The following is a 121,896-nucleotide window of genomic DNA, read 5'->3' on the forward strand; positions in this document are numbered from 1 at the left end:
ATATTTGCTACTGTAGGATAGCTAGATAAACACTATTCTGGAAGCATGATCATTTACTTTTAGTGTTTAGTCAATTTGACTAAATTAATTAATAATACATACATACAAACATACACATATACAGATATATATACATATATAGTACAGTATGTATGTATGTATGTATGTATGTATGGTCTTACGGTTTAAATATTAACCACAAAATGGTGTGTCGTTATCATGTGGCAGGTTCAGCTTACTAAGAAAGTTTCTTTAATAACATCCCTATTATTAAATGCCATGAAAAGTAGGAGTTGATTTGAATGCAGATAGTGTTGATGCGCATTCTTTCTCACTCTCACCTTCCCTTTCTCTCCCTCATTCCTCACAGTAACTTGATGTGTGGCACTATTCTATTTGCTTATCTTGGCTAAGTGGAGAGGAGGTTCTTCCATTCACTCCAACAACACAAAGTGGTTGTGAATGGGGAAGAGGGGGAACTGAACCTCTGACTTGTATCTGGCCACCTCAACGTCTAGGGTTACTTCTTTTCATTCTGCCCTGGATTTTTTCTCCTCTTTTTTTTCTTCATAGTGCATGGCCTCCAGCCCCAACACAGACCATGCCTGAGTTTGTCCTTGAGAAAACCACATATTTAAGCAACTTACACTATTTTTTTCTTTGTGCTATTGCTCACCTCACACAGACCTGCTTTATAAAATGTGTTGGGATGATTGGTTGATAACTGCGGTCAAAGCAACCAACATTCAGCAGTATAATGAACTCAGCAAACCTTTCAAGAAGTGACAGATTCTTTGGGTAGCATTGTCACAAAAAAAATTTAAGCACACTGTTATAGTAATTTTTTGAGATTACATGATTACAGTGTAAGGAGGTGTAACAGAAGCATATATGCTGTGTATATAAATACAAAATTTATTGCAAAATGTAAGGGCCATCTGTCAAAAATTAGCATGTCTTCTCTTCCCGTGGGCCGATTGGGATGAAACGAAGCCTACATGCATGTTCTTAAGGAGTGTGAGGAGGCATCATGGCAGCCCCACCTCTGTATGTGTATGGAGTTTGCATGTGTCTGTGTTTGTGTGTGTGTGGAGTTTGCATGTTTTCCCCCTTCTTAATGGGTTTCCTTCCGGAGGGCTTTCTCCTACAGTCCAAAAATCATGCATATTAGGCTAATTGGCATTTGCTACTTACCCGGAGTCCAGGGTGTGCCCCTTCTAGTGCCCCGTGTCCCCTGGTACAGGCTCCAGGCTTCCTGCATCCCTGTACAGGGAAAGCGATAGGGAGAATGAGTAAGAAATGTTAATTAAAGTGACAGGAAAGTTAGGAAGTATTTAAAATAGCACTGAGATAAATAATCAGGAACCACCCCATTTGGCAAAACAACATATTTTTTAACTGGATGGATGGATGAATGGATGGATAGATGGACACTAAGGTTAATATAACTAATCAACAACATTCAGGACCAGGGTTGTCATGTTGTTGTGTGATTTTTATTTATTATTTTTTACTTGGATTGCTGGTAATTTCACATCAGCCCCATCAGATCACATGACCTTGTCACATGCCCTGTTGATTATTTACACATGTCTTGTGTTTCCTTTCCTTAGCACTATTATTTAATTTCTTAGTTTAGTTGCTTAGCTTCTGTTGTTGTGCTTAGTCTGTTGGCGTGTGCAGTTTGTTGTTTGTTTTATGCCACATTGCTCTGGTTCTTGTTTTCCTCTGTTTACAATTCTTGATTTGACTTTGTTCATTTTGTTTGTCTTTTGTTCATTAATAAAACCTGCACTTGCATCCAACCCCTGCTCCTGACACATCTCCAGCTGTTATGCAGAATGCACTGATGCACTCATATCTATCATTAATGCACATTATAATCTGCACTGCCTGACTAAAAAAAGGGTTGCTCACTTTAAGATTTAATTCAGTAACTTTACTTGATGTAGCCCAATAATTTGCCCCTCCTGAATTGGCGACTATTTTTGCTGTGTATATGTGCACTTAAAAATGTTTTAGTGTCATTTGGTCCTAAACAGACATTTTTGTTTTGGGTTAATTATTTATCTAGTAAATTACGAAATTAATTTGAAAAAAAGTTAGATTAAGTGGTTACAAGAATTAGGTCTCATCTGTTTTTGATTAGAAACCTAGAGCATAAATTCAGACTCAAATTGTAATTTTAAGTACAATTTAAAAGACTCTGAAATGTATTAGTCTTGCACAATATTATATGTTTTGTAAGATATCGCAAATGTTTAGAATATTTTAAAATAAAGAGACTTTTTTATTTTGCCTTTACACCCCTTTAAGGACACTGTAGTTTGCTATAATTTCAGTGTAAAATATCTTGTTTACAGGATTGAGGTTTTGTGGTAGGACAGTGATTAAAACTTTGGGCACTATATTTAAAGATTTAAAATTACAGTGGTTTAAATGGTGACAGAAAAATACACACAAATCTCTATGATCTAACGCTGGGTTTTAGAATATGGTTACATGCGTGCATAAATATACCAGAATATAGCCGTAATTATCAATAATGGTCACAGACACATGCAAAAGAGACATTGATGTGTTTTTTTGCTCATTCTACAAAGATTATATAACCAAATATATATTGGCAGTTCTACAAAAGCGGCGCTAAACACTGTGATTAAAATCAAGCTATGCAGTCATCAGCCTTCTTGTGAGTTTTTGTGTTTTTTACAAAAACCTGGGTTATGTCAGTATGAAACATGCTTTCTTTTTTATTTTCTTTAACTCATCATAATTTGTGTGATCTATGACAAGAAGAATTGCAAAAAAATTACATCTAAGTCCTTTAATGTGCATAACTATTTACTTGTATATACGATATAAAGTATTGGTCCATGTCTGTGAAAATCCACACAGCTGTGGAATTCTGAAGTTCATATATTAAGATGAAAAAGTTTTAAATACTTAATTCCCGTAATATTGCTGGAATTTTTCTAAGGACACCCTGTACTGATTTAAGGATTAAGATTTGGTCAGTAAATTAATGTAATTCATTTGCACAATTTACAGACAGTGAGACAATGTCTCCCTCTGTCTCTGTTTATGTCAGTACTAAAAAATGTAACTAAAAAATGCGGCTTGGGACGGTAAATTATTACTGTATTTACCCTACTTATACTAAATGAAAAAGTGCTTGCATGAATTACAGTACATATAGAGGTAACATCAGTTTTTTACATACTATGAATGAGAGAAAACCCTTTTTCCCCAGTCAGATTCAACCTACATTTGGAAGCCTAGGGCCTATCCCAGGGCACAAGGTGGGGTACACCCTGGACAGTGTGCCAATCCATCGCAGGCTTTATTTCTATTTCATTTCAAATTCAGTTCGATATGTAACGTTCTGGTACGGCATATTCAGTTTTTAGTTATTCATAGCACAGACGTTTCTGTGAAAAGAACAGTATAGACCAAAGCAAGTAGAAAGGTAGATTAAGGAAGTACACTTATACTTACACAAAAGACACATGAAGGTAAATATTGATTAAAGATGACATTTATTTGACATTTATCTGTCTGAATATGAGTAGGAGTGGGCTGTGCAAAAGAGTGATAAAATTATTAACAGTACAACAGTACAGCTGCCATTTGCAGGTTAAGTATATCCATGTGGCCATGCAAGCCAAGTTAATAGTCTATAATGTCTTAGGATAGTACAGTAGCATATGGCATACTTTATGCCATGCCCAGCATAGATTATCTGCCATTAAAGCCCTTTTGCCCTGTCTGTTTCCATCTGGATCACAGCTGAATAGTTTCCTTAACTCAAGGGTCTGCATTGTTCTGTGTGTGTGTGTGTGTGTGTGTGTGTGTGTGTGTGTGTGTGTGTGTGTGTGTGTGTGTGTGTGTGTGTGTTGGCAAAAAATGAGAGGTAAGCCAGTGTATTCATTCGTATTTGTTAATGCTGGCTTATCGCCAAATCTACATGTACAGTAACCTAAAAATTAAGTATCATTATGGAGTGGTTAAATAAGACAGTTAAGGTCTATGGAAAACCAGAAATATTACTAAAAGGAATGTGAACATGGGGAATAATCACTAACGGCAAACCCTGTTTGTTAGGGTCATGAACTGTGGCCAAGCAAAAACATGTACTGTATATTGAATGTTGGGAATCCAGCAAAAAAAAGGTGAAGTGGTGATAGCTCCCGAAGTGAATGCTTAAAGATGATAAAGAGTTGCCTTGCAGTATACTGTATAATCTGACATGCAGTTTATGTTGCAAGGTAACCAGATGAATTTGTCAGTACTGACTTTCCATTAAATGGCTGAATATAGTAGTCCTATTACATATTTAATAAGCTTATTGAATTTTCATTCATCGTGTAGACCAGTGACGATTACCATTTTATTTATTCCCATTTTATGATGATGGTAGGACCTCTGGTCGACAATAACACACATTTTACACATTGCGGACAATTGGGAATGCCTATTAGCACAATCTGCATGTCTTTGGACTGTGGGAGAAAATCAGAGTACCTGGAGGAAACCCATCAGGCATGAGGAGAACATGCAAACTCCATGCACACAGACCCTCAAGGCAGGAACCCGGACCCTGGGAGTACTGGAGGATAGTGCTAACTGTTGTTAACTTTTTTTTTTTTTATTATTCCAAAACGACAATGAATTACACATGCCATCAGCCCCTGCATGTCACATGTCCCTGATAAAATGTCACCTAAGTGAAGTTTCTTGTTTGGTATACTACTTAATTTCTGGTTTTCTATACCACTGTGTGTTGCTTTTGTTGTCCATGGTTAATGGTGTTTACTTTGTGTTTCCTAGTTCATGTCCAAAATTCATGTTAATGCAGTTGTCTTGATATTTTTTGTTTATGTATTTTGTTTATTTATGTTCACTGAATTCTGCTATTCCATTCACTTTCACATGCCATTCCTGACAGATTCCATAAAGTCCTAATTATAGATGCAGCAGAATGGTAAAAAAAAAAAAAACTGGGTGAGGATGCTTCTGTGGATTGACAAGAACTGTGCTTAGAGAACCAGAGGCACTCATCCAACTGTAAGCTCAGTTGGAGCAATCCATGTTCAGGGGCTAAAGTGGGTTTGTTTTTCTAAGCTGTGTAAATGGACACCAGCCAAAAGCAAGCCACTGGGACAGTCTTCCTAGTGAACAGCAGGACAGTGGGACAGTCTCCCCAGTGAACAGCAGGCCAATGGGACAGTCTTCCCAGTGAAAAGTAGGCCAGTGGGACAGTCTCCCCAGTGAAAAGCAGGCCAATGGGACAGTCTCCCCAGTGAAAAGTAGGCCAGTGGGACAGTCTCCCCAGTGAACAGCAGGCCAATGGGACAGTCTTCCCACTGAAAAGTAGGCCAGTGGGACAGTCTCCCCAGTGAACAGCAGGCCAATGGGACAGTCTTCCCAGTGAAAAGTAGGCCAGTGGGACAGTCTCCCCAGTGAAAAGCAGGCCAATGGGACAGTCTCCCCAGTGATGTCAAAGCCTCTAAACATGTTTCACATGAATTTAGTTAATGTCTTTTTAGTGCACTATTCCTGTGTCTTGCAACTGTTGTTGTTTTTAGGTAATAGCATTTACTTTATGCATCCTATTTTATGTCTCTAGCTCATTTTCCTGCTGCTGCTCTTGATATTGTTTGGTTTTGGTCATGTCTTACTGAATTAAAAAGATCTGTACTTGCATATGCCTTTGCCAGCAATTCCTGACAGTCACGAACAATCATTTAGCCAAAGAAGCAGATGTTTTACAAGCATGCTGAAATCATCTATTCTTAATCTATCAACATGAACTTCAGGTATTTGCTTTGAGTTCCTTTACTACCCTGGTGCTTTATGCTATGTGCATCTGCAGCAGTTTACTTAGGGGCAAAGAGGCAGTCATAAAGATAAGTGATATAATTGAACCAGGGTATGCTTCATCTCAAGTTTATATTTTTAAATCGCAGAGCCAAGAGAATAGCTTTAAAAACGGGGGAAATCCATATAACCCTCTTATAAAAGCTATTAGATATTATCCGGAAAAAGGGGGAATGTTCTCTTTGAAAAGGAAAACAGAACATTCCAGAAAGCATCATTCATAAGTTAGCCTGATGATGTAAGTTGAGATTAATCACAATCCAGAGTTTTTCATGCCATTATAATGCAGACATAATAAACATATATAATAAAATTTGTACTAAAGATCATATAGTGCCTCAGACATTGGTACAGTACTGTGCGCGCGCACACACACACACACACACACACACACACACACACACACACACACACACACACAAAGGGTATTTCTCATAAATTATAGCATAAAACTAATTAACATTGACAGAAGACTTCAAGCAGAGTATGGTGATGAGACGCTTTGAATCACTGCATCTTAATGATGAAATGTTCTTTAGAAGGCCATATTTCCAAGAATGATGATCCTGGCCGAGGTGACTTGGAGCTTCACTGCAGTCCTTTCCAGAAACAATCAGCAAGTGGAACGCCTAAGCCTTAAAAATCATTAGATAATTTGTCACCAACTTGTGAAAGAGAAGCTTCTGTCTGTGGGAACTGTACACACAATCTTTTACCAACACCACTTGCACATTACAGCAACTTGGCTGGGAGTTATTGCCACATCGCCCGTACAGTCCTGACCTTGCAACAAGCCATTTCAACATGTTGGGGTCATTAAAGTAGTTCCTGGGAGGCCAGCATTTTAGATATGAACCAGTCCCATCAGGGCTCCAGGGGAAAGAAACCTTGACGGTTCTACCTTGACGGTTTCCAAGCACTAGTGAAACACTGAGATGAGTGCATTAGTGTAGCAGGAGATTATATAGAAAAATAAAGGTAGTTTTTACTCTCAGAACTTTGTACTGTTGAACATATTAAATGTATATATTTATATATATATATATATATATATATATATATATATATATATTTATATATATATATATATATATATATATATATATATATATATATATATATTATATATTGTATATACATATAATATGCATTGTGCACTATGTATGCACTCTTACTGTACATTTGCCTGTGTTTGATATCTGTAAATCCAGTAAAACACTCACTTTCAAGTTTTTTTTTTATTCCATAGTCATGAAGGCTTGTTTTACTGCTTTAGAGAAAGAAATCTGTACTTTATTAACCAAATGCACATTAGCATTCATTTTGGAATAATTTAATAGTGACATTTCTCCCCTGAAGCCTCTTGTTTGGGCCTTTTTCTTATTCTATCCCAATTCAGAATGATTTCCCCAAATTGTCTCAAAGCTCTCTTGGGGTAGGAAACAGGAAACAGAGGTCAGGAGTGCAGCATTACAGTCTGGCTCAGGGTGTTATGCTTAGCGACACTTGGCAGGACTTTTAGTGCGGCTGTTAATGCGTCTCTTCCTCTCGGTGTTTGTCTTCTCACAGACAAGCAGAGTATTTTTCATGGAGAGACATCATGAGATGTGGACTGATAAGTCGGTAAAATTGTGTGCATAAAGCAGTCTCCTACCACAGACAGGTCAAAACATTTACTTCCATCCTAATACAAATAAAATGTAGTCTCATGTGCATATACAGCACAATATGTGAGAAAAGATCCCATAATTAAATATTTTAATAAAGTTTTAAATTAAAGGAAAAACATTACATTAAGTTTCCTTTAATTATCATTATGTTACATTACTGTATTACAGTAATTAAAAAACATTAGTACAGTATATTATGTTGTAATAAACAATAAGTAACATCTAAACATTAACTAACATTTATGACTTATGTGGGGTTTTTTTTGTTTGTTTGTTTGTTTTTAATATACCAAATTGGCATCAACCAATATTCATACCATATTTGGTAAAAAAAAAAAAAACATTTCAGTATGTACAAAAAAGTTTAGGAAGTTATTAATGTCAAATTGTAAAACAAACCGTTAAAATACTTTAAGTTTTAAGGGCTACCTGATACAGAATTAGTTACATATATCCATTTAAATTAAAGCAGTACTACACCTGCTATTGCTTAAGACTTATGGCAGGAATCCAGAGTTAAAGAAAACCAGAGCTACAACTAGAATCTAAGTTAATGTAACATAATGTGGCCTGAAATTTCAAAGATAAAATTTTCACTATATGATCAAATAAACAGTACTAGAACCTTACCAAAATATTAGGTAGATTGAAACATATGTAATCATATCTTTTATATAATTTTATAGATAAGATTGAAATTAAGTATGAAGTATGAAATTAACTAGAAGATATGACTGGAATGTAGAAAAGTATAAGATTATTTAGCTATTTTTTAACCTTTTGTATTTTAGTCCTTAAACTTATTTCTTTTTTCTATGTTCGTTGAATGCTAACATATGAAATATTAAATAAATAGGATATACTGTAATTATAAGAAGCTATGTTTATTTCTATGTATTTCATTGCTATGTATTATCTTGTGTTTTTAGATTTTGGGGGGAATTTTTTTTGCTCGCAGTCCCACAGGTCAAAGGTTCAGTTCAACAGGTGATTTTGTTTAGTTTGATTAGTCCTGTTATTTAAACTCTAGGTTTTCATGGCTTAGTTTTTCTTGCATCTGTTCAGTTGCTTTTGATTTATCTCTGTCTTGTTCCCAAGTGGTATCCTGTTCATGTTCATGTTTACATTTAAGTTTTTTTCCTGTTTGTGTTTACTTTATGTTTCCTATTTTATGCTCATTAAAGTCTACCTCTGCACTTACACCGTGCCTCACCCACCATGTTACCTGACAATATCGTATTTGTCTCTGAGAACTAAATAAAAAACTGCAATCCAATCTATAAAACATTGATATCACAAATGCGCTTGTCTAAAGTGATTTGTGTGTTTACACAAGAAGTTATATGGTCTATGCTGAAAATTACTACAGCTGGTTTTTTGTGTTTTTTTTTCATGCTGAGTTTTATTTAGTGAATTCCTTAGTTTTTTCTCACACGACTCTGGCTTGAGTTAAGAGAACAAAACAGGCTAAAAAAGACCAGTTTGCAGTTGACAGTTTAATGTTTGTCTTGTTCTAAAAACATGTTGGTATTTCTCATAGGGTTTTTTTCCCATCTGAATGTCTTGCAGAGAATTGGAGAGCGAGGGGATTTAAAGCAAGGCAAGGTGAACATGCAAAAATGCTGAAACTTTACGACTGATGGTGTAAAATTTCTACACTAATTAGCATTCCTTTGGCTGTTCTGAGCCTCAATCTCATATCGATAGTTCACTCTGTTCTCGGGAGCTGAATTCTGAATCCTTTGTACCATTTATGTTACAGCATTTTAACATCTGAATTTCACGTGGCCCATTTGCATGGGAGAAGCAAAGCATGCAAGTCTTTCCTGACTTATCTTCCTGATATGATGTCAAGGCTTTGAATAACATCTCACTTTATTGTTCAAAATTTTGGAAAGGCTATTGTTTAGAAATGTCTTGTCAATATACAGTGGGTCTAGCTGTATGATATAAACAGAAGAGTGTTCTTTACCACATGTTATTATACAGTACATGTCATCCATCTCCATCTAACCATTCTTTTTGCTTTGATGGTTTTCAGCTTTCCCTTTCTGCACAGTGTATTGTTGTATGATGTATAGCGATATGACCCAGCAGCCAAAATACTTTCAAAGCAGCCTCTATTCTTTGCGGAAGATAGATAAAAAGGCGCACAGGAAACCAAAAACTTAGAAAAAATTACATAGGACCTTGCCAAATCCTGGCCAAATCACAGACATGCTGATTTGCACAACACTAATATTATCACAGGACCTCTGTGTTCGTTGAAATATGGTAGGTCATTTGCAGGGTAATTTTTACTTTACACATTACGAAATGGCCGATTCTCATGGTATTAAAATCACAGACGACAAATTTATACAAATGACTAGAGGTCCCAAGACAATACTCATCCCATACGAATAGGGCTTTAGTGGCTAATTTCTTTTTAAACCTTTAAAATTTTATTTTTTCACTGTGTGCCTAGCACAAACTTACTTCTTGCCAAATGCTGGCACTGTGCTAGTAACAAGTGTACAACAAAATCCTTAGTGCTAAATTCTTACCTACTCGAAACCATCTGGACAACACTGTTTACTTTACGTGTTAATTTTACCACCAAGGAATTTGTTGTCTATATACTGAAGTTTGCAACCTGGCAAATGTTTTGTTATGAGAGGTTGATGGAAAGGGCAAGATGCTTTAGAAACTAGAGACTAGAACATGCAATAATCATAAAAAACATATGATTTATCAATGAGTGTAGATGGGCGGCAGGGTGGTGTAGTGGTTAGCACTGTCGCCTTGCACCTCCAGGGTCCGGGTTCAATTTCCGGCCAGGCTTGATTCCCGTCTCTGTGTGCATGGAGTTTGCATGTTTTCCCTGTGCTTGGTGGGTTTCCTCCAGGTACTCCGGTTTTCTCCCACAGTCCAAAGATATGCAGGCTAGGCTAATTGGCGCTCCCAAATTGCCCATAGTGTGTGAATGTGTGTGTGTGAGTGTGTGTGTGTGCCCTGCGATGGATTGGGATAGGCTCCAGGTCCCTGTGACCCTGAATGCAGGATAAAGCGGTATAGAAGATAAGTGAATGAGTGGGAGTGAGTGTTCCCAAATTGCCCGTAGGTTAGATATAAAGGGGAAATATCCTCTGGGTGTTTTTTTACTGATAATGGAAAATATTGTAGAAGTTCACTGAGCAAATCCATTAGAGAAAGGTTTTTCTAAAAAATAAGGGTTGTTTAATAAGACTTTAAATCACAAATTGTTCAGCATTGTATATTACCATGGATTATCACTTTACCAGTGTGCAAAAAGTGGAAGGTATGTATATGGAACATTCCCATTTTAGAATAGATTCTATAGTGATCCTCTTAGCTCCCTTATGATTACAACATTCCAAGCAAAGTTAGTTGTTGAGAGAGCTGCATTACATCATACTGTTGACTTTTATTTGTTAGTTTTATGAGACTAAGACAAATAATAAAAATACAATGGTTTCTTTCCCTTGTAAATCATTATAAAATTATTTCAGCCCTTACAACACGTTTGACTTACCATATATTTTTATGTTGAATATGTCTTACAAATATGTAACATTATGCTTTAAGGTACTGTACTGTATGTTTCCCTCTTTTTATGACATCTTTTTCCTATTAAAAGGTTGGGTGTACTGGGTGCAGGGGCCATGTCTAGACCTTTGCATAGGCATAAAAGTCAAATAGTATAAATCACTGTGAGTTACACTTTGTTAAACAGACTGTAGTTCAAGTGAAATTGTTGTCATTGTTGGTGGCTGGGAACTGAGAAGTCTCCAGATTTTATAAAAATAATGTACTTGAGAACCAGACTAACACGGTTCCTTCTGCAAACATTCTTTCCAAAGCAGTCTCCTACTCCTTTTGCTGATACAAATAGTGCCCCCAGCCACATCATCACTTGTAGTGTTTGGCTGCTTGGATTCATAATTTAATCCAACACACTTTTACACTGCAGACGCCATAGAGCTCTTGTTCACATTATATTTCATATACTGTTCTGCATATACTAATTATATACTTTTCTATATACTGTATAGATATTGCTATAGCTTTAAATGATTTGAGCTTTGATTTAAAAAAGCTATATTATTTACCGTTCGGTCACCCAGCAGTAAGTGCATGAGATGAATAAGCTGTTTCATTTTGTCATAGGAATAGAATCAATAAATCAAAAAAAAAAAAAACAATTGAGCATATTTCGTGTTCCTTGTCTACAGTCTTCTATGGTATTCATTTTCCCCCTGCTTTTTATGATCAGAGCCACAAGTGTATTTTGATGGTTCTTTGGCAGCAATAATCTTTTTGAAATTTCATCACATGCTTAGGTATCCCTGTAAAGACATTCCTTATCCTCATATGTTCCAACTTTAACAGAGTGTACATTTCACACCTTCTTTTTAAGATTGCTTATAAGGAAAATCTCACACCACAAAAAATATTTTAGCATGAAACGACTGTAATGTCAGTTTCCAATTGTGTATTGGTCAGTAAGTTTCTTTTTGTTCAGATTTTCACCTGGTTCAGCTTTTAGGAGCAAACACGATTTATATCAATTGTCAGGTCTATAGCGTATATGACGGTAGACCCTTCCTCTTGGCCTACAATCAAAGCAATGAATGAATGATGTTCAATTGCATCTTTGCCCAGTTTATGCCTGTATTGCTGATTGCCTGTATGCCAGTTGTTGTACCTACGTTTCATTTGTAAGTTTTTTTTCTAAGAAATCTCTTGCATGCATCAGCATCACCATATCATCATCTGAAAGTAATATTTGTGACAAACCCTGATGCCTAGAAAAAATACTGAGACTCTCACTCACTCACACAACTTATCATCTATACCGCTTTATCCTGTATACAGCGTTGCAGGGGGCCTTGAAGCTATCCCAGGAAACTTAGGGCATGAGGCTGGGTACACCCTGGACAGGGTGCCAATCCATTGCTCTGTAAGCACACATACATACACGCTACAGCCCATTTGGGAACTGTCTTTGGACTGTGGGAGGAAACTGAAATAACTGAAGGAAACCCATGAAGCACAAGGAGAACCATGGACATGGTGGGAATCAAACCCAAAACCTGAAGGTTGCTAAAGTGTAGATAATGTATCAAAAGGCATTTAGCAAAAAATGTACACAGGTGAAAGTTTAAAAAGGGAATGTTTAATGTATGCACTTTAATAATTTTTTTTTGTGTGAAAAGTAACTTTAACTATAAATATAAATATAAACCATAACATCATTCAGTCACTGTAAGTTCATGGGTCACACGCATGACTTATGCCCTGTCATGTGACAATTGATTAAAAAAAAACTGTATTTCATGACTTGCATAGAGTTAACAAGGACAACACATTTTTTTAGCAAGCTTTTACATACTTTACCATAATGCAAAAGTTTACTGAGATAAGGCCATTCTCAGGTTCTACACATACTGTACAAAGATAGTTCTGCTACTACCTGCATTGTGCAGTAAAAGACAAATAATAGATTTGGCTTTGTATGTGCACAATAAGGCAGAGATTAGCATTTTAGCTGCTTTGACACATTTATATAATTGATTAATCCTTAAAGAATTATAAATCCTATGCAGCCCTCTAGGAAATGGAACTGTTTATCCTTTCCCTAGTGTGTCATTATTTTCAACTGCAGTTAATTTCATTGTAAGGTTTAGGGGTAATGCAGACATCCTTAGAAAATGAATTTTATTACATTAGGTATGTTCCTTCGTTTTTAACATAAAAATTTTTCAAACGTGTGGTTCCATAATTATACCATGTAATTATACAGTCATTACTACAAGTGTGTGGTCTACTACGAATTGGTCGTATGGTATCAGTTACATTAGTCACTTTCAATTGTTTAACAGATCAGGAAAATATTTTTAAATTCAGACCACCACCTTCTCTAAAAATAAATGCACTGGAAATATATTTCAGTGCTTTCTTTGGAAGTGCAATGTGAGCTACTGTTTCCATATTTTCGAAATCTCAGTTGTGTGACAGCTACAGTCTTCACTGAAATTCCAGACAGAGCTGAGAAAATGATTTATTGGGATGCATTTTATACATCATCAGTGAAAGGAAGAAGATATCCCCTTTGATGAAGTGTTCAGGAACCAGGAGCTTAGTAAAGCCATGTTTCGAAATATGAACTCTTAGAAAAAGAAAATATGCTAAACAACATACTGTGGCAAATTTCAACCCCTACAAAGCTGTGCACTTTACCAGTAAAAGACAAGCATCATCCATGATTTAATGCATACAAACCTTACCCATATATTATTTTAAATGACAGTTTATTATGTAATGTGAAAGGTCTCAGCATGGAGATATAAAGTTGACTAATGGTTCATTATGCATGGCATGTGTTTTTCAGTTAAATTATTTATTTAAATACATTGACCATATTGCATAGATGTGCAGCCACATCATCTTCCAGATAAATAGCTCGAACATTATGATACAAATAAAAAACTAATAGCAATTGCTCATTTGTATTTAGCAAAATTATAAATTTCACAGTCGGCTAAGGCTCTGGGTTGGTGGTTTGGAGATCTGAGGATCCGTGTTCAAACCACGCCATCGGTGTGGCCACACGCTATACTACACAACCACTGCCTGCAGTCCCAAGCCTGGATAAAATTGGAGGGTTGCATCAGGAAGGGCATCCAGCATAAAAACCTGTTTGTTGTTGTTGTTGTGCGGATTGATGGTCCGCTGTGGCGTCCCCACAACAGGATCACCCCAAAGACTAACAGCAGCATTAATTTCTCAGTTACTCCAGACTATTACCTACTAAGAAAGGAGTGAATCTTGGTCAGGATTGGAAACATATAGTAATAATATATCCGTCATTCTTGAAAGCTGGGATAAAATGTCCAACATGTCAAGCTGTGTTTTTCTGTAAAATTCAGAAATAATAATTTGTTTATGGTCATTTTCATAGGCTGAATTAACTCAGCATAAAAAAAATAGTTTATACAAGCCTACTTGAAATGTTTTTTATTTGATTTGATAAAGTGTCCCCACTAGATCTGAAAATGTGTTTGTCCAGAACAAGGGTTCACATTTTCAAATAGTTAATATGTGAAAAATCACTTATTTTATAAAATAAGTAAATGTTAATTAATTAATAGCTGTAAATTAAATTGAAATTAATTCATGAAACTTTTTTAACTCTCATTTTTAATTTTACAAAATTTGCATCCTAAGTTTCTCTCAACACTTTCAGACATTTTTAAAAAAAAATAAATAAAGTCAAGCAATCTTGTGGTCAACCGAAACTCCAAGGAAGCCTTCATGACTCTGTGCTTATCTTATAACCTGTTCAACTGCTCAGGTTCTTGTAAGTCTTATTAGGTTCTATTTTTTTTATATATTTTAAAGATTTGACATTGATACTGCTGTGGTCACAACCATAACATCGTATTAAATTATACACCGTCCTAAATTAAATAAAAATATATTGGGGTAATTTATGAATAATTATATTTAATTTTAAGCACCATGAAAAGAAATCAATGCTAAAACTTGTTTATACAAAAAATATTTTGAAGATGTGAAAACTGATTCCAAAGTGTCAAATGTCTCAGGAATATTTCCAATAAAATTTCATGGCATTGTACCTGTAAAATCCTTTGATATCTTTTATAGATCACGTCTCTTATAACTTACTAGAGGTTACTTGTGGTTCCTCCGATGTACAGTATATGAGACTTACCCACCCCTCAGCATTAAACCTGATGCCTGCATGCTACAATAATCTGCAAATGGAGTGTGTGGTCAACTTGCTGCTACTCCTCACGCTGCTCCAATTTTTTAGAAACTCTTACTTGTATCCCTTATAGTATGCACCTGCTGCTGTAGACGCTGTGCATTTTAACCCGAGGTTTCAACAGCCCTGAGCTCAGCCTAACATACCCATTTTCGCTGCCTACTTTTTTATTTAGTGAGACCTAATGAGGAATGCCTGTGACACGATCACGGTTTGACGTTAAAGTTGATGATGACCAACCTTAACAGTTGATAGTGTTTGCCTGTGACACGCCCATAGCATGACATCAAAGTTGCACACAGGTTGCCTACTGCCCAAACTAACTGAATTTCTGTTATATATATATATATAGATAGAAGATGTCAACACCATCAGATGTGTGTTGAAACCGTTAGGTAGGAATGTTTGGTTTTTATGGTGTTTTCTTCTTGTTTTTTTTAAATGGTGTTAAAAGCAAGAATGGTTTTTTTTTTTTTTTTTAATAATAGAAGCCAGTTTTTATCCTAATTAAATGCTAATAAAAGGCGCCGCATTAAATTTAGAAATAATTATATGACAGATACTAAGCAATAAATTTAATTTAAATCCAGCTTTTAATGTCTGACAGTGTTGATTAAAATCCTGTAATGCATGGAAAAGTTTGTCATTTGTACTTAAATGTTGCAACTGGGCAACTTGTTTTAAAACAGGGTTTAATAACCCATACCTCACTGTTCAACAATACATTTTTAGAAATAATATAGTTTGTTTATTTTTTTCAGATTAAAAACATGTTTTGTTCCAGTTCTCATGAATGACTAATATATTATAATAATGACCAATGAGGTTCATTTACTCAATTATTAAATCTAGCTGCACATTTTCCCCTCTTTGTTTCCGGGATAGTTTTAGTTTTTTACTTTTTGTTTATTAGAAATGCTTCTAATCAAATACTGTACTGCAGTTATTCACAGCAATAGTTACACATTAACGATGCTTAAATCTAAATACGTGAGAGACATGTTCTGACAAATAATCTTTGTGGGACTTTGTTGTCCCTGCTTTAGGTAAGCTTTTCTTGGCTTGTGGTTATAGAGAACACACAGAGAATACAGTAACAGGAGGTAATACCCCATTTAGGTGTCTGACGGTTTTTTGACACAATGTGATATCAAGCACTGGGAAGGGGAAATGCAAAAGGGCAGTCAGTTCAAAGAGAACCAGTCCATCTGTGTAAATACCACCGCGTTAGAAAGACTAATTAATTACCCATTCGGCAGGAATTTGGCATGTCCTACCTGAACGACCTGAACTTCCTGTAGAGTGAAATCCACACGGCCTTGCTATAGCCTCTGACTTCAGTGTTCATAAATCTCTTAAAAGTGCTGCTTACTAGGCACGTCCCTCAAAGAATAAAAATCTGCTTGCAATTTGTTGTTTCATCAACATCCTGTCAAGTAAGAACTTTCTTTTTATCCTCTGCCTCTAAATTTAAGAAAGAAAGGTCCATTATTTTTCTCCTTCAGGAATGAATGCAATGCTTCTTAAGAATCCTATCTTGTTAACTTGGTGGTAGGATGAAAGGTTTATTCTGAATGTAGATCTTAAATGTGATTACATGGCCTTTACATGACCACATGGACAGTGGCTAAGAAATTACAAAAGATGAGTACTGCTCTTGTCTAGTGGTTGTCGAGGGTTTACAAGGGGTACAGATTAATTTTTTTCATACTCAAGAAAAGAATAAAGGGCAATTTTTTTTTCGTAAAAAAAAGACTAGTAGTGATATTCTTCCTGTTTTGTAATGTCCTTTCAATTTAAAATGTTGGCTATACAGATGCTCGTCAATAAATTAGAATATCATCATATAAATTCATTACACACATTGATATATTTCCAGTGTTTATTTGTTTTAATTTCAGCATCTCAGTAATTTAGAATATTACTTAACACAGAAATGTTGCATGAATTACTTCAGCAATGCGACAAAAATAACTGGAGTGTTACTTAGAGGGCCAAAGTCGTATTTTCAGATAAATGTAAATTTTACATTTCATTTGAAAATCAAAATCTCAGAGTCTGGAGGTGGTGGAGATAGTGGAGAAAGGAAACAGAATCCAAGCCGCTTGAGGTCCAGTCTAAAGTTTGCGCAATCAGTTGTGGTTTGGGGAGCCATGTCATCTGCTGGTGTTAGTCCATTAAGTTTTATCAGGTCCAAGGTCAGCACAGCCATCTTCCAGGATGTTTTATAGCATTTCATACTTCCCTCCTCTCACCATCTTTATAAAAATTTTATTTTCCAGCAGAACTTGGCACTTGCCCACACTGCCAAAAGTTCTAATACCTGGTTTAAGGTGTCCCTGTGCTTGATTGTCCAAAAAACTCACCTGACTTAAAGTGCCCCTATTATGCCATTTTAAAGGTTGCTAATATTGCTTAATAAGTTTTTTTAAACAGGTTTATATGTATATAAGGTCAAAAAACATTTTAGTTTTCTCCAAAAATAGATTTATTTTTACCCCATTTTTAAATGATTCATAAAAGACTCGTGTGAAGCAGTTCGAAGATTCAGTCTGTCTAAAACCCTCCTTTCCGTGAGCCCTCACTACTGTGCTTGGTCAGATGGCGCAGTGATTTATGACTGACTGGTCTACGACTATGACTATGTTGAAAAACGAAACACCCATTACCATAACTTAACAACAGCTCTGACGTAGGGTGAGATGTCCAGTCAAAGATAATCCGGTTGAAAAATCTTGGAAAGAAAATAATCCACAGCAATCTCTCCTTCTCTCGTCCAAACAAATAACGGCAGTGCTGGTCCACCATTACTACTCCCCTCCCCTGCATGTCCCTCGCCACTTCGCGAGTGTTAAATTCAGTTTTGGTGAATGGTGGAGAAAAACTGTTAAAAAGGATTTCATGTGCTCTCGTTTTTATAGTTTTTTTATATTACAAAGTGAATATACATGCAAACCCAGAATTGTAAGATTGCGGGCAAGATGTTCGCGACGTAGAACGTGGGCAGGCAAGTTGTTTGCGACCTAGAACGTGGGCGGGCAAGTTGTTCGCGATGTAAAATGTTGGCGGACATGTGTTACGGAGCAAATATGTTACGGAGTGACATGGAGTAAAAATAGATTTGCTAACGACTCGTTTAGGGGAATGTGAGCCGACACTTTTTTTTAATAGACAAAAACTTTATTTATCGTGCACTGTCAGCGTCACAGATGTGCAGAGAGTTTATGTTCACATACAGCTACATGACACACTGCATGAAAGATTATACTTAAAAAAGCATACTAGGACCTCTTTAAATCTATGGTCATAAGAATCTATGGGGTATTGTGAAGAGGAGGATGTGACACACGAGACCCAACAACACAGAAAAACTGAGGGCTGCTATCAAAGTCACAGATTGATTGAAAATAATTTGAGATAAACACAATTTTGACACTTTTCACCTATTTTCTTTAGGTATAAAATGTTTTTCTTTAACAAAGTCTTTATCAAAGTCACAGTCAACTACCAAATTAAAATTGTGACTGTTAGACGATCCAATTTTCTCCAAAAACACAAGTAAACACAAAATGCAGTTTTTAAATGATGGTTTTTATTATTTAGGGAGAAAAAAAATCCAAACCTACATGGCCCTGTGTGAAAAAGTAATTGCCCCCTGAACCTAATAACTGGTTGGGCCACCCTTAGCAGCAATAACTGCAATCAAGCGTTTGCGATAACTTGCAACAAGTCTTTTACAGCGCTCTGGAGGAATTTTGGCCCACTCATCTTTGCAGAATTGTTGTAATTCAGCTTTTTTTGAGGGTTTTCTAGCATGAACCGCCTTTTTAACTTCTCAATAGGATTCAGGTCAGGACTTTGACTAGGCCACTCCAAAGTCTTCATTTTGTTTTTCTTCAGCCATTCAGAGGTGGATTTGCTGGTGTGTTTTCGGTCATTGTCCTGCTGCAGCACCCAAGATCGCTTCAGCTTGAGTTAACGAACAGATGGCCAGACATTCTCCTTCAAGATTTTTTGGTAGACAGTAGAATTCATGGTTCCATCTATCACAGCAAGCCTTCCAGGTCCTGAAGCAGCAAAACAACCCCAGACCATCACACTACCACCACCATATTTTACTGTTGGTATGATGTTCTTTTTCTGAAATGCTGTCTTACTTTTACGCCAGATGTAACGGGACACGCACCTTCCAAAAAGTTCAACTTTTGTCTCTTCGGTCCACAAGGTATTTTCCCAAAAGTCTTGGCAATCATTGAGATGTTTTTTAACAAAATTGAGCTGAGCCTTAATGTTCTTTTTGCTTAAAAGTGTTTTGCGCCTTGGAAATCTGCCATGCAGGCCGTTTTTGCCCAGTCTCTTTCTTATGGTGGAGTCGTGAACACTGACCTTAATTAAGGCAAGTGAGGCCTGCAGTTCTTTAGATGTTGTCCTGGGGTCTTTTGTGGCCTCTCGGATGAGTTGTCTCTGCGCTCTTGGGGTAAATTTGGTCGGCCGGCCACTCCTGGGAAGGTTCACCACTGTTCCATGTTTTTGCCATTTGTGGATAATGGCTCTCACTGAGGTTCGCTGGAGTCCCAAAGCTTTAGAAATGGCTTTATAACCTTTACCAGACTGATAGATCTCAATTACTTTTGTTCTCATTTGTTCCTGAATTTCTTTGGATCTTGGCATGATGTCGAGCTTTTGAGGTGCTTTTGGTCTACTTCTCTGTGTCAGGTAGCTCCTATTTAAGTGATTTCTTGATTGAAACAGGTGTGGCAGTAATCAGGCCTGGGGGTGACTACAGAAATTGAACTCAGGTGTGATAAACCACAGTTAAGCTATTTTTTAACAAGGGGTGCAATCACTTTTTCACACAGGGCCATGTAGATTTGGAGTTTTTTTCTCCCTTAATAACGTAAACCTTCATTTAAAAACTGCATTTTGTGTTCAATTATGTTATCTTTAACTAATAGTTAACGGTTTTTGATGAGCAGAAACATTTAAGTGTGACAAACATGCAAAAGAATAAGAAATCAGGAAGGGGGCAAATAGTTTTTCACACCACTGTAAATACAATTAAATAAAATCAAAGAAAACCATAAGAATACAAATTAAGTCTCTGGTTGGCTAACATTTTTGAATATTTACTTAATAAACAGTTAACAATAAAAAAAAAACAATATTGTTGCATTCAAAGAGGAGTAGGAGTAAACTTGCTTGTAGCTTAATGAGATACTTCCGCCAGAGGTGGCAGAAATACACAAACTCACAATTCAAATAAAAGTACAAGTACTTGCCTAAAAATGTACTCCACTACAACTTTTTACTTAAATTGAAGTATTAATGGGGTCCAAAATGTACTTTATGTACAAAAGAACAAGTATTCTGTAAGGTTTTCTGACATAAAAAGTGTAAACTTTCCAATGTCTCTACAGTATCTCTTGGATATTTCTTTGTTCTATGTCATATGGCACATCAAGCGATAATTCTTCTTCATTTAATTTATTTTAAAGCTTAACATACTCCACAAAGAAACAGCTTTTTTCTGCATATCTATCCAACTGAGGTAGTTATTGATAAGCAATATTTTACAGTATTTTAAACATGAATGTGCATGTCTAGTACTTTTCTGCCAGGTTTTTCTTTATGTTCAGGCCATTTTAAATTGAATTCCCTTAAAAATACAAAATATTTATTTTGAACTTACATTTTATCCTAGTGTTCATAACAAAACTGAGACCCCTGAAATCCCCTATTCAGTCTTAACAGAAGCTGGTTGTCAAAGTTATTAGAGTCCAAGCAGGCTCTTTTGGGACAGAGGATTAATTCTGCTGTGCCAAAGAGTATTTTACATGTGGCTAGGGCAGGGAGTTGGGTGTTTGGTTTCAGCAATAATTTATACATTGTGGAAAATGGTCATGATGCCAAAAAAGGTTTGAAGATAAATGGCGGGTAGCATTGTTATCATCTTTCATTATGTCTGTCGCTTAGCTAGCTATTACCCTGTATAATGCAATGTCTTTGAAATTAAACATGGGTATACCGCCAGCATTTTAAATACACTAAGGTTAAAAATTATAATTACAAGTTTGTTATAAAAAAAAATTACAATGTTACTGACAAAAATATATTCACAACTCTTTTGCTTAGCATGTTAACCAGTTAGCTCACTTCTAATTTTACCTTGACAAGTGTGCCCATTTGACAGGCTTGAAAAATGAGCCAAAAGCATCCACAGTCCAGAGACCCAGTGGGCCGGAACCATTGCCCAGGTAACCATCAATCACAGTGGTACGCCAAACAATCTGTGCTTCCATAATTGCCTGACAGTCATTTCTGTAAACTTGGACTTGTGGTATTGTTTTGTTCCTGTCCTTTTCACCTAACTGTATCTCAGGCATGATATGGTGTGACTGACAGTGTAAACACATATGTTTAGATTAGAAAATCAGTGCACTTTTGTGTGACCATCATTTTAAAAGTAGCAAGTCTCTATTCAAAATGAAATAAGTAAAGGTATTGATGATTTTTTTATTAATAGATGTAGTAAATAGAAATAAAAAGTATCACATATGTAAAATACTCAATAATAGTAACAAAGTATTTGTACTTTATTACTTGCCATTTCTAGTATAAAGAAAAGTAAAAACTTTTGTCTCTGGAAGAAAGTTTGGAGTTGTCTCTCCAGTAACCACACCTGATACAATTTTTTTTAAATAAGATTATAGGTGATCACTTAATGATTGTTAAGTCCATTATAATTAGGTATCTTGGATCGTGGAGAAAAATCACTTTTGTATTCACTTGTAGATAGGATATGGTCAATGCTATCCACAAAGCGGTTAAATTGCTGAATTGCAAGTATTCATAAACACACTAAAAGAAGGACCAAACCAAGTTGTGAATGCGCAAACTGTGGATGCACATATACAGTATTAATAACAGAACTGCCAATGGGTAGTTCTGTACATTTTGAGTTTTACCCAAGATGTGTGTCCCACAAATTTTGTTTAAGGTATGGTCTTGGCAAAGAGTTGGCAGTAGGGTTCAGCCTTAGTATTGTTTGCATTTTACTGTACTACGTCATCGGATAATGCTTTCCATTGTTCTATTAATCAGACTCTGCCTCTGCATCCAGTTTGCAATTATATCCTTTGACCTACAGTGTAACATGATTTTTGAGAAAGCAATCTTCTATCTGCTCTGTACAAGACTCAAAACAGCCTGTTTTTTCCATAAATGAAGTTCACTTAATATACATTTTCCTCTGGGATCTTTTAGGTATAAAGAAGGGTAAATCAATAATCACATCTAATATACAGTTGGTGACATGGTGGTAAACAGTCTCAGATTTTATACTGATACTTATATTTGTTATACAGTAATAGAGTTCTCAGGCGTCGCATCAAATGGATTTGTTTAATAAGAAACAATTCAAATGCAAACTAACATTAATTTCCAGTTTTTTTCTAATAATGGATGACTGTTGTGATTCAGCATATTGCTTCTTTTAAGATATTTATTTACCATATGAGCAGATGTGGACTGTTGATGTGTGCACATCTACAGATCATCTACAGGCCCGCACTTGGCTTCCAAAATAAACAACACAAAAAAAAAGACTTTTCGATCAGTCTGTCCTTTAGACTCATGCAAACTGAAATAGTATTTCCCATTCTGTCTGTGTGAACTGAAATCCAAAATCATTTGTTCCTTTATAGAAAAAGGAGATGCCTTAGAGGACTCCCTTTCCCTTTGTCCAGAAGTTAAAAACACAAGGAAAAAGGAAGACGTAAAACGGGTGAAAATGAGACAGGATGTGATGAGACCTCCCATTTATAATTTTGTATTCAATTTGTGCCAGGTATTTTCTTCATGGAAGGAATTTTGTTCTAACTAGTTCCATGTGGGCTATGGCTCAGACCGACTGAGAAAGGAATATGTTGTGGATTGAGGAGAGGAAAAATACTTTAAATAAGGCTTTCTTTTATTTTCAGCATAAAGAAACTGATTTCGAATTTCATAGAGACAAGAGCATACTGTGAGGACAACTCCATGGAACATTTGTATGGCAGGAATCTCTCCAATGTAACAAGCATACACATAATTTAGCTTGAATGGGCTTCAAGTTGATATATAACATAGGACCTGTTAACTGAGACTTATGGTTTTAAGTTACATATGGGATGTATTTTTCTATATAAAAATACAATGCAAATGGGATTTAAAAACTGAGCAATATTTGACCAAGAAGAACATTCTTTCATTTCCCAAAACACCACTTTATATGTAGAACCTTAACAACAACCACTAATATATATTAATATAAATCAAAAAGCATTATAGATTATCTCTGGAGAATGTTAGGTACAAGACATTTGGCTTTTAAAACCTGTAGGCATTATTAAGGAAAGGATTGTAAAAAAAAATATGGTATGTTAAGGTTTTCAAAAACCATACAACATAGACCAATTAAATGTTAAGACACAAAACCTACATTTGTCTGCTACTGATTAGACGTATGCAATCTGAAAGCTAGCCAAATATATGTACAGAATAATGTACTTTAGAATTAATTTACCCCCAAATGTTGGAATTCCCAGTGACATCAGAGAATGCTTATAGTAGCCAGAGTACGGCTATATTAAAGCTGCAATCTGAAAATACTTATCTGGTATTCAGTATATGTTTTGTTAGGAGTTTAATACTTGTGTTCATTCTGTTTACTGCCAGGAGCAAGTTTTAATAGTAGTACCAACTACTGTATAACAAGTTATCAACAACAAATGTCACCTTAAACATTCTTTTAGAGGTTTACTGAATATATGTTAATTACCTGATAGATCTTTATAATTTAAAAAATAATTATATATTTAAAAAATCCCTAATGGTCATCCTTCACCGAAGGAGAAATAATTGTGTGGCTTACACCAAGTGTATGATACATCTGAAGATAAATGATTGGCCTTGAATGTACACTACTGTATCATTCTGCCCTTACAGTCACTAAATCTTAAACCAGTCAGAGATTTTAGAGTCACATGTTAGACCACATTCTCCACTACCATCTGCACAACACCAATTGAGGTTAAGGAGTAGTAGTCAACCCTCCAGTATTATTCCAGAGACTTGTAGAATCTATGCCAAGGTATTGTGTTTTTAAAAAAGGAGCTAGGCAGGATCACTTCTGCACTATAGATGCTTTATATCAATTTCTATATTGATTAGCACATCAGTACTGAGACAATACAATCACTTTGTCAATACAATCCTTATATGATTTCTACTACCTTTGTGTTCTTACATAAGGCATTGCCATTTGTTGCATATTGTAGCAAATGCTGGGTGTCCATGATATAATGTCTAATATGCACTAGGCTGCATTAAGGTACTTGTCATGTAACTACATAATGATTATGACATGATCATATTCTCCAGACATAGCTTTGTTCGTACATTGGGATTATCTCTGCCTTTCTCATGATAAACTGGGGTTTGATTCCCTGAAAAGGAACCCCAGCCTTGGGTATGCACATCTCAGATCACTTTCTTTATGCCAAATCAAATAAGTAGATGAGATAATCCACTGTGGCGACGGCTAACAGGAGCAGCTTAAAGAAAAACAACAGTACAGTATTCTCTCGGCATATTGTCTAGGTCAATCGTCAAAGGCAAATCTCCAATAATAAACCTAAACCTCTCAAACTGACACAAGTAACAGTTTTTTGAAGTTTAAATATGATTTCTTTAAGGAAAGCAATATTTCCCCAGGTCTCATCAACTTTCTAAGCAACTTTCAACTTGTCACTGAACAGAAAGATTTGAAAACTGAAAGCCAGGAATTCTCTGTTGGGTTCGTTTGCACATTTGCCACCATTATGTGTGGTCCAGGGATTTTTTTTTTTCAGACATGTGTTTGTGCAGTGCTAGATAGCTTTATTTTTCTGGCACGTTTCTCTCTGCTCTTAATGGCTCTCTGGCGGCAGGGTTTTTCTTTGTGTGTGGTTTACAACTTAAGACTTTCGTGTACTAGACTACGTGCTGTTTTCAATAATGTCTGCTTCTACATCAGTGGCAGTCCAGACCTCCTCACATATTACGCAGGCCATTGACATTTCTTTCACACATACATAGAAATTTATGTTAAGATCACAGAATTTTGACAGTCTGTTTTATGTAATGTATATATAACAAAAAAATATATATCTGTTTCCAGCTCACTTTGTATTTCTGTCAAAAAAGGAAGATATTTTAGTAAATTTGGTCTAATCAGACAGTGTTGCCCAAAGGGAATGTTTTACGTCACCCTAGATTTTTCCATCTGTTTTCTAATGCATTCCTCATTAACTGAATAATTGTTTGTTTTTAAAGTAGTCTAGTAGGAACTAAAAGGAGTCTGGGCTACTTTTTTTAAATGTAATTGTGGTTAGATGTTTGACCTGCAAACTTAAACTGAACTGAATCTTTTACAAACAACATGAGTAACATGAACAAACAGATATAAGTAAACCAGATGGAACCATTGCTCAAGCAGAGATAAAATATGGAGTATAAAATATTGTGTCCAGTATTGTGTCTTTTTATGCAGTGACAGTACATCTACAGCACAAATGAAGACGTTTTTTTTTTAAGTAATTTTAAGGAATTGACAGTGGGAGTGGTTCTGGATGATTGTCTTTTCATTCAAGTGTAAACCACAATACTGTAGGACAGGTCAGGTTAAAAAAAGCTCTGAGGTTATAAAAAACTACCCATTTATGTGTTGATGTAATTGTCCATATTAGATGGTGAAATACTGTATGTTTAATCATCTTTGATACTTTAATAAATAGTTTAATATGAAATTGATATTTTAATATATTCACACATCAGTGAAAGCATGTCACCATTTTATTTGAAGAGACTATAGACTATAAAGGTGAACTTTGATTTGCTATTCCTTGCTATTTATTCAATGCTCAAGGCACTGTGTTCAATTCGCAATAATTTCAGGAATTTCTCAGAAATATTTCTGAAAATGCAACAACCACATTTTCCCCCACAATTCAATAAAAACCGTGAGGCCCTTTAAAATGTCTTCATGTTCTCAGGTCTAGTTGCCAGACTGTATTATCATGAGACATTCACCTGCTTGATGCTTTACAGAGGTAGAAATAAGCTGGAACCAGAGGCAATGGTCCTGGTATTCTGAGGATGAATTATTTCTCTGCTATTCCTGGAAATATTTGAATTGTGTTGAATTAACTGCAGCTATTTAAGTATGACTGGACTGGGTTGAATTTAAATCATAGTACAGTAAGTAATGACAATATCTCGTAATGAAGAGAATCGAAATGGTGGTATGGGAAGAAGCTTGGATGTTTGGACCTGGTGGATTTCACTGAAGCTTTCAAGACCACTCCAGGTAATATGCAAAAGTGACATGATTGGAGCTTCATGTGGGACAGGTTGTCTTCTCCAGATCAGTCAAGCTTCCTCCCTATATCATAGGATTGATTTACCTGCAACAACGACATTAGGTGGTGATATGAAACCTTGTCGTGTGAACTGGTGTGAGACTCCCTACAGCTTCTGAGAATCTCAGAATCTCAGAATCCAGAGACTTGTACAGTGGGCACTATGCATGATGCTGCATTGCTTCATTTTCCTGATGCAATCTAGAATAGGATAATATAGGATAGGATAATACATAACCTTTTTCCATTGCTCCACAGTTCTTTCTTTATGCTCCCTCCCTCCAATAAATTATAGAGCCCCCAGTATTTACAGATGGATTAGAACAAAAGAAATGCAATTATAAATTGAACCCAAACTTAACACAATTTAAGCTTAGGTTTAGGGTATAACAATTAGTTTATACAAAGATTTAACACAATTGACAATTGTCTCAGAAATCTCTTCCAAAGCCTAAACCATAGAAATGAGATAAGGAAGAATTGAGCTCAATTTTCTGGAATGTAAAAAGTGCCCTTTTCTTAAACCTGTCAAGAAAAATAAATCAAAGTAAAAAAGCCAATGATAAAAAAATGATACAGAGGGCGCAGTGCATCCCTTCCTTATCCTTACGGACCCCCCAAAAAAAATCTAAGTAAAAAAGCCAATGATAAAAAAACGACACAGAAGGCGCAGTGCATCCCTTCCTTATCCTTACGGACCAAAGAAATTTGGAATATGTCAGGAATTCCAAGTGACTAAACACAAGGCAAGTGCAATAGGCGTTCTTTTTTGCATGGGTTCATATCACGCTGACTTATTACCCCAGACCCAGAAATTGAAAAGCAGATGTACTGTCCCAGATGTTTGAAGATCCTAAAGAGAAGAGACTGGAGGTACTGTAAGAAAAATGTGCATTGTAGTACCAGTGAGATGGAAGACAAGAGGTTGGAACAGGCACTGTTCATGGAATTGTGTTCTTCCAGTGTAATTATGCAGCACTTAGTTCAGGTCATTGACATGGATTTCATAGCAGATCTCTTTGCACCAGTTGACTGTAATCATCTAGTCACACCATTTTCCTGTAATCAAACATCTGGCCAACAGATGCAGTTTCCCAAATACTAACAGTTGCTATAGTTTCTAATATTTACATATTAGAAAATGAAAAAATATTAAGTATATTTCTTATTTGTCCTAGGTCTGGGTTCGAAATTGTCCTTTAATGTTACCATATATAATATAAATTATTTCAAGCAGTTTTTAAAGAAAGAAGTAAACTTTTCTACCAACAGAAAATTTGAACAGTTACACAGAACAGTTACACAGTTACACAGAACAAGACCATTTCAAATGTGAAATGCAAATTTGATTTTATTTAATGTTTTTTTTTTTTTTTATCAAGTTTACATACACTTTATTTTGAAGTAGGCAATTTAAACACAGCTGTAAATCCTGAACTGTTTCCTAGCACATAGGGATTTATTTATTGATTGTGACCTTGGACCATTTTCTTTGTCTTCGCTCACAGATTGCTTTCACATTGTGAGACCAGTTTTCAACTGATATTTCTTATGTGTTTTTAAACTGTATTTTGGCACTTTTGGTCAAATGTTTCTCTAATAAACCTTCACTCATTGATCTGTACAATTTTAATTTATACTGGATCTGGATCTGTATAATTATAGAATTATAAGTGATTATTTCTGTCCATAGTTACATTAATTTCTCACCAAGATCTTGAATTGATAATAGGGGATTCAGACTGCTGTGTAAAGCATTCTCCTACCCATCCCAAAGATCCTTGACAGGGTTATGGTCTGGATGTGTGAAAATACTGTCTCATGCACCCACTGAACCACTCTTTTACATTTTGACCCCAATGATTTATGGCATCGTCATCGTAGAACATGCCTGTGCTACCAGAAAAGAAAAAATTAATTAATGTAAATTGTTAATTAATTCTATAATTCTATAAAACCTGGACTTTCAGTATATTCAGGTAGACAGCTGACCTCATTTCTTGGGCACATAACCTTGCTGACTCTAGATCTGTCCACACAGGCTTGTACTTGTATTAGTCATTATGGAAGCATCACTGCATCAGCCTCACCCTGGTGCACCCATCACTCTGGAACATGGTAAATTCAGACTCATCAAGCCACATAAACTTTTTCTGATATTCCAGAGCCCATTCTTTATGCTAGCTTACAAATTTGAAGCTTTTTTTTCAGATTAGCCTCACTGATAAGTGGTTTTCTTAAGGCTACACATCTGTTTAGTTTTAATCTCTTGAGTTCCCTTTGCATTGTGCATATCTTGCCACCATTAAATATAGCCATGGGTTATATTGTTGGTTTTTATGGTTTGATTTTACTAAGCATTAAAGTGATCTCCTATCATGCTCATTTAGAGTGTTTTTCTGACCACATTTCTTCCTCGTAGATGATGGTTCACCACTATCCTTCTAGTTTTAATAATGCGTTGACCAGTTCTTAACTTAATTTTAGTAGTTGTCCCTAGATATTAGATATGTCCTTGGTTATTTGCTTTTTTTGCATGATAATTGACCCTTCTGAAACAGGGTAACATCTTTTTTACAACCACAAAAAAATAAGAAGCTATATACAGTATATACATTTTAACTATGAGTACCACCTGCAAAGCATCACGTTCCCTCCGATCTATCTGCCCCCTCTCAAAAAAAAAAAAACTTCGCAATACTTTTTGACTGACAGTACTTGGTTAGTAACCTAATAACCCAGTGTAAGGATTTATCCAATGATGGAAATTTCAAAGCAATAGATTAAATGTAATGTACCACCTGTCAGCACTGTGAGCATTACTGTCTTATCATAGTCATGTTTGCGGTTTACCTTGGACAATTTATTATAGCCAATCCACCTACATACATGTTAATGAACAGTGGGAGAAATCCCATGTTAACCTTCACACAGACAGTAACCTAAGCTCAGGATCAAACTGGGTATCCTAGTAACTGTAACTGGCAACACTACCCACTGTACCTTCATGCCACCCCCGGACATTCCACTGTAATGTTAGCAAAGAAAAAGCGTGGCCTGGATCAGCTAAATGAACTATCAGAATTAAATAGTAGAAGAGAAGTCGAAAGTTAAAAGATGAGCTCATTTAATCATTTGATTTTGCCTATATTATTAGTTTTGTACTATTAGCTCTACTTAGAAATCGACAAAAAAATTATGAAAAAAATATTGCTTTTCTACAGCCTCTATTTAATGATGTATTTAGTGGTTGTTGGTTGCCTCTAGTGGCAGTTCTTATTTCTTTACTGCTGTGCATGATCCTCATCAAGCTCTTATTGGCTGTACAGAGGTCCACCCGGAACAGATTAACAAGCACATAGTGAGCTCTTTTTTCATTCACGCACATACACAGACGCAAGTTCTGAGTCAACTAAGTGGACCGTGGGTGGGGTGCCACCTAATGCAGGTGGTAGAGCTTATTTTTGGCTCCTGACAGGCAGCTAAAGGAAAAACAGGCTCTGTGATGCAATAACACAGCATTCAGATTTGTGATTGCTGTTTATTTTTTGTACGTTGACCATGGAATGTTAATAAGGGGGAAGGGTAGATGATATTACCAGATGGTTTTTCTAAGGGAGTGTTTCACCTTGTAAAGCCTGGGTGGAGGGGGTGAGGTAGGCAGCAGTCTCAAGAGGTCTCTGAAAAAAAGAGTCTGATGGCAGGCTGCCCCTGCTTCTGAACGCCATGCCACTTCCATAAGTTGTGTAAAGAAACACCCAGGTTCATGGGTGTGAGTAGCAAACCAGAAATTGCCACTAAAATAGCTGCACACAGGACTTCTATTGATGACATCAACGGATGACGCTTACTCAATCAAAAATTTTTGTCAGATTTTCCAGTAAGGGTTTAATTCTAAGGCATATTTCAATGCCCATTCTTTTTAGTGTAAGTTCTTTAAATAGTGCAGTTACTTAAAAGGGTTAGTTTAATAAAAAATGCTTGACTTTTTAAATCTGCTATGTCGAGGGCCTTGCCACTGCGGAGTTGTTCAACTAACTCAGTGACTTCAGCCCGAGACATGGGTTCAGACTCACCTACTTTATGCAGCCCTACCTACTGTAAGGGAGGTATGTCTCTCGGTTTCAGGATTTCTTCAAAGTGATCCAACACTCGACAATGTTGCAAGTTAAGGTCAGGGTTTTACCATCCCTGCCGAGCAAAGCATGGGCAGTGTCTTTCTTCAATTTCTGAGCTGTCGAAACAGTTTTACCAAATCTCCATGTGGCCAGCCTAACCTTTGTTTCTGCAACTGCCATTGTCATATTTTCTTCTTTTTTTTTTGTCTGCTGTCTTCTTCCAGCCATTTTCAGGGAACACCAACTATTCCTTTGGGCCTGCCAGGTCTGTCTGGCTGATCTTTCCCACAGTCTGATCCAACTCAGCACCAGATGGTGACCAGTTGACAGCTTTGCTTCTCTCTTCTCTCAAGTGACCATAACATACAGTATGGCTTTAGATCAGATGAAATCATTGACCTTCAGTCTAAGGTTGAACCATGACTAGCACTGAAGTCCAACAGCAACAACTAACCACACTAGTTTTTATCAGGCAGGCCATTTCCTCAATCACTTCCCTCCAGGTTTCCCAGTCATTACCTACATGCGTATTGAAGTCTCTCAGCAGAACAATGAGGTCTGTGGGCCTCCCAAAAAGACACCCCTCACTTTCTCCAAAAAGTGAAAGTACTGAACAAAGTATTGTACACTGTTGTTGGTTACATATGCGCACACAATAATGTGAGTTTTCCTGTCTTTAACTCAAAGTTGCATTGAGGTGACTCTCTCGTCTACTTGGACAAACTCCAACAGGTGCCACACACCCTGAGCAACTCATAAGTAGGAGAAAAACCACCTGGTTTAAGAAGTTTGGTTCCAGAGCAAATGCTATATGTGGAGGTAGGCCCCACTATATCTAGCCCATATTTCTGAATTTTTCCCACACCAGCTCACTCTTTCCCCCAGTGAAGTTACATTTCACATGCCAAGAATCAGTTTTTATTGCCGAAAACAGAGACACCCACATTGGGCACTGCAGCATATCCCTACTACTGTACAGACTTTGCAGGAGGTGAGTCCACATGAATCCTTCACATTGCTTCTTTAGGCTGAGCCCAACCAGGTTCTGTGGGCAACCCAACCACCAGGAGCTTGACCTCACTCCAGGGGCAGATTCCAGTTTCCCTGTTCCAGGAAGGGTAACAGATATTCTGTTACTCGTTTTCATAGGGTTGTATGCATCATGTTTGTCTGGAGCTTAACCCCAGACCTGTTCACCTTAGGAGGCCAAACTAGAAGCATTTAAAGACTACATAGCCATGAGGACCATAAGGCCACGCAAACCCTTCTGCCACAAAAAGGCCTGATCCAAAGAAGGGACAGAAACTTTTAAATTTGCTAGTGTAGCACAAGCCAAGGTCCACATTACTCCACCATTCAAAAATCTACAGCAAGATAACAGCACATCATATGATAAAAGAAAATGTCTGATTTGGAAAGAAAATGTCTATTTTGGAAAAATAACAGGAAAACAGTTTTATGGTTCACAGTGTAGACAGTGGTATGGTCTTAGAACCTCTATTTATTTTCGAACTCTAGTCACAAAAACTTATTTTAATGGTTCTGACATGTGTGGTGAAATGTGTTGTCATAAATTCACAGTTTTCAAATAAGGGGCCAATCCACACAAAAACAGTTTTTTTACTCACATGCCTTACATGTATCCCACAGAACAGATGCTTCTGTTTTAGCCAACCTAATTTCAATCCACACTGGTTTTGTGCATTACTAAGACACATAAGTAATAACATGAACACTGTGTTACTATGGGTTTTGTTTACTGTCTTGCTGTCTCATTCCTTATTTTAAATGAGCTGTAACACAATTATAGCTGATTCAGTATCGACTCTTCGTTTGGCTGTTTTGTGGACACTCTTATACATTTGGTACTAGATCAAATAAACTATTCTGCTGTACCATTAGCACATTATGAGAACAAATGCTATGGATTGTTGGGTTAGGGTTGGGGCTATGGATTCGGTTACATCTTATTGAGCTTATCACATTTAATATGAATTATACTGTAGGTAGGAGAAGCACTGTTTTATATATTTATATATATATATATATATATATATATATATATATATATATATATATATATATATATATATATGTGTGTGTGTGTGTGTGTGTGTGTGTGTGTGTGTGTGTGTGTGTTTAGAAATATGTGAAAATGATAGTATAGGAAGTGTAAGAAATTCAATGGTTTTGTATGTGTGACATTAACATTATTCTTTTAGCAACTTTGTGTGGTTACAAAAAGCAACTGTTCATCCAGCCACCAAATTATGGTATCTGGGCATCTTTAGTGTTTCAACTCATTTGTAATAATAACACACTGTCTTACTGTGTTCTCACAGTCTTTCTCCCTGAGTCCTGAGCTTTCTTCCCTCTTTACCTTATATTTTCCAAAGGACAACATTATTCTCTACTTTACCCATTAGGACAAAATTTCAAATGTTTTTCTTGTCATTATGTCAATCTGTGCATTAAGACAGTAGTGAAAATATTACTTTACACCTAGTCAGGCTACACAATACTGCCACTATTTCATATAGGTTTTAACAAAGCCAGTATTTATATATAGTATATATATATTTTTAATGGTTTTAAAACAGTTTTTTTTTTTTTCTTTTTTTTTTTTTATTTAAAGGCAGAGTGGTGTAGTGGTTAGCACTGTCGCCTTGCACCTCCAGGGTCCGGGTTAGATTCCCGGCCAGGCTCGATTTGTGTGCATAGGGTTTGCATGTTTTCCCCGTGCTTGGTTTCCTCTGGGTACTCCGGTTTTTCCTTCCACAGTCCAAAAATATGCAGGTTAGACTAATTGGCATTCCCAAATTCTCCATAGTGTGTGAAAGGATGTGAGTGTGTGCCCTTCGATAAATTGGCACCCTGTCCAGGGTGTACCCTGCCTCGTGCGCTAAGGCACCTGGGATAGGCTCCAGGTCCCCGCAACCCTAAATCTCTCTTATTTTTAACCTATATTAAGTTTAAATTCTTACTTTGAATTTATGCTATTGTTTTTATTGTTCTTCTTGTCACGAGGCCTACATTGGCCCAAACTGTAAACAATAAAAAATTGCAATGGATCCATGTGCTTCTCCAATATCAGTATTAGTCAATATCAGTAGTGTTTTTTTATTCTCTCCCTTTTTACAGGTGGATTCCAGTTAAATATTATAAATTTTAATATTGGATTTGCAGTTTTGCAGGAACCTCCCATTGTCTTAGACTTTCTGTTCATTTTCTTTGGCAATTGTTGTGCTACTATCAGATTCAAAAATCTGCCAGATTTCAGCCCACACAGACCAAGTACAAATTGGTCTTTTCTTTAGGCTGAAATCCACCAATTTGTACTTTTAGTGTTTACTACTGTAACACAGTGTGTATAAGTAGAATGGAGATTACCCTCATGCCTGTTTATTGCCTGATTCAGAGAAACACACACACACACACACACACACACACACACACACACTCACACACACACACACACACACACACACACACACACACACACACACACAAGCATCTGATAAACCATCTGATATCCAACCATGGCTGTCTGGATGGAAGGCATCCAGTGGCAGGTCCCAGCAGTGGCTTCTATTGAGCACAATAACCCACTTGTTGCTAAAGTCTACTCTGGCATGATCCAAGGCCCTATCAGTCTTTACGGCTCCAGATAGCTCGGGTTTTTAATGTGATCTAAGATCTAATTGTAGGGTTTATTTGTAGGATTTAATGATAAGGTTGCTATTGCTAATTGTTTTTTGTAAATCTGTCAGGTATGGACTCACTAAAGGAATTGGCTCTGAATGAGTTCATTGAGTTCATTATCTAAGAAAAGCATAGCAAACTTATGAAATATTAACTATGTCATTAAAATAAACTATATGTTTTGACACACCTTGTTCAATTTAAAATATTCGTAAAAAAATAAATAAATAAATAAATAAAATAATAATAATAATAATAATAATAATAATGATCAACCATAATGATCATCATTATAACCAGAGACTTAAATGTGGATTAATGCTTATTCAATTTAATTATTTATTTGTATTTTCTATCATTGTTCATGTTTTATTTTGGATGCTTCTGGTTAAAAACCTATATACAGTTAATGCTTATAGTATTCAAGTATTTGAGGTATATCAATTAAGCATTTGTAATTTAAGGTGATGGTTGTATTGATTTATTAGTATTGCCCTTAGTATAGCCCTAACAGTTCTAATTTGGCTACAGAAAGTCATGATTTCAATGGATTATAAGATATATAATCTTATATATTAGATTTATCGTATTGAAATTAAAATCTAAGAAATAAAAAGTGCAGTGTAAAAAAGTAGAAAAAACACTGTGCCTATGTTCACACAGTAATTGCTTTACAAACTATATTTGTTATATATTTATATATATATATATATATATATATATATATATATATATATATATATATATAGGCATGTCATGCTCATTTGTTAAACTGTTAAAAATGGCATGCTATTTTTCATCTCATGTTTATTCAGATAATTAGAAAAAAATTTTTTACTCATTCAACTATGAAATGGTTAACATGTATTTCTGTTGGAGGTGGGAAAACAAGGCAGATAGTAACATAGGGGGAACTGGGTGTCTGATGGATGAGAGGGGGCCAAATTTCAAATCCATCCCTCTTCACTGGCTACCACTTCCCATTCTCCATTCTCCCCTCCTACCTCCCTTTTTTGCCTGGCCACAGACACATGCCTTTTGTATGGAAGGAACCAGAAACACCCTGTTTCTCTCATTGGAAAAAAATACTAAGAGAGTTAGTGAAAGGGGGACCAAGACAAGAGCCAAAGAGAGTGGGAGCTTCCAGGTGCTTTGCCCCTAGTTAAAAGCCCAGTACGAGTGTGTAGCGAGAGCAGTCAGAGCCCAGCCAATCCAAGCACCCTGCCTCACGCTCCTGCATTTTCCTCCTCTTGCTCTCTCTTTCCCTCCTCCTTTGCACCCGTAAGTGAGAGCGCGCAGTCATTCAGAAGGTGTGTCTGAAATCTACTTCTAGTCAACTGGGAGACAGCTTTGCAAGGACATTTTTCTTCCTCGCATGGACTTAAATTTTCTTCAGAGGCAGAAATAAGAACAATTTTTTTTGTCATCCTGATTTTTAGTATATTAAAAAAAATCAATATCTCACTGAATCTAAGTTGAGAGAAAATCCATAAATATTTTCATTTATTTCTTTAATGACATCTGCTGTATTTCTGAAGATCGTGAGCAGAACATAACATACCTGCAGAGAGTACCTGCCTGAGATCCTGAGATATCCCTGAATTTCGTCCTCAAGCAGAAGAGCAAGGTAATTGCACATCTGAATCTTTATCTCGCCTGGTTCCACAGGCAGCTGCACGTCATCTTTGAAATTGTTTCTCATATCACGTTGCTATAAGCCAGTGAGGCTGAAGCCAAGGGCAGTTAAAGAAACAGAGAGGAAAACAGTGGGCTTTATTTCTCAGTCATGAGACCAGCATAATTCTCACTGTACCAATTACACTAGGCTCAGAGTAAAGTTCAGCTGATTAACAAGAACACATAATTTTACATCATATCCCCTTTAATGTATAAATATTCTAATATTGCTGAAAGCAGTCATGGGTTTAATATTAATGTCATTCTAAAATCTACTGCTCATTCTTACTGTGATTAGTAGCTCTCAAATTTTGCAACCTATCTGAGTAAAGACACTATTGACTGAGTTGTGCTATTTTGGCAAGCTTAGACGTTCAAGCATGTGTTTGTGTTAGTTCCTGGTTTCAATGTGTTGTAGGGTTCAGGTAGTGGGGTGAGGAAGTCACACAGCTGTTTTAGAGAGAAAGTTATATAACTGCACAACAGCTACTCTAACTGACACCTGGGATTGTTTGGTCTATATTATGCTGTGCATCTATCCTCTCTTATGTATATTTGCTTGTCCTTTAGATGCTTTTTCAGTAGCCGTCAGGTGCACTGTGCCTAATTAGCTTGCAAGCTTTGTATTAATTCTTTTTTTAAACATTGCATTTCAACCAAAAGATTGGAAAAAAATGTCATTTTTACTTGAGATTAATGAGCAAGCAAAGAGTTTTTGAAGAAAGACAACTGCAACGAAATGGACACCATGTGCTTTTCGAACTGTTCTGCTTCGCTTGGGCTGAACTAGGAACAGCACTCAATAATACATATTTTTCTTGTCTGGATAACAGGACCCTGCTTCAACAGTTTTGTTCTCAAACAAAAACACTGGCATTATAACAAGGGTTTAGTAGTGGAGGGAGCACAGTCAGAACAAAGCACATATGACATTTATGTCCCTGACAGCTGAACTCTTAGTTGGAAAAGAAGTTTGATGAAGAATGCCAAAATCACTCAATAGAGTCTATTGTCTGCTGCGATCTTTCATAAGGTTTAGTTAGAAAATATTGAGTAATGTGTAACATTTGGTTCATATAGAAAGGGGGAAAGGAATGCTCCTGTGTTTTTCAGCCTAATCTCTATCTCCTACATCTGTAGAAAGTGTGCGATTGTAATGGAAGGATTGCAAAAGGGGAAGAATTCACAACTTATCCAATTCTGCGAAAACACCATAAACTTTAATGGAAATCTAAGAAAAGTTTTAAAAAGTTAATAATTTATCCTTTTGGAGATCCCTTTTCCAGTGGGAAATATTTGTAGTTATGAACAACCAAAGTATATATCATACTGTAGTTCAAAATATCTCAGTTAACACCTGATACACTCTTTTTCCTAATGACTTCATTTTTTTTTTTTTTACTGTATTGAGCCAGTGTTGGAACATTAAATAAAACCATACATATGTACATATATACAGTATGGATTTGGTGGTATATGTCAACGTAAGGTCTTTTTTGTCAGAGTGTAACAGTTGTAACTTTGATATCTCATTATGTAATCATGTATTCCAAACCATTTTAAACAGCTGCTCTTAGATTTCCATGTTTTTCAAATCAACAGATTGCCTGTACTTTCCAGGAACCACTGGTTTAATCCATGAATCCTTTAAGTACAAAACTAATATGCATTCCCATTAAAATCACAGTTGAAGTTAACCACAAAAAAAAGGTGTAGGAACATGCTTAGTGATCATGTATCTGATTTATTTTAAACCTATAACAGGACATATTAGATCAATTTGACTGTATTTAGGATATTTCCACTTGCTAGGATGACTTATTTTTCTGCTGTGTAGAGAACATTTCTTCAGATGCATATCCAGCTTGGCCCCAGGCAGGACCACCAGTGCCGCAAATGTTTCAATGGTTTCAAAAGAAAACTAAAAGAGATTCCTCAACACTTGAATAGAGGAAAAATGGGGCTTTTTCCTTTTTTAGTCTCTACAGTAAGAATGTAAACATCTTTAATTACATTCAGAAGAATCACTGGGCACCTATGGCACATACTGTAGCACACATGAGATTTTAACTGTAGTAGATACCTTGATGTCAGAAACCATAGCTAATTGTGACTCATTGCAAACAATCAAAGTACTTTTACAGCAGTGTGGCTTAGTTCACCTCCCTTACACAATGTAGTTAGAAAATAACAGAGAAAGATATTTGGGCTCTGTCTGACAGTCCTGTAATGACAAGAATGTGCTGTAACCATGGATGCCCATCCCTGGGGTGGCCTGTTATTTCACTGTCTCCCTTTATGATACTAGTTAGCTCTGTCACGCAGGGGCTTTTGTAAAGTATGTAAGTCTTTATTGCACTTCCAGCTATCTGACTCTGGCTTTGATATATGGACTGGTCATAATCAGTGCTTACTGACGGATGTAGAAGCTGCTGCTCCTACACACACAACACGTGGCTGGTTAAATTCGGACAATATACTCTCAATTAAGCTATTTTATAAGCTTTTAAGTCCAGAACTGATATCCGTCCTGGGAAGGTTTTTTTTTTTTTTTAAACAGCTTGTATTTTCCTCTTCTTTTCTCTAGCACTCTTTTTCTTCTTAGGAGTAGATGTGAAAATTCTTTGGCATGGTCGACTGCTTTGGAGAGCCTGAATACATGAAAAAGAAAAGAAGACTTGTATCCAATCCATTATGGATTTTTTTTTCATTCAGTCTGTAATGGAGAACTGCAGTTTTACTTCCCTGTTGAGATTTTTCCATGCTAAATAAGTCAATCATGAGACCCACAGAGACCTAGTATAACTGGATAGACTGGCAGTTTCAATTTGTGCATTTTCTCAAATTTAAGCAAAAAGATAAACGTTAGAATGAGGATAGAGTGTTTTATCTCTTGACTTATAACATGCAGATATATCCTCTCTGAATCTGAATCTAATTTACACTTTGATGCTTCTTTAATAAAATGACATCTTCTATCCTTTACAAGGTACAAAGTGAGTCAGGAAATATTCTATTATATGGCTCATAAATGTATATTCCATTATTTCTGCTGTTAAAAGAACACAATACAAACCTGGGATTAGTTTATTGCTTTAGTTATGTAAAGTGATGCATGCAGTAGGCTTGTTTTGGTTTTCAGAATAAGATTTTTCTATAATGAGACCAGAAAGCATAGGGGAAAAGTCAGTCTAGTATAACAAGATTTTTTTTTTTTTACTTTTACTAGAAAACTGATATACAGGAGCAATGATATCTTAAGGTTGCATAAAACATTATGACTTTTACATTTGCAATCTGAAGATATTACAAGACAGAAAGGTGAAAAGGATACACCTTATTTATAATTCTTTTGTTATTGTTTTATAATTATTTCATTGGAGTGTTTTTTGGGGAGAGGGAAAGTATTGTCCAAGTGGTCACAAAATATGTTTCCAATTTCTGCCACTAGAGGGCAGCCTTTTTGACATCTTTCCTCACTAGGGAAACCTGTTTCAGAGAAATGTTATAGTCTCTGTCCCATCCCATTCATTTGGTACCAGAGACTATACCAAGACCTTCACAAATCTACATATTTTGAAGAATAGCCCTTTCTTTATAGTGTATAACAACTGTACCTATTAAAAGCCTTTTGTTCTATAATTATCCGATATTATGATTTTTTTTTAAGATTAAGATTCAATTATTTGTCACATGTACCTTACAGCACAGTGAAATACATATCCCAGTTAGGAAACTGAGGTCAGAGTGCAGGCTCAGTCTGGAGCAAATAGGGCCTTGCTCAAGAGCTCAGCAGTGGCAACCTGGCGGCACTGGGATTCAAACCCCTAACTTTCTGATCAGATTTGTGTGAGATTGGCAATTTCTTTTTTTTTTCATTTGGGTTATATTATGAAAATAATGTGTTGGAGGCTGGAATTGATAAATATTCATACACACATTCAATACATTCATAACAGTTAACACCATGCTAGATTAAAACCTATAACGTATTTCTTATGCAGTTGGGAACTACGCCATTCGAGAATCCTGTGCATTTTCAATCTTATCATTCCCAAAGAAAGCAAAAGGGAAAATTCAAAGACTTTCTGCATGTTGGCAGAAATGGTAGGCTTCATACCTGCTAACAGGAAATGAAGGAGAATACCACTCATTCTCCAGGAAGAAAAGCAAAGCAACGGCCTGCCTGTCTTCCAGGAACCCACACCCCCATCTTTCACCATTACCATTTGTTCCTCACTGCTTTTTGCTCCCTGAAAGGGAAGAGAAAACAGTCCAGGCACTCAGTGCTACAAAGCAAGAGGTGCATTCCTTTCTCAGACACTCTGCCTTAACTCAGTCTCTGTATTCTGCGCTCCTGCTGCACACGATTGTAATTCCACCCGTCCTTCACTTAGGGAACGGCAGACTGAAGCAAAACAGCAGATGAGAAATCACCCTCAAATCTGTCGGAAACAGTACTTTGGCACGAGTTTGGTCTGCAATCAGCACAGTACTTAGGCTACACTAGCGATTAGATAGTGTGTGCTAGTGTGTGTGTGTCTGCACATTTCATAAGTCACGGTGCGATGTCAACTAAGATTACTTCCAGCGGGTTTAACATCTTGTCGCTAAATTCCCATGTGTTGTACATAAACTGGCCTGGACAGCAAAAGAGACAGCCTTTAAGAGAACCTTGCGTTTTATAATGGTTAATCCAACTTCTTTTTATTAGTCTTCTACCTCTATATAGTCTTCTTTGGGGGGGGTTGTTTAAAGAAATCGGGTTTTCTGTGTTGTTTTATCCATTTTATGACCATGTTCATACCTTTAACTATATGCTTTGGGTTGATATTTGTTCTGTCCTGCTCCAAGGCTACTAAAATATTACACTACTCTGAATAAATAAACATTACGCTATGAAAGATATGCGCTTAAGATTGGTTGGCATGGCTTTGCTTTCTGGTAAATTGGGGAACACATGAGAAGTTCACACTTCACAAAATATGCTCATGATTCGAGTGGTTAAAGTTGTAAAAACACTGTGGCTAAGCTATGAAATGTGGACACTGAGTGTATGCTACCTAATGACCCAGGCTTACAATTTAGCTTGCGAATGTCTTATACTGTATGATTAGAGTAATCGATATTTTCCAGAAATATGTCGCTTAATTAATAAGAAGACACTGTATTCGGGTAAGTTTTACCCTAGAACTTTTCTCTTCATGGGTGATGACACTTTTAAAGTAGGGATAGCGCAAGACCAGGCTGTTCATCTTCATCTCTCATCATCATTCAATGTCTCATAAACATGGTGAACACACCCCATATAGGTGTAGTAATAGTAGTAGTGTAGTCGTGGAAGGGGTTGTAGTAGGAAGTGATACATTAAGAACAGTATAAAATCCATGATAGCAATGAATGAATAACCAACAGGGCAGTCTGTTGAAAAGTTGTTGGGTAAATGCAATTAAATTCAGCTACATGCAATTAAAATTAACAAACTTATTAATATGAACGTGTGAAAACATATAGTATATTAAACACTGTGTTTTAAACTCTAGGAAGCAGTTACAGTATGGCATAAAAGATGATGTCTCTGCCTTGTTTGAAGCAAGATTTGAAACAAAAATATCAATATCTTTGGGTATTTAAACTTTTATTTCTTAGAAAATGATGCACAGCTGCATCTGAAATGATCAGAGGCTGACTAATGAAACCCGCTACCCAATATAAAATCTGCAAGTCATGTGGGCCCCCCATTGGGTCTTCATCTAAGTATCATCAATAGCTTCCGACTTTCAGAACATGTGTTGGCTTTGCTCTGTGTTGAGCAGTTGAGCACGAAACCCTGTGCAATAGTGGTAAAAAAAACAACCCTGAGTTTCTGTACCTCATTTGGCGCTTTCTGTGAGTTCCTGTCCCTCATTTTAGCTGTGGTTTTTCTCAAATTTTTTGTTAACTCTACTATGTTCTGCCAGGTCTTATTCTCACATTCTCATCTCTCCTGCATTTTCCTTGCTTTCACTTCTCTGCCTTTTGAAAGTGCTGGACGGCAACAAGTTTTTCCGTTCCATAGGCAGTGGTGAGAAAAGGGGAAGCTTGATGCGTGGCTGTGATTATCTTTCCTTTTGCTCACCATCAGCTCTGTCAGCAGCCTCTTTCTCATTGCAGTGCATTTGTAAATGTCTCTACTATTAGAAGCAAAACTCACTTATCGGCACTGTTTCTGCGGATGGCCTGAGCTCACGCTAACATAGGATATATGCGAAATGTGTTCATTTTCTTAGAATCCTTAGATTAATCTTTTTCTAGACATCTCCTAAATTCTTCATTTTCCATAGGTTCTATAGGTTCTATAGGTTCTGGATAAAATCATTTAAGTGGAATTTATGTTTTTTTATTTCTCTTTGATTAGTTTCCTTCAGTCTCCACGGTGGTTTAGTGGTTAGCACTGTCGCTTTGCACCTCCAGGGTCCGGGTTCTATTCCAGTCTCTGTGTGCCAGGAGTTTGCATGTTCTCACTGTGCTTGGTGGGTTTCCTCCGCGTACTCTGGTTTCCTTCCACAGTCCAAAGACATGAAGATTAGGCCAATTGGCATTTTTAAATAGGCCGTAGTGTGTAAATGAGTGTGTGTATGTGTGTGCCCTATGATGGCACCATGTCCAGGCTTCAGTCGCTTTGTGACCCTGTATACAGGATGAAGCAGTATAGATGATGAGTGAGAGAGTGAGTGAGTGACTAGTTTTCTTAATTTTGTCTTTCTTTATAGTATTCACCTTAATATATTTACTTAATTTTATTTTAGAGTGCTCCAAAAAGTTTGATATTTTAAGTGTTTTTTTTTTTAAACATGCATTTTTTAAAGATGCTTCATGATATTAAAAACACTTTTCATTAACTATGTCTTTGTATAATGTATATATAATCTACCTTACCATATTTTTGGTACCACATTTTACTCTAAGCAGCCTTAATATTCTTCTTTTTTTATATATTAAATTATGTTTGTAAGGCAACATTTTGTACCATTGTGCCCAAACACAATTAGTATTAATTATTCAATGCGTTAATTCTTGATTACATAATTTCTCCTGTTTTATATTTTATCTAGGTCTCCCAGAAAGGCAGGACATGACATGAAAACATCATTATTCTCCCAAACGTCACTGATTTCATAACTCAGTGTAATACATTGGAGTGTAATTCTATCTGTTTATATACACATCAAACCAGTGTCCTAACTGTTTCCACCAGAGTACAGCAGAACAATTGTATGCCTATAGTGAGTTTTCAAGTTTCTTAGAAGTTTGATGTCAGATGTTTTGAAATAGCGGGTGTAAATTACACTACTCCGATGTCTTTCGTTCCTGGGGTGACTTAAAGAAAATGTTCATCTAGAATTCAGTACCATGTTTTAACAAAACAAAGGGAAACACAGGGTAGAATATAAGCAATGGAACAAGCAACGCACTGATTTAACTCAATGTGACATTTAGTATTCCTCTGTAGAATGAGTTTCTCATGTCTTAATCAAGTGTCTAGTGTATCTTTCCCTTGTGGATTGCCAGGATAAGGCTTTTATTTGTATGCAAGATTTGCTTGAATGTTGTGCCATATTTCATAGAAAATCATGAAAAACATTGAGGCCAGTGACAGAGCTACCTTAATAAGAACTGAAGTCCAGCTGGAGGCACTTAGTGTTTTGTTTAGCTCAGTACCTGAACATCAGACCCTTACTGAAACAAAGGACTTGCGTTAGACTAGATTAAATACCATACTGATATTAAGTGTTTAGGGGATTTTTGTTTTGTTTTGTTTTTGTTTTTCTGTAATGTTTGATTCAGTTCTCTTGTTCCTTGAACTGTATCTGGCAGCAAATCATGACAGAACAGAGTCAGCTCCTCTACCATTTGGGCCCTTCAAATAAAATGTAATTATTACTTTTCTTTGTGCTCTACAGCCAAGGTATTCCCCACCATACTAGCTATAGGAATAAAGGTAGTAACCGATATTTCATTAGAACTGGGATAAATAATAGGGCTTTTGTGGCTATTTAAACTCCAGTTCTGTTTTACTATACATTTGTTCATCGACCGCATTTAAGCTACTTCTTGAATAGATAACTGATAACAGAAGCTCAGTAGTTCATTCTCATTCCTGGTAAGCTACTATGTAAAATGTATTATTTATTATTATTATTATTATTATTATTATTATTATTATTATTATTATCATTAAAGTTACTTAATAGATTTTTTTTAGATTTACAGGTTCATGAAATGTAATCAGAAATCTACTTTTCATGTCAACCTAGCACTTTACATTACCTATGCTTAAAATAAAATCACTAATTCTACTATAAGATCATAGTTGTTTACCTCCCAGAAATTTGGGGAGAAATGAGATGCCTTTGTCAAATTTTGATTCCAATCACTTTTGGAAAAGAATATAAGGAAGAGCATTTCACAGTTAGATACCTATAGACAGACACTATACCTAACCTTATTTCAACTTTTTTTTGACTGATCTTTCCAATTCCCAAAGGATACAGCAATTACTTAGTAATCATCTCAAAGGAGGTATTCTCTTGCCAATAAACACAATATTTAATTAGTGTGTGCTTCTAATCCATTACCACAGTGTTTTTTGTGGCTTACAGCTGGTTACATTCACTTTCTCTCTCTCTCTCTCTCTCTCTCTCTCTCTCTCTCTCTCTCTCTCTTTCTCTTTTCCTTCATTGATGCAGCCAATCAAAGCTCTATTTTGTTGCTGCTGCTCTAATGCAAACCAGAGATTTTGTGTGAATAACTCCTCTTAAGCACAAAAAAAAACCCTTTCTACCCTGTAGACACACTGGGTAGATGGGAATGAAGAAAAAAAATCTCATACTTACAAGCTACAATATTCATCACCATGTGAGTGTCTGCTTATGCAGTAATTTTGTAAGCAGCATGTGGGAGCTTTGATCTGTAAAAGGTTTGGCAGTGGTTTCAAATTGCTCACTTGCCATACTTGCTAGGAGGTAAATATTTTTACTTGATTATACAAGTGCAACCTTTGCCACTTATAATTTGTTAGTCGTGTCGGAGAATGTTCAGCTTTATTAAGATGAGCGTACAATCTCAGTCTAATATTCAGTTTAAATATGAATTGTTTATGCTGCCTAATAATATCTTTCCTAAAATGGTTTGGTTTACTGATATTCAGGGACAAATTACAGAAATGTTTTTGTTCTCTTTGTGTAGATGTTTGTCTCCTATAATGTGCCCTGTTGTACTATAGAGCTGTGATATGTTCCATTGTACTGGTGAGAATGTGTTGATTACTTTTCTATAACAGCACAGACATTAGTAAATAATTTCAAAGTTTTTACCTAAACTACTAGACTATATCACTCCTTCATCGTCTATACCGCTTTATTCTGTATAAAGGGGAGGCCTGGAGCATATCCCAGGAAATTTAGGGCATGAGGTGGGGTACACCCTCCACAGACACACACTCACTCACATGCTCATTCAAACACTATGGGCAATTTGGGCATGACAATTTCAATAATCTGCATGTTTTTGGACAAGCTGAAATTTTTATTTTATCAACTTTGCAAATGACAAAGCAGCTGCTAAAGAGCCTTGACCACAACCCCACTGAACACCTTTGGGATGAACTGAAATGAAGACCCACAAATGCTCTTGTGGCTGAATGGTCACAGATCCATTGGCATTTTCTAAAATGTAGTGAAGCACCATTCCAAAAGAGTGTAGGCAGCACTAGCAGCAAAAGTGGGCCATCTTGATAATAATGCTTTGGCTTTAGACTAGTATATTAAAAAAGTACATATGGGAGTGAGGGTCAGGTGTCCATATACAGTACTTCAGGCCATGTATGTCATTTTGGACACTATTTTCCCGACTTGCTCTCAAACTACAGTACAGTAGGTGTTCCCTAAGTGTGTTTTTCACATTTCCCTCTGTACACTCTTCATAGTACCCATGTCTGTGAGATCAGCCTGTAATTTTGCTTGATGACTATAAACTCTACATGTAGAAACATTGAACCTAAATAACACTACAGGATAATCTACACAGCCTAGGACATGTTTATCGAGCATTCTATGTTCGTTCTTTTAAATATCTAGACAAGAACCTGTTCCTCCTACTGAATTTTCTGAGTTCACCTTGCAGACATTCTCAGTCTCCAGTCAGCATTTCAACTTTACTTGACTCATTATAAGCTGTGACCAACGCTGATCTCAACATTTCATCATGGTAATATTGTTCAATTGATGAGATGTCAGCTGTGGGGTATCTAGAGTTCAAAGTCACCTGTAACATGAACGCTTTGGAAGACAAAGACTGAATTGTACCTTTGAGCCTAAGATGAAATGAGGCTTATCCAAGTCATACGGTCACCCATCCCATCTCCTGGGTGGAGACTGGCATGTTAGAAGATGACCCCTCTCGACAAAGAGTGTATGATCTCCTTCAATTCAAACATTATTATCCCTGACATACCTATCTTCCTGGCATTGGTTTTTGCGCGCTCAAAAACTTTGTAAGGAGAGCAGACTGAGAACGTATCTCTACACAGAGTCTCTGTTGTCCTGTAACTGCTGCATTTCTGTGTGGAAGGTCTGGTTCAAACCATGCACAGTGAAAGATCTGCAGAGGAAGCCCACCCTGTAGTCCACAGTAACAAATCCAGCAAGAAGCCCATATTTTGAGTCATAATGCTTACAAACCTACAAATTTTTGTTGCTGAAGGCTAGTCGTGTGATGACTAATGAGATCAAAAAATTAATTTCCTGTTTCACTGCGGTCTTAGGAAATTGTAAGTATTGTGAGTAATGCTCATTTGTGCAACACATGCCCTGTGTTAGTGTGATATTAGATTAGATTAGATTTTAAATAAGATTAGATACAAATAAAAGATGCATTAAGTAATAGGTTTATGATATATTTTATTTATTAAATATATATTATATTTAGGTACTGTATATTAACGCATCTCATAGATTATTTTACAATAAAATCCTTAGTGACTTAGTAGCAAGCATAAACATTTTGAAGTTATTTAATACTTTATTCAAAGAAATCATTCATCTAAAAAGTAACATTTGACTTGAAATAATATGTGATGATAACATCTTGATATTGATCTTGGTTTTCTGCAACACTGCTAGTTTGAATTGATAAAATAGGTCATATTAATAATGTAATAAAAACAAAAAGGAAGAAAAGAAAAAGTGAAACAAGATGAAAAAACAATACAGAGGCAGATGTTTCATCTCTTTAAGTAAAATCCTAGACAGCTTTCATAATGTTCTTTTTTTATTATCAGAACCAGTCTGTTATTTTATATGGTGCATTCATTAATAAAATGACAATACTATATACAGTATTGTATACAATGTTATATTTCCGAAGGATTTTGGACAACCGGCCATCTCACCCATCTCTGTTCTTCTAAAAAGGCTTTTCACTAGACTAGTCAATTGAGTTCTTTCATCCCAACATGGCAAACCATTTTTTACAGAACTTATTTTGTGCAAAGGGTTAATATTATGCTAGAACTGGAATTCTGGAAAATAGAGATTTTAAAACAAATTTAGGGAAATTGCAATGCTGCAGTATACAAATGCTTTCTATACAATTGTTTGCTATCAACTATGTCACAACAGTTTGGGAGAAAATTACATATGGATATGATGGTCAGGTGTGTCAACATTATAATCATATAATGATAGATACATGAATTTGCAAAAGTCTTGGGTATTTTTATTAATATATTTAGTCAAATATTTCCTATTTCCTACAGCATATATATAAAAAGACAATACAAAAGAATGTGCCTGATTTTGTTTCCTTCCGATCACCCCTTCTCCTAGTTTCATGAACTAGATTACTGGGGGAAAAAATAAAATCAGTTGATGATCATGTTGCAAAAATCTTGGCAACAAATTTTTTTTTCTTTTAGACATGCCATTACATTATAATAGATCTCAATAAAATTAATGTACGTTACATTAAAGACAATTTACTAGCTAAAGTACAGTAAGAAATTATTTTAATAAGGCTTTCAGATGTTTCGGTTCTCTGGACATCAAATGTTCTTTCGAAATCTTCCACAAATAACACACTCATGCATGCATACAGAGACTTAAAATGAGCTGCAGGAAAACAAAAGAATTTGAAAGTGGACAAATCGATTCGGTTCAGAAAGATCCAGACACTGAACAGATCTCTATACACAGGATGTTCCTGCTTGCACCAGGAGAATCTCGGTCTCAGAGGGCAGTTGTGGCAAATAAAATCATATCTCATTATCTGGCACACTGGATTGTGGCGTGCTGACCATCTGCACTGCCAGTCACCTCAGATACACTCCAGTCTTCGTCCATTCCACCCATTTCCCTCTCTGCCCTTTTCCCACTCTTCCGCACATGGCTGGAATGTTTCTGTAATTGCTTTCAGTTGGTTTGCCTGTAAGAGGATAAAGGCGAGCAGTACTGCTCATTTGGAAACTGCATTTTTCCTATATGTGGCTGCACACAGGAACGAACAGTGAAGGGAAGAAAAGAGAACATGCTTAAATACTACTCATACAGCTCAACATGCTTACAGTAACACTAAGCACCGAACAGATGCATAGGGTATTTAATATCATGGAAAATATACTGTAACAATTATTACAGAACATAGTTATAATTATATGAAGTATTGGACTGCATTTAAATTTACAGCTATGGAGCCTATAGGCAAACACTTACAGTATAGTACATGCAAACACACACAGATTTCCTGCTTATTCTACTCAAAAACACAGACTATACCACGCTACATAACTATTTACATCTCTATAAGATTTTAAGCACTATTTGACTTATCCCAGGAACAACCAGACTTAGTTAATGTCTCAGCAAAAACAATTGAGAAATTCTAAAGAAAAGCAACAAAAAAGTCTGTCAGACAATGTTTATTTTTTTCTCTCGTGCTCGCCAAGTGTTGATCCAGTGCTGAATGTCTTTGTGGGATTTACTGTGTAGGAAGCAAGGTGTGAAAGGTTCTCATTCCTGCCATTCTGCATGGGTGTGATTTGTTTTTCTTCCCTTTTTTCGAATAAGTATCTTAACATGTTCGTGCATCTCATGGGACAGATAATTTTCAGTGTATTCATTTAGCAGAGACAATATGGCTACATCCAGAAATCTCATCTAGATCAAGCCAGTATTTTTAAACGAGGGCTCATCAGTTTGATTTATGGCCTGAAATTCTCATCCAGACCATATAACAGCACTGTACAGCTGAACATTCCGTGACTATTATTTTTACATTATTTGCCCATTGTTTCGACGACCACGGCAGTATTATCCTCTCTCAGAACCTCAAATCATAGAAAATAGACTTGAAATTGGTTTTATATTCACTTTCTTATGTTGTACCATATCCATCAAGCATAATGCAATCATTTTTTAAAAAGAAGCATTTATTTGGATTGTGCAAAGTTAATTGGAATCCTTTCTGAAAGTCTACAAACAATGCCTTAATGTATGACTGTAGGTTTACAGTGTAGATTGCTATGGTCATGCCCCAAATATTACCACTGTAGCCATTATTTGGTAAATAATTTATTGCATAATGACTAGTAAAGTTAATACAGGGTAACTGGAGAAGATCGTTTTTTATCTTGAACATTCTCAAATTTTGGAGACCAGTTTTGAGACAAAGGAAGGTCATCACCGGTACGGCTGATTTCTGGCCAACCTTTTTGTTGTTAACAACAGTCAATATATCAAGTTCCCATGGAGTTTGTGGATATTTGCCCAGTATGCAAAGACAAACAGGGTTTCAAAGAATCTGGCAACCCTGCAATCTACTCAACTTGGCAGTTGTTATAGTCAAAAGAAAATATGCCAACATTATATAGGTATATCAGTGCACGCCATAAAACCCCCAGATTCCTAGCTGATCCTTAAATGGTGTCTGTAATAACCATCCACAAAGTTATTAGTCAGAAAGACAGCTATATAGGTTCTTTATATTTATATATATATGGTATTAATTAAAATAATATGTAGAGGCCCAAGGTGTCTATGGATACATGCCCAGTATGCGTAGGCCCACAAAGCTTACCTAAAGTGCCAAAGAATCTTGTCTAGTAAAAATGGCAGAACTCCAACAAGCTTTAATTTAGTACTTTAAATCTACCTCTTTTTAAATATAAGAGAAAAAAAAAGTATTTCTACCCATATGACTAAACTGTCAATCTGCTTTTTATTTATTTGTCATTGTCATGATATCTGTTCCAGTCATTTAGTCACAAAGGATCACTTAAAAATGGAAAAATAGAGCCTATGGTCCTGTGGTCTTATGCGGTCTACAGTTTAATACTGACCTTGGTTTTAGGACATCGTTTTTTAAAAATATGAATCTCTTTTTTATGACATAAAATATGTCTATCAAAATGCTTTAAATTGCCAATTTGGTATAAAGCTCATAAATTTGTCCCTTGAAGTTAGATTTATACTTTTTCCTCCTCTGTATGTATAAGTGATCTGTACCCCATTCAATGTTAGGGCATGGTTTTCCTTTGGCTGTTTTTCTTATTTAGCTTTGTTTCCTTTCTCTTCCAAACTGTACTGAATAGAAGAGTGCTCAGTCAGTCCCTGATGAATGGAAGCATGAGAGGAGCACAATCCTAAAGTGAAAGTAATTATCTTTTTGCCACATCTGAGCTTGCACTACTCATGGTAGGGTTCTGTGTATTACGTGGCCTTAGCCTTTTTATATAGTTTTCTTGTAATTGTATAGGAATATATTGGAAAACTCTAAATGTACTGTATATCTCAATGATGTAATATAAATGAACATTTAGAGATATAAATGTATAGGAATATATCTGAAATCTCTATGAAATGGAAGGCCATGTGGAGGTAATGTACAGTAGGTTAATAGACAAGATTCTGATTCTTTGTTTCTGATTTTGTTTTTGTTTTACAGCATTTCACATGAATTCTAAAGTCGTGCATTTTTTATTAATTTGGCAGAAATTGGTCGGGAATGGCTAATATAAATGCACCATGAGAGCTCAGTTTTCCAAAGGAAAAAACACTGATATAATTTTTCACTTGTGGCCTCCGCAGCATACTGCATATTGTTTCATTATTTTGGGAGGTTTTTTTGGAGCTAAGCACAACACCAGTACAAATGGTTATAAGAAAAATACACAATATAGCATGAAGAAGTGAAGCTGGGACTGATTTTTTTTTTTTTTTGTCTAGCCCAGACTGTAGTTTCCTGCAGCCAATCAGTCATTTCAGGTGATTTCCCAATCAATATATGGGTTGATATTTTTCATAACAAATTATTAGCAATCATTATGAAAAGGAATGAAGTGAATTCAGTCTATTCTCTTTTTATTCTACAAAATGTCTTTGGAAGGAAAATTATTGTGATTAGATTAAGCAAACATTGTTCAGTTATAGCACAAAATAACAAAAAAGCACAGCCAAATGAACTTTGTGGGTAATTTATAAATGTCTGTCAATATGATTGTTTACCATTTTCATGATATGATGCATTGTTCAACCCTTACAGTCAAGCTCTTGATAGCTCTTAGCTCCCATCTAATATGTGACACTTCACTAAGGAGTTGGACTATGGACCAAAAGGTTCCTGGTTCGTGCCCGATAATGCCGGGTCACTACTGTTGGACCCTTAAGCAAGGTGTTCACCCCCAATTGCTCAGATACAATCAGGCGTATCTGGCGAGTTGGAACCCGGCCCCGATGTATATCCGTCGCCTGATGTGCCAGGTGGCACATAGATGGAACCATCCATTCACATCAAATCAGTTATTAAGTTGCAGTTTTGGTAATTCTATGCATATTTTCAGATTCCTGGTTCAATAAGCTCAATTTTGATACCAAGTTTATTACTGTATCATGTCCAGTTGTTGAGATATGTCTAGTTACATTTTGTTTACAAGAAGCAATAAAAAAAATTTTATCAGAATATTTATTAAGAATTTCATGCACAGCTTTAAAACGAAAAAATGCGTGCAACTCTATAACAACTAAAGTAACCAAATTGAATAGTGTTTTAAGTGATTTAAATCAATGTTTAGGATTAAATCCTTCTCACTTGTATTAAATGATTAGGAAGATCAATAGGAATCGATAATCAATTAAAAATTGAAGATTTGATACATTTTACCCACTACACTCTATTGGCCATTGCGCAAAACTAATAAATTGTTCTGTTATTCTCTGTCTTAATGTATAGCCGGATATCAACAACTGGTATCTACTGTAACAACTAGACCTCAGTAACAAAGTAGATTAGTAGTGTGTGTGACTGTGCATGTGTGTGTGCCCTCGATAAATTGGCACCCTGTCCAGGGTGTTCCCCGCCTCGTTCCCTAAGTCTCCTGGGATAGGCTCCTGGCCCCCTGCGACCCTGTATACAGGTGCAGATACTTAGTATTATACATTATTGGCAATTTCAGCAACTGAAAAGAGCTGCATTCAAAGCAATGGCCTCTTGACAATACAGCAATATTCTTCCTTGTGGATCGGTACTGTACATGTTAACAATTTTTCAATCTCCCTTTGGAACAAGGGTGAAGAAATGAAAGATGTCGAGTTCCATTTGGTTAAAGCTGTTAACCTAATGACCAGCCCTGACAACAGCAACCTTGTAAGACAAGATCAAAAATACACAAACAAACGGAGGAGAGTACTGGAATGCATTATTTTGTCAAGGCTGGCCAGGACAGGCACATAGTTTGGCATGGAGCAAGCATTTCCATTAAATAGCAGGTTTAGGGAACAAGATAATTGCTAAAGCAGAAATGAGCCCCCGTTAACTGAACCTCTATAAGCCACTTACAACTGCACAGAGAGCCATTCTAGTGGATAGATCCAGCCATGAATTAGAAATATATCCACATTAGCTTTTAGAAAACCATTTGCGAGTCTTTGTATTGAGAAGGATTTAGGCTGATTTTGTAGGTTCGGGTCAGTAAAGTGTTTGTCTAGCCGTTCCATGTGTCTCAGCCCGACTAAGCTGGCCGGACTCTTCCTCTCCTTCCTTTTAGCCATCTGGATCTGCAGTCTGGCTCAGGTTTGCGTGTGTGTGTATGCGTGTACATGTGTATGTGTGTCTGTTTGTCTGTGTGTGTGAGATCATGGAATAATGACAGAGAAACACAGGTTCCACATGGTTCCAATCGCAAAGGCCTCTGACTCAGGATTTGATGGGGTCTTCAAATATGGAGGTCAGACTGGGTCTCGCCATCCAGATGAAAATAGCAGCATTAGAGCTGTAGCTTATGTTTTTACTGATACACAGTCCTTCAAGTCTCTTTTGAGGAAAATAATACTGATCGTAATCTCATTAATAGTGATTGAGCCACTCTTTTCGAGCCGGCCTGTTTTTACACAGCCCTGAAAAACAGCCGTCTCTCATCTCTCCCGTGAGACGTGCACTTTGGCAGGAGAGCTTGTTTGGGTGGAAGCGTGTCTCGAGCTTTTTATCTGCATATCAACTGTTGCTTTGCAGTAATATGAGTTAAAATATTTGTTGGATGTTAGCTTTTGGGCTGACTGGTCAGACATCTAGTTATTACAAATTATGTAATATTTAGCTCTTAAGGTCTATAATAATATAGTTACACATTACAGTATGAAATGATAGCTAAAACAATATTCTGTTGAGGTAATTACAAATTGTACCAACAGAATTTATAATCTAGTTTTATTCTATATTTTTATTTAGTTTGGTTTCCTCAGTGCTTCCACATATGTACTTTTTGTATTTGATCAGCACAAACCGAACCCTACCTGACCAAAGGGACTCCAAATGCAGCTACTACATGGTAACCCATGAAAGTGTCATCAAATTGGATTTCCCGGTCAACCCAAGTCAAAAGGCATATTCACTCAGAAATCATTGTATAAAGCCACCAAAAAGACCCCCCCTTCAACATACGTGTATACGTGCCCACATTTGCGTTTGATAATCCACACCAACCCTACAAATCGGCTATAAAACTGCTTCTGTATGTGCTTTTAGATGCGTGTTTTGAAACAAAAGCAACAAAACCACATCAGCATATAGTGTGATGTAAAAAAGAAATGCGTCCAAAATGCCTCACCTACTGTAACACTATGTTCAAAACAATAATGGCAGGTGAACTAAGTGCTGAGGTGCTTTTGCTGGTCATGCACGTTTACATCACTCACCAAACACAGCACTGTGCTCAGAGGGTAAGGTGCTCCTAAGGTGGACCTTACCGTCTCCTGAATATGTTGACAGTGATATCCCCCTGATATGGTGTAAAAACACATGTTGCGGGTTTTACTCTCGTTTTTTTGTGTGTGTCTGTGTGTGTATGGGTAGTGGTTACCCGCTAACTGTTACAGTGGTTTTAAACCTCTCTGTAGTGAGCAGCAGAAAAACATGTGTTTCAAAACATCGGACCGCTATTCTGTGATGGGAGCTTCCTTTCTCTTTGTATAGAAATAACTTTTATTTCCAGGTTAAATGTGCACAACAAGACTCATTCCTGCTCTGTGCCTTTTACACGGAGGCTCACTGAAGGAGCAGTATTCCCACCTTGAACAGGTTTCGTGAAAGGGGTCAAAGAGGGTGTCAATGTACAAGTTTGTGATAATCTGATCTTCACAGGTTTCATTTACTAACAGAAACAAAGTGAAAAAATTGGTAGCTTCCAAGACCAGGTTTGACAATTTAAGGGCCACATTCTTTCACATGTCAAATGGATTTAAAATCTAATCATCAGTTCTCCAAAATGTTTCCAAAACACACACTCACAGTGGAAAACACGCTTACCAAATTTGACCACATACACTATGTGCAGCTGCTATTAGCTGGTATTTTAACTTTAAAATTCATATAAAGTCTCCGGAGACTTATAATTCCACACATATTCACAGTCGGGTAAAAGCTCTCTTACTGTAACCCATGCACCTAGTTTGCCAGCCTGCAGCGCTATTGTCCAAGCAGGGCAGGAATGCACTGAAAGGAACTTCTATATCAAAGAGTGGACTTTAAAGAAATTGAAGGGGGTGGAAGAACAGAATGCAGAGTTTTTCCTCTAAATTGTGAAAGGCATTCAAGTCTGAGATCAAACGAAATGACTGTAATGTCTCTGTCCACAATCCTGTTGACAGGCTTCGGTTTCCTGCACACCATCTGCACAGTCTCAGCTTCGGTGCTCATTTTTCAGCATCGAGTTTTCTTTACTTTCTTTCGGACCAACATACTGATGGCAAGCAACACACAAGCAAAGTTTTCAACATATCTGGTTTCTGCTCTACTGTTTTTCTGGGTTTCTTTCTGTCTCATCTAACGCTTTCTCTTTGTTTTCCCCTCTCTCAGACATCCAACGTACAAACTTTTCAGTGACTCATTTTTTACAGAAATGCAGCAGAGAATTGAAGACATTTACTCGAGAAAAAAAAAAAAAAAACACCTATAATGTACGTGTCCAATGGGCATGCTCTGCTCCTCCTGCACTCTCCCCTGAGGACTATCCAGTGTGCAGTCCACTGGATCCCTCAATAAGGTGCTCCCTTTTCCCTTCCTCTCCCTTACAGAGGTTGTATCAGGCCATCAGCACAAATGGAACACAGCACAATGTAGTACTTTAAGCACTTAAACAAAGGGCCTTTTTTAGCCACCACCATTTCTTTGCAGGTTGTTGACATTGATGAGTCAGTTTATGGGAAAAGAGCAAGTGTCAGGCACACACACCCTGTCACGCATTTCTTTTTCCCTATGACATAATAAAACAGGGGGGCCTAGTTAAACCATGAATCGCTAAATCTACCTCCTCACCACACTCTTGCCACTAGCTGTTTGCTTAACAACCCCTTTTAAGGCAAATCAGCCTAAACAGTCCCAGGCTGAACAACAGTGCCCTCCCTCTCTGACTCTCTCTCTCTCTCGCTGCCCAGCCGGCAAGCTCCTCTTCACTAGTGCTTATTTTTACTCCTAACAGTATAAAGCCGCCCACCCTGCGACAGAGGCTGACAATCTAAACTAAATCTTCCTGTGCTGAACCTACTGTATATTAACAATTCTTCAGTAAGTTGGTTTCTTTCCCAATAGGCCAGACATTCATATTTGACTTATTAACTTATCCAACATTTCAGTCTTATCTGCGTTGACTCAGATTTCATTTAATTTTCTGTTGATTACATCTTTTTTTGCTGAAAATTATCGTCTGTGCGGTTTTAATAACCAACTGGAAATATTAATGAGTAATACACATATTTCTCTTTTGCCAGTCCATAGCTGGATGCCAAGAAATGCGAGGCCCGAAGAAACCACAATCGTTTTATTAAATCCATGTTGATGCATGTAAATGGAAATGCTTTTAGGAAAAGGGTCCTCTCGTGGTCTTTAGTGCTACCCAGAGTCCTCTCTGGTCGGGAAACACTAAAGCAGAGAAACTATAAAGGTTCCCCAAAGGCACACGAACCGATTCGTGTTTTAGTTTTATCTTTTTTCAATGTCGCAGATACGGTATCTTCATTATTTAATAGTATAGTTTTTAAATGCAATTTGTATAAAGAACAACTATTCCACTACAGTGCACAAAAAAAATCATTGTTTGGCTTTGAATTGGGCATTGGGCAGGCATTATTGTGTATAGACTAGCCATGACTAAATTCACACAGGCGTTTACTGGGGTTTGGCATGCATACAGGAATGCAAGTGAACAGGCGGAAATGGGGTTCTGGTGCATGTAATTATCTGTGCATAGTCAATGTCGTTAAACTCAGATTCTTTTTTTATTTTGTATGTTTTTCAGTCCAGACAGTTTCAGTGAGTCCCAGACGCTTTAACAGACCATTACCTATAATGTTCTTTAATTCTGGTGTGTTTACGACTGGAACGTTGTGAAAATGATTCCTAGTCTGCCTCTTCGAATTCAAACTGCATTAAGGTTTTTTAAGACAATTAGGACAGGATGTTTTTCTCAGCCTCTCATATTATTTATTCTTGTAATATTTGCCCTTTATTGCATCATGCCAGTTCTTGCATTTGCACATACGTTTTGTATTTAAGTTAATGTCAACAGATCTGTGATGCCAAGGTTTAGTTCAGTGGTTAAGTTCAAGGCCATCAGGTTAAATCCAACACTGCCAAGCTCAATTTTAAGTCGTTTTAAATCAAGGCATCAGCTAAATGAGTTAATCGTAAAAAATAATTATGATAATAATAAAATAATAAAATAAAAATGATCAGTGACAATAAAGACAATAAGAGAGAAATAAAAAAGGCCAGTAAAAAAGCAACATGATTCTGACTACACTCTGACTACATTATACCTCTGAGGAAGGAACTATTGAGTTAACCCCTCTTTAAAAAGACATGCAATTCAAGTCCAGCTCTAACCACCAGGCCTGTACTAGATTTATACCTCATCCACCTCTTGCCGCACAACTTCATAGCTGAAGCACATCTGGAGTGGAGAACACTACAGCAAGGCCTCTCTGTCCTCAATTTCAGAAGCACTGAAATTCACCTCGCAGTCTGTTCTCGATACGTTCTTTGATTGTTAGCAATTTGGCTATGGTGGATTTTATTGTTCGTGTGAGACTTGCACTGTTGGATAGAGTTATCATTTCATTTTTTTTCTCTTTTTTTGTTCGTTTATTTTAGACAGGCATGTGTTGTGGCTATTAGTGTGCACGTTTGCTAGGGACATTATATGATTATTATATACATAATGTAATAATAATTACACATTCATACACACAGTAATTTAGATTTTTTCATTAATGGTTAAGTCCTATATAAATACAGATTTATTTGATGTAAACTTCACATTCTCACTATGCATAGACTGTTGGTGCTGAAATCACATATTTAGTCATTTAGACATACTGTAGTAAAGCTGGGCTAAAGCATTGCATAAACAAATAGACCGAGAATGCTAGGAAAGTCAAAAGTAGATTGGAGGGAGGATTAAATGAGACTCCAGAGTGTCCAGAGCTTTACTGTACACCCCGCTAAAAAAAAGGCTAGACAGAATGCATTGAAAACAGCAAAATGATTCCAGTTTAATACCACACAATCATGTATATCTGCTTAATGTAACACCTTAACTACACCACTACACCCCATGAAATGAGCTGAAAGGTTCATTATTTTAGATGTCTTTTACAGAACAAACAACACATATTTTTCTAGTTGAATTCCTGTGAAATATGCAATAAATTCCTTCCTGAAGAGTAAGACAAAAAGAAACACCTTTTGTCGAAATGGAAAATTCGTGAACGCCAACCCATCAAATTCCTGAACATCCAAAAAAAATTATTCCCTCCCTGTAACTCTCTCCTGCCTGCCACGATTACAATATTCAGTAAATCACTTTAAATTGCCAAGATCTGTGCAGACACCATAACACTTTATACTCTCACAGGAGGACATTTGTCTGTCTCTCTCTTTTACTTTCCTTCTTACCATACACACACACACACACACACACACACACAACAACAATAACTATATTATGTGGATGTTAATCAACTTTTGTTTCCAAGAAATATAACGGATTAATTTTTCACTGTAAAAGAAAAATTTTACAAGAATTAAATGTTACAACAATAATTAACAGTAAACAGTTACTTTTTCTTAATTTTCATCAACTTATACTACTGGAGCTCCACTTGTTATTCCAATGAATCAAAAGTGCAAGTGCTGCCCCCTACCTTTCCCTTTAATATATCCGTCCGTCCTGTATATCCCCTTGTTTTAATGTACTGTAGGTTCTAGGTAAAGTCCTAAGTTCTATTGTTATTCCAGGAAGGGCTGCAATTTAATGACTGGCAAAACATTCTCCATAGAGTGACTTCACTGCCAAGTCAAACCCATACCCAATTCAGTGAGAGAGAGGGAGAAGTGTTTTTGACTGATTGTCGAGGCTTTCTGAAAGTCGGACAGTAGTCCAAGTTGGAACAGTAAGCCCTAGTGTGGGACACTGGCCCCAGGGGAGAATAGCCGTTCCAGTTACAGGGTCCAGCTGGAGACTTTTGTCCTGGTGACAAACCTACTGGTTTGTTTCAGGTTCACCTATTCACACAACTAAAATGGGGAAAAAATCCCAGGTTCAGCAGAAGAGACCAAGAGAATAATGACACATTCCATATCTCTTCTCGCCAGAGTAACGGCTGAATTTTTCCCCAAAACGGTTCGGGACATATGGATCCTATTCCATAAATATTGTCCCAACAATTGTTACTGCATGTTTGTTTAAACTAAACCTCGATGAATTAGACTCTTTACATTTTTCCTGGCAAATAACAAAAGACTTTTCACCATATAATGGATTGACATGAAACGCTGATGCTGAATGCTTTATTCACTAGCCAATGTGTGCTTTCAGTGGAGACCACTGAAAGTTTGCTTAACACATTCCCACATAGCCAAAATACCCTAGGCATACTCTCATCCACTTTCTCAACCACACATGTGTATACACACATGCACACACACACACACACACACAGATTTCAAAAAAATAAACTTCACAGTTTTTGTTTCTTGCCATAATTTTCGGTACATTAATTTCTGTCAGATGGAGGAAGCAGCTGGGCTTCTGTAGTTCTTCTGAAGATCATCATTGGAGGTGTAAAGGCACCCTATAGAAGCCTCTCTCTAAATATAACAGACATCACCAGCAGCCTGCACGAATTTTGTTATAGGGATATTTTGGAGGAGAGAATGTTAAGCCGAGCATTTAACATTGTTACCACAGGCATGGATATGTTAACATTATGTGTTATGTTACATTCCTTTCACATCACATCAGAAGACAGTACTGAGAAGACATTTCGGTTATTTAAAGCCAACGTGTTGATGTCCTAGCTGATCAACCTTGTAGACTGAATCCCCTGCTTAGGCTGAACAACGTTCTCACTGAGCCTGCAGTCTGCAATCTGAATACTGAGACATTTAATTCGGTTTTGGGGGATTCGACAAAGATTTCCTGGATCTTATTAAATTATAATCCCCCTCACTAACCTCCATTCCCATTGTGCAGCTTGGGCAATTTTTTGCTGACAGCCAGGTTGCAAAAATATTCCAGAGGATTACCTTGTGTCCTGGCCCGTTCTTTAGGAAAGGAAAAAGGACTGTGTTTGTCATGGCACATGTCTGAAACGGATCAGGGTGGAGACTCCATGGTCAAGAGACCCATGCTAAGCAATTCTGTCTACAGGCTCATGTTGGACAAGACATTCAGGTTATAACAATAGGCTAAACGCTTTGCCTAACAAATTTTTGTAGATGTAAAAAAATTAAGGTTTGACAAATAGTCTTTCTGAAAATTACAAGCAGTATTAAATTTTCCTTTTAAGGAAATATCAGTAATGTTTTGGATTAAGTAAGATTTCCTATGAGGACGCTATTTAGATGGTTACACAGATCTATGCATTTCCAATACTCTTTATTGGAAATGCATAGATCTGGCTAGGCTTTGCCACGAGTTGGCAAAATCCAGTTTCTAATAGCAGTTCTTTTTGACGATGTTTTCTGCTAGAAACGAAATGGTTTTTCACTAATTAATATGAACTATTGTGAATAATAATGTGAAACCAGCCCAACTAATAACTTTTCATACAAAACTGCCCAATAATGTATCTTATATTGTGCAAGGCCTACTGTAATCATCTACTTGAGAATGGTAACGCTTAGAGCAAGAAATGCATTAGCCGGTTCTAAGTTGTATTGTATAGTTGCAATGGTATTATTTTTAAAAATGGATAATACAATCATTTACAATCACAAGTTAGCTATACTGTACACTTAACTGATAATTAACTAACCCATTTAATCAACCTAATTTGGGTGGCTGGTCAAGACTACGATTTGGCCTGCTCTCATGTGAACCACAAGACAAAAACATGCACAAAATCCACTATTTTCACAACAGTCTAATCTTTGTTCGGAGCAATCAAGCTGTCATGTTTAATCATGAAAGTCATCAATAATCGACAACAGTTCCACCCAATCACGGGGAAAAAAACAAACATACTGTAACAAGAGATATTTTAACATTCTGTGAAGCGTTGCTTACTTGTGTTTTCTGCAGTCATGCCAGGTTGAAAATACAGTGTTCGTTTAAAAAACTAACACTCCTCTGCTATAAGGATCCCGGAGTAATCTTAGCTTTGCAGATTCCTGGGGCCACAAAGTTACATTATACATAGGTATGTACATGTTTTCCTGCTTATTAAAATGTCCAGAGAGCTTGCCATGGCATATAGCTCTCACTTCACTGACAAGTACCACCCACCTGGACAAGAAAGGCTAGTCATTTGTCATCTACACTGAATGCATTGCGCAAAGCTGTGAAGAAAATAAAACTCACCCAGCTGATGATGTTCTATGAATGGCACATCGGTGTACCAAAGGCACACAATTCCTACTTTCAATCCTTCATTCATCCATCCATTTATTGCAATTCAATTTTTTTAATACAGTTTATTTTTATAGCGATGTAATTTCTGCAAAGCAGCTTTTCAGATTGAAAATAAATTACAAATAAATTATAAAAAGTATTAATTATGACTTTGTCCCTGCTGAGCAAGGCAGGGGGCGAGGGTGGCAAGGAATAACTCCCTGAGATGAGGAGCTCGGCAGGGAACCTATCCTCATTTAGGTGATACCAGTACATACATAAGTCAATCTCTGCAAAATCTGTATGCTCCATGGCTAAAAGTTCAATATAACAGAAAAGGTGTTTAAGGAAACATGAAGTCCACTTTCACTGATGGAGGCTCGGGTACAAAGATGTAGCAATTTCAGTCCTAAAACTACTGAGCGACTGCAGTGGCAAGCCATAACAGAAAAAATAGCCCAGTATAAGAAGATCTTTATAGTCTCTTTATAGTGGAATCGTTAGTCACCACAATGCAGGGCCATCCTCAGCAGCAGCCGGAGTCTATCGTGGAAAGAGATCTCCAAGCTGAAGTCGTGCATTAAGATGTGTCAGCCAGTCAGAAGCCGTCATGATCACCGGCAACGCAGGAGTGTCATCTGTAGTTTGACAGAAAGAGAGGGAGAAAGAAAGATAGAAAACAGTTAGGTATAACTCTTCATTTGCCTTTGTCCTTCCTTTAACACTGAGGAAAATGTGCATGGTAAGAAGCCAGCACGTGTCAGCATTTAAAGGCAGAGACATAAGCAGAAACTGGGCCTCTGTTTCATCAGACCTTGGCAGCCCACAATAAGAGCATTCACACAGGCAATCTGCTGTGGTAAGGTCGGTATGGGGAGGAGGGAGATATCGGGGTGCGTGGAGATGTCAGAATAGAGCGGGTTAGAGGCAATCTAGCCAGTTTTACTGAAAAAAACATGGACTGAAAGAAAATGAAAAAGTAAGAGAAAATGATAGACATAAGGGAAAAAACTTAGCTTGTTAATGGGGGAGGCAGAAAAGGACAGAAGGATCATATTGTGTCTGTGTCTGAGGCAAGACAGACAGACAACACACACGACAGACAGCTTGACTCAGATACAGCCAGCGCTGAGGTCATGCAAGAAAACCCAGCTGAGTCTGTTATAGTTATTTTATACATTAAAGCCACAAAAAACATTAATCTCATGTTGTACAGCAGCTGCTTAATATCTTTTCTCTAATTAGATTATTTGCCATTTAGTCTTGATTCTTTATTTCAAACATTTGCAATAGTTTTGACATTAGACCCTGAATCAAAAAAGTGGATGAGGTGAGGTGGTTTTGTTTGAGATTTAATATTAGACGCAAATTGCGAAGGGGGCTTAGAAATGTGGTGAGATAAAGGTACACGTTAGAGCTCAATCTGATGGCTTTTCCCCAGGAAATGAAGAGCTAGTGTTTGCTCAGGGTGTGTTGCCAAAGGTTTTTCGACATCTGTCCATCATTCCCATATGTGCCTGTTGAACATCCCGCTCCAGATTTAGTCCCTTTTTAACCGTTTTAATAACCTCAATCTTCTGAAAAGATTTTTCACCATATTTTTAAGTTTGGCTGTCAGGATTTGACCATTTAGCCATGCACGCCAGGCACTGATTTTGGGATGCTGTTGTGCGGTCACCGTTCCAGATCATCTCAATGGTCAGGTTAAGGTCAGGGATCTGTGAGGGCCACTCAGGTTTTCTAGTGCAACTTTAGCAAACTCTACTTGTATGGACCATGCTTTGTGCAAGACAGTAGCACTGTCATGCTGGAACAAGTTTGGAATTACATATGGGTGTTAAGTTTAGGTGTCCACATACTTTTGGCTTTATAGTCCACATATCAACTGTCCATACAGGAATAGGAAATCTGAGATTTTCAACTTGTAGGGACATTTGTATAGTTCTCGCTCACTTGTCTATACTGCTTTATATATATAAGGAAACTTAGAGCATGAATCAGGGTACACCCTGGACAAGGTGGAAATCCATCCCAGGGCACACACACATATACACACTTACACTACAGGCACTTTGGGAACCCAGATAGCCTAATCTGCACGTCTTTGAACTGTGTGAGGAAACCATAGTACCCAGGGAAAATCCAACCTGAAACCGAGAGGTGCGAGGTGACAGTTCTAACCACTAAGCCACTGTGTCGTCACATGTGTAAAATTTCCATATGAAAAACTGATGCTTTATAATAATAATAATAATAATAATAATAATAATAATAATAATAAATCTAAAAGTTTACTGAGGATACGGTCAGGGTTGGATTTAGGTGTAGAATCAGCATAATATTTATATGTTACCGCTCTTCGCTCTTATAATATTCGTTTGTTATTATAATAATCATATGGTCCTATAATCATATAATCGGTACATTGGTAACAAGTGGATGAAAAGCCTGAAGTTTGTAACAGATCACAAAAGGTTAAATAATTGGACATTCTTTTTGTCTTTATTCCCTCTGTTCCCTCAGGATTCTTAAGAACCCCAGACATCAGTTTCTGATTGTGTATGCTCTTTTACAAATATTTTTTTTCCTCCTCTTTTCATGCAAAATAAGAAAGAATGGTTATGCTTTCCTGTGAGCTAAGCTGTCTTGTCTTAAGGTAACACCTGGATTATATTTTCATCCGCCTTAATGATGTTTCTCCAGCAATGCTGAAACACAGTTCGTCTCAGTAGGAGATTACCAACTTCCCTTCCACAGTCATTTATCTGTCTCTAAAAATGTTTACTGGCTGACCTAAAATGCTTTTATTGTTTTTTTTTTCTGTCGACCAGAATGGGAATGTGAAATACTTTGGTTGAAAAGTCATGTCTGGAGATGTGTCTGTGTATCTACACTGTGGTCTACATGCGTGAGTGGGTGTGAGATGGTGTAAGGGGAACTAATCTTACTCTGGGAAACAAATGTGTGTGCTGTGAATGATGTGATTATTTTTAATGTTGTGGAATCTTGAGTGTGTTCTGATTTACAGTTTTATTTAACAAATACGTTTTTTTTTTGTTGTTTTTTTGGAGAGAAGAGAACCGAACCATGAGATAGACTCTGTCCAGGCCCAGGAAGACAGTTAAAAATCTTTAATGAGTCAGTTAAATATTTACTTCTGTTTTACTTACATCCGTTTCTCTGTCTTCACATACTTTATTCATTCATTCACATCCACTTTAACCTGATCAGGATCGAATTGGATTCAGATGCTTATCCTGTGCATGTTAGGCATAAAGTGGGAATGCACAACTTCACACCTAGGGTCAATTCAGACCAGAAACTCTACTTACTGGAATGTTTTGGAAGAGGGATTGAAACCATATAACCTAAAAATGAATCTATTGCCTGTTTTAAACCTATGTGAAAATCCCACCTGTTTCAACACAACATCTAAACACAAAATCTACTAGCGGAACAAAGTAACACATGTTTTTTACTAGATTGTCTTAATTTCCCCCCCAAAATTTTTTTAAAAGTGTCATTCATTGCAACATAGATAACTTGTAAGGCGACACGGTGGTGTAGTGGTTATCACTGTCGCCTTGCACCTCCAGGATCTGGCTTTGATTACTGGCCAGGCTCGATTCTTATCTCTGTGTGCTGAGTTTGCATGTTCTCCCCGTGCTTGGTGGGTTTCCTCCAGGTACTCCGGTATCCTCCCACAGTCCAAAGACATGCAGATTAGGATAATTGGTGTTCCCAAATTGCTCGTAGTGTGTGAATGAGTGTGTATGTTTGTGCCCCGTGATGGATGGGCAACCTGTCCAGTGTGTACCCTGCCTCATGCCATAAGTCCGCTGGGATAGGCTCCAGGCTCCCCGCGACCCTAAATACAGGATAAAGCAGTATAGACGATGAGTAAGTGAGCGAGTAAGTGAGATCTCTTGTAACTCAAAGTTTGAGGTGTAATTTGTAGCTCAACAGTGAGTGAATGAGAGAGAGAGAGAAAAAAGAGAGAGTACTGCACACATTATCTAGATAGAGCAGGTCGAAAAACTGGACTTGCAAGCTTCTCAAATATTCTGACATTTTTCTGGACACCCTAGTGGCCTATATCATGTTAGTTGACATCTCCCTAATTGACTTCAACTTTTGAAGCCCCTTTAACTAAAGCTCATGCTGATGAAACACATCAGGTTATTGTCAGTACAAACATCTGTCAAGTAAGCAGTGTGTTTGTGAGTGCATGCTCCTGTACGCCTACTCCAAGCCCAAGTATCATTCCTGAAGCCAAGAACAAAATACAAGCAAGATGAATTACGCCTGTTGTGTGCTATGGTTCCACAGGAATTCATAGAGCGTCGGAGAAGAAAGAGATCCACATCTGAATTATCAGGGAAACATTTTTCCACATCCTACGCGCCACTTACCAAGCCTCCCCTTGCTCTTAGTATGTGGAAGTCCTGTTTAGATGAGGTGGAACTGCAAAGGAGGGTGATTATATTAACATGCCTGTCACTTCACTTGATGTGAGCCTTAGCTGAGCATCATTACATAATCCCCTATGGGAGCTGGGGAAGGCTTGAAGTCCTGCTGATGGAGGGATGGATGGAAAACTGAAAGCCAAATTTGTGCTAGGAGTGTAAACAGCGTACGTCATGCCACAGCAAGTGCTTGCAACATTAAATGGATAATTTATTTCTAATGATTCTATTAAATGTCAACCGAGCAGGGAGATGGCTGCATAGTAGAGTATAGACCTCCTTTTGTAGTCTGCGTCTCAAGCCACCGTCTCTGAGGATCGCTTTCTGAGAACCAATGCAGTCAGACCTCCTTCTCAATCCAAACACAGGAGCTGGGTAAGGGGCCACCACTAATGTGGCATGCCATCAAAAAAGTGAGTGCATACTGTGCCATAATTGCTTGCTTATGTTTGCTCAAAGCTGTACGGTGCTCTCCGGGTGACTTTTAAGTGGCAGATCAGAAACAGTAGATTTGGAATATGAGCGACTAAATGAGAATGGTGGACAAGTGAAGGCTTGGCTCATTTTGAGGCTTACTTTCTGCAACAAAAAAAAAAAATTCTCAGTATAAAAAAGTGATGTTCATTTTCCTGCTCCTGCTCTTACTCAATAAGCACCAGATATGTACTCTGGAAACACACACATGCATTTACTTAACCCCACACAATCTGTGTTTATTACAGATGTTTTTACTGTATGAGCTTGGAGGACAAAAGCATTGCTTATGTGGTTTGTAATAGAAGATTGTGATCCACTGTCATGGATATCTTCACTGCCCTTGGTGCTTACTGTGTCTCCACCTGAGAAGGGCAACGATCCAAAAAGCTCACTGTGGTTTTTAGTGCAGTACACACTCCATAAACATTGGTAAGAGCCACTTGATGCTGAATGAAGGTGTTGAAAAGAAGGTCTAACTTTTTTTTCCTAGAGTCTATTTACTTATGGTTCTTGGGGGTTTTGGTGTTTTAGTTGTCACCTGAGCTGTAATGTTAGGTTTAAAGATTACAGTGTTGCTCTTGGCCCCGGTGCTTTCTCATCAGTTTTTTTTTTTAAAGAGGAATAGGTAAAATTATCGACTTGATGTTTCTTCTTCTGTCTCCCAGCAACTGTATGATTTCAGGAAAGGGCATATGTTCAACATTTACGATTGATTCACTTTAGTGTATGGTGTAAGGAGAATATAGGTAACGATGTATTGAACTATTTTACAGCATAGCTAATTCATTTTTTTTTTCAAATAAATCTGGTGTTCTGTTTTCAATTTTGGTGGCTGTTACCATAAATTCTTGTATGAGACCTTGTTCTGAGAAATCTGTTTTAAATAAATTCACTGACATCTGCCAGATTGGTCCATTTTATGCTTGGTTGGATACCCTACCTTTAATTGTCATAAGTGGTTCTGGCTTCTCGGAGGTTCTTTGCTTTTATCCTTCTCATAGGCATGTTGTTTGGCGATCATCCACCGGTGTGCGCATATGGATGTTTTAGATCTTGGTTTCAGTATATATTGTAAACAGAGAGTGTGTGAATACATGCGGCTACACGGGTGAACATTTGGCCAGACAGATTGCGTGAGACTATTTAACTGTGTCTGCAGCCCTTTTCAAGAAAAATATTTGATAAACAGATTGTGCTGGCCTGGGGAAGAAAAGTAATGTCTGATTTTGATCGCTGAGAGTGTTAGGACGGCTGCTCGACATTGCGTACACTGTTAAACACATCTAAATTACTTTCCCCACAAAACCACAGCCACTAGGATTAGTACCACCCCTGGTAACCTCAGCCAAGCATTCAACCACCAAACACTGACTTGCCACCACCACACTCTCTCTCTCTCTCTCTCTCTCTCTCTCTCGCTCTCTGTCTCTTGTTCCCTCTGTCTCTGGCCTCTGTTCTTTCCCTCCCAGTCTGTCTCATGATTGTGTTTTTCCTGGAGTGGGAAACAGCTACATTTGAGAGCTAAAAGGAAGCGTATGTTCCTTTACAAGCACTAACACAGATGCTAGCACAGACATGAATATTGCTCATGGTTTCTAAGCTTCACGTCTTTACATGGCAGTAAAACTCTATGGCAAACCACAAAAAATATGTGCTCACCATAGCAGAAAAAAAATTGCACACCGCTAAGAAGCCTCGCCATGAGATTTCAGCCTAACCATTTCCTCTGGGAACCAAAGAGACCCTTCATCCCTCTTCCAGGAATAATAATAATAAAAAAAAATGAAAATGATAAAAGAGGAGAAAGCCAGCAAACCGCAGAGAGTTTGGCAAAGCAAGCAGGCCACAGAATGCCCCGTTTGGCACCGTGTTGAGTGGGAAAACATGGTATGGCTCAGTCTTCTTCCGCCTCTGTTCAGACTATTCAGTTAGACGGTACGCTTTGCCAGGGGAGGAACATCAAGCCAGAATGGTGTAGCTCCAGACAGATTTGCTGTTTGCCATGTATCCTTGATTTGAGTCAAACATGCATAAAATTTTTCATTACAAAAAAAAACAAAAAAAACTTTCATTTTATGAGTCTGGGTTTTTTGTTGTTGTTGTTGTTGGGTCTTTTTTTTCTCAGAATCAGAATCGGAATGAGGTTTGTTGGCCAAGTATGTTCGTACTTACACACAGAAACACACACAAGGAATTTTATTCCAGCTGTTGGTGACATAAGTACAGACATAAATAACAACACTGTACATTTTTGTTTACAGACAAGACACTATACTGTACACAGTAAGTACACAACATTTAAGAACTATACAGATTAAATCCTAAAAAAAATTTATAAAACTAAGTGTTGGGGTTAGTGGAACAGGTATCACATATATGTGTAACTGTGCTTCAATTAAACAGTGAGCGCTGGTTAATAAGACATTACCATAGAGGAGACTTTATAATCTAGTTCCCAGACTGAATTACCAGGGAAATAAATTAATGATTTTATTAGATTTTTTCATGTATGCACATCAGTCTTATTAATGTCAAACAACTATACGTCTTTTGGCTGCTCCAGTTAAGGGGTCATCACAGTGGACCATTCGATCTGGACACACAACTTGGGACGGGTTTTATGCCAGATGCTCTTTCCTGACACCATTTTGTATCCAGTGGCTGGGGTTTGGGCATTGGGTGGGAATCGAACCCATGCCTTCTGAATGGCAGACAAGGAACCTACCACTGAGATACCAATGCCCTACTATTAATTTGAAACAAAATGCTCAAAATCACTTAATAATATCAAAAGGTTCATCTGGATTGTAGGTTTGCATGTTTCTTGCATTTTGAATGAAGGAGGATTCTGGTTATATTTCACAGTGCAAAAAAGTGAGAAAAAGTGATGTAGACTGGTAGGAGACTTCTGCAGCACTGATGTGGTGAGCTGGGAGACGTTTGAATTTCCAGAGAACTTGTCAAATTCAATAAAAGTACAGGTCTTTTTGAAAGAGAGGGGAAGACTGTCTGGAAACCATCTAGTCAAGTGGAAAAGATGAGTCCAAGGATTACAGTAGTGCTTGACGGCGTATCTAAAGAAACTATACTTACATACTGTATGTGGAGCGTGGATCAGGGCATCAGGACAAGAGAAATGTTTTGTAGATATTGGCTATTCCCTGCATATCCCCTGTTTAAAGGCCCAGTTATTTATATTCCTGTCACAGCCAGTCTGCTCCCAGTCAGTGGCTGGTCCCATACACCTGGTAAAATGCAAGCATGGTATGATGTGTAACATGAGGATCAAGTTATTTAAAAATTACTTCTTGGAACGAATGAAAGTAAACAGATACAGCTGTCACCAGGAATGACAAGCTAAACAAACAGACAGTCAAGACCACTAAGCCCTACCCTTGAATGGCAAACATTCTTTTTTTAATGTTAGCTTAAACTTTAATTACTCAGGTATCCAGCCTGCAAACAACCATGTAGATTGAAGTCTCTATGCTATACGATATGCAGTGTTTCTTAGTCAGCGCTCAGTCATAAGGTAGCTATCACCTTTCAAGTCCCTGTAGCATGAATGGTTTAGGTTTGGCAACACTACAGAGTATCTCTCCAGCTACTAGCACTACATCTGGCTGTCTTAGGACTTAACCAAACATATTAATTAAGCCAATATAAATACTGCATCTAAAAAGATTTTGGAATGGAATTTTAACGCTCACATATAAAAAGTCTTTGGAAGTAATAATTTCATTAATGCCTTTATAATTATAATAATTTTTAATTCATAACTAGAAGTATTTTAGGTTGTCAGAATCAAAGCATAGCTCAAACAATCTGGAGCAGTTTAGGTGTTGCAGCTTTCAAAGGCCCTTTGGCATGCCGGGCTTTCAGTAGTGATAACTGGATCTTACCAACAGACTTGTGAAATTGAGTGTGCGAATATTTCCTTTAAAGGAGTTGATAGTAAAGTGGAATGTCGCTTATTCATTTTGTTTTTCTCTTCACAGATTGGAGATTCTGAGCAAAAAAGATGACACTGGTGTCCATATGTGTGCTGCTGCTGATGTTTGGGAGTAATGCTCTGGGTGGTGGCTACGCCCCTATGCCGCAGATGAAGTACATGCAGCCTATGATGAAGGGTCCATTCGGCCCCCCCTTTAGAGAGGGGAAGGGTCAGTATCTTGGTAAGTCCTCATTAACTGCATAGCTCATAAATTGTAAGTTATAAAAAAGAAAAACTATTGCACTGAGATGAAAATATAAATGTATTTACCTAAAATACATTAGGCTAGCATGTTTACGGGCATTGGTGGCCCAGTGGTAGGTTTTGCGTCTGCCATGTCAAGGGCCCCAGTTAAATTCCCAGCCAATGCCAAAACCTCAGCTACTGGATACAGTGCCGGTCCCAAGCCCGGATAAAATGGAAGGGCATCCAGCATAAAAGCTGTGCCGAATTGTGTGCGGATCGGATGGTCCGCTGCTGCAACCTCTTGATGGCAGCAGCCAGAACTCCAACATCAGAGTAACATGTTTTAGCATTAATGTCATCACTATAGCAATAAAGCGCTCCATTTAGTCTATGCAAAATGTGAAAATAAAGCTTTTTTTCTTTTACTGGTGAAATGTTGGGTGAGAAAAGATTTTGGAATGAAGCCATGCCTGCAATGGCCGCCATTGTGTTCATTGTCATGAATGTGACCTTTGAATTATCAGAGACATTTTTACTATAATCACTTTAAACATTTTAGGCTTTCAGTTTGTCTCAATGAATGCATCCATAATCATGAGATAATGCTAGTAATTCAGCTTTGAGTTTTTAACTTTTACTTGGTATATAAAGAAATATAAAAATCAAGGCAATAAAATCATTTAGATTAGAAAATTAAGTATAACCCTAGGATATTTTTGTAATGCATGAGGATTTGAAGTTCTGGCATGGAACTGCATGACCTGGCTGACCTGTCTCACACCCATGTAGGAGAAACTTGGAGATTGGTAACTAATGTAAGATGAACTGTTTATTGTCCCATACAAACCTATGGGTCTAATTTGACAGATTATCATTTGCAAAAAAAAAAAAAAAAGATCTATAATTACACAGAGATTGCACTAGAGTGCAATATGATGGGTGAGTGATAACTGATAAAAGTGTCTACTTTGTACCCATGAGTGCCACATAGGCAATTCCTTGAATCATCATGTCCCACTTGGACACATCACCTAATCTCTGTCTTTAGTCTGAGAAATAGACTTTCTCCAGACGGTGTGAGTGGTCAGGAAAAAAAGAGCCAAATGTGTGTCAGACTAAGGGAGTAGCAAAGACGAACAATGCGAGGACAGGAACAGGTTGTTGTTTAGTGTCTCCACTCACCTCTGTGATTTATGAGGAGCATTGTGAAAGCATCAGAAGGGATAAAGATTAAAAGAAAAGACTAGAGAGGGATTCAGAGGGTTCAGGTTAACTCCCTTTGGAACACTATATCACAGGTGGATATACTTTATTCTTAGGGAGGGTAACAAAGGGGAAAGGAGGGGAAGGAAATAATGTCAGAAAGCATGAAAGGCTTGAGGCAGCCAGGATATTATGAGAAAGCCAGGGAAGGCACAAGGATCAGAACACTTGTATGTCATCTACTAATGCTAGGCAGGATCTGCTTCACAAGCAAGGATGTTGGAACTATTTTTTAGAAGGGGGTCCAGGCGGTGTGTTTAGCTGGCTCAAGGACAGAGAGGAGTGTTGAAAAGTAATCAAAAATCTGCTATTGTGACATTGCTAGAATAATTTGACCACACTTGCTAGCCAAAAACATCCTTTGTTTTGATGAACGACATGCTCGTTTTATTATGATGATGATTATTATTTTAAATAGATCAATCAATGTCTGGTCAGGCAATTTATTAATTTTTGATTGGTTAAGGTAGAGACATTCCATGAGGAGGGATATTCTGGCACACCCCTATTCAGACTCACTCAACTTTGGATAAATTTCAACTATTGAATTATAGGACATCAACCTTCTATTCCCTAGCTGGATTACCGTCAGTGAGATTAAAATGTTACAGGTGACAACTGCCGAGTCAGCAAATAATTTAAGGGCTTAACATGAAATGCTGTCTTCACTTGAATCTACAAGTTATTGACCAAACTACCTTTCAATCACCTTCGCAAGGAAGTGTTTGTTGTTTGGCAACATTTGACCCTAAAACTTTTTTTTTTTTGGAACAGAGATTGAAGAAACAGAATTGGAATAAACAAACATAAAAAACAGTCTGGTGTCTTCTGAGTATTTTTTTCTCGAAAATAGAGCTGCTGTATAAAAGCAATATAACACTCGTAATTGTGGGGCTTTTAAAGGATATCAGAGAAAAGAAATCTCTAATAATATGATTTATTATTATTATTATTATTATTATTATTATTACTACTACTACTACTAATAATAATAATAATAATAATAATAATAATAATAATACAATATTAAGCAATGAAACAATAGGCTTAAATCTTTTATGGGGCAACCCCAAGGAAAAGCTCAAAGGAAAAAAACTGTAATTATGGGTTCATAATTTATATATACATATATATGTTGAGGATTGTTTAATATGAGACCAGTTTGTTCCAATAGACATTCCGATTGTTTCAAATGCTTTAAAAGTCTTCCATAATCCTAGCTTTAGAAAGATATAAAGGACTTGCCCATCTAAACATCTGATAGCTGTCACCTGTGTTATTGATCTGTGTGTTCGCTGTTAGCTTGATGCATGTTGTTGTTGGTACTTAAAACCATCTTTAAACGTAAAGCTTTTTCTTGTACCATTCTAACCTTGCCCCCAGATCTATAAACCCATGCAAGTACATTTAAGGGTAAAATGGAATAGTGTGACAAATAAACATGGCAAGGACGGAAAGAGTTCTCTGGCACCAGAGCCTGAGCGGCTTTTTTTCTTGTTACACAGAATGGAAATAAATCATTACCAAACTCAGGGAACAAAAAGAATAATACCAAGTAGGAATAATAAAAATAAGACCATTGCAACCAATTACTGCTGAAATTTAAATTCATAATTCATAATAATTCATAATCAGCTTTATCTTGAGCTAAATACTGCAGGTGGAAGAGGTTTAATGTTTTAAAGCTTGTTCCAAATGCAGGACTCCTGATTGTAGTAGACAAGTGCATCTACTACCATCTAGTGGATGATAAAAGTATAACACATAGACCAGATATCCTTTGGCTTTTCTTTTAACATTATTCTGTGTTTATATTGCACACAATATGCATTACTCATTTAAATGTTTAAAGATGGGGTTTTAAGTAGTGCTTCTTTAGAACTTTATTTATGTGATTTTTAGGGCAGCAACATGGAAATGCCATCCATTGCCATCCATTACATAACAATAATTTTTAAAAGCACCACAGGAAACCTATGATCAATTTCAATGCTATTTGATGGATACAAATAAAATTATTTGTCTTATTATTTATTTATATTTTACATCCATTAATTGTGACTAAGCAGGTTCCTAGCTCCATAGATCTTTGCCCTTTGTTTTCCTCAGGAAAAAAAAAAACCCTTAGGAATAAGGCTTGCTAGCTGCCTTTGTTATTATGTGTTTTCAATATGTCTGACAGATGAGATTTTGCCACAGAGAACACAATACTGGAGTGATTTCATTGTTTATGTATTATTTTATTAAAGCTGGCATCCCGTCCAAGGTGTACCCAGCCTCATGCCCTAAGTCTCCAGGGCCCCCACAACCCTGTATTCAGAATAAAGTGGTATAGACGATGAGCAGGCGAGTGAGTGAGTGAGTGAGTGAGTGAGTGTAAAAAGCTGTATAATTCAGCTAGAGGCAAAGGTATATTATAAATTAATGATCAGGCGTTTTGAAAGTAAGTACCAAAACAACTCCAAATCCAGGCCAGTATAAGTTATAAAAACAAGTAAAGGCTGGTAAAAGCAATTAATAAGACATTGTGTTAACATTTGTAGGTAAACCTAGGGATTAGTTAGAGTCAGAGAATTACATACACACCAGGCAACAAGAAAAAGGATAACATAGATTGTATTGGGAAAAAATGCAGACACTTGTAGCAGCCAGAAAGTGCAATGCCAAAATTGAAGAAAAAAAAATCTTTGTTTATTGGTAAATAATACTTATGAATAAAAACTAAACTACTAATAATTAATTAATAAAACTAACAGTGTTCAGTTATTAATACTGCATGGAAATTTAATGGGTCTTCATGTCAATGAATTTATGAAAAATAAGGAACTTTAATTTTGATTTTCTTTTCAGACCATCCACCTCCTTTGGACGTGAAAGGGGAGCCTGGGCCACAAGGGAAGCCAGGACCCAGGGGACCACCTGGGACCCCAGGATTGCCTGGGAAACCTGGAATAGGGAAACCAGGTCTTAATGGTCAGCCAGGACCCCAGGGCCCAGCAGGGTTGCCAGGAATTGGAAAGCCAGGACTACCTGGTCTGCCAGGAAAAGTTGGGCCCAAAGGACCACCAGGAAATGATGGTGACAAGGGACATCAAGGTGAACCTGGGCCACGTGGATTACCAGGGCAACCAGGATCACCTGGTCCTTCAGGTCTCTCATTAAATGGCAAACCTGGGCTTCCTGGAGCTCGGGGCCCCCCAGGAACTAAGGGTGAACCAGGATCAAAAGGTGGTCGTGGTTTGCCTGGTGATAAAGGAGACAAGGGTGAAAATGGTAATGGCAATCCAGGTCCACCTGGGCTCAGGGGACCTAATGGCCTCCAGGGACCTCCTGGACCTCCTGGTATTATAGGTGTGGGAAAGCCTGGACTGAATGGGGCACCTGGGCCTTCTGGACCAAAAGGAGAGCAAGGGCTTCCAGGGGACCAAGGGCTGCCAGGGAAACCTGGTGCTACAGGACCACAAGGGCCACCTGGATTAACTGGAGTGGGAAAACCTGGGTTGGATGGTGTACCTGGTAGACCAGGTCCAATTGGACCCAAAGGTGAACCAGGTCAAAGGGGTCAAAATGGGTTTCCTGGGGCTCCTGGTTATGGTAAACCTGGTCTTGCAGGACAGAAAGGAGACAGAGGCCCTGCTGGATTACCAGGAGCTCAAGGTGATAAAGGGGAACCCGGGCTTGGAGGTCTATCAGGAGAAACAGGGCCAGCCGGACAGCCTGGACCTTCAGGTTTACCGGGTCCAATGGGTCTTCCAGGGAAACATGGATTGCCTGGTTTAAAGGGAGACAGTGGTCCCCAGGGGCCACCTGGCTTGCCTGGACTCAGAGGGGATCAGGGACCCAGTGGGTTGTCAGGTAAGCCTGGACTCCCAGGAGATAAAGGGCTTCCTGGGCCAAGTGGAGCTGTTGGAAAACCAGGTCCTAAAGGTGATGCTGGTCACATTGGTTTGCCTGGTAATCCTGGACTGGCTGGGCCTCAAGGCCCCAAAGGAGAAAATGGGCTTGCAGGGTCTCCTGGATCACGTGGTGTAGCTGGGATTCCTGGATCACCAGGACCCACCGGCCATATGGGACCACAGGGCATTCCAGGGTTGAAAGGAGAGCAAGGCCCACCAGGACCACCAGGGAATGGAAAGAATGGAGATCTGGGAATGCCAGGTCCACAGGGACCACCTGGAAAACCAGGCACCGCTGGAATAAGTGGTCCACGAGGTCTTCCAGGACCACCTGGCCCACCTGGCCCACCTGGTCCTTCTAATGGAGATTCCAAAATAGCAGTGTCAGGGCCTGATGTTGGGGGGGAAACAATACCAGGTCAAAATGGAAAACCACAATTTAGGGTTGAACTCTCTGCTACTGCAGCTCCAGCTTTCACAGCTATTCTCACAACACCATTCCCACCATCTGGTATGCCTATCAAATTTGACAGGACTCTCTACAATGGGCAGAATGCTTATAATCCTGCCACTGGCATCTTTACAAGCCCAATGCCTGGGGTTTATTACTTTGCTTACCACGTTCATGTAAAGGGAACCAGCCTGTGGGTGGCACTATACAGAAACAATGTGCCTGCCACATACACATATGATGAATACAAGAAGGGCTATATGGACCAGGCATCAGGTAGTGCAGTGCTGGAGCTCAAAGAAAATGACCAAGTTTGGGTGCAGATGCCATCTGACCAAGCAAATGGGCTCTACTCCACTGAGTACATTCATTCATCCTTCTCAGGCTTCCTACTGTGCCCAACATAACAGGCCACCTTAAACATCATTTATTCTCTAGTGGTCTACAGTCACACAAGTAACACCTGTAACAACAAAAACAGGAAAGACTGAACAACATAAAAACCAAGATAAAGTAGGACATGGAAACTTTATGCTGTATCTGTTTGAGTGCTTTAAAAGTCTGATTTGATTATGTTTTTATTTTAAGTGTGTTTGGCATCTTCTGCCTATATTATGTTATTATAACTGTTGTATTAATGTGTCGCTGTTATTGTTTTTTTTCATGTACTATGTTATTGTTTATTAGAATCAGACAATGTGTAAGTAATAGTTTTACCCATGTGACTGCACACTCCAAAATGACTAATTGAACTCCATCTCTTTGTCTCTGGGGAACATGTTCCCCTGACTGCAGTCACATTTAGTTTAAACTTGTTGTTGCTCTTTTGTCCCTTTAAATAACCGGTTTCTAACTCAGTGCCATATTTCACAAATTATATGTAAAAAAAAATTACAAATAAACAAACAATATTTTATCCGTACTCGCTTGGTAGTTTTAAGTGACTAAATTAAAAATATATATTTTGTTTGGATTGCCTACAGTCACAAAAGTTATTCCTACTTTTTGTGATTTGGTGGTATCTATGTGGAGTTCTTATCCTTGAAGTGGAAGGTTTTACTTGACAATTCCAAATGTTTACTTTGAATGCAAACTGAGCTTCGGATGTGTAACAATACTAATGATGTCATGAGTATTATCTCTCCCTTTAATGCTAGCATATATTTTTATGATATAATTTCAGCAAATAACCAAAAGTTTTGCTCGCTAGCATATGTTTGTTTGTATAACATACAGTAGGTAAATCAGTCTTTGCTCTATCATTTGGTGATATTCTGATATTGAAGTCAGTCCATGGTAGAGACATACAATAATATTGGCAATTATCCATTTTATTAATTATATACTTTCTAAGCACTTATCATTTTCAATATTAAATAGCTAAGGCTTGATATCTCTAGTAATCCAAAGGTGATCATTTGTTTTTATTATTACTAACTTCCCAGATATGATAACCAGTAACACAAAGCTTACTGCGTCTTACAAATACTTCAGTTCAAAACATTTGTATCCATATATTAAAATGAACATATTTAATGAATGCACTGGGTTTATGTGTTAAGAACATAGTCATTTTTTTTTATATTTTGTGCTAGAATACAAGGAACCATACATGGTGGTTTGATGAGTGCTATTAAATAGATACTCTTTTTGTAACAACCAAAGGTGCTGTTTAGACACCTAGCCTGTCATTTCTATTCTTTGGATCAGAGTATTACATTTATTTTTCCAATCATGTCATACTGTTTTTCACATTTTCCTAATTAAATGTAATATGTGAATAAACTGTTGCCATACTATTGTATTGACTGGTTCAGTGTGAATTATGCAAAGTACCCAGACTACTGTGAAATGACATTAGGGCCATATCAGCATCTAAATTTTACAACAAAATGTCAGTGTGCTCCAGGCATGTATTTGCTTTCTTATTGTACAATTTGGATCATGAATAATTTATACCAATATAATGAAAGATCAGTAATATGATGAAATATTGAGATACATAAATAAAATTTTAATTGTTTATCCAGCAGTCACCTTGTGATAATTATGTGATACAAGAATGCAATAATTGCATTATTATTATTATTATCATTAGCAGTAGTAGTAGTAGTAGTAGTAGTAGTAGTAGAAATAGTAGAATTATGTTTAGACACATATAATTCAGCAACATATAATGACGTACTTAAGTCATGGGCAGTGTTTTAACTGTGGTACCATGACAGCTTTTGATGTAAATGATTTAAAAATTTTAACCGTTTACAATTTCATTGTGATGAATTTTAAATAAACTCATGCTTAAAAACGAAAAAGCAGCAACAATACATATAACAATAACAATAACAATAATAAGATAATTCAACCAAATAAACAAGCAACATTTTCAGGAAGGCAGAATTTAAGTACAGGTTTATGCACCTCTGTTTTCCACATATATAAAGCGGAGCAATTACTATATTGAACACTTTAGTTATAGGATGTCATGATTGAAGCAGGGGAGAGCTGTAATAAGTAAAAAAAAAAAAAAGGAAAAATTTTAAAAGAAGCCAAAATGCACAAAAATAAAAAGAAATGTGCTAATGATCGGAATCTTGTGATTTAATAGGGCTATGACATATTCTGCTAATAGTGTGGACAATCATCATTTTTTCAGTGTCTTATGTCTGTCTTTTCTTATACTTACACTCATAAGTTGAGTGTGACATTTTCTTTGTGGCAAATGAATAATTACATTGTTAAGTATCAGTAAGTATTATCTTTCAACTATTTTCATTTAGTTTACATTTGTTAATGTGTATGTAAAGTTTAGGTTTTTAATACTGTCATACCTGCTTCTTAATGTCTGTTTAGATTACAGCTTTTTTATTTCTTAAGTGACACTTAGTCCTACTGTCCTTTTAGAATGATTATTATTATTATTATTATTATTATGAAACAGTGAAAATCCTTGCTTTGGTTTGTAAAAGATATATTTGTTGTTGTGGACATGATAAATACAAATAATTGGTCCCATTTGCACATGAACTTAATGAAGGTATGTTTAAGCGTATGTGATAAATCGACTGTCTTCCAAAGCACCCACATAAATAAAATTATTATTAGTATTATTATTATTTACCTATTTAACAACATTAATGTGTTACATTGTAGTTAGCATATTGCTGTTGCTTAATACATTTTTTCACCATTATTTCTTTTACTTAAAAATGTGCTATGTATCAGACTGTAGGATTTTGTGTTGTATACATGGCTATTGCATTTATGCTGTGCAATAGATTTACCTATTAAATGCACTTCTTTGAATGAAGGTTTTGTCAGTTTATACAGCTGCGATACTGTACTTGATAGTATTGATGCAACATCAATAAAGATTCTCTTGGGGAAAAAATGTCCATTGTATTTTTTTTTGTCTTTTAAATGCATGTCCCCAACAACCTATCCCTGATCACCATTGTTTTCCCACTTATACTCTATTGTCTTGTCCTTTAAACCTGTTGCCTGGCTATATTTATAAGTAAATAAAAAACTGTAACTTATTTCTTTTAACCCCGTCCCCTTGCTTCGTTTTGTCTACTGTATATTGTTGATGGAAATGATTTAACAATCCGTTAATGGGTAAACACTGTTTTTTATTGTGCTGTGACTGATGACAACTTCTTTTATAAGTCATATTATACAATATATTTTCCATTAAGAAAAAATATGTTCTTTTCTATTCTATTCTATCCTTCTTTATGTAATGTTTTGCTAATAAAACACTTTCAACAACTGGCCAGAATTGTTCTCAACAGATCATCAAACAGCACAAAGACGTCTTTTAGAAGGCCCTGGTTGTGAGTTGATGTTTGATGCTTTTTTTAAATTTATTGAACATTAATTACATTAATTGTATTGGTATTTCAATATTCCTAGCTATTTGTTTTTGGGACAGTCCATCCTCAAATTAACCAACAATACTCTTTAAAAAGATGAAAAAACTTTGAATTTTTCTTTTCACTTTTAGATGCCTATCTTCCAATCTGAAAAGAAGTAAACATGGTAGTCATACATTTTATCATAAATGTTATATACAAATGAATAGTTGCCAAAAGTAATATTTTGCTGGAGCGGCTTTTACTTTCATTTTGGCAAGCATTTAATATGGCATGGGTTTGACAACATAATGCATGATCACAACATTTACTTTCCTCCACAGCTGCTTTAATGGTTGAGGCCTTGCACTGAAGATTTGAGAGATGATCCACTCTATAAGAACTCTCAAGACTTTTAATGGGTTATGGTCAGTTCTCTCTGGTGGCCAACTGATGAGTAAAAAAAATTCTTTATGCTTCCAAAACCTATTTTCACAATTTACGCCTGATGAAACTTGGTATTTTTGTACTGGAATTTTCCTGTGCTATTAGGAAAGAAAATATCAATTTAAAGGATAACCTGGTCATTTAGTACATTCAGGTCATCATCTAAGTATAGTCACATAACTGAGCACTGTGTTGGTTGAAAAATGGTAAATCTGGACCTATCAGTCCAAATTACCTTTTCCATTACTCGAAAGTCTAGTTTTTATGCTTCCTAGCAAATTTAAGTAATTTTTCTCATTAGTCCCAATTACAAGTATTTTTCCTAATGCCACGCAGCCGTTTAGTCCCACTCCAGTGAGGTTTCTTTCACATTGTGTGTGAAAGTGCTGTTAATTCCACTGTAAAATATGGCTTCTACTCAAAAGATTTTTATGATGCAAAATTAGATTTAGATATTAGACATATTAGATATCTCGATTTATTTTTTTAATCTGTGACATTTCTTGCACAGGTTTATGGTTCAGCACTATCCTTCCAGGTTTTTTATAATGACTTTTCTTAAACCAATTCAAGTAGTTTTAGCTCCCTTGTTGTTTTCTTTGCTTGTTACAGGTTAATAAATTAAACCTACAGTTTGTTTTCCATAACCATGCGATGTCTTCTGACATGAATGTTTTAATAAATGAGAATTGTTGCAAGATAAAATGTGTTAATCACTGCAGTAATTATCTAATTGTATGCTTTTAAGAATGGTATGGTATGGTTATCTGAATGGTAATTTATTTATTTATTTTGGTATGGTACTGTATATGTGCACACCCCCATCAAGGGTGTCACCCGCCTGCTCCGGCTACAGACACCCCCATCCAGGGTGTCACCCGCCTGGATACACAGGATAAGAAGCAAAGAAAATGAAAACTTGAAAGGAAATGACCGTGAATGTGAGCTGATTTAGTGAGCAGTATGAGTAGGTCATGCGTGAACTGAAGATGTTCTTTTCATCTCTCATTCTGCGTCACGTATGGCTCACTCTTTCCAGTCACTTGACTCTGTGACTCATTCAGGCCTGAGGCATATCTTGGACGTCGTACAAGTACAGCAGTTTTTTCTTTAAAATAATATTTGTAACACGTGTCGAGTCGGATGTACATTACGCAAATATCAGTTGGATAGTTAAATATCAGTCAACTTTCATTATTATAAATCTTATTAACACGGAGTCACTCTAACCGCCACGCCCCTGGAAAAACTGTCATAGGGGTTTTACGTAAATATGACGTCACTATGTACCCGGCTGGCTTTATCGGCGGGTTCAATTCCGGATATGTGTGAACCGACTCTGAATCCAAATCCGAAGTCGAGAACAGATGCCACAAGTTGATTCAACACCACCCTTTTATTGCTTCAAGGTAGTAAAGATTTAATGTTAAGATAAACACTGCCATATTAATTAAATGTTTGGTCGATATGACGATTGACACTGAACCTTGACATTTTTATTACCAAGTTTTATGTGCTATATTTGGAAAGGTAATTATAATCATACTTAGCAAAAACAATTAAATGAGAAAATGAAAAATAATTTACATTAATTTCTGTTTCCAGCTTCGTTGTAATTAGTTTTCCCCAAACTAGTGAATCAATGTTTGTTATTTGGTTCGGTCGTTGTTGTTTTTTTAGAGAGAGAGAATCGACTCTTGGCGAATCGACTCCCGAGCCCGCGTAGCCTCGCCCCCATACTATTGAGTCGAGAGAGCTGAGTTGTTTAGTGTGTGTGAAGAGGAAGAACTGTTAGCGCTTAAAACCCGCTCCTATCCGCCTTCTCAGCGATTGTCACGGGATTTCAATGTTGAGCCTGTTTGTTGTAAGTAACCGTATTGTAAACATATATCCCTCTTTCTAGCATTGTTTAAGAACGTTTTTAAGAAATTAAAAAGTATTTCCCCCCTCAGTGGCACCGTCTCAGGAGTTAGCTAGCGTTCAGTTGCCGCTAGCTAGCAGGCTAACGGGGAAATGTGGCAGCCATTAGCGAGCTCTAGCGTAGCATAAATAAAGCTATCTATTTAACGGTTCTGTGGAATAATTTACATTATAAAATAGTTTTTTATTATATATTATATAGTGTACAAATATGCCACGAAGAAGTGTGCTTTAGTTCAGCGTGATTAGCTGGCTGGTTAACTAGCTGACCAGCCACGCGTTCCGTCTTGCCTGCCAGGTAGCTAGCTGTAAAAACTACAGACTTTACTGCTTAACACAAATATTGTCAACTTGTTAGTTTTTTTTTTGTAAAATCCTATTAAAATATATATGTATATATGTTAAGCTTGCTAGTTGTCCGTGTTAGCCCAGTTTGACGTTGAGACCGCTGCTTCAGCCGGCTGGAAACGCAGCATGACATGAGTAAATAGCGCTCAGTCTTCTATTTGGCTAGATCTGGTTTACGAGCAGTTTAACACGATTTCTCGATCACACGCGTCTTTGTGTGTTCGCTATATCTATAATATATATATATATATATATAAATTTGCAGTAAAGCTAGGAGTTTAGGTACCAGTCATTCCTTCACAGAACTGCTGCTAATATCTAACATCCTGTTCAGTCTTGATCTCTCTGGATGTATTTGCGGATGTATATAGGAGATGAGATGAGCTGGTTAATTTGCTCTAACAGGTATGATCTCCTTTTGATTACGAAGCATGTGGATTTGTGATAAGTCTGAACAAGTGCTGCAGACAAGCCTGGGCATGAGCAAGGGCAATCTTTTGTTGACAAAAAGGTTTATTCAGACAACCAAAGATCATAGAAGTGCTTACAGTAAAGACCCTCCCCATTTTTTTTTAGTACTTAATAAACTTTAACACTTTCTCATACCATTTCGAAGACATCTAGACTTGTGAGATTAAATTGATTCAATGTCATCCTGAGGTGTTAATTATCCTCGACACCTTTAGAATGTTGGTATGTAATATATGCTTGTGTGTGTAGTTTTATTGGAATTTTATAACATGATTTACCCTATAATTTTCCTTGTGTAAGTGGGCATAACACTTTATTGTTGGAGAAATACCCATGGATCATGAGTTTAGTCTTTCGACTGCTCCCATCGAGGGATCGCCAGAGCGGACCACCCGATCTGCACAACAACTTTACACTGGATGCCCTTCCTGGCAGTTTATTCGTGCTTGAGACCAGCATTGCATCCAGTGGCTGGGGTTTAGGCATTGGGTGTAAATCGAACCCAGGTCTTTCGAATGGCAGGCGAGAATTTTACCACTGAATCACAAAAAAAAAAAAACTTTATGTATAGAGACTTTTGAGACACCCTATAGTGCTCTAGCTAATGTGTTTGAGTACTCTTATTAACAATTCTTCTTTTGAAAAACATAGAACAGTGTTGCCACTTTTTTTATTATTATTAGTTTATTGTTGCAAATCATTCGCAGTTAAATTGCCTTTATCGCTTACATCATAGCACCTATAAACTTTCGTCAGCCCCTCTTCTTTCACTGTGTTCTCTCTCTCTCTCTTTTCGCTTGCTCTTAAAGTTGACGAGATGAAAAAATGCAGCTTGGGATGTTACCGAGAAACCGGAAAGGGCAAAGTCGTTCGTCTTGGAGACACCTCCATGATGGAAAACTTCAGCACATTTATACACGTCAGCTGTTTTTTTATTAACCTTTGATTATGTGATTTACCTGCCATACATGTTCCTATATTAGTTGTTACTCTTAAAATGATGATACACCTGTAATTAAAATTTCAGCTGGCACTGTTGCCAGAGGTGCTATTGTGAAAAATTAAGCGACATGATTGGCGTAATGGTGCACTCTATACACTATAAAGGAATGTGCTGTGATTCAGTTTGTTTCCAGTGGTTTTCAAAGGGCATGACTAGATGATTTTGACCACATTTATTAATTTATTTATTTACTCACTCTCTTGCTCATTTGTGCACGAGCCCCGACACTGTTCGATACCGTATCGATATTGGAGCTCAGCCAGTTCATGATAGTGAGCCAGTACAGGGAATTTCTTTGTAGTCTGATTAAATCTGTTACTGAGTGATTTAAGACTGATTTAAGTTTGAAAGTTGCATTTAGTGTAAGATCTGTGTCGGTCAACACAGTACACTTTTACAGCATTAAAATCATCCGATAGTGCCAATATCGATTCTTGGTTACATAGACGAGTAATGTAAGGGAACAAGACTAACACTGTGGTTGTAAACAATCTACAGGGTTTTTGGGTGATTAAATTGCTCTGAACTGGTTAATCAGTTCAAATTTTAAGTCTGATGACTTAGAATAACCCATAAGAGCGTTTGTCACTTTGGAGTTTGGCATTGACGATGCTTTATTTTTAGTTGGTGAGTGAGAACTAGAAGGCATGGATGAGTAAAGTACAGTAACCTTACAACAATCTTATTTAAATCTATTAACTTTATATACATTTTTATACAGTGACATTTAACACTTTTTTTTTTATTTCTGGTTAAACATTCTCCCACCTTATTACTCTTTAGGAATGCAAGTCCTGTAGGCTTCGACATATCGAAATACGATCCTATAATTAACGTTTAACTCGGAGGCCATATCACTTTTGCTTAATGTCATCTGTCACAGATCCCAGCGCTGTTTCATTAACGGAAGCAAAAGAAGCTAAGAAGGTTTAAGTAGCTAAGTAGTGTCTACTTTGCAGTTTCCTTTTCCTCAAAATGCTCTGTCGTCTGAAATTTAAAAGAAAATAACTTTTTACACAAATGGCAAAAACCCATAGCTCAAAATAAAGAAGCCTACAAATAACATAAACAACATTTACTGAATTGTTTCACAGACGTTCTTTTTAAAACATGACACTACTCTTGAAATACTGCCTGCTGTTAGATGAATGTTTTGTGGAAAGTGGACAGAAACCACATAGATAAAGAGATTTCTTTTAACTTGTACAAGTATGCACCTGGTTCCAACATGAACCGTTTGACTTCTCTGGAAATGTTTGATTTAGTTGCTTCAGGTTTGTGAATTATTTCCTTTTTGAGCATACACTATATTTTCTTTTAGTAATATTTAAAAAAAAAAATGCATTGTTCAAGTTTATCTCAAGGGTTGAACATGATTGTCAAGCGTTAACATTTCTGTCCTTTCCATGGAAATTCTTAAACATCTCAGGACTTTGGACTGCCTTGTATTTTAAATGATCCATTTATGCAAACAGTTTCCACAAGAAGATCTGAATGACCTCTATCCAGCCTCTTTTAATCCTATTCTAAAGGTTTCGGGCTTTGCTACACAGAACATTCTAGATCAAGGACCACAAATGGAACATAGATCTATAGCCTACCTCAAATGGATCTGTCTAGCAATTGTTTTTTCATTTAACCATTTGAACAACGTTAATATTCAGAATAGTTAGTTTACTGTTTATTCATTCATCTGAAACCGTTTTTTGAGTCTACATGGGTTCTTCTGATGAATGGGGAAAAAATAAGCAGTGCACCTGAATTCAAAGATCAGATTTCAGGAAAAATCGTGGCTTGAGTATTTTTAGAGTGGATGTTTGTTTTGTCTTGCTTTGCATGTCTTATTAATGCATGGAACAGTGAGCGTGGAAGCACCTGGCTTAACACAGTCGGTTCCTGTGTTTGCATGTTGCCTAATATTTTACAAATTTACTGTCACAGAAGTGGCAACAGAAAGGAAGTGGCCGACTTGTGGCAGCATTTGCAAGTGTCTGTTCACAAAAAGCAGGTCAGAATTGCCATCTAAACAGCAGGGCTTCTCAGTGTGCGCTATTGACTGTTACTTGGTAAAGTGCTGTTCTTGTCTTTGTAAAAAAAAAAAAACTTTTTTGGTCGTGCCCCAATGCAATTTAATAACCATCAGCACTGTTATTCATGTCCTTAAATAAGGAACTCGCAGTGTGCAACCAAATGATAAGGTGTTTATGGTCTAATTTTTACAAATTTCACAGGTAAACACTGCAAATATGTGTTAACTTTTGATATTACACACATTTTTGGTTTTAGATGTCTTGGGATTGAAGTAAACTTCACAGTTTAACAGTGCAGTATTTTTTTCACACTTTTGCATTGTCACTATTGAAGTATTTTCTTTTGCATTCACAATAGCAAGCTACAAGCAGTGTGATTCTCTTTCCTGCTTTCTATCAAGATTTATTTTTTATTTTTTTCATTCTGTCTGTAATCTTATTTAATTAAATGAAATGTCTTTTATTTTAAGGTACAGTTTAGTTTTTGTTCAGTTAACCTCGTCAGGCAATAAGCATGAACTTCTGTTCAGGTAAGATATAGAGTATGGGAGCGGTCCCATTGGATTGCCACTGAGAACTTTATTGGTTGAGATGTCATTGTCACCTTGTTAGTGCGGCTGTAAAGTAAGGCAGATATTTTTAACAGTGATATTTGACAGCCTCTGTGTTTGATCAGGAGTAAACTGGCCATAGCCGGATATTCTACATACTCTGCAACGTGGTCATTGGCCAATATGTCTCTGGTGACCTTCACACCAGGCAGTGTTTTCCTCAGTCTGCCAGTGGTCAGTGATGAATGGCAGAGATTTGGCATCTGACTGTTATATCATGCAGCTGATTTCCAGCAGATTTTGTACCGAACCACATGTTCCGCCACGTTTGAGTTGATTTGAGGCTATGAATATATAATATCCCCCTCTTGTTCCTGCTGGTTGTTTTTAATCCCTCATTAATGAGCTGTAAAAGTGTATAGGATAAACAAGACACCAATCCCCTGTTCACGGTCTCTTGGCAGTGGTGCTTCTCTTGCTGCTGGTGTTGTCATGTACACCTGCTAACACTGTGCACTCTAGGTCCCTGAACTTATGTTCTTTATTAAAATATTCCCTAATGCAGGGTTTTGTTTTGTTTTTTTGCAGGTAGATGCTTTTTTTTCTCTGATCTGTTTCATAACTGGAACTGTCCTTTCAGGAATATTGTAGTCAGCAAATGGGACCACCAGTAGGGTTACACCAGTCAAGACCAATGACTAGTAGGAGTTGAGCAATGCAAAAATGTAAAGTCTTTGTTAAGATTATTGCTCATTTGCTCAAGTTTTAGATTTGTGTTATTCATTTGAAGGAGCCCCCCCCCCTCCAATATTTGTCTTCCTTAATGTGTTCAAATAATCTGTAATGTGAAAAACCTTGAAACTCTTTCATTCAGGAGAGAACCTTGTCATTTATTTTATTCTGCATATTTGTTCAAATGATTTCCAACCCAACAGCAAAAATAAACGCTTTTAATACTTTATACCTTATATATCCTAATTAATGTACTTATAAACAAAAGTAACTTGTTAATGTTGTATATTACTTTTGTTAATAACTAGTAATAAGGCAGCATGGGGACTTTAAAGAAGTAGCACAAGTTAGCACTGTCCAGGGTCCGTGTTTGATTCCCACCGGGGGTAGTTGTGCATGGAGTTTGCAGGTTCTCCCCATGTTTAGTGAGTTTCCTCCGGAAGTGCCCACAGTGTGTAAATGAGCGTTTAGGTTTGTGTATGTGTGTGTCCCCTGCAATGGATTGGCACCCTGTCCAGGGTGTACCCTGCCTGGTTCTCTAAGTCTCTTAGGATAGGCTCCAGGCCCCCCCGCGACCCTGTATACAGATGAAAGTGTTATAGACAAGGAGTGAGTGAGTAACTAGTAATATAACACACTCTTTTTCAATATATTTACACAGAAATCATAAGCATAACACAAGATTATCACTTTTAAGTCGGGCTTGGTCAGCTGGATTACATTATAATGTTACCTGCCAAATGCCTTGTGATTGTATTATCTCTACTAGTGGTCGCGTCATCGTGTCTGTTAGTTTGATAAATCTTGAGATTGTGACGCCCAAGATTACCGTTGTGTGTTTCTGAAGTAAGGCTAATTTATTAAGGCTTTGCTGCAGACCTCACGTAGTCGTGTACCCTACAACCTACCGCGAAATGTAACTTAATGTCACAGGGACACAGGCTGGAACAACTGTGATTGCACCAAATATTAGCTTTGCCTTTCCAGTTTCTTCTCCTGTGGATTTATGTTTCTTTCTATACACCTTAATTATTCAATTTAAGTTCAATAGACCAAAATGAGGAGAGACTAATTAAAAGTGGTAAAGCAAAAGTATACATGTTCACAACACCGTAGGCCACTTGCAATACGCTCTATGCCAATTAAAGCAGAAGCATAAATAAGCTTTAAGCCCGGTAGCATCTGTTTTCAAAGAATCTCTACAGGCACTGGCATTTGCGACTTTGATGATGATTGTGCGATTCATCAAACTGTGGTCAGGAGTTGGCTCTGTAATTGATAAGAAATCGATCAACATCTCACATGATGAATGCTGAAAGGTTATGATGTTCATATAATGTTTTCTTAAGTATAAACGGATATCTGTACATAATAAAAAGCGATACATGGTAAAATATTAAGGCGGATTTTAAGGGCGAGTCCTTCTTTTATAGTTAGAAAACACTTAAGGAATGTCGGCAGACAGGCCACTGGAATGTGTGTGGCCCTAAGCACTTGGCTTCAGGTGTATTTATAGCTCCTAAGCCTATATTTCTCAGGATTATTTTTATCTCCGATTAAATACTGTATATGGCTGTGTCATTGCAGGTTTCTTGGTCATCACTGATTTCCAATATTTAAAAAGAAGAAATTGACCTGCAGATACCTGTTTTTCCAAGAGCCATTGTTAGTTTTACATTTTGTTAGTTTTACATTTGCTTGAGAACTTTACGAAGGTCACAGTTTTTTCAAGGTTACTATTTTTAGAGCATTTTTACATCCAACTGAAAACGAAAATGAACGCTGTTATGTGCTTCCTTTAAGATTAAAAGCTTTGTGAACTGCTGCACATGGTGGGAATGAAACACCAATGCAAATGACAGGCTAGTGCTGCTATGATTGCTATAAGTGTGCACCCCTTAACTGAGCGCACCTGATGGGTGTAGTAGCTTCTCGTGATCTCAAGATTATGGTGTAAACAAGTTACTGTCGTGCCATTCAAGGGGCATGTGCATGCACATGCTTCCGAGTGGCACGACAGTAACTTGGCACGGCAATAAAACCCACTCATGATGAACAATTGGTAATATCTAAGGCTTATCGTCTGATTACGGTCACAGGCCAGTTGATCTGTGTTTAACTCTAGTTAATAGCGGTGCACATTCTTTGAGGCCTTCTTAAAAATGCAAGAAACCCCGTACTAAATATGGACGTCGGCCAACTTTCATTCTGTATTCAACCTTTATCTGTGTGCAAGCTCTGAAGAAGTGTCTTTCTGAGAATTGACACTTCTTGTCCCTTGAGTTTGATGAATATGCAGAATTTAATGTGTTGGTGTTTCTCTTCTCGTCAATTCAAGTTCCTCTTCCTGTAGTGAAGTTTCATTAATCGTGTATGTTGATTTAGCACATACAAACCAGACCACAAAAAAAAAAACATTCAGCTGACATTAGTGTCAAGACAATAGTTAAGTGTTTAGCAGCCAGTACAAGTTGTTTTAATGAAGTTTAACTTTCTCTTTGTCATCATGCAGAATAGGTTTTAAACGTTAAGTAGAATTTAAAAAGGATATAAAAGGAAAACCTTTCTTTTTTTTTCCCACTGAATTCCTGCATGAGTGTTGGCAACGCATAACCTTTAATCTTTTTTGGGACTGTCGGAAACTGAGCATCAGAGGTCTTAGTTTTGCGTAGAAACACCTTCGGGCAAGAAGAATGCACAGTGAGTGGTATGTTTTCAGATTTTTCCTAACTTGTCATTTATTCATGTGCTTCTTTTCGATCCATCAGTGTGTATGAGCAGCTATGCACGCTGGAAGGCGTAAAGTGTCCTGTCTGTGTTTGGTCACTGGCCGAGGTGCTCTCTTATCAGCATTATGGTGGAATTTAACCTTTTGAATGTTAGGGCAATTGTGTGGGTTGGTGTTGGGGCAGCTGTGTGGATTGTGTGACTTGATGGTATATGGTGGTGTAAAGCAGCTTAAACCGGTCTAGGAACTTGGACAATGGTCATGGTTACATCTCAACTAAATCAATGTCAGGTTTTCAGCATGCCAAGTAAAAAAAAAAAAAAAGAGGAACGCTTATAAATGTCAACGTGAGTCTAAAGGTATAGGAAATTTAGCCCACGTGGGTGTAATTGAAAGAGAGCGCCCTGCCTAGTTGTAATAAAAACTTGTAAGTTTCATTTATCTGTAAATTTAGAGCAGGGTTGTACTATTTATTCGGCCCTAGTTTAAAACAATCGAAAGTCTTGTATTTTTATTAATGGAATCCTATAAGCGATGCTTAGACTCCATTGGAGACATCTTATGTATTGTACTTTTGGATAATAATTGTACGCAAAATTGTTTGCTTTGTGTATGGGCATGAGAACTTTGCAGTAAGTCCCATGAATGACATACAAACGGTCGAGTAACAAAGATTTGAAGATGTTCAATAGAGGAAATTAAATCACATGTCCGGCGTACATTGTCACGTGCGTGCATCACACATCCCAGGATGTTTGAGCGAACTCCCGGAAGGGAACATGTTGGAGACTTCTTGTATCAGACTTTTTAAATGCATTTTGCCTTAATGCAAAAAAAAAAAAAAAAAGGCCGTACCTGTGCTGACTCCTGCACCTGCGTGGATGTCATCACGAGCACTTACCGTACACTTTTAACACAAACATGGGGGAAAGTTTCCAGTCGTTGGATGCCGAGTGTGCTTTCATGTACACCGTTATCAATAGACTGTTTTGCCCTTTTGGTGAGCTTTGGTGAATCAGCGATTAATGACGGCACTATCTCATGGGGAACACTGTCACCTTGGCCTGAGGACACAGTTTGTGTGTACTGGGTCAGAATGTTTGTCCTTTGCAATCAGGAAAGGGTGGGGTTTAAAGTCTGGGTATGTGGGTGGATGTTTTACCTCCAAGTGCGATTGGTATACAGTACACACATCAGTTTATGGAAGTTGTCCTCTGATGCTTGTCCTCAAGAATGATAAGACTCTTTGAATTTGGGTTGTTGCGACATTGAAATTTTAAACTCGGATACCAAGAGTAGGTTGGAGTGTCTCAATTCTGTGACAGAACAGTTTGGCAAAGAATTAATTAATGAGCAAGCGTCACCTGGAAATTAAATCGTTAGCCATAAAATACAATTTATATTGCTTTGAAGTAAAAATAAAACTAAACAAATATAAGAAGCTTAACATTTGTAGTTGTGTGTTGGCGCAGCACATGTCTGATCAGTCATGGCTTAAAAATCAGATTTCTGTCGTCTTACTCAAGTTCACCTCAAATACATGCACAAAAATATTAGTTGTTGCAGTTTAAGCCCTGCACTGTAACCACTGCAAGCTATATGTCAGAAATAGTCAAGTCAGTGTGGGGAGTGGTAGGTGATATTCACACTACATTCAGTGTTCTTTAAAATGGCATGCTTTTTCACGCTATACAACAAGTGAATTCAGCTGCACAGCCTTCTTGTCCGTTTACGAGCAAAGCAGCAAATCTGAGTTCCTGTAAAAACCCAATAAAATGTCATTTAAAATTCAATATTTAAACTACGAAAGTTCACCTGGCCATGTTAGGTGATGTAACCTTCCAAGTTTAGGTCATGAGTACCTGATGGATGTCTTGCCAAGGTGTGAACACCTTTTGCATATTTGTTGGGTTATGTCTGCCAGGTAACAAAAAAAAAAGTCTGTCTTTGAGCCTGTGTTTTCCAGAAGTTAAAGACACAAAGCACTTTTTCTTTAGCATACATGATTAGGTCATGGAAAGAATGGAGTGTCGGCTTAGAGTCTGCCTTTTTGTATGTCTCAAAATATTTTTTGGGAATACGTTACAGAAGTATCTAGAAATAAGGTTTCTTTTATGTCTCACAGACTGCAGACTTTAAAACACACCTGTTTTTTTTTTTTTCTTTTTTTCAATAAAACAAATTTCAGTGTCAGCACATTAAAGCAGAACTGGTCATAGAGCTCTTGCCTGATTCTTTTGGACCCAGAAGGATACTTGAAGTTGGAAGCAAATGACAAAAAGCTGAAAAAAATTCAAAATTATGAATTGGGATAAAATATGAGTAAATAGGCTACCGCTTCTAGATGTGTATAGGTACGTGATTTGACATGTGTCCTATCTCCTTCTCTCATGCTGCTGTTCTGCAGTAACCTAGCCCAAGGCCACTAATCTCACCCAACCTATCCTTAGCCAGTCTGAGATAAAGCTTTACTTTACAGCTGCAGCCCTGTCCTGGGAAGGAGCTAGCCTATACAGCTGACTTGGATATGACCAAGCTTTTGTACGCTTTGTTGTACAGTGGTTGGGTTTGGACAAAATTCAGATGGTGGTGTTTTGTTTTTGTTTCTTGTTCTCCACCTGCAACTTTACTTTTTTAAGCAAAACAAACAGATGCTAATAATTATCGGCTCACATCAAGGCTTACACACATTACTGTTCAGTATTAAAATGTCTGATCAGTAAAAAAAAAAATGCATTATTGGTGCTGTTTTATTCTAGCAATCAATTGGTTTTATTCTAGCAATCAATTGGTTTCAAATTAATACTCCACTTTATATCACTTCATGGCTTCGTTCGTATGAGGAATTATGCCACACACTTGTGTTGAATTTCCTTCTGATTGCTAATAATAAATTTTCTAAACTAGCATCTTGGACACACGGTTGCAAGGTCTTTATACTAATATATTATTGTTTCATTAGTAACCATACTGTTACAGATGTATGGGGGGGGCACTACACATGAATAGATTTTAATATGGCAATGGTTTTATTAAGCTGTTTTACACTGCAAGATTTTAGACAGGAAAACGTCTTCAAGTCTTCTTCGTTCATTAGTTATTTTACTGCTCATTTCATGGTGGTGATTAAAAGTGAAGCTTTTTCTGTTCTCATTATCTTTCTGCCTCCATCCTTCTCCTAATCAGCTCCTTACAGGCAACACTGTAGTCCTATGAGTCCTTGCATGCTGTGACTTCTCACCCTGGCTTTTTGGGTATCTGTGCAGCTCATGAATGTGTACAGAACAGCTCAAGTGCCTTGGAAGGATTTGTAGCTTAAATTGAAGGGATCTGTTGGGGATTAGCACTCTGGGGTATGCATGTTGGCCCTTCCAAAGCCTCTTAATCCCCCATGTTTTCTACATGCAAAGGAGAAGTGGAACAAGGCACTGAGGAAAAGAGATTTTCAAGCCACTTTTGATAAACACGGCAAGCTTATGTTATACTTTTTTGTAACACAATCCCAGATTTGTGTAGCATTAATTCCTTTTAAAAGTAAGTGTTTAGTTTTATCTTTTATTACTATCGTAGAATATGTACAACTACTACTACTACTGTTACTGCTGCTTCTGTTATACAGGAAGCACAGCTTCATTTTAACTTTCGTAGTAGCATATGTTATGAATAAGAAGAATACTCCAGTTCGAAAAGTGCCAAGTCATCCTTCTTAGGATTCTAGCTCTGCCAGCCGCTATCAGCTTTCTGTACTTGGGTGTTCTCTGTCTTCGTAGATAGTCGTCCTCATTATCATGCGTTATCACACCATACGCAAGGAGACAGCAGCCGAGCTGTTTTCTCTATTTCCCAGCTGCACAGAGCGGTCTGTGAAGAAGAGAGTAAGGAACAGATAATCAGGACACTGAGAAGAGTGTGTAATGTAAAAAAAGAAGAGTGGCACTGTTACTGTGCGTACCCTGTGAACTCTCTGCTAGTTAACGAGAAGCTGCGTTTCACAGAACACTGACCCATTTCTGAGAAGTTCCCGTTTTTCGTTGTCTGTTCACGCGGCATGCAGCTGGTGTGCGTGTGTGTGTGTGTGTGTGCGCGTGCGCGCGCGCGCGCCTGGTGAGGTGTATTGCGTGGCATTGGTTTGTAACCCAGCAAACACCTCACAGAGGCCAGTGTTAGTTGGGGGGACGTCCTGCCAACAGTGCTTTTAAACACCCACAAAACACAGCATGAGTTAACTTTTTATTGTATGTTTATTTTAGATTATGTTCTAGGTTCTATAGTGTAAGACCTTCAAAGGGAAACATTAAATACATTTAGCTATACTAGTAAATATACTTTTAACTGGCAGAATTAAAAGCATATAAACATATGGTCCTATCAGAGACCAAAAATCTCATCTGATTAAAGGGATGCTACTTGCTAAAGAGCAACTTGTCTTTTATTTTTAGTGTGATTGTGCAGTTAATTAGAGAGCTATAATATTGTGTATTCTGTTGATTTTCACAGGATCATCAGTAAAATTTGTATTCAGAATTATTTGAGTCAGGTTAAAGGGCAGTTGGCCATGTAAATGCAGCTATTGACTTTGACCATGGTATGGTTTAGTGGATACTTGAGTGTGAGTATTTCCAAAACTGCTGTATGCCTGGATTTCTATATACAGTTGTCTTTAGGGTTGTGGTGCATAAAATAAAAAAAGAATTAAAAAAAACATTGAGTGAGTAGTAGTGCTGTCGGCGGAACCCCCCCACCCCCCTCTAGTTTTTTTAATTACCAACAGTTTACCCTACCCTACCAGACAGCTACCAACCATGGAGAAAGTATCACATGCTTCCACCAAGGTATGTGTAAAGTGTATGACCACAGCTGCTCATGCGACATCAGACCGCCCTTTAACACACTTGGCGGAAAGCATGCAGCTCTTAGACCCCCATGATTAGTTAGGGTTTCGCATCCAAATTTTCTGTTTTGGGCTTCTAGCCACAACCTCCAGATGATGGGGCAAACACTTTTGAGTTGCACCACTTAGAAAAGCACTTAGAAAGGCCTTTTCTGGTAAGAGAGAAGTCAAAAGAGAATGACCAGACTGGTACAAGCAGACAGGGTGGTGGCTATAAACTTTAAAAATATCCAGTGCACACTATCATGGTGAGCAGAAAAGCATCTCGCAATGCACATGACCATACTGCCAGGTTAAAACTCCTTTAAGGTAAGACATTCGAGGACATCTCTATGTTCTATTAGAATGTGTGTTGTAATACGTTAAACACATACCAATTTATCATTTGTGGGGTGTGTTGGTTTTGTTTGTCAGTGTAAAAGACTTTTTTTTTGTTTTTTATGGTCGGTTAAGAATATGCAGATCTTGTGAGAGTGGCATTAGGTTATCTAATATGTTACTACTCATAACTCATCAGTGTATGAGACTTTTTCCATCCCAAACATTAGCTATTTCTCTTCATGCACACATTACTATTTCTCCATCTGTGAATTGTAGAAGTGTAATTACAGGAAGGCTTGCAAATGTGCTGCTTTGATTTGCAAGATTTCTCGGCAGATCAGACAAACTATTTAAAGGTTCAGTCTATACAGCTGCATTCCTGTTTACTGCATGGTAAGATGAAATATACACTGTAGAAGTGGTCCTGATGACCCTATTAATTTACTTAAGTACAGTGTAGTGTGTGCTGCATTTTAGTCGCCCTCTGAGAGTACTTTAGGTTTGGTTATCCTCTTTTATCCAGTGCTTTTAGCACAGCTCTTTGATGCAAGTTTGAGAATGCTTCTCTGGATTTTCCTAGACCAGGTCGCATTGCCTTGTCTCCTTTGATTCAATCCCACGACCTTGTACCTTAGTCTCTGTTGAAAACGCTCTGTTTGACAGTGAGCCCATCATTCAGAGTTCAACCATTATGTATTTATTATAAGGTCAAATGGTCACAGTCTAACCCAGGTTCTCTGAAGTTCTGTCACAGATGTTTATTGTCTGCGAATTGTGTCCAAAAGGTCAAGAGTGACTGCACAACTTTTCCACAGTGGCTGTTTTGTGCAATGAGTAGTTGACTGGTATGGAATTTTTTTCGTCCCTAAAAAAATTATAGAAGTGTGTAAAACATTCTGGGCAGCTTTCCTGCTGTTTCTTCTCTTTTTGCGTTAATTTGTTGTAGTTTTCCCCCATGTTCAGTGGGTAAATATTGAGGTTGATATAGATATCAGTATACCAGTTGTAATTGTTAGTGAGGTGTGGATGAGGTGTGGACTAAAAAGTGCATAAAAAATAAGCAGAAGCGTTGTCGCTGGTTAGTCAATACTAACTAAATGTTAAAGACAGAACAGATCCACTGGAATGGGAGTGAGATCAATAGCTTTATCAGTTGTGGAGATGCTTAGCTTCATTTGTTAAAAAAAATTACCAAATAAAGTTTATTATGCGATTTTAATCAGTCCTTTGTTGGTCGGTTTAGTTAATCGAATGGATGGGACAGTTTTCAATTTAAAATTGATTCACGTAAACTAAAGGGGAAAATTTTCATGATATATTAACAGAAAATAGAACAGTCTGTTTAATTATTTTTACAAAGTGGTAATTGTGTGGAGCAGTGTTTTTGTGTTGCATGTGTATTTTACATCCTGAGCAGTTTATATTGAGATCGCTTGCGCAAGGTTCTGAATGAGGTTTTTTTAGTTTTGTTTTTAGAAATTCAATGTAGGATATTATAAAGTTTAGAATTTCTAAAATGGAACAAAGACTGAAATGATTTACCAACCTTAGATAGAAAAAAAAAAACCTGGTGACTATGTACAAGTTTGGTCACCTATAATGTAACACAGTTAATATTTAATTTGCTAGTCTGTCGCATTTTTCCAGATTCAACTTTTAGGAAAATGATGGCACCATGTTTCATGGCTGGTTTATATTAGATCTAATGTTTAGGTCAAGTAATATGACTTTTTGCAAGCTGCTCGTTGCAAACATTGATTTTGAAGATGTCGTTACAGTTTCATTCTACTATCAAGTTTTGACTTGGTTTCCCTTTTTTTCTTGACAGTGTTTCCGTGCAGATCTGGGCCGCACATTTATGGCGTTTGTGAGTGGAGACTTCTGCCATGCTCAGCACCTCAGCATTGTGAACAAGTGAATCATCAGCCCCCTGCGGGACTACGCTACCCAGAAACCCCCCTGACAGCTAGCACTGGGCCCTGTCTGTCTCTCCTGTATCCCCCTGGGATTACGCGTAGTCCTCAGCCTGAGTGCAAACAAGTTCTCTTTCCCTCCCCTGCCTCTCTCTGTCTCTACAGTCAATCCGAAACACCTCTCCTGAATGGGGTAATCTACAGTTGTCTCATTAGATGACTGAAGGATAGTCTTGTTTTTGTTTTTATTTACTTTTTTTTATTACTTTTTTTATCTTCATTCATCCTGTCCTGTACATCCTTTTGTGCACTGTGGACGAGACCATCCTTCATTTTTTCTGTATTTATTTTTTATTTTTGTAGTCCAGTGCCCTCCATCTCACCCACACTCAATCTTTTATTTATTTTAATATACAAAAAGTCCTTGCTGAATCTGAGCCAAAGATCTTTTTTTTAAGCAACAGGAATCAAACATTTTTATTACTGTTTTAAAGTCGTCTTGCCAACATGAACCGCCCTGCCGCTGTTGAAATTAACCATGAGCCCATGAGGTTCCTCATCACGCACAACCCTACCAACTCTACGCTCAACAAATTCACAGAGGTAAGTGTGTCTGTGGATGGGTGTCTGTCTGTCTTTGAGTGTCTGAGTCTTTGTTTGTCTTTCTGTAAGTGGAAGTGTATTAGTATAATGCACAAGGAAGTAACCTGTACTCTTCTGACTCTGCCCTCAAGGAACTGAAGAAATTTGGAGTAAACACACTTGTGCGTGTGTGTGACGCCACTTACGACAAGGCGCCGGTGGAGAGGGAGGGTATCCAGGTCTTGGTAAGTACAGTCGTTCAGGTTTCTTAATATAAGCACACTCAAATTACTCTTAAATACACACACACATGCACTCTGAGAAACTCCTACTCACCATGCACAGACTAACTGGTTTCGTCTTACATAAACCCCTTTCGACCAAGGAAAATCCCGACTAACTACCCCCTGTGTATTATAAGCTTCAGTAAAACAGAAGTGTAGTGTTCTCTCAGGTGTATCAGCCAAGTTCTGTTGTCAGCACTAAACACTGTCAGCATTTCCTCTTCCAGAACACAAGTCTGTACAAGTATAGCAATAAACTAAGAAGTGTAATCACATACAGCTTCTATACAGGAGTTTCAGTGCAGGTGGAGCAGCAGATAAAACAACGAAATATGTAAGAGTAACAGGTGTGTGACCACACACCTCTTTAATTCATTTATCATGTCACTAGTGTGACTTACAGCAGAGAAATGTATTCTTTTCATATTGCTTCTAACTTTAAAACATAATTCAAGGGCAAAAAAAAGACAAAGTCAATATAAATCCAGTGTTGTTCAGATTTTGTATTGTTGTGCTTTGTAGAATCCCTAAAGGCAGAGAGGGGTGGAAAAAGCAGGATTAGAGAGACTACCGTTTCACTCACTCAAGTTTTATTGGTTCACAAGTCTGAGATTTGTGAATTTACAGGTCAAAGTTTACTTGGATATACTTGCGGCAAAGTGAAAGTAACCGCTACGGAAACAAATTCATGTCTTTTACGTCCCCACATCCTTTCCTCCTACACCGAGTAGGCTTTTCTGCATTGTAAAATGCTGCTTTAGCTTCATTCTGGTAGGCAGTGCAACAGGTTTAGGACACACACTAACACAAAATAGTCTCCATCTGAAGACTCTCAAATGCCATCTCTACCAAACTTACAAACCCACTGATTTACATGCCTTAATCTTTTATTTATCATCAGGTTGTACAGAGTGGTTGTTTAGACTGTGTTAACCTGCTTCCAGACCAGTTTTATGTCTTACTGTTATCAAGATTACGCACTTATGATAATCAATATGCAGCTGCGCACTAGCCGTATTTTAATGAAGAAACTAAAGTGTAAATGATATGGAGCAGTGCTACGTGGAATACACAGAACTTTATCAATTTTGCAAATTTAATGTAGCCAGCTGCTGTTAAAAAAAAAATGCCAGTCATGCTTGAATGTGATTCAGCCATATAGCTGTGAGAGAGGAACAGAAAGAAGAGTCGAGTCAGGCAAGGCAGTAGAGCCTGCTGAGTTATTTTATTCCTTTTTCCGTCTGGTTTGGGGTGGGGCCTTTATACTGGGATGTATTAAGGACCATGATGATTTGAGGTTGCACATGAATGTTTTATACTGTCCCAGCATGGATTTTAAACATTTGGTCTGATAGACTGCTTTATTCCTTTTTTCCTTTTCCTTTTCCCCACTGCCAGACTGTAAATTGCTGTCTATTATCATGGTGTCACATACAGTCTGTATTTTGTGCCTGTTTTAAATGAATGTAGTGAAATAAATATTTAGACAGCTGTGAAAAGTCAAAATCTCTCTGTCCTGACTTTATGGCTGACTGAGGTTTATAGATTAAGAGAAAAGCCAAAAGCATCTTTTTAAGGTGGAAATTTCCAACCCTTTCTTGTTTTAAGCCTGTAAATGTTTGTCCCAAGTCAGCAAACTCTCAATTATATTTCTGGAATGTTGTTCGGTCATGACGAAGCTAAAGAAATTTAGGAATTAAAATAAAACTGATATATATGGAATATATATATATATATATATAATGGAAATAAATAAAGGCAAAGCTGTGTGGAAGTAGAGAAAAGAGCACAGCGTCTTAAAACAGTTATTGAACTCATTTTTAGAAATATTCTGTGGATATCAGTCCTGTCACCCATGTATTTGTACAAAATGATAAAAACAAGCATGATTTTTCAATCCTATTCCAATGCCAGAGTGTGTCTCAGCATGAGAGAGAGAGAGTGCGCGAGAGAGGGAGAATGTGGGGACTGGAGAAAAGGCATGTGTTAAGTAAAGAGAGAGAACCTGTTTAAGCCGGTAGTGAGCAGAAACTTGAGTTCAGTGGTAACATAGTCGGGCAGCCAGCCTTTCCATTCTCACTCATTCTTTTTCTTCTCTCCCTCATTGTTGCGATAATTGATTGCTCTGCTAGGCCATGTTTCGACAATGAATTTTTCAGAAAACCCATCTACTCCCTCCAGATGACATTAGAGTTGTACGTCATTTCGCTGAACTCGATACGTACTGCCTCAGAGCGCTTACCCAGAGTCTCCTTTTTTTGTTTTCATTTCCCACTCGCTGCCCTGTGACTCGTTATCTGTCTCCCTTTCTCCTAAAATCCCTCTTTATTGATCTCATCTTCCGAGCCTGATTTACCTTTTAATCTCTAGACTACTGCCTCCCTTTTTGGCTAACAATCTCTTTTGCATTCTCTTATTTATTAACATTCTTTGTTATTTTGACTGTGAGGAGGTCGGTAGAGCTGTGTGATTGTGAGAAATTTATGCTTTCACTGTTTTTTTTTTTGTTTTGTTTTTTGTTTTTTAGCTCAGGGATGACACCTGGGCCCGTTCTCTGTAGCAGTTCTAATTAGTTTAGTGGGAAAGCTCAGAATTGATATTGAACACATGCACATCTCCGTTGTATTCATTTCCATAGTCTTCTCAGAAAGGCTGTACGCTTTGAAATAGACATGGCTTGTTCATATATATATATATATATATATAATTTTTTTTTCCCCCCCACAGGACTGGCCCTTTGATGATGGAGCTCCACCCCCCACCCAGATTGTTGATGATTGGCTAAATTTGGTGAAGACAAAAGTTCATGATGAACCAGGATGCTGCATTGCCGTGCACTGTGTGGCCGGATTGGGTCGGTGAGTTAAACTTTTAGGAACAAGGAAAAAGCTGTCGTCCCCATTTTCCTGTGTCATGCATACTTTGTAAACCTTAATGCTTTTCATATAATCCTATTTACTCATTAATGATAGACAGATTTTGAACAAAGTTATACACTTTTCAAGTAGTTTGTTTGTTGAAACTTGTAAACCCTGACCCAGAGGTTACCCACTGATGGGTAAAAAATTAGCTAGAAGATAATCGTAGAGACACTACTTATTCAGTTGCGTTTTTCTCATTAAATTTTTTCATCACTCTTTTATGAGTTCTTATGGAACATTTTTTTTTTTTTCTGAAAACAATAACCTACTGGATTCATTAAACAACAAAGAAGAAACACAGCAGTGAAGCAGCCATCACCAGGATATAAAAATAAACTAATATGAACACCTGCCTGAGCAGTCCACTATGTTCATTTATGTTTTTCTCATGTTGTGAGCTTTATAACAGAGTTTGATACATGCCATTAATCACAATAATACTATCACTTAGGGTTGTGCAATTCATTTAAATTTAATTTCATTTCCTGTTATTGGCTTCCAGCAATTTTGGAAGCATTCCATTCTACTGTAACGCTTTCATTTTAAAATATAAATATAAACTATAAATCCAGTGCATCCATTTCCTTTACAGTGAAGCCCTCTTGCCCCCTAATGTGTTTATACCCCTATCTCACCTATGCGGTTTGAGTCATGATAAGATGTAGTGTTAAGCGCTGTGAGCTGCCGCGAATGCCCGCCAACATTCCGCTGACGTTCCGCAAAGTTCTGCAAAGTCCGCAAGCTTCCGTGAGGACCAGCAAAAAATTAACCGTTTAATTTTTCACGCGGAAAGATGGAAACGTACTAACTGCACCAAAATTCGCGGTGAATTATTATGAAGCATACTTATGGCTCAGCCAAAGATTCTACACAGAAAGAAAAGTCACTTACGAGCAAAACCTATTGGATAATAGTTAGATAAATTAAATGGGGGGATAACAATAGTAAAAAATAACCCTGAAATTAAATAATTGCTACATTAAATAAATGTTTCATTAATTTCTGCTTGTTTGACTTTTCCTTTAGAGCACCTGTACTTGTGGCCTTGGCTTTGATCGAGAGTGGGATGAAGTATGAAGATGCAGTGCAGTTTATCCGGCAGTATGTAACACTAATGCGCGCACATAACATTTTTATTGGTATTACCCATCTGCTGGCTTTACCGCTTACCCATCTTATGTTCTGTTTTCAGAAAGAGACGTGGAGCCTTCAACGCCAAACAGCTTCTTTACCTCGAAAAATACAGACCTAAGATGCGCCTGCGGTTCAATGGTCACAACTGCTGCATCCAGTAAAGTGCCAGTTGTACACAAATAATGGGAAATTTATCTAGTGCAAGCTGTGGGTAATTAATGTGATGGTTAAAAGTCATGACTAATGAAATTACAGAGATATAACAAATTAAACCTGATCTGTGGATTCACCAGCTGTATGAATGAGAGAGGTCAAAGCACACAGATATGGCTGCCTACTGGTTTCCAGTGTACCAGCCACGGCTATAACACACAGCAGTTCTTCATGACTTCTTCACAATGTCCAATCATGGGATAACTTTTTATTCTCCATTACTCTAAAATGAATTATTTTAACCATTATGAAAAGATGTGTATTTGTGTAATGCTGTTGATTTATGATTCAGTTGAATATTGCTGTTGTAATTGGGCAAAGAAAAAAACAACAACAAAACAAACAACCTGTTTAAACGAAATTTTAGTTGATGAAAAGGACCAAAAGAGCTCTTTTCTCCATTTCCCGAAGTCACTTTTAATTTAGGGTCAGGATGGGTTTTTAAATATCAACTGTATTTATTGACTATAATTATTGAGTCTTGTCAGAAGTATGGTTGGGGCCAGGACACTTTTCCCCTTTTATGGAGCCATGTTCTTTCATTTAGTTTTCTGAATCTCTGGGGAGTGCAATATTAAGTCCAGTTTAGAAAAGCAATCATTTGTTAGGACTATTTTACATGCGCACACACACACACACAAAAACCAAGGAGAATGGCTTTATTTAGGTACTTTTCAATCACCATGTCTGCTTACTCTAACAGTGGGTCAGTCAGCTAATGGCTTTGCTGTAGGCCAGACTGTCCGTACACTTTTGCTGTGATGACCCTATTGTTCGGCGCATAGGCACACTCAAGGAAATGACAGATGGGAAACTTGATTTTTTTTTTTTTTTTTTTTTTTTTTTAATCTTTGCCCACATTTTGAAAAATATCCCCATCTTGTTTTTAAAATGAATAAACAATTGATATGAACTCTTCTTTGTCTTTTGTGATTTTATACCATTATGGCAGTGTGTGTGTGAAAATGTTGAACTGATATAGGAGCCAACACTATTTAAATAATTTTAAAGATGGCATTTTTAATGCTAAGAGGGAGGAAAACGAGCATTTGTCTGTAGTGCCTTGTTTTTCAGTGCTTTAATTCTGCTTGTTAGCAGTCTTAAATTAGTTTTCATATCCGACTGTGCGGGCTATAGAGCTTGTCTGTAGCCCCATCTACTGGACCTAACAGAAATATATCGATCAGGTTTTTTCCCCTCCATTATCTGTAGTTTGGAGCAGTGACAACCACCCTAATTCATATTTAAAAACAAATGTACCATATGACTGGATGTCCACTGAATGAATAGCAATGGTTTTCCAGTTAAAACCTGTTTTAATGACCCGTTTGGCAATTTATGAACTTCTAGTTTCCTCCTGTGTGTATTTGTCTTTTTGACTATCCTCACAATTGGAACTGAAGAAGAACTGCAACCAGGGAAATGTATCTGATATATATGTAAAATATGATGGTGAATCATTTATTATTTAGAACTGGTAATGAGGCTACAGGTACAGAAGATAATGAAGTAAATGAGTGAATACTAATAATTGCCAGATAGTGACACACAACACATTGAAGTGAGAAAAAGTGGTGGTCTGGCAATTCCTCAACCCTACTACTCAAAATTCTTGTCTAAGTTGAAGAAAGCTGTCTGCGTGCACCAGCCTGTGGCTATATAGGTGAATAAAAGTTCTTTAGCCAAGAGGAGGTAAAATCTTCAGTGGTAAACAGACTTTCTGCATGGAAGAGGGTGTATAACATCGCTTATACAAGCTTTTCTTACTTTCAGACATGACAGAGTTATTTCCTTCACAGGAAACTTTCACCAAATATTAAAAAATACTACCTGGCCAAAACATTTAAAGGTTATGGCTTCAAAAGGGTCAAATTATTGGCCTTCATAAAGGAATGAAACTAACTGAGATTTGCGCATGAAATATTTTCACAAACAACTTTTTATTTTTGACATAACCAAAGCTAAAGGCATGTTTAAAAGACACTTTGTTACATAACACATATATGAATATTCATATATGAAGCATATCATGTGAAAATTATCTAAATGCAGAAATAACTTCTAAAAAGTATGTTGCATCCTAAATGCATTTAGGATTCCTTGGTCTGGGCTTCTTTAGCACACTAAATGAATGTATCATAGCATGGACGCAATCAGCCTGTGGCACTGCTGAGACATTAGTGAAGACCAGGTTGCTTTAATGTCAGCCCTAAACTTGTCTTTATTGTTTATCGCTACTAATCTTCCCATTTAAAATACTCTATAGATTTTTGAGAAAAAAAGATTTTTGAACACTGAGAAAAGTTCCAGCTCTTTTTCTGCTTAGTCCAGGTACGATGCTTCTCAGCACTCGGACAGTATTAACCTGAAATATTCAAATATTTTGAGCTCGTAGGTTTTTGGTTTGCATGAGCTGAATTGGCCACAATCATCGGAATTGAAACAAAAAAAGGCTTGAAATATTTCAATGTGCAGTATACGAGTTATTATATCCTTCCCAGCAGTGCTGACTAATTTGGATTTTTACCTGGCACCTCTCCTGTCAAGAAGGCATTGTCACCCATAGCATTGTTGCTTACTCTTCACACCTTTTGCGTAAGCTCTAGAGAATTTGTATATGAAAATGCCAGATCAGCAGGTTTTGAAGTACCAAGCCTACCAGGAACCAACACCCATGCCAATTGAGGTAACAGGCTTGAATTGTTTATGCATGATCATATGCATTGTGCTGCTTATTTTAATTTCCTAAATAAATTCCTGAAATGATTGTTTAAAATGATCTTTGCTCTGGCTCGGCTGCACCCCACAACTTGCACACGTCACATGATATGACGTCAGCTTGGGCCCTAAATATTTGTTGAGTGCGTTGGTGTGTGTGCGTGTGTGTCGAGTGTTAACATTTATGATGTGTAGAATAGGCCACAGATGCCGGGAAAAAAACCCACCACACTACGATGTTACTAAATGTGATGTCACTGAACGTGTCACTGAATATACTGTCACTTAATATAATGCCACACAGAAACTTACTGTATTAACCACTTTTCAGCATAAATTTAAGGTATCGTCATGGCTGACCCCTTTAAGATATCAAAAATCCCTTTACAATTTTGCATCCTCATTGCCTTTAGATCACATATAAATTCCCCAGGAGGAGTATATCAAAATCCATCATGTGCATCTTGGCAAACGACCCAAATTTACTGGCCTCCTGTTGAGTTGAGCCCAGGTCATGCAGTGCGAAAGCTGTTCGGCTCAATGAGCTCTAAATGCGTATTGAGGTTCTGTGCATGGTGTGCATACATGCAACTGTGTATGGGCTACTTCACTTTATTTATCTTTGGTAAGGGGCCCCTGAGGGCCACGTGACACGCCCGTGGGACAGATTCTTAGGCCTAATGCCAGCAGATTCCAACCTTTCTGCCAATTTTTGGGGGGCATGTTACATTTTTGGGCATGTTAAGGTTTTTTATTTTATTTTTATTATTATTATTATTATTATTTTATTTTTTTGGGGGGGTGTGGGGGGGGGGGGGGTAATAATCCTAAGGGGAAAGAGAGGTTCCTGCGCACCATATAGTGCTTGGGCCCTAATAATGCGATTTAAGTAATGGGTCTGTGTTCCAGAAAAACATAGAGACCTAAGACTTCATGTCTGGCGACGCCCCTGGTCTGGGACATCTTTTGCTTACTTTAAGTGTAACTCTAAAGTGCTTCAGGAACCATAATGCTTCATCTGCTTTATCAAAATTCAGTTTTTGGTCATTGTATAGCTTATAGTCAGGGTTTAATGTTTTATCTCTTGCTTGTGCTGCTTACTGCATTCCCATATTTAGTGTTCGTGTAATGTGACACTACCGATATTTTCAAACCCCACTAGTTCCGTATGAGTATGGGATGTATCTCAAATACGTCGTCAATCACTTCCCCTATTCCATTCTAGCTTGAAAACGGCACAAAATCTTAGTTATCGGCATCAAAAGAGTCTTATAGACTTAGCGTTCATTTTACATACTTGTATAATTTAATATTGAGTTTTACTTGAGCGTCATTTAACAGATTTTGTACCGAGTGAGAGACGAGTTCCGTCGCTGAAGGGAGTAGTGCGAGTGATCAGTGTCTAAATGGGAGCCAAGCCTAGCAGGAGTGTCGATGACGTGGACGTGACCGTTAGTGAGAGCAGCGCTGAAATTCAAATTTTGAACAGCAGCAGTGTGTGTGCTCGTGCAGAAGGTGTAGAAAGATCGGTTTGTTAGTTATACCGAGAGGAAAGCGGGTGTAACAGCGGGATTTAGCTGGAGAATAGGATTAAATTACTCCGGAATGGATCCGTTTACTGAGGTAAATAACTTTGGCTAATGTTTTGTCTGTAGTAAACGCTTTGTTTTTTTTTTTTACATTCGGGAAGTTTACCAGTAATGTGCCTTAAGCTAAATATTTGTCTTCTGACAAACTTACCAATGCTACCAGATATCTGACTGTATACGCGTTTAAATGTAAAATAAACGTATACCTATTTTTTTCTTGCAAAATAAAAAAAATGACACGAATAGGTGAATAGGTTGCTAGTTAAATCCAGGAATTAAGTGAATACCGAGCTAGCCAGGCTACTTATGTCTTTGTTTAGCTAGTTCACCATGCTAAGGTGTGGTTGTCTTTGTCTAAGCCTTTCCTAGTTTGTCCTAAAATTTTATATTTTTATATGACTTTACAGACATTTAATACAAAATATAACTAAGTGTTTCGCAGAATATGAGAAGAGCAGGGTATGACTTGAGTTCTGACCTTATATTACCAAAAGTATGGTTTAGTCACGTGACCAGCATTTTTGGGGAATGACAGTCCCTAACTGAAATTTCCACTCGTTCCACAGGAGCTGCCAAATTATTTGGGAGTTTGTGTGTCTGTGTGATTTCTTTGATATGCTATTAAGAATGGTGGCATTCATCCCTAGCAACTAGTGTTAAAAGGTTACCACATCAGTCAAAGAAAAACAAACATAGAATTAAATAGGATTTTTTATTTTATTTTACAGTTACTTGTAAGATTTCTTTAATGAATAGTAATTTATCCTTACTATTACAAAGTGCTCATTCTTAACCTTACAGTGCACAGCCTATTTGTTATTAAAGTAATGAGGATCAGATTTAAAAAAATAACACCAGTAGAGTTTTAAATAACTAAGAACTCGAATACAATCACTGTACTGAAAGCAATGCAAAAGTAGCCATAACTTAAAAAAAAAAAAAAAAAAAAATATATATATATATATATATATATATATATATATATATATATTAACTGAGCTAGTTTGGTCATATTCCAAATGTTGGTAGAGTAACTGTTTCCTCTATACAAAGGCACTCCTTAACATAGTGTCTATCACATCAGCCATGCATTTGCACCATCATCGAACCCAACAACCGAATCGTTTTTGAAAATCTCCCTTTTTCTCCTTATATAAACTTCTTCAGCCATCTGTGCATGTTGCTCTTGTCAGTGTTGTCATCTCAGTAAACATTCTGTAGAGCAACAGAACTTTCTGCATATATCACTTGTGAAGACGAGTTAGTCAAATGTGATTAACACTGGGTGTGAGGAGGGAAATGAAAAAGCTATTTTTAGATTAATTTAAAAGCAGCAAAGTTCCTTATTTTAAACAACAGAAATATGAGCTTATGATAAAGTAATACGAAAGAAGTTGATATAATCAGCTGTTACATAGCTCTTTGGATCACTATTTATTATTTAAGCAAAAAGGGATTTATTTAAATTTATTTCAAATAAATATTAATATCCCAACCATTTTTTCAGTTTTCCCAATGGTTCCTTTTTACTTTTCTGACTTGACATTTTTTTTTAAGGGCCTCTGTGCAGATAACCATCTCCTGAACTTGTGTGTTTCACTGTTTATTTAGAAACTGTTAGAGCGTACACGGGCTCGCAGAGAGAATCTTCAGAAGAAGATGGCGGAGAGACCCACAGCAGCTAACCGACAAATGACCAAGAGGTCACGAGAGCCACTTACCGAGACAAACAGTGTCATCAGTCAACCCCCAGCTGAAAAAGGTGCCATGTTGTTCAAATGAGTTTTAAGGTGTAGCTTAAATGAGATGTGGCTTCACAGTAAATGCATTTGTACAAAAAAAAAGTCTGTTGTTTTAGGTTCAAAATATTTGAATGGAGAGCTTTGTTTTTAATGCACTAGGCTGAACTCTTATCTATCTACCCAATCAAGTTTAAGTACATTATTTCAGTCAATTATGTCCTCTTAATATGTATTTTTTTTTAAACCACAATTGAAAATGGAATCATTATTGCTACCCTAATCTTGGCCGCTGAGGTCTATTTGAAGTTCAATTCCCCATAGCGTAATGTTGGCTAATGGTAAAAAGTTAGTTGTTTCATTAGAATAGCCATGCTGTTGATGTTATTTCATTTTTTTATGTTGCCTTATTAAAATCACCTGTTTGTATTACAGTACTTCCCTCCTCCAAACCCTCTCCCTCTAAGCGCCGCTGCTCAGAGGAGAATGCTCATTTCACTGGGGAAGAGAACAAGGAGCCTGTTGCTCAACAGGTCACAGCTTTAGAGCCAGCAATGGACAAGAAGCCCCCCATTGCACCAAGCAGCATTTACTCAGCTACAGTGGAGAGACCGGGTGTTTATTCCAGCTCAGGCACAGGGCCTGTGCACCCTCCTTCAGACAGTGAGAAAATGGAGGCTCGTCCTTCACAGGCCATTACAGGATGCACAGATAAGGCAATAAAGCACTCTGCGATGGAGGAAAGCAGCGAAGTTCTCAAAGACGCTTCTGCTCCCACTTCAGCTGCCAGCAATATGAGATCTCGTTTGCAGAGACTGGCAGAACAGAGGCACTGCTGGGACTCAGAGGGTAAGTTTGTCAGTTAGTTCTTGGATAAAAAGTTACCAAATTTAGTATGATAATTGCTTCATTGTCTGCTGATGTGATTGCTTATCCTTTAAAGATTTGAGTATGGATTACTACTAAGCACACATGTCTTGTGGTGAAGGAATGAATATGTATGTCAATTATTTTACCATAGTAAATTACATTGTTTCTCAATGTTCATAAATATTAATCTTCAGTTACAGGTAGCTTTGAGCCAGTCCCCAGCACTGCAGCCCTGTCCCCTATTAAATCCCAGAGGATAGAGGTTGTTGCTAATCCTACCCCAGCCATCACATCGGAAAAGCCTTTAGGCAGGAAGGGCAGACTGGCAAACCTTGCTGCGACAATCGGTTCTTGGCAAGATGATCTTGGGCATCCACCCACTTGCAGAAACAATACACAAGGTCAACCTGGCACAGCATGTGTTCCTCCTCCAGCACGTCTAAACACCAGTGTCAAGCCTACTGCGCAACAAGTTAAGACTGTCCAGCCATTTGCTACTAAGCCTGTCAACAGCACTCAGCAGGTGGGATACACAGAACATATTCTTATAGAGCATGACATAGAGATTATAGTTTTTTTTTTAATCAATTTGTTTCATATTTCATCTTTGGTCTGTTCTAGCCATCAGTTTATTCTCCAGTCAAATCATCCAGAGTGATTCCTCCAAGCCCACAAAAGACCGAGGTGCCTGAGCCAAAACTGGCTAAAGTACACCTCTCCCCTGCATCTAGCCCCCTAAAGAGCTTTTCTAGTCAGCACTCCACTCCACTCAAGTCTGGAAGAGTCCCATCTTCCCCTCAAAATACCCAGTCTTCTGAAACCCCTCTGAAGACTCAAGTGCCATGCAAAGAACTAGGACCAGAAAAAGTTATTATTGCAAGTCCGGCAAAAACGAGCATCAATACCAATCCTACCTCCAGTGTAGTGCCCGCTCAGACTATGGAGCGACTGACAAAGGATGCAACACCTATACAGAAAAGTGGCCCAGTTGGACCTACTGGTGAGAAACGCGTTATTAATATTTGTCTTAAATTGCATTAAATTATATATTTTTAATTAATTAAAAAAAAAATCTTTACTAATTTTAGTTATTATTCTTAGGGGGTGTTAAGTCATTTTTAGAGCGTTTTGGGGAAAGGTGTCAAGAACGTAATCAGGGTTCTCCTGTTAACGGTGTGGCTCTGGCTCGTACACCTGCTGCTACACCTTCATCTGCTCACAAATCGAGACTGCTTCAGGAGAGGCTTGCTGTCACACAGGGAGCTTCCAGCACTGCCCTCCTCACTCAGAAGCAGAAAATGGTGAGGGATTTTTATTTAGTTTATTTTTTTTCTTACCTTTCTTCATATTTTTGAGTTCAGTTTATATCTGACAATAGTTTTCATGTGTTCCTAGGAGCGTGATGCAGAACTGGCACAGGTTCGCAGTCGATTTCAGAACGGCAAAATGTCAAAAAGCAAAGAAGATTTCGAAGAGGACACGAATAACTCAGAATCTAAGGTTGCCAGTGTTAATGCTTACTTAAGAAAATTCAGTAAATGAGCTTAGTAGGATTGGTTTTGTCATATATCTTTTATGTCATTTAATGTATCACCTGGAACAGAGACGTTCTCTATAAACACCTCCTTAATATATGTATTTTTATCATCAATGAATTGGCACCAGCTAGCCTCAATAAATCTCAAATATTTTTCCAATGCAAAGTAAGGAAAAAAACAGGTATAAGTGCTGAATTCTTTATCATCCTTAGCAGGTGGAAGAGCCTGATGATAAAAGGTCTGTCCTAGTACAAAATGTTGAGCCGCCTGCACCAGGCTTGGATGTTTTAGAAACAAAATTCAGTGAGAAAGGTAAAGGTGATTTATTTATTATTATTTATTTATTTTAAAAAAAATTTGCGGGAGGTAAAAAGTCAAGCATTTCACTGCATGTCTTGTTTTGCATAGTTGTGTGTGCCTTGTATAACATTTTATTTAAATATAATGTAGCATAGCAATGATAATTAAGTAGTTCAGTATTAGTGGCATTTATTCATTAAATGTTTCTTTGTTATTAGAATGATATTAAGTGATTTGATGACTGCTTTCTACTAGTGCTTCATCTGATGAGATTATTTCCTTTCTCAGAAACATCAAATACAAAACCGTCCCTGTCAAGCCCAATGAAAAAGGTTGAGGTTGCTATAGAAAAAGCAGAAACAGTCAAGGAAAGAGAAAAAGGCAAGAATTTTTTAATGTTGCTTGTCATGCTTGAGCAAACCATAAAATCTGTAGTCAGGATTGTCATTAAAAAGTTGTTGTTGGCTTTTTAGAGACAGAGGAGGAGACACACGAGATCGAGATGAATGTTGATGGCTCTGTTAACTCCGAAGTCATTAACCAACTTTTTGAAGATGTTTTGGAGGAAAGTGATGAGCATGATGCTGAAGAAGATGAGGAGGAAGATGCTCTAAACATCTCCTCCATGTCTCTTCTCACCCCACTGGCAGAGACTGTGGCTGCAGTGGTCAAGAGCCCCGAGAGGAAAATTATGGTGAGTTTAGCATAGGTTAGGTAGTGTCGTTATTTTGCCTAATCTATGATGTCATTATCAAATTTCATATGTAATGTTTAACGTCCAACTAGAATGAAAACATTTCGAATTATATTTTCATTCTCCTTTTCTAAAGCACTAAATTCTGCCTGTAAAGTGCTTCATTAGTTAAATTAGGTGTGTTTGACACGTTTTACTAGCCAATTGGACCACCAACAATAATTGGCACCAAAATTTTGTGCACATTTTATTTTGTTTTCCTCCGTACACTCACCTTGTTCATGGTTTAGCAGACATCAACCCCATCTAGCTCGTTTATTGAGAAGCAAGGGACTCCTGAGGTGGTGTCCAGGCCCACAAAATACCAAAGAACACGAATGCTTCGTGCTGGCTCCTCTGACAGCATTGACGTCTTAGAAGAAGAACACAAACTACCCTACAGGTACCATGATTAACTAATGAAGCTAAATATCATATATTAAACTACATACTATGTACTCAATAGGTACCTCTGTATTTCAGCATTGATGCATACAGATCAACCAGAGTCAAAGAGACTGAAAGACCTGAGGTTAAACAGGTGATTGTGAGGAAGGAAGATGTGTCGCAAAGAATGGAAGAGCCCCGACATACCAGTCACGTTAACATTAAACAAAAGATGCAGGTAACTTTTTTTTTTATCAGGAGAAAATACATACTAGTGGACCAAGTTTAGTTTCAATGAGAAATGTCCTGTGTGTGTGCACGTTCAGGTTTTGACCAATGAGATGAACATGCAGCAGACGGTGATCCATCAAGCCAGTCAGGCACTGAACTGCTGCACAGATGAGGACCATGGAAAGGGCTCTCAGGTGGAGGCTGAAGCTGAAAGGCTGCTGCTTATAGCCAGTAAGTGACCAGTGCTGGACAGGTTTCTAGGTCATTTGCCTCTTTTTGTATCGAAAGTAACGGTGTATTCTTTCTCTAGCCGAGAGGAGGGTGGCTCTGAAGGCTGAGCTTGATCGGTTGAAAGTAGAGGGACCAGCAGTTCAGAAAAAAAGCTCTTCCAAAACCCAAGATGACATGGGTGTGCCTGCCTCCAAGGGCTCCATCACACTGCAGGAGCTTCGATTACCTCTTAAAGCTGACTTTGTCTGTTCTACTGCTAATAGGCCTGGTACATCATCTGTTATTTTATTTACAAGTGTTATGTAAGGGCTCTGTGACAAAAGACAAAAAAAGTCTTGATGTCAGTTATAAACAATATTGTTATGAACAATACAATGTTTGTATTGTGAGTATTGTACAGTACTTATAACACTGATTCTATGTATAGACACCTAGTCGTGGTATTATCTTTTCTTTTTTTTTTTTACTTTTAAATTTGAAAACAAGTATTAACATATTTTATTTTGCAAAGGATAAATATTGTACCCCAATCAAAATATGCAGTTTGTGTCCAAATTGTGATTTTCAGTTTTCAGAACCCGTTAACCCTCATTAATTAAACGTGTAGTTTATCACGGTTCTGTGGTTACATTGAAGATCACATTTTCCTTTAATATTGTTTTTGTTTTTTAAAAAGAAACACAAACTAAAGATCGGGGGGGGTTTTCTTTAATATTTTTTTTTGTTTTGTTTTTTTAAATAAAGAAAGTGGAAGCCATTACTTCTTCGTGATGATCCGTGCTGGAGCTGAAAACACAGTTGCTACTCCTCTGGCCAGCACCAACAATGCGCTCAGTGGGGATGCTTTGACCTTTTCCACCAAGTTCACTCTGTGAGTCTAAATTGCCTCTGTTACTCATGTGAATATTACTGCCACATTTCAGTACGTTCAGTTCATTTAATTTTTTCAAATTTCAGGCCCGATGTGTCCAGTGACTTTGAGATTGATATTGAGGTCTACTATCTTGTAAGTACAGATTTATTTTTCTGTTTTTTAACATAACTTTTAAAAAATATATATTTTTCAGTGCTGTATTGTTTTTTTTTTTGTTTTTTTTTTAGGTTTTTAAACGTGAGCTGTTAGTTGATAAAAGAAAAAAGCCCTCCAAATCCAAGGTATAATAAGCCTTTATGTTTCTGTAGTTTTGTTTGTCAACACTTGCTGCAAATGAAATGTGGGGTTTTGAAAATGTACTAACATTCATTGATGTGTTTTAAAATAAAATGTGAGACTATAATTTCACTCAAACTTCATGAGAATAAACACCGGCTTTGAGCATGTTTTGAAGCAGCTATGAAAATTGTATTTTAAGTACTTTGTTTATTAGTTTGTTTGAACGAGGACCTTTTGTGTCTGTTCCCATTAGGCAATCACACCTAAGAGGTTTCTTGCTATCACTGTAAGTAAACACTTGTAAGCTCAAGTTTCTTTAAATGCACATGGTACTGGGGCAATATTCACACAGGATCTTCTCTTACCACTAAGAGGCACTAAGGAGCAAGATTTCTCCTAAATAAAAAGGAACAAAGCTTTTCCTAGAAATGTATTTACAAATGTGCTAAAATATTTTTTTATTAAGGAAGCTCGAAGCTACAAGTAGACTAATCTGTAAAACATGTTTGTACAGATAATTATTTTATAAATAAAGCGAAAGTAAAAAATAAGACAGATGGGTTTTTTTTAAGCTTTAAAGCTTAATCTTATTGGATATATCAGACAAACCTTCAGTTGATGGCACCTGTCTAAACTAAGTGTAAATAATCAGAACATTCAATATGTTATATATTAATATTTACCAAAGGTAATCTGTTCATGACCAGTGTTTACTTCTGTGACTTTAGTGACAAAAATGTTTTTTGTTTTTTTTTCCCATAACAGAAAAGCAATCTCCAAACACCTGGTAAGTATTCGATAAAAGCAATGTTTAATTTGAGTACTTTCTTGATGTTTCTATGTGTGGCTAAGATAACTTTGTGTTTGTAGTTGTAGCAAGTCCTGGGGGACCGAATGCCGTGCGCTCCAGTAACTTTGCTCTTGTTGGATCACACAAGTTATCCTTGGCTGCAATTGGAAAAAATAAATTCCCTCTGGAGAAGGTAAACTTTGTGGTGTGCTTTAGTATGGTGTGTTGAGAAAAAATGTGGTAAATTATGGCATGATAAGAACCTTAAAAATGATAAAGAGCCTTCTTTTTTTTTTTTTTCGGGGGCTTATGCAGGACACGTATGAGACACATCTAGAGTTCCTTGTATGCACTTAATTTGCATGTTCCCCAAAGCTAGGCAACAAAGTCTTCCTAATACTAGCATGGTGCAGTGCTACATGTAGAAATCAGCTTGTTTATGCATACTCATTTCTTTCTTTTTAGATCAAATATGAGGGATGTGAGAGCAGGTTTCTCAGTGACATGTTTCAGAATAAGGTTTTTATATACGTTCCACGTTTCGTATCACAGGGCTTGGCTGCTTCCTGGCTGTTTCAACTCGCTTTGCTGCTGCTTAACAGCGTGTTTCTAACCCAGATCACTTGTGTGTTCTCACTTCTTTAGCCTCTCAGTGGGTTTTTTGGTGCAGACTAATCTCTCTTATCAATGTATGTGTTTTTTTTTATGCCACATGTTTAACTGGGACACTGCAATTTCTAAACACCCATCTTCATCTCCCAATATATAGGTGCCTTTTCTTTGTCCTCTGGAAGGTCATATTCACCTCAGGATCCAGTGTGAGGTCAACTCGCATGTGCAGGAAAGAGGCTTTTTGGTCAGTGTTCTGTACCCCTTTTATATGGATTATAAAAGCAATTCTTTATAATTCATAGTATTGCATTGACATGGAAATAGGTTTTGCACTGACACATCTATTACCATTCATAGACCATGTTTGAAGATGTGAGTGGCTTTGGAGCCTGGCATAGGAGGTGGTGTGTCCTTTCCGGATATTGCATCTCCTATTGGACTTATCCTGATGATGAAAAACGCAAGGTAACTAAATGGAGCGGGATGTCAACGCTTTGACAAATTGTAAAGATAAATGATTAAATACATGACTTGTTTTGGGTAGAATCCTATCGGTCGTATCAACTTGGCAAGTTGTACAAGTCGTAAAGTGGAGCCTGCTAACCGCGAGTTTTGTGCCCGGCCCAACACCTTTGAGCTGATTACAGTCAGACCACAAAGGGATGACGACAAAGAAACTTTGGTCAGCCAGTGCAAGAACACCATGTGTGTCACAAAGTAAGTTCCCATTCGGTGCATGCTCAGTACGGTCTGTGTCTATAGCGAACCTCTCGGTAGATAATAATGTTACAACCTAAAATATTAATGCCGAAACATTTGTTGCAAATCAGAATTGTTTTCATCTTTTTAAAATGCAGGAATTGGCTCAGTGCCGACACTAAAGACGAGAGAAACCTGTGGATGCGGAAGCTTAATCAAATCCTCGTGGACCTGCGCATGTGGCAGCCAGACTCATGTTACAGGCCAGTGTGACCGAGGCAACGATCATGGGTCCTACTCCTACAAAAAATATTAAACTGTTTGCTAAGAAGTGCAATACAATGTCAAAGTTACTAAACGTTTACAGTGGAATATAAAGTTAAGGTATTGTATATTTGATCAAAGTCATGGGAGATTAAGATATAAGAGAGTAATATTTCGGTATTTCATAAAAGAGAAAATCCACCTCAAACCACGTGCTGATATTTATAACAACTAATTTGTGACTACAGCATAACGTCATAAACTTGGAGTGTATTAAATTATTAATCACAAATGACTTATCAGTATCAGTAATTACTTAACAATATCAAAGGAAAGCCATGTGTTGTTTCAGGGTAATGAATTCAGTGTTACATTATATAGTTTTTCAATAAGGATGATTTAGTTTGATTGGCAGAGATACTGCAGTTTTAAATTCCCGCTTCAGTCTTTATATTTAAACCAGCCTAATTCACAATATATGTGCTGTAATAAAATATAACCTCGGTAACTGCTTCAGTTATAGTGGAATAATGTGTACACAATAGCTTAAACCACACTAAAGTGTTTCTCTATATTCTTTTCAGCAGTTCTTCATATAATCATACGACACAGAGCAGTGGTTTTTTAATATTAACCCTGCACACAATATGGTGCGAATTAAAGCTCTTGGATTTTTATTAATACAATTTCATGCTTATATTGTTTTTATATATTAGTATGATGTGACTATAGCTTAGTATCAGTGTAAATATTGCAAGCATGCCATTTTGAAATAATCAGGAGGGTTGCTTGGTTTGCTTTTATTCAGGGAAATTTTTATTATAGTTTTAGATGTATTGTTTGTGGGTTCAGCAATGTTAAAAGTATTTTATAAACATTTCATTTATGAACAGTTTAATTCAGCATCAACAACTCTGATGGTGGATTTTAGAATTTTTTTCCCTCTTCTTTTTTTTATTTTTTATGTTATTTGTTTCATCAGTTAACTGTAAGAGGGTATATAATGCAGAGTGCCAAGACTGTATTCTGAGCTGTTGAAACTACTACTAAAGTGCACACATATTGTCAATAGCTGCTTAAACTGTTTTGCTCTTGCAGTAGATCTAATAAGATAAAAGATCTACATGACACAAGTTTCACTTTGAGTGTATGTAAACTGTTTGAAAAAGTAGTTTTTGTTATTGACACAAATAACACGATGGCTTTTTTTTCCCTTTATACTAGCAATTTATTCTATTAATTTGGCTTAAATGCACATAGATGCGTACTTAAAACCTTTAATATAATGTGGCTTGCTATGGCTAGTGTCAAGTTTTTTAAGGCACTTGAGGATGCTTCTAGGTTTTCCTGGCCTGTTTTAAACACTCCATATGTAATGCTGACACTCAAATAAAAGCCAACAGCTTTAATCAATACTGTGTATGGGTCAGTTTATTTAATCATCTAATTCTTTTAGGTTTTATTTTCACTGTTGGAAATATGAGTGTGTCGGTCAGGTAACTTAATAATGTACACTCTAACAGTAGTGACAACCGGTGGCCAGCAGCTGTCTTTGACTGACTCTAGTCAATTTCTCAGTCCAGGTCAATAAAGTGAAATAACTATTCAATCCTTTTATGTTCGTGTTCTGTCAGGTTTCAGGAGAACAAAAAAAATGCCCTGTGGGGTTAAAAAAAACAAAAAAACAGGGTGGTATTTTCAATATACATTCATTATAAATGTACATTTTACATAAGGAGTTACAAATTATTGAATTAATGTGGATTTAAAGTAACACTTTAATCCCACCTGTGATAGAGACATACAGTACAATGTGAATACTCCTGTGCATGGAAGTTGCCTAACTTTATAGGAGAACTGCTTGAAACAGCTGCTTGAGGGGCATGGCAACTTTTGAGGAAACTGATTTGATCCACAACTCAAACAGTGGGAGATATCACAAGATATGGATAGTCTGGACACTTCACAAAGCAAAGGTTTATGATACTGTATTTTTACTGCCAAATACAGTAACATGTAGTGTGTAATTTGTGATAAATAACATTTAGTTATAAGTGTACATTTTAATCCTCTTGTTTATGTGACCCATTTCCATTTGAAGGCTTAAAATTAGTGGCTTATCCATTAGTGATGTAGTAAAGAATTAATAAATGACTAAGGCTGCGTTTACACTGCAGGTCTCGATGCCCAATTCTAATTTGTTGCCTATATCTGATTTTTTTTGTTTACATGTGTATGAGTGTGTAGCGCAAGAACCTCCCTTTAAGTATGTGCGATGTTTCAGATGGCATGGCACGTGTAAACACGTGTATCGGATATGAGTCATAGTTGAAAGAACGTGTAAACAGACGGTCAAAAAAATCAGATATTGGCAACAAATCAGAATTGGGCATCGAGACCTGCAGTGTAAACGTAGCCTAAATGACCTCTACAAAACTTTTTATCTGTCAAGCATGGTTTGCAATAAAATGACAGAAGGGAAGCATGGTTAAATAAAATGACAAGTAAGCAAACTGAGTTGCAAAATAGAAATAATTGTATCCAAAATAATAAAAAAAAATTATAATATCCAAAACCGTTATGTCCTGTCTCCATCAGTATTTTGTGTATGATTGTGAGAGGATAAATACAATAGGTGTTTTAATGAATTGTACTACTGTATTGTAACAATTACATTTGCATTACGGTCAAATCAGAAGAGGTGACATACACTGATCAGCCATAACATTAAAAACACATGCCTAATATTATGTATGCCCCTTTTGTGCTGCCAAAAGAGCTCTGACCTGTCAAAGCATGGACAAGATCTCAGAAGGTGTGTTGTGGCATCTGGCAAACAAATCCTGTAAGCTTCAATGTGCCTTAGGGATCTAGGGAATTTGGTGGCCATTTCAACACTAACCTGTTTATCATGCTCCTCAAACCATTCCTGATATTTTTTATTTTTTTTTGCATTGTGAAAGTGTGTATTATATTGCTGAAAGAGGCCATTGGCATGAGGGGATACTGTCACCATGGTCTGCAGGCAGGTGGTTTCTGCTAAATCAACATCCAGATATATGCCAAGACCCAAAATCTTTTAAATGGAACATTGCCCAGGGCATCACACTGCCTAAGCCAGGCTTATTCTTCCCATAGTGCATCCTGGTGCCATCTCTTACCCTAGGACATGGCACAAATGCACCTGTGGATCCACAAAAAAACAATTCAACAGACCAATTGCTCCATGGTTAAGGAGTTTGATGCTTATGTGCCCATTGTAAACACAGAGGACAGGTGTTCAGCCAGGGCACTCTCCCTGGTCTGCTGCTACAGTACATAGCTCCATAAGCATCAAGCTGCAATGCATGTACCACACGGTTACACGTTTCTGTGAAAGCCAACATTGATTCTTCAATTTGTTTTACAATAAACCTTATGTGGATTCAGACAAGATGAGCTAGCCTTTCATCCCCAAGTACATCAATAAGCCTTAGGCATCCATGTCCTTGACACGGGTTCATTGGTCGTCCACTGAATCCTGGGTACACCCCACATGGACTGCTACTTTGTAGTAAAAAAAACCTGACTGTTTATTTTCTAGATCTGAACCCTTTACACTGGTACCACTGTGACAAAATGACCATGTGTTATTGATGTGACCCTTTTAGGGGTTTTAATGTTTTGATTCTTATGACTGCCAGACATGAGGTGCAGTGCATCAGGTGTTCTGGTGTCTTTCTTTCATGGACAGCATTGATTATTATTTTTTTCCCAGTGATTTGTGCTGCATTGACTTTTCCCTGAGATCGGTATGGACAGGCATGAGTGAGCCTTGGGTGCCTGTGAACCTGTCAACAGTTACAGTATATAATCAATCAATAATCAATGTTTTTTACTTCACTTGGCAGTGGTGTTAATGTCATGGCTGATCATGACACAAGTGTGTAACTTTTTTTGCTTGACTCTGCAAGGTTACATAGTGGTTAGCACTATGACCTCACACCTCCAGGGTCAAGGGTTTGATTCCCGCTTCGGGTCTGTGTGCTTGGAGTTTGCATGTTCTCTTGGTTGGTGTTCTCTAGTTACTCTAGTTTCCTCTCGCCGTCCAAAGACATGCAGGCTAATTGGCATTCCCAAATGGCCTGTAGTGTGTGTGTGCGATGGGTGTACCCTGCGTCATGCTCAAAGTCTACCGTGATAGGCTCCAGGCCCCCAATAACCTTATACATTAAAAGCGATATAGAAGATGAATAAAGTAATCAATAAATATAGAGTTATGTTTTACATCCACACACTCTGATTAGCCAGACCATTATGACCACTAGCCTAACATTGAGTAGGTCCCCTTTTGCCACCAAATCATCAATGCACTGTGTGTTCTGACACCATTCTGTGGAGACCAGTTTTAACCTTTTTCCTCAATTTGAGCCACACTAGCGCTTCTATTGAGTCTACACAGGCCAGCCTTCACTCCCTGTGATCGTCACTGAGCCTTGGCCACCCATGAGCTTGTGGTCAGTTAACCGGTTTTCCTTCCTTGGATCACTGACCAGTGCAGACTAGGAACATGCCACATGTGCTGCAATTTTGAGATACTGCTCTGACCTTGTCTAGTCGTCAGTTACAATATCTCCTTACAATGGCATCTGGAAGTAGGTGGGTATATTAGGCAGCAAGTGAACGCTTTGTCTCTAAAGTTTTGATGGAAACATAGAGAATGGGCAAACGTAAGGATTTTTTAAATGATAATTTTATTTATATTTAACAACAACAAAAAAGCAGGGCCAGATCAATATACAGTCAACACCCACAGCGAACATTTAAACACAAACAATAATCTGTTAAAATAAATGAGTAAACATGGAAAAACCAAAGGGCAAAACAGGCCAGGACAAGAAAACAAAAGAGTGAGTCATGATTGTTTTTTTTTTTTTTGCAAATATTTTTATTGAAAAAAGGAAAAACAATACAGTAATTGCAGTTACAATACAATTTACCTTTTATTTTTCAAAATAAATATATTTATATATTTAAAAAAAACACTAAACAAAAACACTCAAAAAACAAAGAACACACCCCCACCCTCCCCCGTCCTATACGGCTCAACACAACCACCAAACATATTACATAAATATAACAGTAACAGGTATACATTTAATCAGGCAATACCTCTAGACTAGTAAAATAAGAAATAGTTGCCAATTGTGGAAACATTTGGCTGTATATCCTCTTAACGTATATTTAATTTTTAAGTAAAAAAAAAAAACATAACATCTTTAAGCCACTGGGAGAT

At 37.3% G+C, this 121,896-nt stretch overlaps 3 protein-coding genes across 12 annotated transcripts; all 3 read left to right on the plus strand.

The window, feature by feature from the left end:
* The first annotated feature begins 35,699 nt into the window (after positions 1–35,699).
* Positions 35,700–79,815, plus strand: col8a2 (collagen, type VIII, alpha 2). Of its 2 annotated transcripts, XM_053492433.1 has the most exons (4): positions 35,700–35,910; positions 36,139–36,227; positions 70,636–70,812; positions 74,931–79,815. In XM_053492433.1, the coding sequence occupies exons 3-4, from the start codon at positions 70,659–70,661 to the stop codon at positions 76,832–76,834; spliced, it is 2,058 nt and encodes a 685-aa protein (XP_053348408.1). In that variant the 5' UTR covers positions 35,700–35,910; positions 36,139–36,227; positions 70,636–70,658; the 3' UTR covers positions 76,835–79,815. The 2 variants fall into 2 exon arrangements, with proteins under 2 accessions (XP_053348408.1, XP_053348409.1); XM_053492434.1 differs by lacking the exons at positions 35,700–35,910; positions 36,139–36,227 and adding an exon at positions 66,273–66,573.
* Positions 79,816–82,481: 2,666 nt separating this feature from the next.
* Positions 82,482–103,680, plus strand: ptp4a2b (protein tyrosine phosphatase 4A2b). 2 transcript variants are annotated; one of them, XM_053492227.1, is made up of 7 exons: positions 82,482–82,589; positions 97,549–97,826; positions 98,128–98,236; positions 98,368–98,460; positions 101,227–101,357; positions 102,447–102,521; positions 102,613–103,680. In XM_053492227.1, exons 2-7 carry the CDS (start codon positions 97,822–97,824, stop codon positions 102,713–102,715), a joined length of 516 nt encoding a protein of 171 aa, XP_053348202.1. In that variant the 5' UTR covers positions 82,482–82,589; positions 97,549–97,821; the 3' UTR covers positions 102,716–103,680. The 2 variants fall into 2 exon arrangements, with proteins under 2 accessions (XP_053348202.1, XP_053348201.1); XM_053492226.1 differs by lacking the exon at positions 82,482–82,589 and adding an exon at positions 90,200–90,487.
* A 3,287-nt stretch (positions 103,681–106,967) lies between these two features.
* Positions 106,968–118,034, plus strand: anln (anillin, actin binding protein). 8 transcript variants are annotated; one of them, XM_053493242.1, is made up of 25 exons: positions 106,968–107,108; positions 108,686–108,836; positions 109,249–109,662; positions 109,878–110,206; positions 110,305–110,683; positions 110,785–110,984; positions 111,079–111,183; positions 111,434–111,533; positions 111,777–111,902; positions 111,995–112,215; positions 112,506–112,657; positions 112,738–112,879; positions 112,968–113,103; positions 113,183–113,371; positions 113,848–113,974; positions 114,061–114,109; positions 114,205–114,258; positions 114,510–114,542; positions 115,022–115,043; positions 115,127–115,239; positions 115,512–115,565; positions 115,816–115,902; positions 116,016–116,123; positions 116,203–116,375; positions 116,516–118,034. In XM_053493242.1, exons 1-25 carry the CDS (start codon positions 107,091–107,093, stop codon positions 116,628–116,630), a joined length of 3,597 nt encoding a protein of 1,198 aa, XP_053349217.1. In that variant the 5' UTR covers positions 106,968–107,090; the 3' UTR covers positions 116,631–118,034. The 8 variants fall into 8 exon arrangements, with proteins under 8 accessions (XP_053349217.1, XP_053349219.1, XP_053349218.1 ...); XM_053493244.1 differs by having other exon boundaries at positions 106,976–107,108; positions 111,437–111,533; XM_053493243.1 differs by having other exon boundaries at positions 106,977–107,108; positions 112,509–112,657.
* The last annotated feature ends 3,862 nt before the right edge of the window (positions 118,035–121,896 follow it).

This window comes from Clarias gariepinus, chromosome 3, assembly GCF_024256425.1.
Source record: "Clarias gariepinus isolate MV-2021 ecotype Netherlands chromosome 3, CGAR_prim_01v2, whole genome shotgun sequence".
In the NCBI taxonomy this organism is placed as follows: Eukaryota; Metazoa; Chordata; class Actinopteri; order Siluriformes; family Clariidae; genus Clarias; species Clarias gariepinus.

Coding starts and splice junctions, on each gene's coding strand:
- col8a2 (XM_053492433.1), top strand. CDS start 70,659: ATGACACTGGTGTCCATATGTGTGCTGCTGCTGATGTTTGGGAGTAAT. Junction 70,813..74,930: donor GGGGAAGGGTCAGTATCTTG/GTAAGTCCTCAT, acceptor TTTTCTTTTCAG/ACCATCCACCTCCTTTGGAC.
- ptp4a2b (XM_053492227.1), top strand. Junction 98,461..101,226: donor GGGAGGGTATCCAGGTCTTG/GTAAGTACAGTC, acceptor TCCCCCCCACAG/GACTGGCCCTTTGATGATGG. Junction 102,522..102,612: donor GCAGTGCAGTTTATCCGGCA/GTATGTAACACT, acceptor TTCTGTTTTCAG/AAAGAGACGTGGAGCCTTCA.
- anln (XM_053493242.1), top strand. Junction 109,663..109,877: donor GCACTGCTGGGACTCAGAGG/GTAAGTTTGTCA, acceptor ATTAATCTTCAG/TTACAGGTAGCTTTGAGCCA. Junction 112,216..112,505: donor GCCCCGAGAGGAAAATTATG/GTGAGTTTAGCA, acceptor TTCATGGTTTAG/CAGACATCAACCCCATCTAG.